The 142,230-nt window shown below is 45.3% G+C and overlaps 8 protein-coding genes and 2 long non-coding RNA genes across 25 annotated transcripts; 7 read left to right on the top strand and 3 right to left on the bottom strand.

Moving 5' to 3' along the window:
• Window positions 1-4,634: 4,634 nt before the first annotated feature.
• On the top strand, window positions 4,635-8,109 carry LOC136472168 (uncharacterized). The gene is made up of 2 exons (XR_010762281.1): window positions 4,635-4,786; window positions 7,801-8,109. It is a non-coding gene; the product is annotated as an uncharacterized lncRNA (long non-coding RNA).
• A 24,256-nt stretch (window positions 8,110-32,365) lies between these two features.
• On the top strand, window positions 32,366-33,265 carry LOC136469125 (uncharacterized). The gene is made up of 2 exons (XM_066467443.1): window positions 32,366-33,163; window positions 33,230-33,265. The coding sequence occupies exons 1-2, from the start codon at window positions 32,366-32,368 to the stop codon at window positions 33,263-33,265; spliced, it is 834 nt and encodes a 277-aa protein (XP_066323540.1).
• Window positions 33,266-33,953: 688 nt separating this feature from the next.
• On the top strand, window positions 33,954-34,688 carry LOC136469124 (BTB/POZ and MATH domain-containing protein 1-like). The gene has a single exon (XM_066467442.1). The coding sequence runs from the start codon at window positions 33,954-33,956 to the stop codon at window positions 34,686-34,688; it is 735 nt and encodes a 244-aa protein (XP_066323539.1).
• Window positions 34,689-43,898: 9,210 nt separating this feature from the next.
• On the top strand, window positions 43,899-46,702 carry LOC136469123 (disease resistance protein RGA5-like). The gene is made up of 2 exons (XM_066467441.1): window positions 43,899-44,014; window positions 45,973-46,702. Exons 1-2 carry the CDS (start codon window positions 43,899-43,901, stop codon window positions 46,700-46,702), a joined length of 846 nt encoding a protein of 281 aa, XP_066323538.1.
• A 558-nt stretch (window positions 46,703-47,260) lies between these two features.
• On the bottom strand, window positions 47,261-54,012 carry LOC136472167 (uncharacterized). 9 transcript variants are annotated; one of them, XM_066469904.1, is made up of 10 exons: window positions 53,748-54,007; window positions 53,525-53,645; window positions 52,611-53,418; window positions 52,160-52,363; window positions 52,004-52,096; window positions 51,827-51,925; window positions 51,428-51,744; window positions 50,802-51,252; window positions 49,712-50,708; window positions 47,261-47,582 (listed from the first exon to the last, which is right to left on the bottom strand). In XM_066469904.1, the coding sequence occupies exons 3-7, from the start codon at window positions 52,779-52,781 to the stop codon at window positions 51,706-51,708; spliced, it is 606 nt and encodes a 201-aa protein (XP_066326001.1). In that variant the 5' UTR covers window positions 52,782-53,418; window positions 53,525-53,645; window positions 53,748-54,007; the 3' UTR covers window positions 47,261-47,582; window positions 49,712-50,708; window positions 50,802-51,252; window positions 51,428-51,705. The 9 variants fall into 9 exon arrangements, with proteins under 9 accessions (XP_066326001.1, XP_066325997.1, XP_066325999.1 ...); XM_066469900.1 differs by having other exon boundaries at window positions 49,712-50,389; window positions 50,472-50,708; window positions 52,611-54,007; XM_066469902.1 differs by having other exon boundaries at window positions 49,712-50,014; window positions 50,472-50,708; window positions 52,611-54,007.
• Window positions 54,013-77,286: 23,274 nt separating this feature from the next.
• LOC136472166 (ABC transporter B family member 10-like) lies at window positions 77,287-83,058 on the top strand. The gene is made up of 10 exons (XM_066469895.1): window positions 77,287-77,586; window positions 77,695-77,749; window positions 78,217-78,392; window positions 78,486-78,686; window positions 78,814-79,073; window positions 79,356-79,669; window positions 79,850-80,073; window positions 80,355-80,707; window positions 81,040-81,461; window positions 81,581-83,058. The coding sequence occupies exons 1-10, from the start codon at window positions 77,287-77,289 to the stop codon at window positions 83,056-83,058; spliced, it is 3,783 nt and encodes a 1,260-aa protein (XP_066325992.1).
• A 13,224-nt stretch (window positions 83,059-96,282) lies between these two features.
• On the bottom strand, window positions 96,283-97,121 carry LOC136469122 (uncharacterized). Its single transcript, XM_066467439.1, has 2 exons — window positions 97,110-97,121; window positions 96,283-96,879 (listed from the first exon to the last, which is right to left on the bottom strand). Exons 1-2 carry the CDS (start codon window positions 97,119-97,121, stop codon window positions 96,283-96,285), a joined length of 609 nt encoding a protein of 202 aa, XP_066323536.1.
• A 67-nt stretch (window positions 97,122-97,188) lies between these two features.
• On the top strand, window positions 97,189-108,617 carry LOC136472165 (general transcription and DNA repair factor IIH subunit TFB1-1-like). Of its 3 annotated transcripts, XR_010762280.1 has the most exons (21): window positions 97,189-97,337; window positions 97,812-97,890; window positions 98,205-98,269; window positions 98,353-98,416; window positions 98,807-98,945; window positions 100,247-100,322; window positions 100,425-100,517; window positions 100,678-100,722; window positions 104,330-104,386; window positions 104,563-104,718; window positions 104,811-104,876; window positions 105,029-105,152; window positions 105,607-105,663; window positions 105,742-105,866; window positions 105,953-106,144; window positions 106,935-107,048; window positions 107,138-107,215; window positions 107,623-107,738; window positions 107,816-107,863; window positions 108,022-108,090; window positions 108,238-108,258. XR_010762280.1 is itself a non-coding variant. In XM_066469893.1 (20 exons), the coding sequence occupies exons 1-20, from the start codon at window positions 97,263-97,265 to the stop codon at window positions 108,316-108,318; spliced, it is 1,803 nt and encodes a 600-aa protein (XP_066325990.1). In that variant the 5' UTR covers window positions 97,189-97,262; the 3' UTR covers window positions 108,319-108,617. The 3 variants fall into 3 exon arrangements, 2 of the variants coding, with proteins under 2 accessions (XP_066325990.1, XP_066325991.1); XM_066469893.1 differs by lacking the exon at window positions 107,623-107,738 and having other exon boundaries at window positions 108,238-108,617; XM_066469894.1 differs by lacking the exons at window positions 107,138-107,215; window positions 107,623-107,738; window positions 107,816-107,863; window positions 108,022-108,090; window positions 108,238-108,258 and having other exon boundaries at window positions 106,902-107,044.
• Window positions 108,618-109,535: 918 nt separating this feature from the next.
• Window positions 109,536-117,575, top strand: LOC136472163 (factor of DNA methylation 1-like). Of its 4 annotated transcripts, none has more exons than XM_066469890.1 (9): window positions 109,536-110,145; window positions 110,715-110,812; window positions 111,992-112,884; window positions 113,004-113,185; window positions 115,830-115,919; window positions 116,014-116,298; window positions 116,473-116,682; window positions 116,902-117,159; window positions 117,257-117,575. In XM_066469890.1, exons 2-8 carry the CDS (start codon window positions 110,793-110,795, stop codon window positions 117,127-117,129), a joined length of 1,908 nt encoding a protein of 635 aa, XP_066325987.1. In that variant the 5' UTR covers window positions 109,536-110,145; window positions 110,715-110,792; the 3' UTR covers window positions 117,130-117,159; window positions 117,257-117,575. The 4 variants fall into 4 exon arrangements, with proteins under 4 accessions (XP_066325987.1, XP_066325985.1, XP_066325989.1 ...); XM_066469888.1 differs by having other exon boundaries at window positions 109,538-110,145; window positions 117,250-117,575; XM_066469892.1 differs by lacking the exon at window positions 110,715-110,812 and having other exon boundaries at window positions 109,538-110,145; window positions 117,250-117,575.
• LOC136472164 (uncharacterized) lies at window positions 113,585-116,480 on the bottom strand. Of its 3 annotated transcripts, XR_010762278.1 has the most exons (6): window positions 116,346-116,480; window positions 115,803-116,043; window positions 114,507-115,594; window positions 114,324-114,428; window positions 114,120-114,240; window positions 113,585-114,015 (listed from the first exon to the last, which is right to left on the bottom strand). It is a non-coding gene; the product is annotated as an uncharacterized lncRNA (long non-coding RNA). The 3 variants fall into 3 exon arrangements; XR_010762277.1 differs by having other exon boundaries at window positions 114,507-116,043; XR_010762279.1 differs by lacking the exon at window positions 115,803-116,043 and having other exon boundaries at window positions 116,346-116,479.
• Window positions 117,576-142,230: the final 24,655 nt, after the last annotated feature.

Genomic DNA, 142,230 nt, shown 5'->3' with positions numbered 1-142,230 from the left:
ACTACGGTGCTAGATTATAGATAAGTCGTACTGGATTACTCGGCGATTCATGAATCAATATGCCCAGCTGGGTACCCCAAAACACACACCCCGCTTGTACTCTAGGCACAAGCAGGATCAACCCATCACTCTCCTGTCAAGAGGTCTAGGTCCCCGTCCAAACTTGGACTCTAAGCCCCCACACCGGAGTCCCTGACTCAGTGTGGTGCTTAGACCTCCACCATCCCCATCTCCAATCAGTCGGTCCGGAAAGAGCCAGAACCCACGACAAGAGAGCAACGAGCCTTCCCTGCTCCCATAAACAAGTATGTACTCGGGATAATAAGTCTGTGATCTGACTAGAACCCAATGCAACGGTCGGTCCTTAACTGACACGGACAGAGAAAATGGTGTAACCAAGCTATGCCCCGTTGACCGCGGGACACAACCTCTTACACCCACCAATACCCGTACCATATCTTAGCCCGGTCTCCATTTCTTTTTACCATTTTATCATGAGCGTGATAATAATAATCACCTATTGGGAGTAATGGTAGGTTACTCATGCTACCATAAAACCTAAGCATAGCAGCTACTCGACCTAAATTAATAGGACTCATAGGTACGTATATCTATACATGTAGTTTTAATATAAATCATGTAACGTAAATGCACATCATATATATATATATATTCAGTGATTATTCAAAATAAGGGTTATGCACCGGGGCTTGCTTTGGGCAGGCGGGTGGTCAGCTATGTCAGTCGTCGGTGGCTCTGAGGCTTCCTCCTGTACGAAGACCTCCTCCTCGTACTCCTCAATCATCTCCTCATATTCCTGCTCTCCTGCAGTCACGATCTCCGCCAACTCGTGCTCTACATGCATGCAATGATGATGCAACACTTAGCATTTTGGCAACATCAACTCTTAAAATAAGAATACACATGGTAAACTACTAAGCTAGCTCTAGTGACTAGGATACTAAGCTAACTATCATCTTCATCAAGTAAAGTGTTGAGTTCAACTAACAAACGCCTAGCTTTCCAAATGAAGAATATAACTTTATTTCTACTAATAATTTAATGTATATTTGAAACAAAGAGCATTTAACTGCCCTTATGCTAAGTCTATTCTAAAGCTATAAACATTACAATGAGTACATAATAATACAATGAACCTACTATAAAAATTTCAGGGTTTTTGTTATAACCAATCTACCACAAAAATTCCTACAAGTATTTAACCTAATCATATTAAGCACTCTCAATTGATTCAATAGCCACTGGTATCAACAAATATACATATGAACTAAATGCACTAACAGATAGAGCACAATTTTAGGAACCTAACAAAATTGGTTTCATAATTTTTGGACATATACATAATTTGCTATAATTTTCCAAAGATCAGCTCAAAACTAAATTAGAAAAACATTTGCTAATTCGCTGGAAAAAGAAAAACCAATTCTCGCGCGGCCCACACGCGCACAGCGCACGCGCATGCACAGCCCGCAGGCACGGCCCATGCGAAGCAGGCCCACGCGTGAGGCGGCCCGCGGCGGGAGAGTCCCGCGCTGTCAGCATTTTTGCAAAAGAGACCTTGCATTTTCCCTAATTCACAACCAAGGACCAACACTATTTTACTTACTCACAGACCCTCTCACTTAACCCCATGGCCTTTCTCTAATTTACCTGCGCGCACCCTAGCGGCTCAGTGCGCGGCGGCGCGGCGAGAGGTAGCCTAGCACAGCTGCGCTGACCACCTGGGGCCACCACTGGCCTGACGGTCGGACCAGTCTCCATCCCTGGTTCAACCAGCTACACCTAGCGGCTGCACGGGGCGGCGGGACAAGCTGGAGCCGGCCACGGCGATATGCGGCCGTTCGCGATGGTGGCGTGACCGCCCCAGCGAACTCAAGCATCAACAAACCCATCTAACTAGCGAGTGAGCATTAACAGGCTACCCTGAGCCTAGCTACGTTGACCGTTGGTGAATAGATTGGTGGAGAGGAGCTGGTCACGTGTAGTCAAGCCGTGCGGCAGCGCACCGTGACGGCATGGTAGCGTCATCGGCAGGGTGGAGCTGGTAGCAACTAAGCCGAGGCACGCATGAAAAGAGGAAGGCAAGGCACACCTACTAGCGTGGGCAATTGAGTTCGGGTGGACGGATGGGAGGTCTGCCCTCGATCATGGCCACGGCGTGGCCTTAACGGCGCACCGGCGGAAAGATGCCAAATTGGCGCCTGGCCGGGCCGTCATCAAGGCGGTGTGGGGTCGGGCGACGAGGAGACATGAGGGCGAAGGTGCGGATGAGCCGAATTGAATAGAGCTGACCTATCTCTGGCGCACTCGTGGGCACAAGGCGACGACGGCGGTAGAGAGATGGGAGGCAGAGCGAGGATGGTAGAGTGCAGCCAGGGCTCTGCTATGACACGCCTTGGCGAGACACGGTTAACGTAACCTCAGCGACCCAGTCTAGCCACTAGCGAATGAGCACGCGCTTGTTCACGCTAGCCTGGCCCACGCGCCGTAGTGCCATCAATGGTGTGACGACGGTGGGTGCAACCACATGCACAGAATCAAACCGGCCCAAGGCGCAGAGCATTGCGGCGCAGACACGAGCGAGGGGTGCGACGTCAGCGGCAGTAGGCGTATCGCGATGCACGGCGGACTTGGCAGCACGACAGCGTGTAGTGCGGGTGGCAGCGCGGCACAGCCTCGCGGCACAAGCGGCGCCCTCACATGGCAGCGCCCATGACTATTCCCACGGCACACGGCCAGCCCAGCACAGCAGCACGCGGGCGCGCGCAAGGCGCACCGATGCGGCGACGTCGACCACTGACACGCGGTGACCGCGTCCACATGGGGGAAGCAAACCTGAAACGTGCTGTGCACGGATTTTAAAGCTTCTACTGCGACCAATCCGTTACTCCTAAATGGTATTCATTACAGTCAAGATAGTATATGAGGCTACTTAATCAAGCTATAACACTACATCGCTCTTTAACCCAATTCCTCAAAATAGTTTGCTAAACATAGCAATGTCTAAATGTCAACAGACTTGGAAATTTTTCTAAGTTTTGAGTTAAACTATATTTCAAATTGCATTTCTAAGCTATTGGAAATATTAGGTAGCAAGGTTATTTTTCAACAGCAAGTATTTCATCATCTTCTACAATGTTCACACTCCAACTTTATTTAAGCCACATATATAAGTTCTATAGTAAATTTACTCAATAAAAATTGCTTTGCAACCATACTTGATAATTGTACGAATCGTGGAGTAACTTTTCGTTTTGCATTCTTATTAATCGTTTCAGTTGAAATGCTTCACCTATTCGTTTTATCACATGCATTACCCCATAAGTATGATGCTCATGACGGATTTTAGTAAATGATTTAGGGTGTAACACCGAGGGTGTTACAGAGACATAACCAAAATGAAAGTTGCTGATCTCAAAAAGTTATAAGACTTTGTAGTTGACAACTTTTTTATTCGAAATCATCTATCCATGGAAAATTATGTTTGAAGTTCTCACATTTAAAATTTGAGTTTTTTAAATGACCTCGGATGGAGAAACGACGAAAAAAAGTTATAGATCTAAAAAAGATATAGAACTTTATAGTTGACAACTTTTTCATTGAAATCATATATATCTATGCAAAATTACGTTTGAAGTTCTCACGTTAGAAATTTGAATTTTTTAAAATATCTCGGATGGAAAAACGTTCAAAATTAAAGTTGTAGATCTTGAAATGTCAAACGACTTCGTAGATGACTACTTTTTCAATTGAAATCATCTATTCAAGGAAAACTATGTCTGAAGTTCTCATATTTGAAATTTAAAATTTTCAAACAACAACCTCAGATGGAGAAACGACCAAAACTAAAGTCGTTTAACTTTTTGTGATCTACATCTTTGTAGTTGAAAATATTTCATTTAAATTTGTTTAGAGTCCCAAACTCTCATTTCAAATTCGGGTGAGTGTAGGGTGGAGTGGTTAGAGAAGTAATAAATGATTCAGGAGGTCAAGGGTTCGATCGGTAGTGTTGTGTTTTTTTTGCAAAAATCGCTTCATGTGAGACTGTCTGCGGTGGGGTCTCGCCAAATTTTATTTTTTGCTATTTTTGACCTAGATTTATGATCCTACAAATACTTGACCACCCCTAAAAATCGATTTGTAGGGGTGGGTAGCCAGCCCTCCCTATAAATCGTTGATTTCTACTGATGGGTAGAGACGTCTGGCCCAACCGTCCCAATAGACCATCTATAACCGGCCCTACATACAGCCTGTCTGGCGTACTTATAATAAATTTATTTAGAGATATAAAAATTGATATTATTTTCTATATACCTAGTTAAAGTAAAAAGAATTTAACTCGTTAGAAAACGGGATGTGCGTTTATTTTGGGACGGAGGGAGTATTATACTTTTTATTTTATTTTATTATTATGTGTCCGACACCCGTGGATTTTTCTATGTATGGGTTACAAGGATGCGATCATGCATGGATTGGTGGGAACGAGATCCGACTTTTCTCTGCAGTCGTTCGTCCCAACCATGGATTTGAAACTAACCGTGACCCTGTAAATTGGTCTCAGCGACTTCAATTTCACAGGCCCACTCAAATACAGATACAGCAGCCGGCCCATCTCAAGCCAAGGAAGCCATGGGAGGTCTCCTGGCAGACTGATCGGCTCTCCTCTCTCCACCAGGCCGCCATAGCTCGCCGGCGCACCTCTCCGCGACACCGATACTGCATTTGTGCAAGTCGAAGCGCGGACGTCCGATTCGCGAACCGAACGGTGAACCTTCTCCGACTGCACTCTGAAGTTATTAGAGAGGTCGAAGTTAGAGGATCTTGTTTCGGATTGTTCGGCACACACGCGTTTGGTGTCAAAATCTTGTGTGATTATTGTGCCTAGCATACAAATATTAACAAGTGTGATTTTATATGGAACAAGTTTTTAACGTAGGCAGATGCATGCACGGTGATGGCGACATGCATAGGTAAGAGCATCTCCACTAGATTTCTTATCCAATATATCTTCTATAGTTAAAAATAAGTATTTCAGGAAATAAAGGTGTTGCAATAGATCTCCTATCTCATCTCCTATACCTATATTTTTTAAAAGATCTACTAAAAAAACATCCTTTCTCCTAAATAATAGAGACAACTCCCGGCCCACTGCCCTATCCAAAAAATTATAGGAGACATATTTTAGGTAATTTGCTACAGCAGTGCTCTTTTATATTCTAATATAAATTGATTTGAGGGTACTCTTCTAAAACAACTCATAAGAGATACAATATGTGAGATCTGGTCGTTATGCTCTAATGACCTTTTTAGCTACAGTATGCGCGTTTAGTGTATACAATGATTCAAACGGAGTAACTATATTTTAGGGGGCTGAATTTTTTTAAAAAATTTAGAGAGAGTTACTATATTTTTTCCCACCATCCTGCCAGGAATCGGATGAGAGGCTTTTATTTTTGCTTGGGGAAGGAGTGCTAGAGATAGAAAATGATTATGGTAGGATTATTTTTATAAAATTTTATTCTAGTCAGCGTCCTACCAAGGGGTATGGAGCTCCAGTATATGACTTATCAAGTTCAAGGAAGAAAATTTTAATTTTAAGAATTCGCTGATCTATAAGTGGCATAGAACCACAGGTCTAGGGACTGACTGCCAGTATTTAATTCATTAATTTCGGAGGGCACACAAGCTATTACAACTGAATTTGATCTCTCCACAAAATCAAATGTAAGACATCATTCAACACAAGAATAATTTACCAATGTCTCTTTTTTCTAAATAAAATTGTATGAGAGCCGAAGCTTGCCCTCTGTGCCTGCCGTCCGCGCTGCGATGGTGGGTTCCTGCCCCTCCAGTAGGGCTCTGGCTCCGGCTCCAACAATTTTACAAACACTTTCAAAGGGGTTTTCACTTGATTCTCACCACGTCACTAGGTCTCTAATGCATATGAAATGTATTTTCACACCTAGTGACACTTAGAGAACCGAAATGAACTTTGGAGTTTCCCTCTTAATAGTACGGATATCTATCTTAAACCCGATCAAACACTCTATTGCGTCTTGACCAGCAAAACAAAATCCCTATTTATACCTTTACCTTCATATCTTAGATTTTGTTTTTCTCTTTCTTCTTTTCCGAATGTTGAGCACTTGATCACATGTGGCCACCTCTCATCTCTTCCATGAGTGCCATCCATGCTCAACCATGGTGTGGACATAATAACCTAGCTCAATCACAACACTTATGATAAGGGTTAGTTCACTAGTTGCCACTCAATTACCAAAGTCACACATAGGGCTTCACTTAGCCCTTAGAGGACTCAAGAGCATAGAAGAAACCATACGTTGGAGCAGGGGTACCTGCAAAGCTCAAAGATTTACAGGTTGAGTACTCAGTTGTGCTCAACAGGACGGAACCGATGTAAATACAAGGATCATGCATTTAGTTCATTAGCAAAGATTGCATTTGTTTTTGCATAAAAGCATTTAATTTTATACAAGAATAAAAATGTGATCTTAACAACAAAGCAAGAGAAGCATGGTTGATATAAATTAAAGCAATTAGCAATTGGAGCTCGATCTTCCATGAGTCCATGCCCATTTCTAGTCTGTATCTAGAAGCATAGAACTTATAGCATAAAATTAATTCAAAACTCTATAGAAGGGTACACATTAACTCCACTAAAAAGATAAGTGATACCTCGATGTCTCAACCTTTCGCAAGTCCAGCCATGGGTGCCCATGAACTATTTGACCGTGGGACGAGGTACTACCTTCTTCTAGCTACCTGTGCCACACCTCGCACCGAATCCATGGGAAAACTGGTCACAATGAAGTACTTGGCTTTCCACACCCATATATGATAAGTGGGGTGGCTGAACCTCAGGATAAATCTTTGTGTCCCGTGTGCTTGTTGTTGTTGTTGTTGTTGTTGTTGTTGTGATTACTTGTTCTTCGTAGTCTCTTTCTCTCTCAAGCTAGTCATTAGTTATTGGCCCCGATCTACAAATTGGAGGTGCTCCAAGGGCAAGGGAGTACCACATCATCTTCATCTACCTCTAAGGAAGTGAGGTACAACTAAGATCTAAAATCTAGCATCATCATCTCTGATTTAATAGCTTTCCCATAGGGGTCGGTAGTACCGATGAGTTTGCGTTGGAACTCCAAATGGTCGTCAGTAGTATCGACCCAATTTGTCGCTACCGCCGACAGTTACTGATTTGCTGCTCTGAGTTTGTGTTTAAGATTTTTTAGGTACGTCTATTCACTCCCCCTTAGGCATTGTAGATCCTTTCAACTATCTACTCATCATCATATCTCTATCTATTTGCATTTGAACTGGGTCTTGGAAATTATGAAGTGGTGTGGTACCTTTTTTGTATATGACTTGGTGGTTCCATGTGCTTTTGTCATTAAGTTTCAGTGCGATAGAAATTAGCCCAAGGCTTAGCTAAGTTCTATTTCTGCCTCAATGCAATTGCGATGTATGCTACCCCCTCTGTTCCAAATTATAAGTCGCTTTGACTTTTTTGGGACATCCATTTTTCTATGCATCTAGATATAATAATATGTCTAGATACATAGCAAAATGGAGGAACAAAAAAAGTCAAAATGATTTATAATTTGGAACAAAGATAGTAGTTCATAATACATTATTGGCATCATGGTCTTAATGTCTTATAATGGTGACACTTTTTGTGTTGCTTCATTTCTTGCAGTAAATAATTGCAGCCAAAGTATATCGTCTATACCATTCCTAATTTGCTTTTTTTCTTTTTTGTAGGTTATGTTAGTATCAGCATCAACGGTAGTGGGTTGGGTGGCATCCCCTCTCATCAAGTACATGTTTGTCAAGTTAGAGGCGTATGTTTCTGGACAATTTAAATTCAATTCAAGGATAAATGATGATTTGAGAAGGCTTTATGGAAGTTTGGATGAAATTCAACTCGCTCTAAGTGCAATAAGAGGACCAGCATTGCTTGATGAAGTGCAAGGGAAGGTTTTTAGAAAGTTAACAGATCTTGCTAGAGAAGTGGAGGAGATTTTCGATGAGTTTGACTAAATTGTGTTGAAACAAGTTGTTGACCGCAAACACCTGATTAAGCATATAACTTTATCTTCAAAATCAACCAGCAAACATGTGCTTGGATTAGACCCAACGAAGGCTAAGCTTGGCAAAATCATTAGGCTTACTGAAGATATGAGGGAAAAAACACAAATGTGTGTGTCTGTTATGCAGTAGTGACACTTCACATTCGTATTATATCATCAAGGGCTTGTATTTTCAAAAGAGCATCTTGGTTATGTAATTGGACCCTAAACACACTAACAGGGTCCCTAACATATAATACACCCCCAACATAGAACTCAAAGCATCCACCATACATTGAATTATGTGTTGTTTTTATCTTGAATTATGTGTTGATCTATCAAAAGATGATGGAAATAAAAAAGAAAAGGAAAAAATGGTATGGGCTTTTGTTAAGTAGCTCATCTAGAAGCCCATTAATTCAGCACAAACCCTCATTCCACCACACACGTTTCTTTACCCTAACCTTTTCACTGCTCCAGTGAAGGCACACAGCCGCCGCCGATTCTTTAGGATGTAGGCGGCGGCGGCGCTCAGGCTCGGGCTCTCAACGACGGCAGGGCAGTCCTAGGCTCCGTGGTGACGTTGGTGGCTCCCCCTCCTACCTCTCACCAGTCGCTTCATGCCCTCACCTCTTGGCCTCTACACACCAGCAGGCGACCCTACGTGCGTGCCTCCCGCTTCCGGTGGACCGTGGATGGCGCCTGGCCCCGGCGGCTATGCTACTGCTGCGTGCGACCGACGGGCAGCGGGAGAGCTTATGCCCCAATGAGAAGCGTCACCTGTCCGCTTAGTGCTTCAGCGCACTGAAGCGTGCGCTTAGTGCCGCTTTTTGGAACCCTGATATGCGCAATCTGGAGTCCTTATGCAATGAGGATAGCATATCTCTGTTTGAGGCATCTGTTTTTTGTGATGAAAATCAAGATTGCTACCCTATCCTTAGAGAACTTTGGGAGAAGTTATATCAGAACATTAGATGGATATCCTCTTGCGATAAATGTTGTTAGTTCTCTTCTTTATGGTCAGATGAGCTATGAAGCATGGAAACAAATTGTAAGTGTAATCAAGCCCTAATGTGGGTTTTGGTGACAATGATCACACAATTAGGGGACTAACGAGCTTTATCGAGATGACAAGTAGGTAAAACGAAAAGGAGGATAACATACATGATGGTGGAGCCCCCAATTACAAATGGATGTGGCATCCGACTCAAAGACGTTTATAATTCATTTTTATTTTGAAGTTTAGGAAAAGTTGTACCGCAAAGGGGATACAATACGCAAGCTTCAACGTGAAACTAAGTGCTAAATATTCCACCAAACATCCTCTAATACCTTGCCTGGACAGCATGTTTTTCAGTTTTCATTTTGGAGCCACCAGGCTAGAGCAGCACTGCCACGCCTTAAAATCTGACCGTTGGAGAAGGGGGTATTTCCTTCACCTCCCTTCTCCCCCAATGGTCACCTTTGAGCATTTGCATCTTAGAACAACCAGAGCACTCCTCTCTTCTCCGTTAAAGGCTCTCAAGCTCCCAAGCACTCTCCCTTTGATTCCTTTGCAAATCTTTGAGAGATTGAGCCCCCAAACTTCATTAGAGAGCTGCTCCAACTGATCTCGATCGCCTAAAGCACTTGGTTCCCATTTAAGCCAGTGGATTGTGATTGTTACTCTTGGAGCTTGCTCCTAGCCTGCTAGAGCGTCGTCCGTGGAGCTTGCCAACTATGTGACAACCCGGGGAGGTTTGTAATCACCCCAATCATCTAGTGAAAACACCCTCATCTCAAGAGTTCACTCTCTTGACTTGAGAACGAGGATAGGGTTCTGCGAAACCCAAGCCTTTGTAGCTTCCTCAACAATGTGGACTTAGACAAGCCTTAGTACCACGGGATAAATCGGTGTCTCACTTGTATTCTTGTCATTTGCTTTGCAATATTTGCGTTTGTGGTGATTTTAGGGTTTGGTCCCCATCTATTTGCTCGTGCACTTCCTCCAACTTCTAAGCGGTGAAACAGGTTCTATACTATCCCAGGAACATCAGAAATTTACTCAATCTAATTTTTGCTGGGTTGAATTTGAACTATCATCTCAGGTGTCAGCTAAAGCAGCATTGCCGCTCAGAGAGCAGCAACACTGCTGCTCTAGAATTTTATTTTTGTTTAAGCTAAAATTTTACAGTCCTATTCACCCTCTATAGGCTTACCAGCGATGCTACACAAATACTGGAGATTGATCAGACAAACGAGCAGAATATCATCTCAGTTCTGTGCCTAAGTTACGACAGGCGGCCATTGCACCTACAGAAATGCTTAGCGTACTGCAGCTTGTTCCCCAAAAGCTTCATTTTTGATCCTTAGGTCTTAAATGGTTATTGCATAGCACAAGGATATATTGAAGTGGCAAGCAATCAAGGACTCGAAAGAACTGCTTCCAACTATTTTAATCAACTCTTGGCCAATCATTCTTCCAGCCTATGGAGACTGGAGCTTGGGAATTACGATACATGATGCATGACCATCTCACCTGGTAGCAGACCATCTAACTATGGGGGAATTTCTCAGAGTAGAAGACCAGATATGCCTTCAGATTCCATATACTGTTCGTCATTTGTTCATAACAGATTCTACAGGTATTAAGGAGATTGAAAACACTGATTGTATGCCCATACTATTCTGCAGTGAACACTGATATGAGTCTCGATCATAGATTTGCACTAAAAAATCTAAAAAGTGTACGTACCTTAGCGCTTCTGTATCACTCTCACTGCAAAGTGCCTGATGTCCTTAGCAAATGTGTACACCTCAGATACTTGTGGATGCACAACACTATCATCTACAGATAGTACGAGTGTCAATGCTTTCACCAAGCTCATCGAGTGTAATTTTCCCAAGGGAATTAAGAATTTAAAAAACATCCTGAGCATATCAGTTGTTCACTGGCAAATTAATTTGAACGGTGCCCGGCACCTGGCTTTCAGAGGAATAATAGTATATAGTTTAAGTAATGGCTGGGTTGGCTCTGGTTATGAATCAGATTTGAAATGCGTTCCCTAGGAGCCCAGGTTGCCACGACGCCTCAACTTTGCTTGTGATGGTATTGCTTGTCTATCCGGTTTTCATTTTATTAGTGTCACTAAGGATGGTTTTGTACCCGTTTCTCTAAAGCCGATTGACAATCGACTCAATATCATCATGTAGTCATCAATGGATGCTAACTTAGTGTGGTTGAAACATCGTGTTGAACAATATCCGCCTTCTAAAACAGATACTTGTGGAGCTATTGATGATTTTGATGAGCTTGATAAGTTAGGATAAGGTTTCACATCGGTCGTCCCATTGGAAAAGTTTGATATTGGGGATGGCTGTGTCTAGGCCAACGTATATAAATCAAAACTTGAAAGCCGATTATAAGTCTAAGTTAATCGAGCTACTCAAGGAATAAGTTGATTGCTTTGCATGGAATTACACTGAGATGCGTGGACTAAGCCACGAGCTCGTTGAGCATCACATGCCCATTAAACCCAGATTCAGGCCTCATAAGCAACACCCGCATCGCTTCAATTCTACTACATATGAGCGCGTTAAAGACGAGATTAATCGGTTGTTGGAAGCGGGGTTTATTAGACCATGCAGGTATGATGAGTGGGTCTCTAATATTGTTCCCGTTGAGAAGAAAGATTCTAGAAAACTATGGGTTTGCATTGATTTTAGAGATCTTAATAGAGCCACTCCAAAAGATGAATATCCTATGCCTATAGTCGATATGCTTTTCAGTGATGCTTCAGGACATAGAGTCATTAGCTTTCTTGATGTTTATGCTGGTTACAATCAAATCTTTATGGCTGAAGAAGATGCTTCTAAAATGGTCTTTATATTTCATAGGTTTGTTGGTCATTTTGAGTGGATTGTTATGACTTTTGGATTGAAGATTGGTGCAACTTATCAATGGGCTATGAATTTGATCTTCCATGACATGCTTGGTGTAATTATGGAGGTCAATATTGATGATATTGTGATCAAATCGGCTGCTCATGTGCGGGAACCTTATGCTTATGTAAGAACAGGCCTGGCAAAAGAAGTACGGTCTCGCTTTCCTTTGCCACTCAAGTGTACGACATCCGCCATGCTTAGGTTTGGCCAATTTGCGTCTTGCTTTTGAGAGGATGCATCGGTATGGTTTGAAGATGAATCCACTCAAGTGTGCATTTAGTGTATCGGCTGGTAAATTCTTGGGCTTTATAATTCATGATAAAGGCATAGAGATAGATTTCAAGAGAATAGAATCATTCAACAAAGTTCATGCGCCTAAATGCATGAAGGATTTGCAAATTTCTTGGGAAAAGTGAACTACTTTAGGAGGTTTATTGCTAATCTGTCCAGGAAGATTATTCCTTTTACCCCATACTTCGCTTGTAAGATGAATCTGAATTTACTTCGGGGTAAAAGCAACAAGAGGCATTTGATAAGATTAAGGAATATCTCTCAACGACAGTAGTCCTTCGTGCTCCCAGGAGAGGGGTTCCTTTCATATATTGCTGTTGAAGAAAAAATCATCGGTGTGGTGTTGACTCAAGATGACAGCGGTAAGGAATATGTTATTTCCATATATTGGTCCCCGTCTTCTTGATCCTGAGACAAGGTATTCCCATATTGAGAAATTATTCTTATCGCTATACTATGCATGCTCTAAGTTGAGACATTATTTGCTTTGTAGCACATGTGTAGTTGCTTGCTAGGACGATGTTATCAAACACATGTTGCATCGGCCAATCCTTAATGGAAGAATTGGTAAATGGGCATACGCATTGATAGAATATAATTTTGCCTTTGAACCATTGAAAACTTTAAAAGGACAAATTCTTGTTGATTTTATTATTGAGCATGGGATTGACTTAGATTATGATGTCAATTATATAACTTGCACTTCATGGAGTTTTATTTGATGGACGGGCTTGCAAAGATGGCCAAGGTGTTGGCATTGTCATTGTTTCTCCTAATGGTGCTATTTTTTAGATGTCTTGCTGATTGGATTACACTAATAATCAAGCCGAATATGAGGATCTTTTACTCGGCTTGGAAATATTGCAATCCATGGAGGTGCAACATGTTTTAGCTTTTGGTGATTCCTTACTGATTGTGCAGCAAGTTACCGGTGTTTATCAATGTTTGGAAGCATCACTAAATATTTATCTTGACAAGTGCCATGACATTATTGGGCAATTTACCAAATTCTAAATTCGGCATATTCCAAGGCATGAGAAATATAAATGTAACATGTTGGCTCAACAAGCTTAAGATTATGATATCGGTGGGCATAATTTTCATATAAAAAAGGAGCTGATGCAACAAAGCATCGTTGCTACTGGGCTGCTGAAACCAGCCCAGCCGGTTCCTAAAATCGGCCAGGACGGTTCTACTGCTGCTGTAGGCGGCCTACATGAACCAGCTAGGCTAGTTCCAGGGGCTAGCCAAGCCGGTTTGCCTAGGTCTGCACCGAATCAGCCTGAATTCCTCCCTATTGTATTAAGGCTAATTCAAATGATTGGAGAGCTCCCATTATTGCATATCTATGTGATCCAAGCATTAAAGTTGATAAAAATATTCAGAGGTGTACTTTTAGGTTTATTCTACATAATGATGAATTGTATAGGAGAACTGCTGAAGATTTGTTGCTCAATTGCTTGGTTGATGATCAAGCTAGAGTGCCCATGGGCGAAGTCCATGAAGGCGTTTGTGATACGCATCAATCGGCTCTAAAGATGAAGTGGTTGTTGCGAAGGGCTTGTTTTTATTAGACGACTATGATTGCCAATTGATTTCGCTACTACAAAGACTGTGAAGAGTGTCAACAGTGTGGTCATGTTCAATTGGTCCCTACTATGTTGATGCATCCAATTATCAAACCGTGGCCGTTCAGAGGTTGGCGGCTAGGCTTCATTGGCGAAAATCATCACCCATCAACAAAGGGACATCGCTTTGTCTTTGGTTGCTACAGATTACTTCACTAAATGTACTGAGGTTGTTCCTTTGAAGAATATGACACATAGGGAGGTGATTGAGTTTATTACCAAGCACATAATACATAGATTTGGCATTCTCCAAATATTAACTACAGATCAAGGGACTTCTTTTGTGTCAAAGGAGGTGAGAGATTTTGCTAAATTATATAAGATTAAGTTGCGCAATTCCTCTCTGTACTATGCTCGAGCTAATGGCCAAGCTGAATCAAGCAACAAGACTTTCATCAAGTTGATTAAGAAGAATATTGAAGACAATCCTAGGAGGTAGCATGAGGACTTGGTTGAGGCTTTGCGGGGTCATTGTAGTCTAGGGATGTTGCTACTAAAGTTACTCGTTTTGAGCTTGTTTATAGTCAAGAGATCGTGTTACCTCTCAAAGTGAATTTGGATGCATATAGACTTGCAAAGCAAAACGATCTATTTGTTGTTATGTATCATGATCTTATGGTGGACAATATTGATGAGGTGACTGATAAGAGAATACAAGCCTTCAAAGAGATTTAGAAAGATAAAGCTAGATTCGCTTGGGCCTATATATAACAAGAAAGTGAACTGCAAATCTTTCCAAGTTGGAAATTTAGTGTGGAAGACTATTCTACCTCCTGGGATGAAGAGCAATATGTTTGGCAAGTGGTCACCTAGCTAGAAAGGTCCATTAAAAGTGATCAAAGTGGTGTTTAGAAATTCATATATGCTAGAGACAATTAACGGGGGGTATTTGAAAATACTTTTCAATTGTTTGGCAAGAGCCTAGAGTGCTACCCAAACACTGGCCGATATATGTATCGCCTTTAGAACAAATATGAGCAATGTATACATTGTCCTTAGTCGCCAGTAGCAGATGAGTTGGACATCGTTGCTATTTGGTTTTCCTTATGTTTTCATGTTCACCTAAAGCTTCACCTAAAAATAGGATGGCATATGTTGATGACTAAAAATGACCAAAGGACTTTGCAATAATGGTCATGACGAATAAGAGGTCCTAAAACATGTTTTGGATCATCACATTGAGCTTCGGGGAACGAGAAGAGGAAGAAGAGGCGCCTAGCTCTGTCAAACCGGCCTGGCCAGCCTCCCTAACCGACCAGGCCGATTGCCTACTCTCGCGCGCGCCCTTCACGGGCCTCCCTGCACCGGCCCATTAAAACTGGCCTAGCTAGTTTGGGACCCGGCTAGACCGACCTCCCTACACCATCTCTGCCTTGCCGATTAGGGACCCAGCTAGGCCGGTTGCCCTATGTTGGCCGCCGGCTGGGCTGGTTGAGCCGGCCTAGCCGGTTTGGGACTTGGCTAGGCCAGTTTTCTTGTTGTAGTCCGAACCGATCTCTTTCCAAATCAGTTTTTGGATCTATTTTTGTGTAGGAAGCATGGAGATCATAATTTAGACTTGTTTGTTACTAGGATAAGATTGTCCCCTCTATATATATCAGAGGATTACAGCCGATTGAAGGATCCAACACTCAATCGTTTTTTTGCATCTATCACCCAAGTTTTGCCCATTTCAACCCTCCTATTGTTCGTTGCATCTCTCCGCGAGATTCATCGGCGTTCTAGGTGGCCATGCCAACCCTAGGACGACCCTAGACATGCATTTTCCCGATGGGTCCTCCCGGGAGGTGTTCACAGGCTTCTGCAGCAAGGACAAGCTCTAGATCGGCCTAATCGATCCCTAGATCGGTTTCGTCGATCTTTAAGTTACTTGCTATGTGTGCAGCGGCAGATTTGCCAGGGGGGCTGGGGGGCTCGAGCCCCCCCCCCCCCCTACCGTGGCTGAGCCTGTAGAGCCCCCCCTAAATTTTTCTGTCATTGGAGGATGAAAAGGAGGAACTTGAGCGTTGAGCTGAGGTTGAAGACGATGCTGGAGCGTTGAGCTGAGCTTGATGCCTTGTCCCCGTGTGAACTTAAGCCCCCCTAGATTTTCATCCTAGATCCGCCACTGTACGTGTGATAGGTTGATTGCAAACTAGGGCGTGCTAGCCCTTACTGGTGTGTAATTCGGGATCTAATCTGACGTCAACACTATAAATTTTACTTTCATAATTTGTTCACTTGGTGTCATAAATATTTTTGTATTTTCTATAAATTTGGTCAAACTTTAAAAGTTTGAGTTAAAATAATTCTAGAAATTAATTTATTCAGCGATAGAAGGAGTAGGGTACAATACACACGCAACACCTATAAGGGTACAACAAATTATAATTACAACCTTACATACTCAATAACATATAGTACGATACAGTAACAACAGCGTGTAACTATAATGGACATCGATCATGCTATATTGCTATGCACTAATTAATAATCAGAAGTGGCAGCAGCAGCAGCACCCGCCGACGACTTCTTGTTCTTCACGGAACGGCGGTACTCCCTTTCCTCCGTGTCCCTGTTGTCCGCGGTGTCGTCCGAGCGACCGTAGTAGTAAGCACCCCTCCTCTCCTGCTGGTGGTACTCGTCGTCATAGCTCGCCTGCGCGGCGGGCTCCTGCTCGTGCCAGCGGCCTCGGTCGCCGCCGTTACGGCGCCAGCAATGGCCGTGACGGTGGTGCTGTCCGCGGTGCGCCATGGCGGTGCCGAAGGCCGCGCCGGCGAGGAAGATGAAGCCGTACTTGAAGAACACCATCGGCGTGTATATATGATGATTGTGTGTTACTACCACTTGTGGGAGAGAGAGGCAAATGAAACCTCAGCTCGGGCGGACAACGGCAAAGAAATACGCTTGCTGCTAATCTTTGCTACTCAGCAGGCATGAGCTTTGTCAAATAAAACATGTAGCCGTATATATAGGTCATCTGGCTAACAGCTCGCTTACGATACATATATAAATATATGTAAAATACACTGCAGCGTGTATAGCCGTATACATAGGTCATAAGCTGGCTTGTTAGCTTGGTCCCTCGTGCAAGTAATCATCGTGAGCAACAAGTTCCTCTTTGGCTGAACAAGCTGACGACGCAAACAACGGCTTTTAGCTTTACCGGCACGGGGCCACGAAAGTCAAACTTTGACTGAGAACGGATGCAATTATGTTGTATATGAATGCAATAATTGCATCCGTTCTCAGTCAAAAGCTAGCAACGGATGCAATTATTGCATTCATATACTTTGCAAAGGGAAAAGGCCAAAAGCTAGCAACTGGGCTCCGCCACTTACTGTGAACTCGGCCCGGCCCGTTAATTTGCTTAATTTTTGTCATTAAGCAAAAGGGCCGACAATAGTAGGTATAGTACCATTAACTTTGGGGTGTACGTCTAGACAAAGAGTGGAGTTATGTTGTCGCACACTCTATTATTTTCTTTTCTGACGGAGCATTCTATTTCTTCTTCTTGTTAAACATTTCTCCTAGTGTTACACCTATATTCGTAAGGTCAGATTTCTAGTTGAATCGTAAAAAAAAAGGGTCAGATTTCCAGTTTTTTCGCGCACAAGTGCATCGGTGGCTATTTGAGGATGCTATCCTTTTGTATTAACATGTGTGAACTTTGTATTGAATATTTAGGCTCTCAAACTATTTTAAATAAAACAGAAAGAATAACTATAAAGTTTATGACTTCGATAGAGGGTGGGTGTGTCTCCATCCGAGCTTCTTTGAATAAATTCACATTTTTGAATTTTAAAATTTAAGAATTTATAACATATATTTGGGCTCTAAATGATCTTAGATAAAACATCATCAATTACCAAGTTTTAGATCTTCTCAAGCTTTATAATTTGAATATGAATTTTGTCTCTATCCAACTACATTGGTAAGTATAGGTCAACCGCCCCTAGAAATGTATGTATACGTCAACTGCCCCTAAAAAGTTATGAATGTATTTGTCCGGCAACTATTTCCAAGGCCATCACTGAAAATTGATTTGTATGTATACGTCAACCGCCCCTAGAAATCACTTACTTTTAGGACACATAAGAAACCGTCCTAGAAACATGATTTCTAGGGGTGGTTTTATGCCAACCCTAACCCTAGAAATAGGTAGATTTTCTATGGCAGTTTTATTAAGGTAACGTTCCCTAGGGGCAGTTATTGAATAAATCAACCGCCTCTAGACAAAATAGAAGACGATTGTAAAAACCATTTTGTATAGTAGTGAATAAAGCAAATATAATATGGTAGTGCTAGCGCACGAATGTCTGGACGGATGCCCGCGCAGCACTCCGTTTCCCCGGCGCGCCTACATTCCACGTTGCGCGCTAACCCCAGCATGCCCTGTCCGTGCCTGTGTTTTGCACGCCCACACAGCCCCGCGCCGCCAAACTGCGAGAGGGGCCACACTCGTGCCCCCTCCGCTTTTCACAAGCATTGCAACATGTGCAATACCCGATCTACTTTGGAAACATCCAGATACAACACTAGCAACATACGTCTGAAAACAGATGAAACACTTGAAACATGCATAAGAAACACTTGAAGCCATTGCAAACATACGCAATATCTAGGTAAAATACTTGCAACATGTGTGAAACATATGCAACATTCAGACAAACACACTTGCAACTTGCGTATGAAAAAATAGATAAAACATTGGGAACAGAAGTTTGCAACATATGTGTACAACCATTGCACCATATGCAATTAATATCTCGATCTAGTTTTACAACATCCATATGAAACACTTGCAGCATAGCTTTGAAACATGTGAGACACTTGAAACATACACTTGCAACATGCGTTTTTCAGCCTTCTTCTTTCGGACGACGCATAGCAGAGCGGGGAATGGCCAGCCAGTGACCGAGGATGGTGGCACAGCCTAGCAACGACCAGCTGCGCCTGCACCTGCGTTGGTCCCAGCCAGTGATGGCCCCCTCTCCTGGTCGCTTAGCCACACACAATGGCCGCCGCCTACGTGGCGGTCGATGAGCACGGTCGAGAGGGAGGAAATCGAGCATCTAGGAGTTGTACTGGTGGCATCTTGTGACGGGTGCAGTGGCATCTTGAGCTGGGGCGCTTGTTGTGGAGCGGTGGAATCCGAGGCATGGAGGGGCGGGAGTCGTGCACGGTCATGCGTGCTCTTGTACAAGCAAGTAGTGGCTGTGTTTTCCGTTGAAAGGTCCTAAATGGCTAGAGGGAGGTGAATAGCCTATAAAAAAATTCTACAAATATACTAGAGCAACTTCATTAGTCAACTAAATGGTGAAATGTGTTTTGCTCTAGCTCTACTTAAAAAGGCAGGCCACCTACCAACAATTCTAGTTAATTATGATCACTAAGCACACAATGGCCATGTCTCTACTAACACTAACTAGAAAGCTAGCTAGAGAGCATACCACACCTAATTAATCAAAGCTACTTGTCGAGGTCATAACCTCGGGATGTCTCAAGGCATTAATTAGTCGGTAGGCCACATAGCCCGCAATACATCAGCTAGCGAAGGCCCGAATGATCGAGGCCCAGCTGAGCATAACAAACCAGGCCAGATGCTAAGGCTAGGGTTGGCCACAACCTCTTCCTCCTGCCTTAGCCATATGGCGCTTGAAAGGCACACGACCTCACCCCCATCATGACCACTGGGCCATCCCTTTTGAGCACGAAGCTCCATATCCCTTGCCACCCGATGGTAAGGGATAGGGGACGGGAGCCCATCAGCTTCGAAGCCAAAACATGCCGAGGATGGGTGGTGCCAGAAGGACCCCTAGCCTCCGACGCCATTGCTAGAGAAATGATCCTAAACACACCCATGATTAACACAAGCACAATCAAATCCAAAGAATGACGCGAAGTCACTTACCCTTGTTCTCACAGAAAAGACGGGAGGAGCGACGGTAGCCCATCGACCTCAAGAGATTCCTCACGGAAACGCTTCCTATAATCCATCACTAGGGGAGCAACTCCAAGTGCGCAAGCAGAGGAAGAAGAAGGCAATGTGAGAGACGGAAGAACAACACCTCCACAATGTGCCGCCCCAGCGGATTTATAGCCGCAAGGATAACCTCGACAAGCAAACTAGGCCTACGACCATTACTAACCACTTTGATAATCACATAGGGCGGGGGAGGCGACTGGGTGGAAGGCAGAGCGGTGGCCTCCCATGCGATAATCTAGGCTAGGTAGGCCCTGCTCGCTTTCATATTTCACATCGGTTTGGTTTACACGCCTTCGTTTAGAGGGCACCTTGTTGCCCATGAGTGAATGTCCTCAATGCCACACGATCAAGGAGGTCACGCACCCCTAAATCTGCAAGCAAGAGCGACCCACCATGAACATGACCCCGTGTCGTGCTTAGGAAAACTTCTCTCAGTCCGACCCTTAGAAGGGCTTGAGTCCACAAAAGGGATAGGGGCAGGGAGGACATGGGCCCCTACGGCTCTAATCGGTGGTGCGGAGCCACACAACCATCTCTCTCTATGTTCGAATCATCCACTTTGAAGTCTCCTAGGTTGACCCCCTCTAGGGGAGAGGCATCTTGCCCCCTGGCCGCTATGGAGGCGGTTGGGGACCGACGAGATTGATGGCCGATGATTTATGAGACATCTCTCGATGAGGCACAGCCGAACTCCACATCTATTGGGGAGAATATCAGGTCCCACTCGAATTACCCATCGACCCCGACGAGGCGCACCGCTCCGACCACGTGGTTACGGTGGACAAGCCTCTCCCCACGTGGGGCAAAAGCTAGAACCTGCCTATAACAAGGCAATATGACCCTTTGGGGTCGGGAAAGGGTAGTGGGAGGAAACCCGAGCCAAGCCCGAGCGGTCCTGATAATCAAAACAAAGCCACGGCTGGTTCCTCCCCATGTTCCAAAACTAGGACTTGAAGCTAGACCGTGAAGCCTCGCGCACCCATAAGAGCCAGTGACCCTTTCAGGAGGGGTCATCACCATAGGCAGCTAAAAGTCACGTGATAGCGCCTTCCTCATGAAGTAACGCTAGAGCTCATAGACATTTGGGTGGAGAGGTCCAAGGTTGCTCAATGACCACGTCGCCTTGCGTGGTGAGAGGCTCACTCACCCAAAGCCTGCATCCCCAAGCTCGTAGATGTTTGGGAGGAGAGGTCCAAGGTCGCTCAATGACCTCATCGCCTTGCGCGGTGAGAGGCCAATGACTCACCCAATGCCTGCATCCCAAAGCTCATAGATGTTTGGGAGGAGAGGTCCAAGGTCGCTCGACGACCTCATTGCCTTGCGTGGCGAGAGGCCAATGACTCACCTAAAGCCTGCATCCCCAAGCTCACAGACATTTGGGAGGAGAGGTCTAAGGTCGCTCGATGACCTCGTTGCCTTGCGCGGCGAGAGGCCAATGACTCACCCAAAGCCTGCATCCCCAAGATCATAGACATTTGGGAGGAGAGGTCTAAGGTCGCTCAATGAACTCATTGCCCCATGCGGTGAGAGGCCAATGACTCACCCAAAGCTTGCATCCCCAATGTTGCAGACATTTGGGAGGAGAGGTCCAAGGTCACTCAATGACCTCATCGCCCCTCACAGCGAGAGACCATGACTCACCCAAAGCCTACATCCCCAAGCTCATAGATGTTTTGGAGGAGAGGTCCAAGGTCGCTCGATGACCTTGTTGCTCCACGCAGTGAGAGGCCAATGACTCACCCAAAGCCTACGCCTTAGAGCTCACAAACACCTAGGAAGAAAGGTCTAAAGTCGCTTGATGACCTCAATGCCCCACGCAGTGAAAAGCTAGTGTCTCACCTAAAGATCGCGTCCTTGGACTCATGAATCTAACCCCGATCAAATGGGTCAAAAGGTCAATGAGGTCTCACTCGGATAACATGACCACAAAACGCGTGCGGTCAATCCACATGTAGCGAACACGTAGAAGCTTCACAAGTCATGGCCAAGGTGCCCCCATGGAAAGGCCAAAAGTAGCCCCGCAACCTCGCTACCTAGCGCAGCGAGAGGCTGACAACCCACTCAAAGAACGTTGGTTCAACACCTACAAGCCTAAATCTGGCCACCACAGACAATCCCTACAGGAGCAAACGACGGGAACCACGTAGTTCTCCTCGAGCTTTTCTCTCCCATTTCCTCGCCCTCTCAATAGAATGGTGAGAAGCGATTTGTGTACACTGCCATGAGTGGTTCGAATGAAAGGAAGGCCCATATTTATAGGCCCAAGAGTGGACTGAACAGCCTAAGACCCCCACGCCGCGTGCCGAACTAAGGGAGGTCACAACTAATGTCGGATGCCCACGTCAGATTGGAAAAATTGAGACCTACACAAAAGGCAGGGCTGGTACAGTGTCGACGTGACCACTCGGCCCCGCCTAGATCACAAGCCCTGATACAAAGCACACTAACACGGTAGGGCTCAGCAGTCACGTACCACATCATCAGGGCATCCTAACAGGGCAAAGCACAATGGTCACCAACCACATTGAACCCACCGGCCTGCAAGGGATCGAGCGACGAAGCTCGAATGAGCCAGAACTACAACATCATGCTCGGACGCGCATGCATATCAGTGCTTTCATGATCACTCCATTATCAAAAAATGCTCAGGGGCTACTGTTGGGGTCATAACCCTAGGGTGTCTCAAGGAATCAATTAGTCGGCAGGCCACACAGCCCATAATACATCAGCTAGCGAAGGCCCAAACGACCGAGGCCTAGCTGAGCTGAACAAACCAAACCGAACGCTAAGGCTAGGGTCATCCACGACCTCTTCCTCTTACCTTAGACGCATGGTGCTCGAAAGGCACACGACCTCACCCCCATCACAACCCCTGGAAGGGATGAGGAGAGGTCGAGCCCAGCAAAGCGCACCCACTATGACAAAGATAGGCATGCCTCACTGACCTCGCATGGGCCAAGGGGATAGTAGTCACCTTGGTCCAGTCAGACGCCAACCCTGCGCGACGTAGATCGGACAAGACAACACCGCCCTAGGGCGGTGATGACAGGTACGATGACCACTGGCTAGATACGGCCCGACAAGATACATGTATGATCTCACCCACTATGGTATGGGTTCCACGACAGGGGCCTTGACATAAAAGCCACCTGGATCGATGAGAGCCATGACCCCAATGATCGGAATCGTGGCCTTCAGCTCCTCAAGACAACCAGACGATCGATGACCTGGGGGTGGCTACCAACTCTCGTACTATGCCCCAGGAAACCAGGAGACGATGATGAAGACCATGGCGGAGATCATGTTGCACAGGATGGCTAGCGAACCACCACCATGCCTACAGTGCTGCCATGGTCAGCACAGTAAGCACCACGCCACACCATGCTGCGACATGTCCACAAGACCATGATGACAGCCATGCCTGAATGTACCCTACAAGACGGCATAGCTTGCAAGCCAAGTTAGCTAGGGCCTCCCTCAGCCTCACGACCCTTCGGTCAGGAGAACCTCCTCTTTTGTATGCACCCTAGCCCCGAACTCTATATAAGGGCAGCCAGGGCTCCCATCATGGGACGAAGACACATTCTGAGTCCCCTACTCATTCACTCATTCTCCATCGTAGTAAGGCTCCTAAGGCTTCTCTTTGGGTAGCCCATCGCCTAGCTTAGGTTCTTCTACCTCTTCCAGCATTCTTGCTCCCTCATTATAAGAACTTTAGAGCATTTAAGTGAGGAACACACACTCGATCATCTCTGAGGCTAGATGTAGGGCTCCAGCCTGAACAAGTATAAATCCTCGTGTCTTTTGGATGCTACCATCATCTTCCTAGAGCAGCACGGTAATCATATAAGTTTACTAGTCCGGTTTACGAAACAATGACACTACTCAACTAGAAAGACTACCACAAGCTCTACACAAGGTAACTAAGAATGTAAAACAAGGTAGAGGCAAGGTGATTATACCGTCATGGCAAGAGACAATGGATGAACAATCAATCAATAAGCACCAAGAGATGACACCAAGATTTTTACCAAGGTTCACTTGCTTGTCGGCAAGCTACGTCCTTGTTGTAGTGATTCACTCACTTAGAGGTTCATGCGCTAATAGGCATCACATGCCTAACCCGCAATCGGGTGCCGCACAACGAACACAAGATCAGGATTCACAAGCTATGAGCAATTCACTAAAGTACCTTTTGGCTCTCTGCCGAGAAAAGATCAGCATCCCCTCATAAATCACTAGGAGATGGCCACGAACAATCACCAACCCGTACCAATGCTCTTCCGCTGCTCCAAGCCATCTAGGTGGTGGCAACCACCAAGAGTAATAAGATATCCCAGAGCTCACACGATCACTAGTGCCACTAGATGTTCAAACACTAATCAAATGCACTAGAATCACTCCCAATTTCACAAAGATGATGAATCAATGATGTAGATGAGTGGGAGGTATTTGTCTTATCTCACAAGGATGCATCAATGATCAAAGTGTACAACAGAGTGAGCTAGAGCTGGCCAACATATTTATAGAGCCCCAACAAGTCACATATCTATTGGGCTCAAGTCTCACTATCTGCGTACTGACCGAACGCATTGCTGGTAGCACCGGATGTGTCCGGTCAGCAGCGCCTGGTCACTCTTAATCCACCATGTGTAGTTACCGTTAGCGTCCAACGGTTCCCACGTGCATGCTCACTACCTTCTAATCGGACTCACCGGTCCCCTGAGCGGACTCGCTCGCCTCGGTGTCCGGTCACAACACAGAGAGCATCCAGATACGCTTAGTGCTAACCAGACTCCACTAGATTCCGACAAATTATTTTCCAAGACAGAGAGCACCCAAAACATGACCGGACGCGTCTGACCCCCGAGTTCGGTCGAAGCCACAGCGTCCAGTCAACTCTACCTGGCATTTTCAGTTGATGAACAGTGTGCTCATCACATCCGATCGTGCCCTCAGGCCAGCGTCCGGTTGCCTCGGCCAGCCAGGTCAAGCCTAGGGTTAAGCACCGAATGCGTCAAGTCCTCCTAGGGACAGTGTCTGGTCACCCTAGTGACCTCCATTTTAGCTCCAACTTCATCCCTTGTGCAAATGTGTTAACTCCACCAAGTTTCATCACTTGTGCGTGTTAGTTAGCATTTCACAAACATGTTTTCAAGGGATGTTAGCACTCACTAGGTCCTAATGCACATGCATGTAGTCAAATCACCTAGTGGCACTTAGACAACCGTATTTGCATCGAGATCACCCCTCTTAATAGTATGTCTATCTATCCTAAACCCACTTACACCCTCTATGGTGTCTTGAGTGGCAAAACAAAATGGCCCTATCAAATATAACTTTGTCTTGAGTCCATTTTGTTTTTCTCTTCTTTTCAAGTTGGAGCACTTGATCTTCACATTTGGCCATCACCGTCACCAGAACCATCATCTAGCTCCTTCACTTGGTGTGTACCAACCTACCTCATGTTAATCACTTAATGACAAGGTTAGTACACTAGGCTTCATCAATTAACCAAAACCAAACTAGGGCTTTCACCCGTCTAGAGGAAAGAGAATAGGAGCTGACATTCGGGCCCGCATGTAAGACTGAGGGAGGGAATAAGTGGGGTGGCTGGTTGGGCTGCTGGCCATTTGGCCCAAGCAGAGGGAGCGAGCGTGGAGCCTTCCGTCTGGACGGACAGATGCCCGCTTTGTAGCATTACCGAATATAATAGTGCGGATTTATGTACAAATTCCATACCTTGTTTCCCACGAAGAGGTCTATAATGCCACTGCTGAAAGATAGAATTTGTCCACAATGTTTGCCAAAAAACTCTAATATAACCGTGTCAGAGTCGATCGGACTCCAGTTGATCATTGAAAAATCTCGGCAATATATATTTGAGAAGCTGCGTTGCAATGTCTCTCAACGAGCTTTTCTCATCAGCCATCAATCCTTACAACAAAGCCAAAATTATATTAAGCCATGTCAGCGCCGCTGTTGCTATCTACCGCTGTGGGCACCAGCAGCAGGCAGGCGCGCTCTGCTTCGAAGGCCATCGTCAAGGTGGCGAGCGGGTTCCATGTGTTCCGCATCGAAGACTACTCGCTGACCAAAACGATCCCCGATGGCGAAAAGATCAGCTCCAAGGACTTCACCGCCGGCGGCCGCAGGTGGCGCGTCGACTTGTACCCGAACGGCACCGACAGCTCGAAGGATGAGTCCGACTCCATCGTGCTCTACCTCATTTACCACGGCGAGCAGGCTGGCTACCGGTACCCAATGTTTTAAATCTCCCTCTATAGCTGTCTCTATAGCTCGCTATATCCTTTTAAGGCAGGGTGCTACTATTTGTGTTTATGTACAATTTAGCCGCTATATCCTGCTATAGCCTTATTTAGCTCCGCTATTAGCTGATTTAGAGGTACACCGCTAAACACCTTAGCCCGCTATTTAAAATTATGCCGGTACCGCGACGCCTATGAGCCACTGAACCGCTTGGGGTTGCAGTACAAGTTTTGCCTCCTCGGCCACTCCGGCAACTTCGCGTATGAGCTCCCCACCCAGAAGGGCGTCTTCACGTGCTCCGGCGGCAAAGACGACGGCTGTGGGTGCGGCCACGACACGTTCATCAGCAGGGACGAGCTAGAGACGCGGCGCGCAAGGCTCCTGCTCAAGGATGACTGCCTCATCATCCGATGCGACGTCAGCGTCATAGTCATAGATCACCTGAGGCTCCGGTCCATTGCCGTTGGGCCAAAGCGCAGCCGCTCTGCACGTGACGACACCGACACTGAAAGCTATAGCTATAGCGACGACACCGACACTAAAAACTCTAGCTATAGCGATGACTCATGTTTTGACACTGACAATGATGAGTCGCGGCCATCGTGGCGCCGGAGCAAGCGCTGCCGCCGCCGCCAGCTGACCCGGCTGGACGACAGGGAGTACATCCTCCGGACTTTTGAATCTTGATCAGGGGAGGCCCGGGAGGCGCAGCGTGTGAACAGTCGCTGGAATAAAATAAGGACATACAGTAGTCGTTTCACCATTTATGTCTCTAGATAGTTTTATACTCCTATACAAGTACCCTTATATTTGCAATGTGATCTTGTCTGTTTTAGGTGAAGAGATGATGTGTTTTTTGATATATGGCAGATCTTCAGGTACTCGCAATACACACGTGCCAAAATTAACCATTAGATTATTTTAAATTTAGAGATGATAAAAGATATGGAAATTTCACCCAAAACCCTTATTTTTTGAGATAAAATGTATGGAAATTTCATAAGGAGTATATGAAGAGAAAAACATGCATGAATTAGGCCGCATTCATCCAACCCTAACACATTCGTCCGACACAGATTTTGGGCTGAAAACCTAGTATAGGCCATGAATTTGTTGTGGCGCGGGGTTTGCAACCATGTCTAGGGGTGGCAATTACGTTAGACCGCACTAATTGATTCAGTTTCTTTTGTATATTTCTTTTTCACAAAATTTGGTTATTGAAAACAAGGAACCGCTGGGTCTCTAGAAATTATGAAAGACTGCAGTTAGTTTGGTTTAGTTTTCGATTTTGACTGAACTAACCGATAGTAAATCCACAACAAATCAACAACCAGCATCAAGAGGTTGGATGGCTATCGTCTCATCGTGGATCTTGAGGTCAGATGGCCTTTGCACATTGATTACCACTTGTAAGGATCGAATTGCCCTAGAGGTGGGATCGAACTGGGGCTATACATATTTATCACGACAAATCTTAGCCTATACAAAACTATAACTCCTCTTGTATTTCTTGCCTAATATAATAACTAAAAGATTCAAAGTAACATCAATTTATTAGGGTCAACACACTAAACATGTCTTTAGCAAAGGGCTCTAAGATATTGTGCTAAGTTGCAAAATTAAACCTTATTGCTAAACACTAGAATTTAATCCTAGTCTTCACATATAAGGTTCTTGCACACACACTAGCACTAACACGTAAGCAGGAGCAAGTAAGTAATGCATGACAACCAGATTTATCCCATGGTATTGGTTGCCAAAACACAACCCATAGTCCACATTGGATCTCCATTGAAGTATGCTCTTGTACATTATGTCTCTTCCAATCATGTTGTTTTCTACCAACCAAATACAATGAAGTCACATAGTCTCTTCCCTATGCCACCCGACTTTCAATCTCGATGTTTGGCTCCACCCAACCAAAGACAGTGTCATGAGTCACATAGTCTCACCATTCACACCATGTCACCTGATATGGTCTTGTTGTTGGATCACAAACCAAGGGATGAGTGAGTCACTAGACCTCACACAACATCCATTTGGTCCTCGATCACCGTGCCATCGTCTACACTACAGAGCTTCTCCACCGAGGGATAGGGTATTCTCATCCCCCCACACCGATATGATGTTGTTCCACACCCATAGAGGGTAACTACTGAAAGGTCGCCTTGTCATTACTAGAAGATTACACATGATCTCAAGCGCTCTGGCTCATATGAACTGCAACTGTCATGGCTGGACTACACTTGCAAACAATAAGATCACTCTTAATGTGTGTCTCTCATACCAACACACATGGCCCTAAGTATTGCATCTCTCTTCTCTCCTTGAGCTACATACTCCCCTCTACTGAACCAAGGGCCAAAAGCAACGAAGGAGATCACTTGGGGGTATTTATAGCCCAAACCACTGGAGAGAGCAATTGGAAATCATTGGCATAAGTGTGAAAAGGGTCACCTATAAAATACATTGACCGAACAGTCCACATTCCTTGGTCGAACAGTCCACATTCCTTTGTCGGACAGTCTAGTGTGTTCATCTCCATAGTGCACCTCCAACGGCTAGCTAACATCCAGTTATTGTTTGGTGAACACATTTCTTAATGGCCCGACAATCCCTTGAAATCATTTGCACAATCATCTTCAATAGTGAAACACATGGGTTTGCAATTGTACGGTGCTCTCTACATAACCTAGGTATTTTTTTTAATTCTTTAATTGATGGAACCAATGGTGATGAAGCCGATCATATCATTGCCGACTTTCACTACCAAAAGACAAAACCAGTGTTGATTGGGTTTACGAGGTGATGGCAATGAGCTTTGTGTACTAGTGTAACAACATGAGATGTCATGAAAACCTATACAATAGATACATGATACATTAAACTCTATGAAATGGCCGCACAAATGCACAGGTTAGCGACAAGTTTATGACTAGCCATGTATTAAGTGGTAGGTGAAATCTCTCTCAAAAGTATTGGGACTTCACCAATCGAAAGTTGTGTCGATATGATTCAATCCTTGAATGTGCTTGAAGGGGTAGGATATGTACGTAGACATGCATTCATTGGAATTAGTTTAGATGCATATAAATAAGAATTTGTCTGTACTATGTTTTAGCAAAAGAAAAGAATCATATACAAAATATATTTCCATATTATTCTTGAATACAAAAGAAACTGAACCGTATTAGTTATGTTGGTTGGTGTAGGGATCAATATGTGCAAATGTTTTAGCAATCTATCACTATGGCATGGGGGACTCTTTAAACGTGTGTTTGGATAGGGGGTTGAGATAGGTTGGGTTGGGTTGAACCTAGATTTCATGGTGTTTGGTTGGGAGTTGAGATGGGTTGGGTTAAACCTGAAAGGGAATATACCCCTTGGATGCGGGTTGAACCGAATCCTCAGAAACGAGCGGACGGGGTTGACCCAAATGAGCCATGGTGGCGCGGAGGGAGTTCCGGCAAGCGGCGCGGAGAGAGTTCCAGCTCTGCCCCCGGCCCTCGGCGGCGTGGCCTCAGCTGAAGGAGGAAGAAGGCTGACAAATAGGCCCCACATGTCAAAGACTCAACCCACTTCTAGATATTTTTCCAACCAAACACAAAACTGAAATGAACCCAACCTTGCCAACCAAACAAGAGACTGGGTTCAACCCAACCCGCAAAACTAGAACAGGTTCAACCCATCACACGTCGTCCCCAAACCGAACACACTCTAACTAGCGCATGCACTCATATAGTAATAAAAATGCGGCCTTCTCTTATTTCTCCCTCACTACTCTTCTTTTTCATTCAACCTTCCGCCACTTCCTCTGCCCCGCCGACCACCGCCGCCACCCTTGGCAAGCAATGCCTACATCACTAGCCACCACCCACCGCCCTCCCCGCCGCCTCACTCGATCCCCTAATCCGCATCTGAGGAGTCACCCCCGCAGCCCCATTGTTACTGAGCTCGCTCACCACCCACCATCTGCCTCCGTCACTTGGTCCCCGCCCTCTTCTAATCCTAATTGGAAAAGGAAGAGGTAGACCCCTCACCCACGTGGCCACCAACTCCGCCCACCGAATGTCCTCAGCAGCCTCACCCGCTGCTTGTCCAACTGCCACCACCAAAGGGCGCATGTTAACTAGTTGACAAAAGGAGATAGAAATACTGCGTTCTTTCATAGTGCGTGTAAGGAGAGAAGGAAGCATAATAGAATTGTTCCTTTGAAGGAGAATGGAGGATGGGTGGATTGTGAAGTAGAGAAGCAGGCTTTTGTTACTAATCATTTTCAACAACTTTTCAAGTCCAATGGTCTTAACAACACACAACAATTGTTGGATGTTGTTGAACCGTGCGTCACGAGTGAGATGAATGACTCTCTATTGGCTAAATTCAGTGAAGAAGAAGTTGTAGCTGCACTGAATTCCATTGGGGATTTGAAGGCCCCTGGGCCTGATGGTATGCCGTCTGCTTTCTATAAAATTTTTTGGGATGTGGTTGGAAGGAAAGTAACTTCGGAGGTGCTGCAAATTCTAAATGAAGGTGCACCAATCCCTGCTGAATGGAATCAAACGGTAATATCACTCATTCCAAAAGTTAAGACTCCAGAAAGTGTTTCTGAGCTTCGCCCTATTAGCCTCTGCAATGTGCTTTATAAGATAGTAGCAAAGATCCTCACAAACAGGCTGAAAGAAATTTTACCAAACATTATATCACCTACTCAAAGTACCTTTGTACCTGGAGACTTATATCAGATAATATTCTCATTGCTTATGAAATGACTCACTATCTGTTGAATAAGAGAAGGGGCGAGACTAGTTATGCAGCAATTAAGTTAGATATGAGCAAAGCCTATGATAGGGTTGAATGGTCCTTCCTGGAAGATATGATGAGCAAAATGGGTTTCCCTAGAAGATGGATTGCACTAATTCTAAATTGTGTTACTTCAGTAAATTACAGAATTAAGGTGAATGGTGTACTCACATAGAGCTTCAGTCCAGAACGGGGGCTAAGACAGGGGGATTCACTCTCTCCCTATCTCTTTTTGTTTTGTGCTGAAGGTTTTTCTGCTTTATTGAATCATGCTGAACGTGAAGGAAAAATCGCCGGGGTTAAAATCTGCCATGGTGCTCCTAGTATTTCTCACTTACTCTTTGTCGATGACTCTTTGATTCTCATTCGTGCAAGGAAGGAGGACGCTATGCATTTACAGTCTTTTAGATTTGTATGAGCATTGTTCTGGGCAGGTCAGTAATAAAGCAAATCAGCAGTTTTGTTCAGTGTGAATGCAAGGGGCACAGACCGAGAAGAGGTGAAACAAGAGCTGCATATGGTAAAAGAAACTATGAGTGAGAAATATCTTGGGCTACCGGTGCATGTTGGAAGATCCAAAGGAGGAGCTTTTGCCTATTTGAAAGACCAGGTGTGACAACACATACAGGGGTGGAAGGAAAGAATGTTGTCTTGGGCGGGAAAGGAAGTCTTGATTAAAGCAGTAGCCCAAGCTATCCCGACTTTTGCAATGGGATGTTTCGAAATTACAAAGGGCTTTTGCAATGCAGATTTTGGTGGAATCAACAGGAGGGCAAACACAAGATTCATTGGCTTAGTTGGGAGAAAATGATCAAGCCAAAGAAGGATGGTAGCTTGGGTTTCAGAGATATTTATTCTTTCAATTTGGCTATGCTTGCCAAACAAGGATGGCGGCTTATGCAGTCTCCCAACTCTCTTTGTGTTAAAATTTTGAAAGCCAAGTATTTCCCAAATTCTAGCTGTTTGCAGGCTCATCCAAAAGAAGGAATCTCCTATACACGGAGGAGTATACTTAAAGGCCTTGATGTTCTAAAAGAAGGGATAATTTGGAGAGTTGGTGATGGAGAAGAGGTAGACATTTGGAATGACCCATGGCTTCCAACTGATCATACCTGGCGACCGGTAACACCGAGGGGCAGGAACCTTGTTCGCCGGGTTGCTGAACTTATTGATCCAATCTCTGAAGATTGGGATACCCAGCTGGTCTTGGATACTTTCAGAGAGGAAGATGCAAAAGTAATTTGGCCTTGCCGGTGAATATTTCGATGAGGGATGCCCTTGCCTGGCACTATGACCGTAAAGGGGTCTTCTCGGTTAGGAGTGCCTACAAGATATATAGATGGAACTTACTGTCCAACCAACAACGTAGCGGAGGAATGGCATGCTTGAGCTCAACAAACCAGCAGGAAGATCTGTGGAAGAAGATGTGGAGCATGGAGGTTCCGAATAAAATCAAACACTTTCTGTGGAGAGCTGCACATAATAGCCACCCTCCAAGGTCTAATCTGGAGCATCAAGGAATGGATATCATCAATATGTGTGTTGTCTGCAATTGCGTAGCTGAAGACGGTGGGCACCTCTTTTTCAACTGTGATATGGTGAAAGAACTATGGGCTAGGCTGGGGCTGCCAAGCCATAGAGAGCAGCTGGCAGTCATAGAGTCGGCAAGAGAGGTCATCAGGTATGTTACAAACCTGAAAAGGGAGGAGCAGCTGAAAATGGTAATCGGCTTATGGTCATGGTGGTCAGAAAGAAAAAGGATTAGGGAGGAAGGACAGAGGAGGCCCGTTCATCTTATTGTAAAGGATGTGGAAGTTTATGCGGGGGAAATCTTGCAGTTTCTGACCAAGGTACATAGAAGCCAAATTGTGAAACAACAGAAATGGAGGAAGCCTAGTCCGGAGGTGCTCAAGCTCAATACTGATGCATCTTTTCGAAAGGAGAGTGCTTATGGTGGCTGGGGCTATATTATTAGAGACAATGATGGTTATACTGTCATTGCTGGAAGGGGTAGATTATCACATCTCCTAGATCCTTTCCAAGCTGAGCTAATTGCATGTTTGCAAGGGATTCAAGCTGCCATAGATATCGGTATTAGAAAAATTATTGCTGCAAATGATGTTGTGATGGTGAAATTTACGGTGGAAGCGAAGGATTGGGCTTATCGGTGCCAGGTAGAATAATCCAAGAGATCCAGGAACTTGCTAGTTTAAACTTTGTTTCTTGTATTTTTTCTGCAGTGCCTAGAGAGTGTAACAAGGCTGCCCATGTATTAGCAGCTTTGGGGTGTGAGCGTGAAGAAGGGGACGTTCCATTCTTGGACCTCTTCCTGACTGTATTCGGTCGATTGTAACTGCTGAGATCGATTGTAATGTAACTGCTGAGAGTGCAGTACATGAGTAATGGAATGCATTTCCATTTCAAAAAAAAAGGGCGGAGATGCTCCCTCCCTCCCCTGACGATGGGACGACGCCACCACTGGATGTCGTGCACGTGCTGTCTATTTCCTCCAATCACCAAGCGACGGTATCGGTCGCGGCGGTGCACGCTGGTTGAATACACAGATTTTTGCCACGGCATGCACTAACGTTAACCGACTCGACTGAAATCAAGGATAACCGACATTCATCAAGACCAGCTCTGTCCTCGAATTGCAATCAATCACGATCCGATTTGGACCTGGAGAGAGAAGTCGTCTTGGACGGAATAATCTGCATGCTGACATGCAAGAGTCCTTTTTCAATTTTATTCCGACGTGCAAGAGTTCTCTTGCCGTGCGTAGCACATCCTGATCTGCAATGCAACCGACCTAAAGTGATCCATATATATCGACGACGTCTTGAGGGTTCCAGGCATCGATCATCCAGAAAACCAAAAACCAAACCAAACCGCAAGGCTAGGACTAGGAGCTGTAGATTTGATTTCAGCCGGCGGCCATCTACCTTACCACCAACGCCGGCAAACATGTCGTCGGTACCGCCGCTACTGTCCGCCCCTGGCGCCGGCAAGCCGTCGCGCTCCGCTTCGGCCGTGGTCGCCAAGGCGACGAGGGGCTTCCAGGTGTTCCGCATCGACGGCTACTCGTGGACCAAGGCACTGCCGGGCGGCGAGCGCATCACCTCGGAGCAGTTCAACGTCGGCGGCCGCTTCTGGCACATCGACTACTACCCCAACGGCACCGACGGCTCCAACGACTCCGCCGGCTCCATCGCCCTGTACCTCCGCCTGCAGAACACGTACAAGAAGGAGCGAGTGCGGGCGCAGTACAAGTTCAGCCTCCTCGACCTCGCCGGCAACGAGGCCTACGAGCTCCCCGCCGAGACGGGCATCTTCAGGTCCACCGGCCGCAACCCGCACAACCCCGGCGAGGAGTCCCCGGACCCTGGGTGCGGCTACGCGGGCTTCATCACCAAGGAGGACTTGGAGAAGCGGCGCAACAGCCTCCTCAAGGAGGACTGCCTCGCCATCCGATGCGACGTCGGCGTCACGGAGGTGACGACCATGGCCGTCGGGCCAAAGAACGGGAGGCCGGCGACGATGAGAAACTACCCCGGCGGCTACGGCTACGGCTACGCTGGCGGCGCCGAGTCTCCCGACGAGGACTTGGAGGATGACGGCGGCTCGCACAAGGGCAGGCGTAGTGAGCCGGATGACAAGGAGTACATCCGCCGCTGCCTCTCTGCCCAACGCCGAAAGTAGTGACATTGGATCAGATGCAATCGAATTGGGTGTTATGTTAGGGATTGCATGCGTCCTGTTTTGATTATTTCTTAATAATAAATTATAAATTTTGTTTCTTTCCCTTATTGTTTGGTTTCTTCATTTAAATTATTTTTGGGATTATTTTTTGCGTAAATTTCTTGTTTACTCATACCTATAAATGAGTGCCTACATATAGCCAATAAATTCATGCAAGGAAGTAAAGTTCAACTAAATAACGATCAAGGTGTATATAATAAGTTAAAGAAATTCTGTCTTAAAATATTGATTAGAGGTTTGTTCGGATTCGAACAAATGAGCTTCACCTCATGCAAGACCTCTTTACTATTGCACTATACACTTATTTGTGAGTGCTTGTAATATGTTATCTTTTTATCAACTTTTTGTAATTTTGTACTCCCTCCATTTCAAATTATAAGTTATTCCAATTTTTTTGGAGAGTCAAACCATCTCAAGTTTGACCAAAACTATAGAGAAAATTACAAAGATTTATGACATCAAATCGGTATTACTATAAAAATATAATTAAGGAAGAATCTAATGATACTTATTTGGTATCATAAGTGTTATTATTTTATATTATATAAATTTGCTCGAAACTTGAGATGCTTTGACTTTCAAAAAAAGTTGGAAGAACTTATAATTTGGGATGGGGGAGTATTGGATATTTTGGCCACTTGTTGGTTATCATTTTTGAAATTGAAAAAATAGACAAACGATCTACATGTATCATGAATATCTCAATATTAATGTTTCTTTTGAATTCAATAGTAATGGCCATATCAGGAGGACATAACTAGGTCTTTTACATTATCTTAATCAACATGATAGCTTCACATAAGAGCAACTCCAACAGTTCTCTAAATCTTTTCCTAAAACTTGATTTTAGGCATGACCAAGATGCACGCCCACAGGACTCCATATATGTGTTTTGCACTTCTTCGTGGCTTCTTCTCCTCATCCCCGCTATTTTTCCATATATGGCGTCAAGTCTTTGCCATCCCCATCCTCTGCCCTTGCTATTCCAACCATCCAATAAACTCCAATCAGCGCCTCCACCATCCCTAAAAAGAGGTAAAATTGGTTGTTGTCACCCTTCTCGTGCCCCAGCCACGGTATGGCATGCCCTAACATGACCTCATTTAGCTGCTTGTAACCGCCATTGGTTGACCAAAACCACTGCCTGCATGACATGTTGTAGCCAATGCTAGGCCTGCCATGGACGGCTGTGGCCTAGCTAGCTGTTGCCGACTGCCAATGTCGTAGCTGCAACGACAACACCTCTAGTCGGCCGTAGCTACCATCGGCCGGCCACAGCCGGCGCCAGACGCCCTCTACCATCTGCGCCTGGCCTTGGCTGGCTGTGGCCTAGCATGGGGCGGCCATGGATGGCCAATGGCGACTATAGCCTAGCTAGGGGTAGGTGTAACCTGGCTGAGCTTGGGTACTACTAGCTGTGGTACAACAATATGGTTATGATTCAATATTTTGTTGTTGTTTCATGTGTATGTCATGTTGTCAAACCTGAAACGATAGATCAGGAATTTTTTGGTTCACATGTGCCCATCGTTGATCATAGAAAAGGATAATTGAATTATATAATTTATAGCAAGTTTGTACATGTATTTCATTATAGTTCCAATGTTAACGATTCAGCATGTAAGATATATTTGTATGATTAAATTATTCAACATTTTGCTTCTATTTCAGCTTGTATCAAAGTAATATGAAAAATTATGTAATGTATATCTCATTGTTTTGCATTTTTTATAATTTTTATTGCAATGTCGGGAGGTGGAATTTGAACAAGCATGGTCATTGGTGTGGTTGAGGACATGTCCTTCAATGACCTCAGTATCCCACGTGATGTAGCAAGATTTCCAGGAAAAGTATTATATAAGTCTATCCTTTAGTCATGACTGAAATAATCTTTCCTCATGTTTTAAGTTGTTTTATCAAAGAATTTTCAATTCAGTTCGAGATAGAAAGTATAATATGTGAAAATAGAACATATGGGCCGCAAACCTGGCCGTGGACGAAGCACGAGGCGAGGCGGCACTATGGTGGGCCAGCCAGCCCATAGAGGAGACCGAGCGGCCTGCTCTGGAGCCCGTTTGGATCTATCTTTGGTCGACGTGGTTCTTGGTCCATTACCTTCCTGAATTTCATGATTTTCGTGAGCGAATTCCGTTCTATTGTCGTGGTGTGCTTCCCCCACACTTGTTTCCTGTTAACCTTTATGCATAACATGTGGAGACAAACACATACCCAAAAAGAAATAGAGAGCAAGTGATAATAACAAGACTCCATTAAGATCATAAGGCACTTTATTACACAATCAAACTTAAGCACAAACTTTTGACTAGCTAACACAAACTTTCAACCAATCTAACAACTGAGCTAAATGAGCAACCTAAGCATACTATCTTTAAACACTTGACTTAACCACTCGTGCCTTATCATATCCTATCTCACTCTCACTTCCTAGGTTTGGTAACATAACAATTTAAGACGTTTACATCGTGTTGTAAGCTCTTGTGATGAACGTGTTCTTCGTCGATCATCTGCTCTAAAGTATGGACAAAATCAGTAAAATCTTCAATCTTTTTCTACAGGAGTGCCATGGTCATCTGTGGGCGCTTCTCCTCATTCTCTAGCACAGCTGATGGCACCCTTCTCTTCTTCTCCTTAGGAGGAACAACCTTGATCTGCTCCGGCATAGCCCGGACTCCATCAATGGTTGTACATGGGGTGACCAATTTATACTTCGCACATGTAACATCTCCGAACTTATTGGTCTTGACTCCGATCAGCACCTCATGCCCCTTTGGAGGGAGGAGGTTGATCTCCTTCGTCACCTTGATCAACTTCGGGACATCCAGCTAGGCTTTTGCTAGCACGGCTTGTCTTCAAGAAATAGACGTGGGGGTGGCAGAGCGATCACCGGACGACGGATAGCTTGGACGAAGTAGGATTGGCTTTGATGAACGAGAGCTATCTCTTTTGGAGGAACGACGCTCAGCGCAAGCTCATCAGGCTTCTTATTTAGATCAAAACTGAAGGGGATGATCTCTCTATCGCCCATTGGAACTAGAGAGGAGAGCTTTGCTGCTGTTTGAGATGGAATGCTTTGATGGGATGGTTATGGAGGCAGGCAGGAGTTCATTTATATAGTGGAGAACAACTTGCAGCAGGGGTCAAGATCTATTCATTAAGGTCTCGTAACAAAGGAATATGCGAATGCGGCAAAAAACTATAGGATTATGGAGGGGAAGGTTCAAGAATACACGAGAGAATTGACTGAATGTGAGGCGGCTGACAGTGGGGCCGGTCGGTCTAGAGGTGGGACCGGCTAGTCCCACACGGTGTCCTCCCGTGGAGATTTTTCTCGCGGTGGTTTCTCATCCCTATCTAATCCCAAAAACAATATTTATCTGTTACAAAACGTAAAGAGAATGGCAGTGGTGTAAATCTATGGTAAAATCAGAAAATCTACCTCATCCAAATCCTCAGGTGGTTTTTAGGTTCTAGAAAGATCTTGAGACGGTGGCCATTTACCTTGAGTAATGTACCTTCATCATTTTGAAGTGTTACCGCTCCATGCGACGAATTGCTTATAACTTTGAATGGTCCTTCCCATTTGCTCTGAAGTTTTCCATGCCCGAATAATTTAACCCTATAATTAAAAAGTAATACCTTATCTCCAGGGGCAAACTCCTTATTCTTAATCCTCTTGTCATGTCATCTTTCTATTCTCTCCTTGTATATCTTAGCGTTATGATATGCTTTTTCACGCCATTCATCAAGCTCAAAGAGTTGCATCTTACTCTTGGTTCCTGTGGCTTCAAAGTCCATGTTCCATCATTTGATAGCCTAGTGTGCTTTGAATTCTAGCTCAACAGGTAGATGACAGGTCTTTCCATAGACAAGTTGATATGGTGACATCCCAAGTGGTGTTTTATAGGTTGTTTTGTAAGCCCATAATGCATCGGATGTCGATCCTTCCATGCAGTCTTCTACATAATGTTTTTGATTTGTTTATTCGATGTTTTTGCTTGGCCACTTGTCTGAGGGTGGTACGGAGTAGCAACGTTGTGACGGATTCCATGTCTCGACAAGTAGTTATGAAATTTCTTGTAAGTGAAGTGAGTGTGTCCATCACTAATCACCATTCTTGGAACTCCAAAACGTGAAAATATTGTCTCTTTAAACATCTTTTTGGAGTTCTTAGCATCAGCAGCTCCGCATGGCATGGCTTCAACCCACTTGGAGACATAGTCAACTACCACCAAGATGTATTCACAGTTCTTTGACTTTGGAAATGGTCCCATGTAGTCAATTCCCCAGACATCAAAAAGTTCAATCTGGAGGTTGTTGGTAAGTGGCATGGCATCTCTTGAATTGATATTCATGTGCCTCTGACATGCTCCACATCTCTAGATGAAGTCCTTCGTGCCTTCATATATGGTTGGCCAAAAGAGTCCACTTTGCTAGATCTTCGAATGAGTGTGGAATGCACCTTAATGTCCTCCATATGGTGATGAGTGGCATCGTTCTATGATCTTAATGCCTTCTTCCACCGGTACACACCTTCTGAGTAGGCCATCAGAGCAGACTCTAAAGAGGTATGGTTCATCCCATATGTGGAGACGACTTTCATAGATGAGCTTCCTTTTATTCTCCCCTGGTCGTACATAACCTGCAACCATAAAATTAACAATATTTGCATACTAGGGGTCCGATTTTGTGATCTTGAAGAGCATGTCATCCCATAGAGAGTCATTGATGGGTATTTCCTGCGAATTCTCAAACTGCAATCTGGACAAGTGATCGGCAATAGAATTTTCTACTCCCTTTTTATCTTTTATTTCTAAATCAAATTCTTATAGTAGCAAAATCCATCTTATAAGTTGAGGTTTAGCATCTTTCTTAGTGAGCAAGTATTTCAAGTGTAAACAATCATCTTTGCTCCTACTAAGTAAGATCTAAACTTATCAATAGCAAAAACAACAACCAGAAGTTCTTTTTCAGTTGTTGCATAATTAAGTTGAGGTCATATTAGAGTTTTGCTAGCATAAGCAATTGCATGATGCTTTTTATCTTTTGTTTGTCCCAAAACTGCCCCCACAGCATAATCACTAGCATCACACATAATTTCAAAAGGTAGCGACCAATCAGGGGGTTGAATGATTGGTGCAGAGATGAGTGCTTCCTTAAGAATGTTAAAAGATTTCAAGCATGCGTCATCAAATTCAAAGGGAACATCCTTAGCCAAAAGATTTGTAAGTGGTCTAGCAATGTGTGAAAAATCTTTTATGAAGCAGTGGTAAAACCCCACATGTCCAAGAAAACTGCGGATCCCTCTGATATTTACGGGTGGAGGTAACTGTTCAATTACTTCAATTTTAGATCTATCTACCTCAATCCCTCGTTCGAACACCAAGTGTCCAAGCACTATGCCTTCACTAACCATGAAATGACATTTTTCCAATTAAGGATTAAGTGCTTTTTCTCACATCTTTGCAAAACCTTATCTAAATTTTCAAGACAATCATCAAAAGTTTTTCCATAAACAGAAAAGTCATCCATGAAAACTTTCATGATTTCTTCAATCATATCAGAAAATATAGACATCATGCATCTTTGGAAAGAAGCTGGGGCATTACATAGTCCAAAAGACATTCTACAATAAGCATAAGTTCCATATGGACATGTAAAGGTGGTTTTGCTTTGGTCATCTAGACGGATTGGTATCTGGTGATAAAACCTGAATACCCATCAAGGAAACAGAAGAAAGAGTGATTTGCCTATCGCTCCAACATTTCATCAGTGAAGGGCAACGGAAAATGATCCTTCTTTGTTGCCTTGTTAAGTTTTTGATAGTCAATGCACATCCACCATCCAGTGATGGTTCTTTGGGGGATTAATTCATTCTTTTCATTTTTAACAACAATCATGCCTCCCTTTTTAGGCACAACTTGAACTGGGCTTACCCACTCACTATACGGAACGGGATAGATGATCCCGACGTGCAGAAGTTTCAAAACCTCTTTCTTAACAACTTCTCTCATCGCACTATTAAGCCTACATTGTGGCTCCCTTGAAGGTGTAGAATCTGGATCTGTTGGGATGCGATGGGTGCAAAGAACATGGCTAATTCCCTTAAGGTCTTGGAGCGAGTAGCCAAAAGTAGAACGATGCTTTTCTAAGACAGTTAGCAAGCAAATGGATTCTTCCTGAGAGAGTTTATCACTTATGATCACAGAAGAATCCTTATCATTATTGAGAAAAACATATCTAAGACCAGAAGGTAGGGGTTTAAGCTCAATGGTGGGTTTAGGTGGTTCCAACAATTCATCCAAGGGTTTAGACTCCGTAGGATTTTCTTCTTCCTCCTCGACAAAAAATTGGGCATCATCTTTAAGATTGGGTTCGATCAAATCAAGAGATGCAACCTTAACCTCTCTCATTGAGTCTTCCTCAGGAATTGGCTCAATCTCAGCATTTAGATAATGAGTGATGGGTATAAAGAGTTTAAAGTTTTTCCTAAGTCTTATATTCAACTTCCCTGTTTGTCCTTCTTGAATAAGTCTTTCTATTGGTTGTCCTATCAACAGGTCGAACTCCATGATATCAAAGATATAAAAGATCAAATGAACATTGGTTCGTTTTACTTGGACAGGGAGGACATACAGAATTCCCAAACTTGGAAGAATGTGTCCTGAAAGACTTTTCAACAACTTTGTTGTTGGGGTTAATGGCATGTCTTTCAATAAATCATGAGCAAAAGATGCAGACATGATATTAACACCCACAACTAGATTATAAAAAGCATCGAAAGGAGCTTTGTTGATCTAGCAATGAATGGAAATAGAAGGTGAATCTAGATGAATCACATCAGAGGAAAGCTCTGATTCTTCTAACCATTCATTGGTTATAATAGACACTAGCTCTTTCATATTCTTTTTTAAGGAAAGCTTCCTAAGAAGGGTCTAAAGGTTCTTCATTGGATAATGATTTCCTAGGCTTCTGGGGTCTCCTCATAATATGATACTTCAAGGTATCTCCGTATTCATCAAAAAGTTCATCATCGAATTCAAGCATAAAATCAAAAATTGGAGTTTCCTCCTTTTCCAGTGGATCAGGATTTGGGACAGCTGAGGTTGGTGATGGGTTAGGAAAAAATTTGGGTTCAACTATCTGGGATTCTTCCTCTAATGGCTTCTTTTCTACTTCTTCAGGAGTGTTCTCTAGAATTTTAGTAAGAATGCTTCTCCCCGAATTGGTGGAGACATGCAAGAACGAGCCTCCTGAGGTCATATCAAGACGCTTCGAGGTTTTTCTATCAAGACCCCTATGAAATTGTTGAAGAAGAATGGGGTCTTGAATGGCAAGGTCAGGGCCAGTATTAATGAGAGCATTAAAACGTTCACATGCCATGCCTAGAGATTCTTTTCTTCTTGTTTAAAAGATAGAACCTCTGAACGAAGGCTGGCTACTCTAGAGATGGAAAAGAAATACAAGCAAAAGGTAGAACACAAAGTTTCCCAATCTCCTTGTCTACTCCCTATGGTGAGCTTGTACCAATGTTTAGCTTTTCCCATCAAAGAGAAAGGAAAAAGCTTTCATCTTAAAGTTTCGTCTGACATGCCTGCAATGCGTAGACATGCACAGGTCTGCTCAAACTCATTTAGGTGGGAATAGGGATTTTCATCATCTTCGCCCAAAAAGGATTGATCATGAACCATGTTAATTAAGCACGGGCACAGCTCATAGCCAGGTGTTAGGATAGGCTTTACAGATTCTAGTGGCTGTAGGCGCGCGCTCGTAGGTGCGGCATATTGGTAGATATGGGTAGATTCTAGATCCATGGTAAAAAGAAAAGAAAAGTAAAAGATAAAAGAATAATGATACAAGGTTAAGCTAGGTTCGAAGTTAACTCAGCAACCGTTTCCCCGACAACGGCGCTAGAAATGCTTGTTGGTATGAATTAATGCACACAGAATAATCCGCAAGCGCACGGATAATATACCGATGTAACACTTCAGCGAGAGTAACCTAGTTTTATATCGAACTCGAGGAAACATGTGTGAGACTAACTAAATATAACTTAACCCAACATCATAATCAAGGCTATTTAATAGGAGCGTAGGGGAGATCACAGAGGTCTTCTAGTTCTAACTTCGGTAAGCTTTGTCTTCTATTATTCAATTCTGGGGATATTACTAAATAAAACACAGGCAGAGTATGTTTCCTATAGCAACAATGTCCTGCTAGGCCTACTAACGGGAGGTGGACTATAAAGGATTCAACGAGGCTATATGAGTCACCCTTGCGAGCTACCACCGATTTAGAAACTAGGGTACATCCATGAGTAACCGAGTCTAAGCGCCATGCTTACACTACGAATACTACTTTAACCCAGGAGCTACAAGTATTAGACTATCTCTAGCAGGCAACGCATCACGTGACCTATACCCAAAATGCCTAGTTCACATGAAAGAAATGGCCTCCAATAGAGTAGGCAAAGGGAAGACCCAGTTTGCATCGAAGGTGAGAGGGAACTCAAAAGTGTGTATGTCTCTCTCCTCGACCCAAATCGACGACAGGAGGAGAAGCTCGTCGGACGTGGCTCTTGCTTCGAGGAGGATCACCGGCAAGAAGCACGCGTGGACCACCTCATGATGGCGAGATCTGTCGGCGTGCGGCTCGATCTGGCGCTTCTTGGGTGGCTTAACCTGCTCCTTGTCACCGCTTCCATCCCTAGCCAAGTCCTCCGCCCTATCGGAGCCATCAGAGTACGACGGGGGAGGTGGGGCCCGGTGGTGGTGCTGGTCCGGGGGCAGCTGGGAGAGCTTGACTACGAGCTTGAGCTTGCGCTGGCACCGGTCGGAGGCCGAGGAGCCGACAGCGCCACCGTCGGCGCCAGAGTTGGAGCTGGACGGCTCCGGCGATGGCCCTCGCTAGCGGGGGCGGGAGGACGAGGACAATGGCAAGTCAGAGCTTGAGCCTGCTGCCATCCGTGTCTTGGCCTCCTTGGGGTTTGGTTCACTTGCCTTCTCTTTCTTGCTCGCCTTTCCCTTTTTCTCTCTCTTGCTCGTGGCTCCATCTGGCAGAGGCGAGCGCGGCACTCGGCCTTGGGCGAAGTTGTAGAGCAGGGCGGCGGTGGCGGTGTGGAGCAGAGCAGAGATGGGGAGAGAGGAGAATAAAGGTGGAGCAGAGATGGGCGGAGCTGTAGAGCAGGGCGGCGGCGGTGGCGCATGCAGGGACCCTTTGGGTTGGCTGTTGGAGAATGGAAGATTTGGGTGGGTGACCTTTTTACTATGCCAGACTCAATGCATAGAATGGGTTTTATGTTTGGGTTTGCGTTGTTGGAGATAGCCTTAAAGTATTCAAAGAGAGTCACAACCCTAAAGAACACTGTAAACAAGATGCTTACTTGAATTAGAAGTTGATTACTAGAGAAATCTCAGAAGCAAGCTCAAGAAGAACTTGATTCTGCTAGGGTACAAGCCGTAGAGAGAGCACCGACAGGCCGGGACTCCTCTGAAACTCTTCCCTTTCATTCTATCTCTCCATCTCAAATACAAGACTAGATCCTATCAAGGACTAATCTTCTCTTGATTGCTAGCTCTGATCCTAGTGGAAATATGGATTGGGGTTTCTGGCCCTCAGGCTCTCGGATCAAATGCATCTCCCCTCTGGAGGGGGGTACAGGCAGATATATATAGGCCCCGTGAAGCATCCTGGACCCTCGGATCAAACCGACTTGAATAAACGGCATAGATGCAATCTAGGAGGCGGTAGAGAACCGACATAGGAAGCTAGAGGCTGACTGGTGGGTCCAGGGACCGGCCGGCCTGCATGTGGGACCGGCCAGTGGCTTGGGCTCCGCTTCGGTGGAGGGCCTCCTGGAGTCTTCTCGAGTCTCCCACGTTGTTTATCCTGTGGAATTACGTGATTTTCTTTAACGAATATGTCCTCCTTGGCGGTTTTCTAATTAAATCCTGCTGGAAACATAGATTCACCAAAACTCGTGGAATTTGTCAGTTAAAACCCCTAAGTCTATGTTGGTGATCCATTTTAATCATTTATACAAGTTATATTGACGGTTTGTGATGAATGTTAACTACCGTCAACTGGCACAATATGGAAAAATGATAGGCGCAAGGTAGGTAGGGTTTCCAACTTGTAATTGCTCTGGACGAGCTATTCCCAGTGACCAACAACAGGGCTGGTAGAAAAGCGCTCTTCTCGGATGGCGGAGTAGGGTCGCGCAGCCAGCAGCGGAGACGCCCAGCTCCGTAGGTTGTTGCGCTTCTCTTAGTTCGGTTGTATACCATTTATGTAATATCGAAGTTTGAAATAGTCTGCTAGCTAGGTCCAGTCACAGCTGTAAGACCACCTAGGGCGCTCATCAGAAGCGTATCGTTTGTATGGTTAAACTTTTCTTTTTAATTACAATGATACACAAATCTTTGACGTATTTGAGAAAAAAAAACTCTTGGTAACTGCGCCTATAGTTATGCCTTACAGACGTAGGCTACTGCTTAACTCTGTCAATGTTTCTAGTACTGTCAATGATGTTTCATGCAAAGGCGAAGCCAACCGAAAAATACATCGGCGTTAGCACCACTTGGGGTCAGCCTGTTCGCTCGTAAACGATAGTAAATTTCCAGCCGGAAACAGTGTTTTTTTCTCACACCAAACCAGTCAGTAGTAAATGATCCACGATCGTTTATGGCCTCCCGAACAGGCTGTAAACTAGATATGTAAAATATCCTGTTAAGGAATTATGGGATTCGTTGGGGTCGGCTGACCCCAAAAAAAGGCCCTATCTCTGCACCTGGTTTCATTTATGTCTGCGTAGACCAATGGCTGTGCACCTCGAACAAGATTTGCGTTGGCATCATACAATGAGGGATAGTTTCGTAAGATTCATTATGGATTTATAGCAGGACAATCATTTTATCTAAAAAGCAAAAACTGTTAGTATGAAATGAGGTAAATGTACCTTGTGGATTCCTGTGCTCTAGTTTTTGTAATTTTTTCTTTTTTTTTATTCTTCTCGCTTAATATACAATGATGCACAAATCTCGTTCTTGAAAAAAAAACACTTCCTGTAGAATTTTCAAAACAACATATAGAGAAAGTGTGCGCAAAATGCTACTATTCTGATTCTGCACTGGTTAGAACCATCACTCAGTAACACTTCTGGGCGTAATTAGTAACTCGCGCCTGTTAACATTATATATGTCACTAGGTACTTGATTGTTGTTGACGGCATATGGGATGTATCAGTATGGGACATGATCAAGCCTGCATTGATCAGCAATTATCACAGAAGTGGAATTTTAGTCACAACTTGCAAAGGTAATTTTGCTGAATCCTTTGGCGCTGTTTATAGAGTGCCGCTTCTTTCTGAAGATGACTCCAAAATATTATTCTATAGAAATACATATTTTGGAACTGAAAATGGTTGTTCTTCTGAATATAGAGAATCAACCAGGAGAATAATAAACGAGTGCGGCCGGTTACCATTAGCCATCATTACTTATGCTAGTTTGCTGCCTAATGATTCACCAAACTCACCAGAGGAATGGAAAAAGGTGGCCGACTCTATTGGTTCTGGGTCGTCTGAACTTGGTGATACTGTTAAGGATATGAGAAAAAGACTATCACGCAGCTGTGATGGCCTACCTCGACATCTAAGGACATGTTTCCTGTATCTATTTACTGTCCGGGAAGATTATGTGATTAAAAGAGATAGTTTGATACAGAGGTGGCTATCTGAAGATTTAATCCATGGTCATGGTGGGCAGAACTTACAAGAACTAGGCGAGACATACTTTAAAGAGCTCCTCGATACTGGCATGATCCAGTCAATAGAACAAGACAATGATGGCAAAGCTCTTGCTTGCAGGGTACCTGGTGTGATGATCGATCTCATTTTGTCATTTGGAATGGGTGGTCGGAGGCTTGCTCCAGTTTGAAAGACTGGCGCTTCGTCAGTGAGCTTTGGTTTCGGTTATAGTATTACAGTAAACGTGGGCCGGTCTTGAAACCTATAGAGCCCATCATAACTATACAGTGGTAGGCCTGATTATCAATAAGCTAAATAGGCCTTGTAGTGCTGATTCGATGGCTGCCCTTCCAGTCTACAAGAATCTCATGTGCGAACACTATACCGTAACCTATCTGTAGCGTCCTACGGATGGTCGGTATAAATGGGTATACCGACCTACAGCCCGTTATGTCACTGATAGTGGCGTCGCTATAAACTTATAACGACCGACCCACTTGTAGTGACTGACCATTGAACAGTACTATATAGATATTGCGACCGACCAACGCCATTTGCCCAATTGTAAACTTATACCGACCAATGGTTTGACTATATATAATTATAACGACCAACTGTCAAACGTTATTCATACAAGAAAATAACATCATTTGTTTATACATTAACCTCGGAATCAATACTAATCATACAATCAATCAACCATACAATTAATATTTTCATTTTTGACAATACACACTCATGACACATAAGCTCATCATAGCTCACAATTATATTATAGCCATAAGCATTTGTCTTGTGTCATTTTCCACAACTCTTGTGGTAACAAGTTACAACAAGGCAGTTTGGCCAACATCCTAGAATAATGCATAGCTCAAAGATATTGGAACTGGTTCCACAGCTCACATCTCGTATGGTTTGCTTGCACTCATTATAAAATGATTCATCACTAGTAAGTCTTAACAAAAGTGTTCATCTCTAGTTAGGATGTCCAAAATAATGCACTGGCCATGCGCACTTCGATCCAACTGCTTCCTGCATGCATCAGACTACCTCTAGCCATTACCTCCCACCTAAAAATAAAAGATTACATCCATCAATGTTACAACCAGAAACTTGACATTGGTAAGTTCAAAAAAAAGAAACTTAGCATTGGTTGATGTAAGCTGAAATAAACATGTAAACTGAAAACTAGACATCCAACTCCTACAAAGTTCTGAGCATCATGACAGCAGTTAGTCGATCATTTCTACAACTTATCAAAGAATAACCGTCGTCTCCTGGGTTGGCTGTTCTACAGCACAGCTTGCTTACAGCATTGAGATGTTTTCTCTCAATTGATTCTCATATACTTAAATAATTTAATGACCCTTGTACAGTAGCTGGCCTCTTGTAATACATAAATACATAAGGTTTTCATTAGTATAGGGTCGAGATGGCGGACTAGAGGAGGCTGAATAGTTCTTTCTAAAACTTAATCGTGCCAAATTAGAGAGCGCAAAATACTTAGCTACACAAACTAAGCAATGTGACTAACAAGATTACTCAAACCAAATTAGTCACGCAAGAGCTACTTCCATGCTACACAAGCAAGAAGGTAACTAGCAAGCTACACAAGCTAACTAATTACAAGAGCAACTACACAAGCACAATGTATATGAATGTAAATACAAGCTTGTGTAAAGGGGGACGCAAACCAACAGGAAGACAAGGATGACACGGTGATTTTTATCCCGAGGTTCACTTGGTTGCCACCAAGCTAGTCCCCGTTGTGTCGACCGCTCACTTGGTGATTCGGCGGCTAATTGGCATCACCTGCCAAGCCCACAAGTTGGGCACCGCAAGAACCTACCCATAAGTGAGGGTAGCTCAATGACACGCTCAACAAGAGTTGCTCTTCGTGGCTCCCACGGGGTGAGCAGAACACCCCTTACAATCACTTCTCTGGAGTACCGCACAATCTTCTTTGCATGCTTCAACGAAGACCACCACCAAGCCGTCTAGGAGGTGGCAACCTCTAAGAGTAACAAGCACCATCGGCTTGCAACTCGAACACCTAATGTCATTTGATGCAATCCCACAATGCAACGCACTAGAATCACACCCACTCGCAATCGATTCACACTCTTGCAAGCACAAGTGAGTTAGAGGGCATCCAAGCACTCCTACACAAGCCACATAGGCATGAGGGTGCTCAGCAAGCAGCCCAAGGCTGGCCACCACTTCTATTTATAGTCCCAAAGGCTAAAAGAGTCGTTGCCCTTCACTGGGCAAAACACACATTGACCGGACTCGCATGTCACAACAATCGGACGCATAGGTCACAAAGTCCGGTCGCTAGGATGACGCCACACGTCCCCTCCTTTCGAAGCCGACCGTTGGGCTCCAACAGCTAGCTCCCGCGCGCGCATACTTCTGACCGGACGCGCCTAGGTCCAACGACCGAACGCGCTGAGGCCAAGTCCAGTTACCAATGCATCTCTGCACAACTGACCAGACTCCGCTTTCTCCCGCGACCGGACTCGAGTCTCCCAGAGTCCGGTCACTTCCAGAGAGGTTCTAGAGAGCTCTTTTAATGACCGGACGCATCAGGTCATCACTGACTAGACTCTCCTAGCGCCCGGTCGCTTCTGCACGTGAAAGAAACACTGATCGGATTCTCTGACCGGACTCACAGGTACTGACTGAACGCGCAGGTCACAAAGTCCGGTCATAGACCTTTCAAAGCAAAAATGGCTATAACTCTTAGCTCCGAACTCCGAATTCGATGATCTTGGATATTTTAGAAAGCTTAATCAGAGGGCTACACAACCCACAAGTAAATTTGATCCAAATCAAAATGGGTCAACATAGAATTCCAATCCAATAGCCATCGCAAAGTTCACCTTTCTCTCTTCTCCAAGTTGATCCAATTCAACTCCAACAACTTTTCCTTAACAAATGTGCCAACACCACCAAGTGTACACCACCATGTGCATGTGTGTTAGCATTTTCACAATCATTTTTCAAAGGATTAGCCGCTCAACTTGCCACACCACTCGATCCTAGCAACGATGCAAAGTTAGATCACTCGAGTGACACTAGATGACCGATATGCAAACAAGTTTGCTCCTCTTGATAGTACGGTCATCTATCCTAAACCTGGTCATAAATTTCTCTACACACCTATGATCGATAAAATGAAATTCTCTATAGGTTATACCTTTTCCTTGCGTATTCCATTCAATTTCCTCCAATGTTGATGCAACACATGCACCAACAAATCACAAATGATATGATCCACTTCATATCATCACATGATCATATTGGTTCATCGATCTTGACTTCACTTGCTCCATCAAGCCAACCCTTATCTTGATCTTCTCCACCTTGGTCACATGACTCAATGTCATGTCTTATATGCAATGAGCTCCTTCATCACATGTGTAAGCTTTGCAACATCTCCGAGCCATTTTCACTTCCATGGCATATGTTGCTCACACACATGTACCTGTGGACTAATCACCTATGTATCTCTCATAAACACATATTAGTCCACCTAAATTGTCACTCAATTACCAAAACCAAACAAGAACATTTCATTTAGTTAACTCAGTTAACCATTGGACTATAAAGGCATAAAGAACAAGTTAATGTCCACTACTGTACACAGGAACTTCACTCGCAGTTCTCAGTTAAGAAAACAAGCCTTCACGTTCCTTTGATAAATAGAAAGTCTATCATATATTTCTTTTATCACAGGATGAGGTGTCTAACAATTTTCAAACATGCACATTCCTTGTCTCACTCTAAACTCATGGGCCTGTCTACTAGCAAGCTAATAAATTCATAATTGCATACATGTATCATGGGATCATTTTGATGTCTTGCTAAGCTTCAACTGTTAGAAACATCACTAATTAGAAAATATGGTCACTCATCACATATGAAAACAAGAAACAAGAACAGGTGTTGTTTATTACCCAATTATATGGCCATGCAATTGTCAGGTGCTTTGCATCGGCCATCTTTTCCACACCAACATAAGGGCGAGGCAACACTGCATCTCTTTTCATCACAACCTTAACAACAACTTCACAATATTGCCTTCCAAGAGCCTGTCCTGCTAGCACGCTGCTAGGATTAGTTGAAATAACGATTCCCTTGGCCACAGCTTGATCAGACTTCATGTTTGGATATAGTATAACTTCTTTGCCAACCTGAAGCGAATGATGGATGTATGAGAATTGTATTAATTAATAAAAACACCATTAAACTAGAAGCAAAAACTTGTAGGATCAATGAGAACTTACATATTCATCATGTGAGAAACGATTAGTATCACCATTCCTTGTATGCATGCCTGGACGGGGCTAGGCTGCTGGACATGAACAGGGCTGGATTGACAACGAGAAGGTTGTACTGATGGGGCTGCACTAGTAGAGATGCCTAGACAGGGCTGCACAAATGGAACTGCTCTCATGGTGGACTGAGGGGGCTGTTGGACTAATGTGCCTGCATGAACAAGGCTGGACTGACGACGAGAAGGTTGTTCTGATGGGGCTCCACTAGTAGGGATGAACAGATGGGGCTGCACAAATGGGCTGCACTCATGGGGCTCGACTGAGGGGGTTGCTGGACTGGGGGGCTGTAGCATGCCTACGCACAGTGTATTCACTCATTAGAATTTTCTGCATATGTATCATCTTCATGAAATTCAGCATCAAGATTTGTCCCGACACCATCATTTTCAGACCTTGAACTCTACAAACATACAAGAGGGATTATAGATCAGATTTCTATGCACTAAAAATCAGATTTATGTACACTACATGTCAAATTTCTAAATGAACACAATATACTGTATATAAGCCACATACATCACATGATGTAAGCGACAAACATACACAATGAATTAGAGAAGGTATAAATGATTTACCACGTAATGTCGTGAATTAGAGCCGTTCTGTGAGATGTTTTCCATATTTGACCTTTCATGCGCTATCCTCCAACAATTTCTCTTCTAGCTCCACTATGCGTTGTCGTAGAGCTGCTTGCTCAGCTTCTGCATTTCTACGGGCTAGAACTTCCATTTGAATCCTTGTTGGTGTGTAAGATTTCACCCCTGGGGTACCAACACTTTGGGGAGTTGGTCCTAGACCCAAAACACGCACACGTCCTTTTGGCTCTTTTTCTCCACAAGCAGCAGCAAATGCATCACCTTCTTGGATTGTTCTTAATTGATTTTAGTTTATTCTAAATATATAGAATATCATTGTTAATACACTAGAAAGTAGAATTTCATGCTGCGATAATAGTTGTTGAAGAAAAAACTTACAATGATTGGTTCTGCAGGCTGTAACGGAACTCCATTCTTTCTCGTATGTGTTTTGATATACAGTTCATCTCTTCGAGGAGGACGCCCTAGTTCAACACCCTACAGGTGTTTCACTCAGTACTCGAAAAATGCAGCACGGTAGTGTATTAAATAAAACTCAAATATAGTTTGACATACCATTTTATGCCCTGAACAAGCAAAGCTCCTGCTACCTGATGTATGATGTATGGTCAACTTTGCACGGTTGGCTTTGGCTTGTTTCGTGTGAGCCTATGACAAACAATATTAAATTCTACAAAAATATTATTGAATTCATATATTAGTTGTACTTACTTCAGATTCTTCGGATGCCCAATACTCTTTTAGTTTATTCCAATCATCATCATTCAGTCTTTCACCATGTATTTTCCTTAATTGTTGTTCTGTTAATTTGTCATAAAAAAACTGCTTCTTTAGGTTTGATTTAAATTCCTTCCATTTCTTCGCAGCAGCATTCAAAAACCAGGGGAAGGCTTCATCATCAATATCATAGATTTCCTAATGAGATATGGAAAAATAGCAAATGAGTACTTAGATTTCAGCATACTTGGCCCCCAGTAGCAAATAAGTACTTAACAATTTTTTCAGCATACTTGGCACCCAATAGCAAATAAGCACTTACAGTAATAACAATTTAATGTGCAGCCAACTGATATTTTCAGCATACTTGACATCCAGTACCAAATAGGGACTTACAGTAATAATAATTTAAAGTGCAGCCAACCAGCACATAGCTAAGACATACCTTTAAGTCTGTCCATACTGCCATTTTTTTCTTAATATCAACTTTCCTCCAATCAGGACAAGCAACTGATAGTTTCCTTCTCACATGGCACCCAACAGCACTAGAAAACTTCCTATAGTTGTCTCCAACAGGCTGACCAAGTTCATTGACTATAACTTTGATTTTAGGCATGCCAGGTGGCCTTTCAAAAATGTCCTTTAGTAAAGTGATACTTCTTCCTTTCCTCTTCTCCGTGTGAAATGCAAGGTTTTAGTTATGTCTTGGAGCGCAGAGCAGTGAGTACACGGGGTTACACCAAAAAATGCCAGAACACAGAGCAAATGCAACCCTTCAGCATCTAAAGTTGGATCATTAATTATACTAGTCCATCAATTCAAGCTACTAATTTTTAATAGACATAATTATTTTAAAACAGATACAAGTGTTAAAGTTTATATGGATGCTTAAAATTGCTTATCTTAGCTTCCTCTCGTATTTGTGTACTTACTTGCTGACTTTGTACCCATATACAAGTACTTTGTAATATTTATATGGTTGTGATAGACTTTGGCTAATTACTCAATTATCAATTACTAAGTATTTTCATCTCCATTCATAATTTTCATCCGCTTGTATCCAACAAGCATGTTGTCAAAACCTTTAAGCTTGCCAAGCTCCTCCTCTGGGCGAGCTCTCTTCTTCCGATCGATCACAGCTGGTGGTAGGCACTGAAATGGACTTGGAGGATTGATTCTCTGCATCCCGACATAAGAAGGCCGTGGATGGGTAACCAAGTCTCTAATATTGGAACCAGTGCAGCTGCCAGTCGCTGAAAAAATAAGCCGAAAAACTATTCCGGCTGATTTGCTGTGAGAGAAAAATAAGCTGAAAAAGACGGATTATAAGAGAAGCGAACAGGGCCAATTTTAGTTTACCTTTCCTGCTGCAATGGTTTGGCTGCCATCAACTGTTTCTGCTGCTTGGTAATGGTAATGGACTAATGGTACAACACAATCCACCGCGTCGTGCCTGGTGCGACAGCCTACTGACAGGCACCTACAAATTGACGGAGCGGAGCGGAAGCACAGAACCACCACCAGGTGGCAGACAGACACCGCGGGGGCGGAGACAGAGGAGATCAAGATTCAGGAGCCGCACCTCACGATGGCAGAGCGCGGCGAGCGAGGGCGAGGCCGGGGGAGGAGCACGCACGCGGCGGAGGAGCTCGAGGAGGGGCGAGGGCGAGTGACTCGTTGCGGAGGGTGAGCACCGCGGTGCGCCACGGACGCGCGCCGCCGCCGGAGGTCGAGCCGGAGGCCATCATCGACCGCCGCCGGTGTGGTCACGGGCTTCGCCTTCGCGGGCTTGGGTTTGGCGGTCGAAGCGCACGTGGAGACGGAGGGCAGAGACGGTTTGGGCTCTGCCAACGGGTTTTGGTTTCGATTGTACGTGGGCCGTACTTGCACGCTGTAGGGCCTATATGATGACTCCACAGCGGTAGGCCCGATTATCAATGAGCTAAATAGGCCGTGATTCCGCGAGCCCCTTGTAAAAGATCGAACATGGACCGTAAAGGATTGTGTAAAATACACCGGAGGCACGATAATTTTCGGTGGAGTGTCATCGGGGTCTATCAACTTTGAAACTATATTATTTTATTCATTAACTTTCGTTTTGTGTCATCTAGGTCCATCAACTTTGACTCTTGTATTTTTTGTTCATGAACTTTTAAAACGATTCACTGTAGGTCCATGCTATTTATTTAACCTTAAATCCAACGCATGCATGCATGCACGTCGGTTTCGACCTCTGGTCTTTGCGTCGGTGGAGCCATGCCTGCACTCGCCAGTTCAGTCGGTGGAGCCATGCATGCATGCACGAGCCAGGAACGGGGCCAGGGCAGCACCAGTTGTTGGGTTCGGCTGCAGCCCGTCGGGTGAACTCGACGACGGATTAACTGCACGTATTTATAAATCCGAAAAAACTCGAAACTAGATGGTGCAACCTAAAACCAACTTACTATTTGTGTTGTTTATTCAACTGGGCCGCAAATATAACTGTCAAATACTGTTGGTAGCTATACGTATACATAGTTTCAATGAAGCAAGGTCCGTGTCAAACACCTGTGGCTCGCTTTTGATCCGATGCTGCTGGTAGAATAACTGCAGTTGTCTGTTGTGGTCTGGTGATGAGCATAGGCCATGGTGGCACGACACAAACAAAAAGCAAAGCTTATTAATTAGTGCAGTGGGGCTCTGAAGCCTGCATTGAAGCCTGCATTTCTGACACGAACAAACGAGAGAGAAGTTCTACCGACCGATTCAAACAGAAAGGACGAGCGCATTTGCTCACCGCGGAGAGAGTGCAGTGCATTGCGTTGGATGGATGGGTCGTTCGCGGTTCCAATGTTCCATCCATCACGTCTCCACGCAGAAACGAGTAGTAGTAATTGTTGGATTTATTATAGGCTAGGTCCATTTATATATCTAATAAATCAATAACTCTATGGCATGTAATTGTAGGTATTATTATTTATACCGGATTGGAAGTTAAAATGACGTTGACTCAATTTAAATGATTGAAAGAGATCCGTCTAATTTGAGAAGTTGAGAAACGGACAAGGGCGTGCCACACGCGCGCGCGCCGCCGCCGGCCGGGCCGGGCTCAGGCCGGGGCGTGGCGTGGCGGGCGGGCGGGCGTGGTGTGGTGTGTTAATTTTTAGCACCCACTAACTCGACCTGACGCTTGATCTCCCTGAGACTCTCGATCTTCCCGGCGCATGCCTCCGAGGCTTCTCGGCTTCCCTTGCGATTCTTCCATCTCCAGATAAAAGAGAGACTCATTCCAGAAACACGGTTCAGTGGTTCGATAGCTTTCCTCATCTCGTAACTCTGCGCGCACAGAGGAGCGAGAGGGCAGGTGCCTCCGAAGCCCTTGTCGTTCGAGACCTTGCACGGGGGATCGGTAATTAGGTTTTTGGGGAGTGTCTACGCGACTGCCCAAGAGTCTTCGTCTTCTTCCCGATCACCGGCGTCTTCTTCGTCGAGGATTCTTCTCCTACAGCATGTCGACTTCGGAATCACGGAAGGGAGGGTATGATCGTTTCATCTTCTCTCAGTTTGTTCCCTATGTCTAGTATTACCAGTCTGTTTCTGTCAAATATATGCTCCATGTATGTGCTTTATCGTTACAGTCATGTTGCTTCATATGTAGCTTTATGCTTGTTGCAAATCTGAGATGTATATCATGCCAGTTTCTCTCTGTTATGATTTATGAATCAAGTTCACATGTTTCTGTTTTTTATATGTTTCACATGATACATGATCTAGCATGTATTTTCACACGATACATGATCTAGCATATATTTTCATACATGATCTAGCATGTGTTTTTTATATGTTATGATTTATGAATCGAATAAATGTGTTGTGTCGAAACATGGTTCCTTTGTTGGTAAAGGATATGATTGCGGAGGCTTGTTCCGCTTATCACTGCATGATGTGTGTAATAAAATGGTGAATTGTGTTAATATTTCTGATGAGTCGGATTTATGGCATTCACGTTTCTGTCATGCAAGTTTTGGCTGTCTTATGCGGTTAGCAAATCTAAATTTAATTCCTAAATTCAATTTGGTCAAAAAGTCTAAGTGCCATGTATGTGTTGAATCAAAACAACCCCGCAAGCCTCACAAGGCTGCTGAGGCGAGGAATTTAGCACCTCTAGAACTTGTCCATTCTGATTTGTGCGAAATGAATGAAATTTTGACTAAAGGCAGTAAAAGATACTTCCTCACATTTATAGATGACTCCACCAGGTTTTACTATGTGTATCTCTTAAAAACAAAAGATGAAGCGTTTAATTATTTTAAGACCTATAAAGCTGAAGTTGAGAACCAACTTAAGAGGAAAATAAAGCGGTTAAGGTCCGATCGAGATGGAGAATATTTCTCTAATGTTTTCAATGAGTTTTGTGTGGAACATGGTATTGTTCATAAGAGGACACCGCCATTCTCACCACAATCCAATGGGATTGCTGAAAGGAAAAACCGCACTCTAACAGAGTTAGTGAATACCATGTTGAGTACAGCGGGATTATCTAAGGAATGGTGGGGTGAGGCGATTTTGACAGCATGTCATGTCCTGAACAGAGTTCCAACAAAGAACAAAAAGATCACACCATTTGAGGAATGGGAAAGGAGAAGATTAAATCTCTCATATTTGCGCACTTGGGTTGCCTGGCTAAAGTAAACATGCCAATCAACAAAAAGCGTAAACTTGGGCCTAAAACTGTTGATTGTATTTTCCTTGGTTATGCATTTCACAATATTGGTTATAGGTTCTTAATTATAAAATCTAAAGTTCCTGATATGTATGTTGATATAATCATGGAATCTAGAGACGCTATATTCTTTGAGAATGAATTTCTAATGAAGAATACACCTAGTGAAACAAGTCATGAGACTATAATTCTCCATGAACACGAACTGTCTATTCCAACAGATCATGTTGAAGATTCTCATGTGCACATCCCTGAGGAGGATGACACTATAGTCACTCGAAAGAGCAAGAGACAGAGGGTTGCAAAATCCTTTGGTGATGACTATTTAGTGTACCTTGTGGAAGACATATCAACGACCATTAGAGAGGCATATTCTTCTCCTGATGCTGACTTGTGAAAGGAAGCAGTAAGGAGTGAGATGGATTCTATTATATCTAATGGAACTTGGGAGGTCGTTGATCATCCTTATGGTTGTCAACCTATAGGTTGCAAATGGATTTTCAAGAAAAAGCTTAGGCCTGATGGTACAATTGAGAGGTACAAGGCAAGGCTTGTGGCCAAAGGATACACCCAAAAAGAGGGTGAAGATTTCTTTAACACCTATTTATCAGTTGCTCGATTGACTACAATTCGCACCTTAATTGCCGTGGCTGCCTCTTATGGTCTTATCATTCATCAGATGGATGTTAAGACAGCTTTCCTGAATGGAGAGTTAGAAGAGAAGATCTATATGGATCAGCCAGAAGGGTTTATTGCGGATGGTCAAGAGAACAAGGTGTGCAGGTTGTTAAAATCATTATATGGCCTAAAACAAGCACCAAAGCAATGGCATGAAAGGTTTGATAATACTTTAACATCTAACGGTTTCTCTGTGAATGAAGCTGACACGTGTGTGTATTATCGATATGGTGGGGGTGAAGCTATTATGCTGTGCCTATATGTTGATGACATCCTGATCTTTGGATCAAATCTCAATGTGAATATGGAAGTAAAGAAACTTCTGTCGAGCAATTTTGAAATGAAAGATTTGGGAGAAGCTAATGTTATTTTAAACATCAAGCTTATTAGAGAAGGTGATGGTGGGGTCACTCTATTACAGTCCCACTATGTGGAAAAGGTATTAAGTCGCTTTAGTTTTAGTGACTGTGATCCTGCTCCCACGCCTTATGATCCTAGCGTGCTATTGAGGAAAAATCGAAGAATAGCAAGGGATCAACTGACATACTCCCAGATCATTGGCTCACTCATGTACCTTGCGAGTGCGACAAGACCTGACATCTCATATGCTGTGAGCAAGCTGAGCCGGTTTGTGTCAAACCCGGGAGATGATCACTGGCGTGCTCTTGAGAGTGTTGTGTTATCTGAAAGGTACTATGACTTATGGTATTCATTATACTGGACATCCAAAAGTGCTGGAAGGCTATTGTGATGCCAACTGGATTTCTGATGCTGATGAGCTGTATGCCACGAGCGGATATGTGTTTCTGCTTGCAGGTGGCACTGTTTCCTGGAAGTCTTGCAAGCAGACTATCTTAACGAAGTCTATAATGGAAGCAAAACTCGCTGTATTAGACACTGCTGGAGCTGAGGCCGAGTGGCTTCGTGATTTCCTGTTGGATTTACCGGTAGTTGAAAAATCGATACCGACTATTTCAATGAACTGTGACAACCAGACTGTGATTACAAAGGTCAACAGTTCCAGGAATAACATGAAGTCCACAAGGCATGTTAAAAGAAGATTAAAGACTGTCAGAAAGTTGAAAACCTCTGGAGTTATAACGCTGGACTATGTCCACATGTCGAATAATCTAGCAGATCAATTCACTAAGGGACTGTCACGAAATGTGATAGAAAGTGCATTGAGAGAGATGGGTATAAGACTCACGTGAAAGTCTATTGTAGTGGTAACCTGCTCTATGTGATCGGAGATCCCGTGAAGTAGAGTGGTGAAACAAGCTATAAGTAGATTGAGAGGAAAGTTCCCTATGAACCTATCTCTGATGCATATCTTTCTTTCTGTAAGGCAGGATGGTGTTTACCTTAATGTATTTCGAAAGTCTAATAAAGATGAGATGTTGTCCTATAGAACATGTTTTGAGAAGTACACCTATATGAGTCAGACTACTGGTCACAGTCTATGGGATCTAGGTTATCCCTAAACACTCATGAAAGGCATAGAAGTGTGACTTATATGCTTCAAACAGCGGGGATGCTTGTTGCAACCTAGTACCAGCAAAGGACTTGAGTGAATCTCACCTCACACAAAACTGTCAATTCAAGGCATAGTCCATTGTTCAGTTGTGACTGAGTAAAACTCTTGTTCTAGGTGGATGTTCAACTTAACAGTCTCCATCAAAACACTGGTATATCAAAGAATTGTGATTCTGGAACTATACAGTTACAAACCCTAGAGTTTGGTGGGGATTGTTGGATTTATTATGGGCTAGGCCTATTTATATATCTAATAAATCAATAACTCTATGGCTTGTAATTGTGGGTATTATTATTTGTACCAGATTGGAAGTTAAAAGGACATTGACTCAACTTAAATGATTGGAAGAGATCCGTCTAATTTGAGAAGTTGAGAAACGGACAAGGACGTGCCACACACGCGCGCGCGCGCCGCCGCCGCCACCGGCTGGGCCGGGCTCAGGACGGGGCGTGGCATGGCGAGGCGAGGTAGGCAGGCGGGCGGGCGGGCATGGTGTGGTGTGGTGTGTTAATTTTTAGCACCCACTAACTCGACCTGATGCTTGATCTCCCTAAGACTCTCGATCTTCCCGGCGCATGCCTCCGAGGCTTCTCGGCTTCCCTTGTGATTCTTCCATCTCCAGATAAAAGAGATACTCATTCTAGAAACACGGTTCAGTGGTTCGATAGCTTTCCTCATCTTGTAACTCTGCGCGCACGGAGGAGCGAGAGGGTAGGTGCCTCCGAAGCCCTTGTCGTTTGGGACCTTACACGGGGGATCGGCAATTAGGTTTTTGGGGAGCGTCTATGCGACTGCCCAAGAGTCTTCGTCTTCTTCCTGATCACCGACGTCTTCTTCGTCGAGGATTCTTCTCCTACAGCATGTCGACTTCGGAATCACGGACGGGAGGGTATGATCGTTTCATCTTCTCTTAGTTTGTTCCCTATGTCCAGTATTACCAGTCTGTTTTTGTCAAATATATGCTCCATGTATGTGCTTTATCATTATAGTCATGTTGCTTCATATGTAGCCTTATGCTTGTTGCAAATCTGAGATGTATATCATGCCAGTTTCTCTCTATTATGATTTATGAGTCAAGTTCACATGTTTCTGTTTTTTATATGTTTCACATGATACATGATCTAGCATGTATTTTCATCATGGAGATAATCGATATCATGATTTCAATGATTAATATTTCTTTATATGTCATCATCATGCTGTTAAATTATGGAATTAAAATGACATGAAAATTGCCTATGATTCTAACAATCCAAAAACCTAATTATAGGCATTTTTCTATCAGAGGTTTTACTGCTGTGTTAAAGCCTGATCCTTTTGATGGTAAAAACTTCTTGGTTTGGAAAGCTAAGATGGAATTGTGGCTCACTGCAATGTCATGTTATCACATCTCTGATGGCAAACCTGCTAACTTGCCTCCTGAGGATGAGGCTAAGTTTAAGGCCGATGACAACCTCTTTCGAGGTGCAGTGATTAGCGCACTTGATCCAAAATTCCAGAAAAGCTATATCATCCTTCCTATAGGGAAAGAGTTGTGGGATGCACTTGTGGGAAAGTTTGGAGTTACCGATGCTGGTAGCGAGCTGTATCTCATGGAGCAGCTGTATGACTACAAGATGGTTGAGAACCGATCTATAGTGGAACAGGCTCATAAGATTCAGGCACTAGCTAAGGAACTTGAGCTCTTTCCATGTGTCTTACCTAACAAGTTTGTGGCTGGCGGTATAATAGCCAAGTTACCACCTTCTTGGAAGGACTTTGCTACCTCACTCAAACATAAGAGATAGGAGTTCAATGTTGAAGAGCTCATTGGTACTCTTGATGTTGAGGAGAGAGCGAGAGCAAAAGACAATGGAAAGAGTGTTGAGACCTCTACTACTTATGTGGTACAGAAGAGAAACTCTAGATTCCACAAGTATAAAAAGAAGAAAAACCAGAACAAGCAAGAGAACACAACTAAGCCTGTTCAAACAGCACAGTTTAAAAAGAAGAACAACAACAAGAGAGATGGAGGCTGCTTTGTTTGTGGCAGTGAACAGCATTAGGCAAGTGAGTGTCCTGAGCGCAAGTTCAAGCAGGAAAAGAAATCAGCAAATGTTGTCACTACTGATACTGGAGAAGGAGCAACTGGGTATGGTAATTCTTTACCATTTGTTCTTTCAGTATGTAATTCACCTGAGTGGTGGATGGATAGTGGTGCAAATATTCATGTGTGTGCTGATGTTTTTCTGTTTTCTTCCTACCAGGTCGAGAGGTCTGGCGCCTTATTGATGGGAAATGGGTCGCGTGCTCATGTTCTTGGTGTTGGTACGGTCATTCTGAAGTTTACTTCGGGAAAGACGGTGCCATTGAAGAAAGTGCAGCATGTGCCCTCCATCAAGAAGAATCTTGTTAGTGCGTCTATGCTATGTCGAGTTGGCTACAAAATTGTTCTAGAATTGAATAAATGTGTTGTGTCAAAACATGGTTCCTTTGTTTGTAAAGGATATGATTGCGGAGGCTTGTTCCGCTTATCACTACATGATGTGTGTAATAAAATGATGAATTGTGTTAATATTTCTGATGAGTCGGATTTATGGCATTCACGTTTCTGTCATGCAAGTTTTGGCTGTCTTATGCGGTTAGCAAATCTAAATTTAATTCCTAAATTCAATTTGGTCAAAAAGTCTAAGTGCCATGTATGTGTTGAATCAAAACAACTCCGCAAGCCTCACAAGGCTGCTGATGCGAGGAATTTAGCACCTCTAGAACTTGTCTATTCTGATTTGTGCGAAATGAATGGAATTTTAACTAAAGGCAGTAAAAGATACTTCCTCATGTTTATAGATGACTCCACCAGGTTTTGCTATGTGTATCTCTTAAAAACAAAAGATGAAGCATTTAATTATTTTAAGACCTATAAAGCTGAAGTTGAGAACCAACTTGAGAGGAAAATAAAGCGGTTAAGGTCCGATCGAGGTAGAGAATATTTCTCTAATGTTTTTTATGAGTTTTGTGTGTAACATGGTATTATTCATGAGAGGACACCGCCATTCTCACCACAATCCAATGGGATTGCTGAAAGGAAAAACCGCACTCTAACAGAGTTAGTGAATGCCATGTTGAGTACAGCAGGATTATCTAAGGAATGGTGGGGTGAGGCGATTTTGACAGCATATCATATCCTGAACAGAGTTCCAACAAACAACAAAGAGATCACACCATTTGAGGAATGGGAAAGGAGAAGATTAAATCTCTCATATTTACGCACTTGGGGTTGCCTGGCTAAAGTAAACGTGCCAATCAACAAAAAGCGTAAACTTGGGCCTAAAACTATTGATTGTATTTTCCTTGGTTATGCATTTCACAGTGTTGGTTATAGGTTCTTAATTATAAAATCCGAAGTTCCTGATATGTATGTTGATACAATCATGGAATCTAGAGACGCTCATTCTTTGAGAATGAATTTCCAATGAAGAATACACCTAGTGAAACAAGTCATGAGACTATAATTCCCCATGAACACGAACTGTCTATTCCAACAGATCATGCTGAAGATTCTCATGTGCACATCCCTGAGGAGGATGACACTATAGTCACTCGAAAGAGCTAGAGACAGAGGGTTGTAAAATTCTTTGGTGATGACTATTTAGTGTACCTTGTGGAAGACATACCAACCACCATTAGAGAGGCATATTCTTCTTCTGATGCTGACTTGTGGAAGGAAGCAGTAAGGAGTGAGATGGATTCTATTATGTCTAATGGAACTTGGGAGGTCGTTGGCCGTCCTTATGGTTGTCAACCTATAGGTTGCAAATGGATTTTCAAGAAAAAGCTTAGGCCTGATGGTACAATTGAGAGGTACAAGGCAAGGCTTGTGGCCAAAGGATACACCCAAAAAGAGGGTGAAGATTTCTTTGACACCTATTCACTAGTTGCTCGATTGACTACAATTCGCACCTTAATTGCCGTGGCTGTCTCTTATGGTCTTATCATTCATCAGATGGATGTTAAGACAGCTTTCCTGAATGGAGAGTTAGAAGAGATCTATATGGATCAGCCAGAAGGGTTCATTGCGGATGGTCAAGAGAACAAGGTGTGCAGGTTGTTAAAATCATTATATGGCCTAAAACAAGCACCAAACCAATGGCATAAAAGGTTTGATAATACTTTAACATCTAACGGTTTCTCTGTGAATGAAGCTGACATGTGTGTGTATTATCGATATGGTGGGGGTGAAGCTCTTATGCTGTGCCTATATGTTGATGACATCCTGATCTTTGGATCAAATCTCAATGTGAATATGGAAGTAAAGAAACTTCTGTCGAGCAATTTTGAAATGAAAGATTTGGGAGAAGCTAATGTTATTTTAAACATCAAGCTTATTAGAGAAGGTGATGGTGGGGTAACTCTGTTACAGTCCTACTATGTGGAAAAGGTATTAAGTTGCTTTGGTTTTAGTGACTGTGATCCTGCTCCCACGCCTTATGATCCTAGCATGCTATTGAGGAAAAATCGAAGAATAGCAAGGGATCAACTGACATACTCCTAGATCATTGGCTCACTCATGTACCTTATGAGTGCGACAAGGCCTGACATCTCATATGCTGTGAGCAAGCTGAGCCGGTTTATGTCAAACCCGGGAGATGATCACTGGCGTGCTCTTGAGAGAGTGTTGCGTTACCTGAAAGGTACTATGACTTATGGTATTCATTATACTGGACATCCAAAAGTGCTGGAAGGCTATTGTGATGCCAACTAGATTTCTGATGCTGATGAGCTGTATGCCACGAGCGGATATGTGTTTTTGCTTGCAGGTGGCACTGTTTCCTGGAAGTCTTGCAAGCAGACTATCTTAATGAAGTCTACAATGGAAGCAGAACTCGCTGCATTGGACATTGCTGGAGCTGAGGCCAAGTGGCTTCGTGATTTCCTGTTGGATTTACCGGTAGTTGAAAAACCAATACCGGCTATTTCAATGAACTGTGACAACCAGACTTTGATTACAAAGGTCAACAGTTCCAGGAATAACATGAAGTCCACAAGACATGTTAAAAGAAGATTAAAGACTGTCAGAAAGTTGAAAACCTCTAGAGTTATAACGTTGGACTATGTCCACACGTCGAATAATCTAGCAGATCAATTCACTAAGGGACTATCATGAAATGTGATAGAAAGTGCATCGAGAGAGATGGGTATGAGACCCACGTGAAAGTCTACTGTAGTGGTAACCTGCTCTATGTGATCGGAGATCCCGTGAAGTAGAGTGCTGAAACAAGCTATAAGTAGATTGAGAGCAAAGTTCCCTATGAACCTATCTCTGATGCATATCTTTCTTTCTGTAAGGCAGGATGGTGTTTACCTAAATATATTTCGAAAGTCTAATAAAGATGAGATGTTGTCCTACAAAATATCTTTTGAGAAGTACACCTATATGAGTCAGACTACTGGTCACAGTCTATGGGACCTGGGTTATCCCTAAACACTCATGAAAGGCATAGAAGTGTGACTTATATGCTTCAAACAGCAGGGATACTTGTTGCAACCTAGTACCAGCAAAGGACTTGAGTGAATCTCACCTTACACAAAACTGTCAATTCAAGGCATAGTCCATTGTTCAGTTGTGACTGAGTGAAACTCTTGTTCTAGGTGGATGTTCAACTTAACAGTCTCCATCGAAACACCGGTATATCAAAGAATTGTGATTCTGGAACTATACAGTTACAAACCCTAGAGTTTGGTGGAGATTGTTGGATTTATTATGGGCTAGGCCCATTTATATATCTAATAAATCAATAACTCTATGGCTTGTAATTGTGGGTATTATTATTTGTACCGGATTGGAAGTTAAAATGACGTTGACTCAACTTAAATTATTGGAAGAGATCCGTCTAATTTGAGAAGTTGAGAAACGGACATGGGCGTGCCACACGCGCGCGCGCGCCGCCACTACCGCCGGCCGGGCCGGGCTTAGGTCGGGGCGTGGCGTGGCGTGGCGAGGCGAGGCGAGGCAGGCAGGCGGGCGGGCGTGGTGTGGTGTGTTAATTTTTAGCACCCACTAACTTGACCTGACGCTTGATCTCCCTGAGACTCTCGATCTTCCCGGTGCATGCCTCCGAGGCTTCTCGGCTTCCCTTGCGATTCTTCCATCTCCAGATAAAAGAGAGACTCATTCCAGAAACACGGTTCAGTGGTTCGATAGCTTTCCTCATCTCGTAACTCTGCGCGCACAGAGGAGCGAGAGGGCAGGTGCCTCTAAAGCCCTTGTCGTTCGGGACCTTGCATGGGGGATCGGCAATTAGGTTTTTGGGGAGCGTCTACGCGGCTACCCAAGAGTCTTCGTCTTCTTCCCGATCACCGGCGTCTTCTTCGTCGAGGATTCTTCTCCTACAGCATGTCAACTTCGGAATCACGGATGGGAGGGTATGATCGTTTCATCTTCTCTCAGTTTGTTCCCTATGTCCAGTATTACTAGTCTGTTTCTGTCAAATATATGCTCCATGTATGTGCTTTATCGTTACAGTCATGTTGCTTCATATGTAGCCTTATGCTTGTTGCAAATCTGAGATGTATATCATGCCAGTTTCTCTCTGTTATGATTTATGAATCAAGTTCACATGTTTCTGTTTTTTATATGTTTCACATGATACATGATCTAGCATGTATTTTCATCATGGAGATAATCGATATCATGGTTTCAATAATTAATATTTCTTTATATGTCATCATCATGCTGTTAAATTATGAAATTAAAATGACATGGAAATTACCTATTATTCTAACAGTAATGAGGTCAACGAGCAAGGCAGAAACGACACATCGATCGACCGAACTGCAGTGAAGGAAGGTCGCTGTTTGTGTCTCGCTTTGTCCACGGTACGGTTCGGTGTTGGGGGCCTCTTCACTGCGAGATGCGATGACGGTGGCCGCGCCTCCCCAGTCCCGCCCACCAAACTCTGATTCCAGCTCCGGCGCGGCCACAAAGCCGCTTTATAGCCTACTTTTTCCGTTTCGCCGTCAGAACCGGCACGTTTTCGTCGTCGACGCTGATCTTAGCATGGGCTGGCAGCGACAGGGCGGTCTGAGTTCGTGGCAGCCACGCGAGCGCGATGGCCGGTGAACTCGACGACGGACGCCCGCACGCACGTTCCGCACCAGCAGTGAAGCAAAGTATGGCGATCAGATGGGAGTTATTGCTTAGGACCCACGCGTCATACACACATGCATGGGAAGGGAGAGAGAGAAGCTAGCAAGGGTCACGAGTGCTCTTCTTGCTTCATACATGGACGACGCCATGGCTGAGCTCGTGGAGCTCATGGGTAGCTCGGGTTGGATGGAGGGAAATAGGGTGAAGACCATAGGGAGGGAGGGAAGAGTGAGGGGATGCTCATGAGCTGCTCACCTCGTCCTGCGACGACGGTCAAACCCGGCTCATGCATACAGCCATATACGGTATACGCGTGGCAAAGCGAAGCGAGAGCAGGCGAGCGAGTAAGCTGAGCGTGCTGCTGGGTGGTGGAGGAGAGCACCTCGGCGTCGCCTTTTATAGGCCAGAGGAGGGGGGTTGGCCGGCGAGCATAGCAACTCGCCTTCAATGGCAACATTGCAGCGGGCGTCGGCTTGTGAGCATCGCCTGCTTGCGGTGGTAGCTTTGCAAGTTGATCAGTTGGGGGCACGCCCCACGCCATCAGATCTGCCGCCCGCGCAAAGCGACGAACATAGTGAACGTTGCTTGCTGCGCATCGTCCGCACACGAAAACACCAAACGACGTATACGGCCAACCACGGATGAGGTAGGCAGGCTTGCCTACTATGTAGTAGGCATCTATGCTCATCGCTCGTGCAACTGTGCAAGTGCAAGCACTAAAGCACGCACGCTGCACGATAATTAAGGAACAGCTAGCAGCAGTCTACTCCTACGGTGCAAAGAAAAGTCCAGTGAGAGTGAGGTGCGCACGCAAGTTGCTTCCATTGGCACAGAGAAGAGTCCAGTGCCTCTGTGACACCGTGAGCTCGGTCGGGCTTTGCTTTGCTTCGCTACTGGTGCGCCCCGCGTTGCCCGTGGCACAGCTGACGAAGATGCCACGCTCCATGGCCTTGAACACGGCGATGGCGATGGGGTCATAGTTGAACTGCATGCCCGAGTAGGCGTCGATGGAGAAGGACAGCACGTCGACGCCATCCTTGACGGCGGCGTCCAACCCGGTGATGATGTGCATGATGGAGCAGTGGCTGTGCGTGGACGATGAAGTTCTTCTGCTCCTGCAGGTATGCCACACCGCGGAGAGCCAGCAACAGGAGCAGTAGCAGGGTGATGCAAAAAGCCGACATGCGTGCATGCATGCATGGACCTGCAGTGAACCATTTTAAAAGTTCATAGACCAAAAATGCAAGAGTCAAAGTTGATGGACCTAGATGACACAAAATGAAAGTTAATGGACCCAAAAATATAGTTTCAAAGTTGATGGACCTATATGACACTTCACTGAAAGTTAATGGACCTCCGGTGTATTTTACTCTAAAGGTTTTTAGGTGTATATATATTATAGTTTAAATTTATAGAGATTTATAGTGTTGCTAAAAAAATTAGATTTATAGTGTCAGTACAGAAAGTGACCAACTAGTAAATATTTATAGTTTTGCTGCACGTTGTGATCGGAGGTGGCCTAGCACTCAATGACACAGGATTTATACTAGTTTAGGCAACGTGCCCTACGTCCAGTGTAGGTCGGTCGGTGACTTTATTCCTGAGCCTAGATGCTCGAAGTCTGTAGTGGGGTTACAAACGAGAGAGAGAGAGAGAGATGGGGTGTCCGGTCGGAAGGGCTAAGATCGATAGGAGCTATGCTATGAACAAAGTGTCCAAGCGTGTGCTTGAGGGGTTGTGAGTTATCGATCTAATAAACATGAACTTGAAGAAGTCAACTTGGGTTCACTTGCCTATGTTTGGAGGGAGCACATCCCCTTTTATAGAAGAAGGTGGTGGCTTTACAAGTAAAAGGGAGAGAGTACGGACGTTTCTAAGCCTTATTGCCCACGCCGATGGGGACGGGATAATGACGAGCGCCCGCAATACTGTTGATGTCATTGCAGAATGTCAGGTACATATGGGAGGTTGAGCTGCTTTCTTCAAGACTGGAGGACGTCGGTACCTATAAAAAATGTTGTCTCGCCGACTGGAGGCATGGCTTTACCATGTTCACCTGGTACGGTGAATTCCAGCGCCCACAATACTGTTGATGCCTAGAGGTACATGGGGGGTCTTACTGTACGGGTGTTTTGATCGACGCCTACAATACTGTAGAGGTAATTGTTGGCGTCTACAATACTGTTTGTGGCAGGATGGTTGTAAAGTACTGTTCCATAGGGTATGGTCCCTGGTGCCGTGGTTTGACTTGTGAGCCATGTCTTGCCTTCCTTCGTACGCCTTCTGGTTCTTTTCGAGCGGGCGTTCCCGATCGGATGGCCCTAGTCGGTTCTGGCGTGCCAGTCGGAGAATAGCGATGGGTAGGGTTTTCTATGAACCCCGGTCGGAGACACGGGGTTGAAGTCGGAGGCGGTCCTCGGGTCAGGCTTTTCGAGTGGAGGCTGTGCGAAGGTGGCTGGGGCCTGACGCTAGCGCTCTGATCGGAGAGGCCGTTTGGAGTTGGCCTGAGCCTGAGCCTGAGCTAGTGCTCCGGTCGGAAAGATGGGCCGAAGGCGGCCAGGGCCTGAAGCGAGTGCTCCGGTCTATTGAATTTAGACTCTCGGGCCGGCCCAGAAGAAGAAAAGGTTGTCCTCCTAGGCCGAGCCCTGGCGTGGAAGCCAGTCCCCGAGGGACCCCGGGTTTATGAACCCGATAGGAGCCCCCGGGTGATTTGGGCAGAATCATCCGGGGGATTTTTGTCTTGCCGGCGGGTGCTCGCGAGCGCACCCATGGGTGTAGCCCCCGGGCGGTTCGTGCCGAACCGGCTGGGGGTGTTTTTGAGTTTGTCAACGGGGGATGTTTTTCTGTTTTGTCGGCGTAATTTTGTTTAACCATGGCGTCGTTGTGCAGCCGAGGTGTTTTTAAGCGCGAGGATTGGATTGAGACAGAACTTACTGATCCTGGCGTTGGTGCGCGCCGGGGATCGGGTGAGGAAGTTTAGTTTGAGACAAACCCTGGCATCGGTGCGCGCCATGAACGGAGATAGCTTAGTTTTGGATGCAACAGAGTTTGATCTTTGGCGTCGGTGTGCGCCGTGGGATCGGGTAAGGTGAAGTCACGAGTAGACCTAGGCGTCGGTGCTCGCCGTGGATCAAGAGAGTTAGTTTTAGTTAGTGAAGTCGTTACGCGAGTTTGGAGTTGCAGTCCCAAGAGCCATAGCTAGATGTCACCGATCCAGTCGACGCGAGTTCGAAGTCGTGGTCCCAAGAGCCATAGCCGGATGTCGCCTATCCCATCGACGCAAGTTTGGAGTCATGGTCCCTAGAGCCATAGCCGGATGTCGCCGATCCAGTCGATGCAAGTTTGGAGTCGCGGTCCCAAGAGTCATAGCCGGATGTCGCCTATCCCGTCGACGCGAGTTTGGAGTCGCGGTCCCTAGAGCCGTAGCCGAATGTCACCGATCCAATCGATGTGAGTTCGGAGTCGCGGTCCCAAGAGCCGTAGCCGGATGTCACCTATCCCGTCAACGCGAGTTCAAAGTTGTGGTCCCCAGAGCCGTAGCCGGATGTCACCGATCCAGTCGACGTGAGTTTGGAGTCGTGATCCCAAGAGCCATAGCCGGATGTCGCCGATCCTGTCGACGCGAGTTTGGGGTCGCGGTCCCTTGGCATTTGAGCCCTCGAGCCCTGTCGGGCCTTCATGGGGGTTGGTGTGAGTCGTTTTGCGCTACCCCATCTGGTTCCTCACAATCGGAGGGGCTGAGTTTCGTCGCCTGTCCCGATCGCTCGGGCTCGAAAAATTGAGGAGGTTCCATGCAAATTGTCACGTACGATGCTTGCAAACTGAACAATCTTTGAAGAAGTTTCATGATTTCGTGAAGAGGCCGACGAGGTGGTAAGCATCGTACATGACAAACTTGCGTGGAACCTCCTCAATTTTTTATCACAGACTCCACATATGATATCTTGACATCTCAGTAAGTTTCATGATTTTTGAACTTTGTTTGCTTTTTATAGAATTTAAAAACAACTCGATCGCAAATTCGTGGTCATGTTTCATGAACCAGATGTTCAAAATTGATGGTCTGTTCCTGGATACGACCTCACATTATACTAAATAGCATGAATATCATTTTCCATTCATTTTTTTCATTATTCGAATGACTAGCAGTTATAATTTGAATTATCCAAGAAAATTCAATTAAATGAAATAAATTAAAAAAATATAGAAAAAGTCCAAGAAATGTGCCACATTGGAACATGTAGTACCAGGTATTATATGAGGACTGCAGAAAAAGTTTGAAGGTCAAAAATGAAAAAAAAAATAGTTTGCCGAGTGTCAAAAAAATGACACTCGGCAAAGGAGCCTCTTTGCCGAGTGTTAGGACGGCTGGCACTCGGCAAAGATTTTTTTAAATTTTTTAAAAAAACCCCTCTTTACCGAGTGCCAGACCAGTTGGTACTCGACAAACAATTTTAAAAAATTAAAAAAAATACTTTGCCGAGTGCCAGATCGGGGGCACTCGGCAAAGATTTTTTTTTAAAAAAACCCTCTTTGCCGAGTGCCAGGCCAGGTGGCACTCGGCAAAGAATAAAAAAACCTTTGTCGAGTGTCAGATCGGGGGCACTCGACAAAGGGGGAGTTAACCCCATCGGCTGGGCCGGCCCACACACACTACACACACGCACACACGCAAGCGCCAGCATTGCCGCCGCCCGCGCCGCCCCTGCCCGTGCGCCCGCGCCAGCACCGCCCGCACGCCCACGCTAGCGTCGCCCCTGCCCGCGCGCTCGCGCCAGCGCTGCCCCTCGTGCCGCGCTGTCGGAGGAGGAGGAGAAAGAGAGGAGGAGGAGAGGAGGAGAGGAGAAAGGAGGAAGATAAGGAGGCCGCCGAAGCAACGGCGCCTTCGCATCCGGCCATCTCGGTCGCCATTCTACAGTGGTGAGCCCCTATGCCGTCTCTGCCTGATGGATGTGGATGCATGAATAGATTAAGATGTCCTGGTTAGGGTGCCTTCGTGGACGCTGGTTATGGTGCATAGTTGCAAATCTAAGGTTTAGAATTGATGGATTATGGATGCATGGATTGGTGTTTGTCATAAATTAATATAGCTTATGGAATACATTAGTAATGGGATACAGATCCTGAATTTGTAATCCCTGATCCTTGCTTATCCTGATTACATTGCTAGGTGTTCCTAACATAATCTTGTGCATGTCGGCCATCGTGCCATTCATATATATATGTGCATGTCGGCCATCGTGCCGTTGGTTTTCTTACAGGTTTTGGAAACCTCGCCATGCAGGGGAGGTGCTGCCGAAATTTTGTATTGATAGTTTTATGTTTCTTTTTTTGCAGAGAAGAGCCCGTCGGAGCGGAGCCGGAGTACCTCGACAACCTCGATCGCCTTCCTCGCTGCTGCGTGAGGAGGAGGAGGAGCAGGTGCCCTAGGAGGACATCGAGGAGGCGTAAGAGGACACGCAGGAGGACGAGGAGGAGGAGGCGACAGCAGGGGGTTCCGCTTCCTCTAGTTTGTCGAGCGTCTACTTGTGAGGTCTCGTGAGCCTCCCTCAGCGACCGATACCTCGTGAGAGACATTCGCTAATTCGATCCGAGGGGAAAAAGTAAGTAACTTTAGATGTTATCACTACTTTATATGATATGTTGAAAATCAAAATAGAAACTAATAATTTTTCTTAATCACTTGGGTAGGAACTGGACGATTGTGGCGAGTGGAGGTGCTCACACACGCCAAGACAATGGCATCCTCGGTCTTCTATGCAAGGAGCACTTCCCTAGCCTGGTTGAGTACGTCGGAGTGACAAGGCCGACCTACTCGTTTGACCACTACGCCGCCGCCCTCGATGCTGCAGATTGGGCCCGCAGGGTATTCAACAACAAGGCAGAGCGGGTGAAGCAAGAGCTGTGGGTAAGTCCTCCTCGCACTATATTGCTCAATACATCGCATTCATTGGACATTCTTGAAATAATGAATGGATATATCGTGTTTGTATGCAGGATTTCTTTAGATGCCAGGACGGACATGAGGCCAGGGCGGATGCGGTGGCTACCAAATGCTGCAAAAAACTCATCGTGGACATGCATTACGAGGCACGCATCTAGGCCGTCGTAACTTACCATAGGACCGTCCTTGGAACGATGGTCACCAAAAGGGACGCAAGGAGTATGACGCTGACCTGGGACTAGTACCTGCGGGTAAATACAGAACATTAATACTGATTCCTTTTGAGATTAAGTAGGCTTAATTTCATCTTCTGATATGTCATGTACTTGATGGCCTATAGATGATTCCTTATTGGTGCGCCGCGCATCCCCAGTGTTGGGAACAGATGGTGGACAAGTGGTGCTCACGTGAGTGGGAGGAGACGCACAACTTGTGTCAGGAGTTGCGTTTGATGATGCTAGGTGTAGCACACCATCAAGACAGCCGCAACCTTAGTGGATACGCAGAAACATGGGTATGCGAATTCATTTATTTATTCTAACACTCAATTCTGCATGATTTCTAATCATCTTACTGTTTTTCTCGCAGTCGGCGTCACATGGTGGCCAGCCTTGCTCCATCTTCAAGGCATTTGCTATGGCCCACAAGGGCAAGGCGACGTTCGACGTTGACTACAACCCAGAGGACGGGCCCAAGACGTACAACAATGCGACCGTCCACAACCGCCTCGGTGAGTACACATCGATGGCAAGGGAGGTCCATGGGCCACAGTACGATTTGAGCACCGAGGACCTTGATGGAGAAGTCATCATGAGGGTGGCTGGAGGCAAGAAGCATGGGCGGTACCGGCGCAATCGACTCGGCCGCTACTCCCAGTCTCTCCTAGATTCGAGCAAGCAGCACGAGCAGGAGCCCGGCCATACGACCTTGGCAGGACACTTCACACCACCGGGTGGAGGCACTCGAGGTTATTTCTGGTTTATTTCATCGTTCATTGGTTTTTTCATACCTTTTCCTTTCAATTATTGTAACATTGGGGTTAATATATTGTAGGCCCAGCTGGAACAAGAGAGGAGGATACGGGAGCAGATGCAGGCGAAGATGGAGAGGGTGGAGGCCGAGCGGGAGGCCGAGCAGTGAAGAATGGCGGAGATTCTTCAGTACATGCAAAGTCTTGGCGTCGCTACGGGTGTAGTTCCGCCACATTCGCTATTCGCTCCACCTCCACCTCCAACTCCTCACTATTCTACTCCTGTGAGTATAAATGTTTTAGTTTGTATGTTCATGCTTACAGTCAAATCTAGTGGAGTATGAAAGTTTTATTCATGTATGGTATATATTTATCTTGTCTCACACATGCAATCTCTTCTTCTTTGTGCAGAATCAATCGGCGGCATCGAACGATCCTCATGCTTCAGCGAATCCTTTACCAAATCAGTGATGATACTTGTGGTTGTTAATGGTACTTCTATTTGTAATTGTTGTTGACGATGATGGAGCACTTGGATTGCTTGTGAACTTATTTGTGATATATTGTGAGACATGTGACGTTTGTGATATATATGTGGTGTTGGTGATATATATGTGTTGTTGATGATATATATGTGATGTTGGTGATGTTTGTTATATATATCTTCTGTTTGTTTGGATGGGCTGTAAAAAACAAATAAAAATGTTGTTTTCAGTCACTTTGCCGAGTGCAATGGCCATGACACTCGGCAAAGTGACTACCTGGGAACTATCTGGGAACATGCTTTGCCGAGTGCAATGGCCATTGCACTCGGCAAACATCACAGATTTGCAGAGTGCCACGGGCTAGGCACTCGGCAAAGGTGGCATGTTTGTCGAGTGTCTTGTCGGCGGCACTCGGCAAAGTGGCCACCTTTGCCGAGTATCTAAGTCAACAGCGCTCGGCAAAGATGGTACCTTTATCGAGTGCTTGACCTTGACACTCGGCAAAGCCGCCGTCACGGTGGCGCTCGCCGTCATGGCCACTTTTCTTTGCCGAGTGTCAGATTGGCACTCGGCAAAGCCTTTGCCGAGTGCCCGATAAAGTGCACTCGGCAATGAGGTCTTTGCCGATAAACTGTTTACCGAGCGCCCTTTGCCGAGTGTATATCGGTATTTGCCGAGTGCCTCAGGCACTCGGCAAAGAAGCCGCCTCCGGTAGTGCACATATTATACTCTCGTAGTTGTACAAGAATATTTTTGCATATATGCATACTAGTATACATGTGCATTTCTTGGGAAACTGACTCGATGATTCCTGCACACAGATACTAGCTGCCTTGTTTCCATCAAGGCGTATGACTCAGTGACGCACTTCTTTTCTAGGACAAGCAAAGATGATTCTTTGTGGATGGTATTATATTTAGACTAACAACATGCTCACACGTTGAAACACTGAAAGATTTGCAGCTCGAAGATCTATTCAACGGTCGAGTCATCTGGTCTAATGCATCTTAGGGCCAGACATGTACTATGGCTGGAAATGCGATGTTCTATTTTCTTTGAGCATGGGTCGTGAGTTCAGGTCACAAAAAGGTGCTTAAGGCCTCTTATCAAACAATACACATACAGATGTAAACTAGTGAGGACTCTTATCTTTAATTCGTCGTATACTACTACTCTTAGTAAAAATGAGCATGGAGAGAGATAAACAGTTTTGTGCAAGCCATGTTGTGTGATCCTAATTTGTGCTATAAATCTTATGACACCTCTCTTAGGGCTACTTGATCGCTCTGTTTCAGAGAGTTTGAGGCCTTGTTTGGAACATGGGACATTTCCCCTATCCTTACGTTTTTTATGTGAAATTAAACTGGTTCCGGTGAAATTCCTGTGTTCAAAACAGGCTCTGAAAATTAAAACACATGATCAAAACAACGTATACATATATAACAGGAATTTGGTAGCACTGTTACATGAATGAATACAAACATATACGATGTAAGAAATTTGCCGTGTAACAAACATGGCTCCAGGTAAATATGTGCTGCTACGAGGGGTCCCATCTGAATATCTGATGAATCGCGAAATCAGCGATTGATGCTTACAAATCAGAAACCAAATCTGCCGAGCTGATGGAACACGGATCGGACATGCGTCTGGGCTCCCCAGCATAATCCAGCAGGCAGCTCCGGCCACCAACGCACAAAATATAACGCGACTGATGATTGGTGGTCAAACAAACACATTAGATACATAAAGATATTTGAATTTTTAAACAAGCCGTTTGAAGGAGTCGTCCCCGGCGTGTTCATGGCATCTCCGGATATTCTCAGCTTATACCATGAACGAGATATGACTCAGATTACATCATGACAACACTTGAGATGTTTGTTTCTGAATGCTGCTGCTGCTACATCCGAGAGAACCGTCTTCTAATGAAGTTTTTTTAGTACGTTTGCAGATGAATCCAACAGAAGCGCTCCAGCCAAAAAAGTGCATGTCACCTATTTAGTTTCCAGTTCAAATTCCAAGCTCTGAGAATTGCGGAACTGCAAACCCGAGGCATTTGTACCCAAATTTTGGAGAATCAACCCATTTGGTTCCCTCAGCCAAAACAGTGTCCAGTTCAAACTTCAAACTTCAAACATTGTCGAAAACCACCACCTTAGCCAGCTGTCCAGAGCCTTCGTGTGGCAAACAGCAGCCTGCACAAGAGTTTCGGCGAAGCTGTTAGTTATCGTCAATTTTGATGGCAGGTCACATAAAGTTCAGACGACCAATGTCCGGGCTTCTGTTATCGTCAGTTTTGTTAGCAGCAACGAGGAGGAACACTGCCAGAACTCTCCTTTTTGGTGCTTCTCTCTTGGAAGTGTTTCCAGACCAGGTGCAAACAAACATTCAGGGCTGGTTGCAATGACACGACATGGACAGCCGTATGTCCTATGTGCAGTCTCAAAGGGCATATGCTCGAATTATGCCCCCAATTATTCCTTGACACCCGCCTCGATAATGTAAGCACTCTTTAACCTATTGTATACATGCAGATCAGACCTTCTGCATTGCTAACATGCATGATTTGTTTAGTTGATCAGGGCAAGGGGTTTTTAAAGTGAGATCCAAGACACTGATTTAACTTTCTGATGGAACTTCCATTGTCATAGGAAATGTCTGCAATGTCAATATTAAAACTTTGGAAACTAATAATCGTAAACGTTATTTAGATTTTTTATAAGTACCAGCATATTTTTCATCAAAAGTACCCTAACTTATTATACAAATGAATGAGAATCTTTACTGACACAAAATATTGAATGCATGAAACAATGTCTTCTCACTCTTTTATTTGTGACTAAGGGAGCACCTGAGTAGCCCATCTGATGGTATGGCTTATTGCTCTGTTTCGTAGAGATAATATGCGAAATAATATAAATTAAGTGTTTACCTTTTTTTTCTTATTTGTCTGGGAGGATTGTTGCTGGGTTTTCAGTTTTCTCAATCCAAAGTTTCCCCTATTCTCCACCTATATCCAAGTGGATGAAAGAATCGATTTGATAATAAACTGTTGTCAGCGAAAGCAAAATTGTTATGTGGAGAGAACCGAGCAGAGCTCGGATGGCTAGCTCAGCCGGTGGGCAGGCAGCCGGCGCAAGTTCGATTCTCTGGAATCGCACTAGCGTCTCTCACCGGGGTCGTCCCCAAATAAATTCTGTTGCCTCTCGCGTGGAGCCACAAAGGGAATACGACGCGCCCCGTCGCCCACAGGTTCATGGTTGGACCCGGTGATCTTACAAAGGACGCGATCCAGTGATCTGATTATAGTTGTAGGTTTGCTTGTGTACATGTGGTGTGAGTGTAGTGTGCGTGTGTAGGGTTGGTGTGTGTCTGTACATGAGCAAATACTACAGTTGCACCCAGATGAGAGGCACCAAAAAAAAATTGTTATGTGGAAGTAGAACCTTGGGAGTACCTACTACAGTGCTTGTTTGAAGCCAGACTATTTTATTTTCAACCTTGGGAATGCCTACTGTTGTGTTTTTTGGAAGCTATTTTGGGAGATATGGTTGTCAGTATCTACATCTAAATGTAAACTGGCATGCCCAAAATGCAACGTCTATGCCTATAATACTGATGCCATCTATGCATCTCCCTTCCCATACCGCAAAACGATCACAAGATCCACTGGGAAAAAATGTCCATGAACTATGAAGATCACTCAATGTCATCATCATCTCATGCTGATGATACCGAAGAAAGGAAAAGCACAGTTTCAGTCTCCCCCGAGGCTGGCGCCGACGAGGAGCCATTTTCATTCTTTGAGCTGCTTTGCTACGCCGACACAGTAGATTGGCTCCTCATGGCCCTGGGAACCATTGGGTCTGTCATCCATGGCATGGCATTCCCAGTTGGATATCTCCTTCTTGGAAAGGCACTTGATGCCTTTGGAACCAACATAAATGATCCGGAGGGCATGGTCCATGCGCTGTACAAGGTGAACTTGCTAAAATCCTTTATCATATCATTAGCCTTTCGAATTCCGATTCTATTGGTCTGCAATTGTTTTCAACTTGCATGAGGATTTCCTGCTTGTTGCTTGAAGGTGGTCCCCTTTGTGTGGTACATGGCAGGAGCCACTCTTCCAGCTGGAATGGTTGGTAAGTCAAGAATCTGTTGTCCATTCCTTCCATGATGAATGTAGATTTTCCTTGTGGTGCTTTAGAAAGAACAAATATAGGGGAAAAGGCAAAATGTGCATACCTGTGATTTTTTGGTCTGGCTCTATGAAACAAAGATATAAAGTAGAACTGGCAACATTGCTCACTGATTTCTTCGCCCACTAAGCATAAAATTAGCTCAACTCAGGAGAGATTTTATTTTACATGCAGGTGCGCTTGGAAATTAATTTCCACTTATATTCATTATATATGACATAAAAGCACATCTCTGAACTTTGACGAGTACAGTAAAGGCGCACTAATTGCAAGGAAATATTATTTTTGTTACCAGCATACACCTATGTTCAGAAATGACAAATATATGAGACCTACTAGTAAAAAACAACATGGCAACTTCAGTGGCGAAATGTTGCTAACCTTTTATCTGATGAATTGGCTGCATGCAGAGATCTCCTGCTGGATATACTCAGGTGAGAGACAGTTAGCACGCATGCGGCTCGCGTTTCTGAGATCAGTCCTTAATCAAGAGGTTGGGGCCTTCGACACTGACTTGACTACTGCAACCATCATCACCGGAGTAACCAACTACATGAGTGTCATACAAGATGCAATAGGAGAGAAGGTACTGGATTTCACAATCATATGAGCATTATATTGATGCAAGACTTCTGAAACTCTGCGGTCAGATCTGCATCTTAAGTTCACTCTTCTGCAGCTGGGTCATTTCATTGCAAGCTTCTCCACTTTCTTTGCTGGCATCATAATTGCGTTTATCAGCTGCTGGCAAGTTGCAATGCTTTCCTTCCTCGTCATTCCACTTATCCTCGTCATTGGAGCAGCATACACGAAAAAGTTGAATGTCTTATCTTTGTCACGCAATGCTATTGTTTCAGAGGCAATATCGGTTGTAGAGCAGGTATTGTGAGATCAGTTAACACCCATACCTCAAGCCAAGTTACCTGAATATATAGAAATGTTGATACACAGATCATCTCCCGCTTCGTCAAATATGTTTATAAACCTTCGTATACATTTGTTCACAGACTTTGTCACATATCAAGACCGTCTTCTCCTTCATTGGAGAGAGCTGGGCCATGAAGTCCTTTGTCCAGTGCATGGAAAACCAATTTAATCTAAGCAAGAAGGAAGCATTGATAAAGGGAATAGGACTTGGAATGTTCCAAGCAGTGACCTTTTGTTCATGGGCACTGATGGTTTGGATTGGGGCAGTTGCAGTAACCAAAAACAAGGCAACAGGAGGTGGCACGATAGCTGCCATCATGAGCATCCTCTTTGGTGCAATGTAATAATCACACAAACTCACTGATTGGTTTCGTTGCACTAAAAATATTTTTTTTCAAATATAGTTACCATTCAAACAAAACATTGAAGCAACTCACATCCTTTAGGTTTTTCCTTAAAAACTAGGTCAATTCTATTCTACTTAATTGGAAGGCAGAGCTCCTGCCATTACCTTCAAAAAAGAAAAAAGAAATAAACTCACATCCTTTAGCCAAAGTTGCCATTAATTTTTTTATTTGCATGTATTCTAGACTTAATGGATTTCCCTACTGCATGGATTCAGATCAATTACCTATGCCGCACCAGACCTTCAGACCTTCAATCAGGCAAAAGCTGCAGGAAAAGAGGTCTTCAAGGTGATAAAGAGAAAGCCATCCATAAGTTATGGAAAAAGTGGATTAGTACTAGACAAGATTCATGGAGAGATCAAATTCCGTAGGGTGCACTTTGCATATCCTTCCCGCCAGGATAAGCCGATTCTCCAGGGATTCTCATTGTCCATCCCCGCAGGCAAAGTCATAGCTCTGGTAGGAAGCAGTGGCTGTGGGAAGAGCACTGTCATTTCACTACTTCAAAGGTTTTATGATCCAACTTCAGGTATGCTTCTACAGTCTTACCAGTGCAACTAGCCTGATCTAAGTCACTATTTTTCGATTAAACCCTGAACAAAAAAAGATTACATATTGTTTATTAGTCGTACTTCTGTGAAGCATTAGTAACTGTAAGCTTAAGTAGTATTAAAATGTTTCAGTCATGTAACAAGGCCTAATACTGCAGGTGACATATTCATTGATGGCCACAGTATCAAGAAACTCGATCTGAAATCGCTGCGCAGAAATATAGCTTCAGTCTCTCAGGAACCATCACTGTTTTCTGGTAACATAAAGGACAACTTGAAGATTGGTAAAATGGATGCAAGTGACGAAGAGATAACTGAAGCAGCAACAACAGCTAATGTTCATTCATTCATATCCAAACTACCAAATGAGTACTTAACCGAGGTACTTCACCACTTCCTATGGAAACTTATAAAATACTTGGGGTCGTCGACCATCGTATTTAACCAAACATGGATTAGGGTTTTGACTCATGATTTGTTAAATTCCAACAAGATCTCTCAAGGACCGAAGTCGACTGAGTGATGCATTAAGAATAGAACTTTAAAATTACAGATAGTCACAATTTATTCCCATAGGAGAATCATGGATGTTTCCACATTATTAGACATTCAAAGATATAAAAATAACTCCCGCTGGAACTTCCTACAATTAAATTGTTTCAGGTAGGAGAAAGGGGTGTGCAGTTATCGGGAGGCCAGAAACAAAGAATAGCTATTGCAAGGGCAATGCTGAAGGATCCACCAATCCTACTTCTCGACGAAGCAACAAGTGCCCTTGATTCAGAATCAGAGAAGCTAGTTCAAGGTGCACTTGAGAGAGCAATGCGCGGAAGGACTGTTATCTTGATAGCCCACAGGATGTCCACAATTGTAAACGCTGACACTATTGTTGTCGTCGAAAATGGAAGAGTAGCACAAATTGGGACACATCATGAGTTGCTTGACAAAAGCACATTCTACTCCAATGTATGCAGCATGCAAAATATAGACAAGGAAGCTGAAAATAAAGTGGCAAGGTAAAGTTAAATGTGGCCAATGGAAAGTTTTACTTGACCAATGTTTTATACTCAGTTAAGAAATTCTTCAATATAACTTATCGCTTTAAAAGTATATGCATCATGCATGGGTTGGGGGTGTACCTTAGAATCCCAATGAATGAAGATTTTTCAAAACGGACGCCAGCAGTTTCAAATCAAAGTAAGAGTTACTATTTACAAATGATGAACAGAACAAAAAAGTGCAAAAAAAAAAGACACACAAACTCCTTGCTAGGAAGTTTAGTGAAATTATTACATATAAGTAGGATTACTAAGTAGAACTTACGTTTTTTGTTTGATTGATTAAACAGCGCTTCTGATAACATGGAGGAACAAATTGGCGAAGCACACATCAAGCAGTCCTCTACAAATCAGGGACCAAAGAAAAAGCTAGAAAGACTGGAGTCAAAACAACCAAGGAATGAGAATGTTAAGGAAACACACCCTTTCTTTAGACTTTGGTATGGATTGCGTAAAGAGGACATTATGAAGATTCTATTTGGCTCCGCAGCTGCAGCCATCTCTGGAATCTCAAAGCCTTTGTTTGGTTATTTCATCATGACCATTGGTGTGGCATATTATGATCCGGATGCAGAAAAGAAAGTCACCAAGTATTCTTTGATATTCTTCACAGCAGGGATGGTAACAATGGTGAGTAACACCTTGCAGCACTATATTTATGGTATCATTGGAGAAAGGGCAATGAAAAACCTAAGGGAGGCACTATTTTCAGGTATGTCACATGAAAACCTTGAATTTGTTAAGTGTTCACCATAAATTCTCACAAGAGAACATTATATACACACCTCATACCCTTGATAATATGAAATTATTTTGCTCAATGCAACGCAGCTGTTCTCCGAAATGAGCTTGGTTGGTTTGAGAAACCAAATAATGGCGTAGGATTTCTTACCTCACGCATTGTCAGTGACACGTCAACAGTCAAGACAATCATATCTGACAGAATGGCAGTTATTGTGCAATGCATCTCTTCAATTCTGATAGCAACAATAGTAAGCATGAAGGTCAATTGGAGAATGGCTTTAGTTTCATGGGCAGTCATGCCATGCCATTTCATTGGTGGCCTTATTCAAGCCAAGTCAGCAAAAGGATTTTATGGTGACTCTGCTATTGCTCACCGGGAACTTGTCTCCCTAGCTTCAGAGGCTGCTAGCAACATCCGGACTGTGGCATCCTTTGTTTATGAAGATGAAATAATCAAGAAAGCAGAATTGTCACTCCAAGAACCCTTGAAGATCACCAAGATTGAGAGCATGAAGTATGGGGTCATCCAAGGTATCTCGCTCTGCCTCTGGAATATTGCACATGCAGTGGCGCTATGGTACACCACAGTTTTGGTTCAGAGGAAGCAAGCCTCATTTAAGGATAGCATAAGATCATACCAGATATTCTCACTTACAGTGCCTTCCATCACAGAGTTATGGACCCTCATTCCTATGGTCATGTCAGCCATTTCAATACTGAATCCTGTATTTGACACACTTGACAGAGAGACACAAATTGTGTCGGATAAACCAGAAAACCCAGGCAAAGGGTGGCTTATCGGTAGAACCGAGTTTCAGGATGTGAGCTTCAATTATCCATCAAGACCAGAGGTGACCATTCTGGATGGCTTCAATCTAGTTATTGAACCTGGCCAAAGAGTAGCATTGGTTGGCCCCAGTGGTGCAGGAAAGTCCTCTGTACTGGCTTTAATACTGAGATTCTACGATCCTTCCAGAGGTAGAGTGTTAATTGACAACAAGAACATAAAGGACTACAATCTCCGATGGCTCAGGAAGCAGATTGGGCTAGTTCAACAAGAACCAATCCTGTTCAACACATCCATCAGAGATAACATTAGCTATGGAAGTGAAAGCTCTTCAGAGACTGAAATCATCCAGGCTGCAATGGAGGCAAACATTCACGAATTCATCAGTGGTCTACCAGAAGGGTATGGCACTGTTGTTGGAGACAAAGGGAGCCAGCTTTCAGGAGGGCAGAAACAGAGGATTGCTATTGCAAGAACAATACTAAAGAGGCCTGCCATTCTGCTTCTTGATGAGGCAACCAGCGCACTTGACAGTGAATCTGAGAGGGTGGTTATGAGCTCTTTAGGGGCCAAAGTGTGGAAGGACAAAGATGAGCAAGCCAGTATGATTACAAGTATCACAGTTGCACACAGATTGTCCACGGTCATAAATGCAGATACGATAGTTGTGATGGGAAAAGGAAAGGTTGTTGAACTTGGTGATCACCAAGCGTTGATCTCCGCTGAAGATGGCGTTTACTCAAGATTATTCCACTTGCAAAGCAACATGAAAGATTGACCACCATCTATTCAAGTTCCAATGTGGCCAAAGACCAAAGACACTTAGCAAGAATAGCTTTTAGAGATTAAGCATCACTTAAATGTGCACTTGCTGTCACTTCACAAATTGTAATAACATAGCTAGCTCATCATATACCGATGATGCATAGTCCATCAGTTAGGGCAAAAAAACAACTGCTATTTATTACTTGAATGATATCTGTTTGGAGCACCTCCACTGCCATATGTTTAACCTTATTCTTCCTATGCAATATAAGGCTAGCCAAAATATCTGTTGGAATATAAGTGAATTGCTTATCTCTTTTCATCAGCTTAAGCTTTTGGGTTGAATTGGTCGGTGCATGCAACTCAATATGGTATCAGAGCTAGAGGTCTCGAGTTCAAATCCTGGTTAGCGCAATTAAATAAAATAATTGATGCTCGCTCTTATTCCACGTCTGAGGCCTGAGGGAGCCTCCACGTGAGGGAAAGTGTTGGAATATAAGTGAATTATCCACCTTTCTCCATCAGCTTAAGCTTTTGGGTTGTACTAATTGGTGCATGCAACTCAATAATATCGAAGCTAGAGTAACAGTATTTAAGCCAGGAAAGGGATTCAGTAATATACTAATATAAGCTGGTTCCCTGCATGCGGCCCATCAACTAGTTTAACCATCTTTTAAGGTTGAGGACAACTTGAACAAAGCTCTCTACAAGAAACTAGCTGAATATCTATTTTTTGTAAATAAATAGGCAAAAAATATAACATAAAACTAGACCATAGGAGAAGACTCCCCTATGTCTTTGAAATAAGAAGGTGCCAAGCTTCGAACCTGGTCGGACGGGAGAGTCCCGGAGCTCACTGCTCTAACTGGTCACACCGCGAGAAGCTTGGCAAACATAGAAAGAAAGAAAACATCATGAACAAAAAAAATTGAGCTACCTAAAATATTACATGCCAAAAATAGAATTACCCAAATTCGGTACAATGGACATTGCATAAAAAAGCTGAGATACTTTATTTCCAATAAACTATTAATTAGCTATGAATCTATAAGATACAGCAAGTTCACATAATGATCATACTATTCACCCAGATCAAAACTGAAATCAGAGAATCAGGCTGTTGGATGACTATTCACTATTGTGAAAGTTCCAGGCACTAACATGATGGCATGTGGTTTTAGAGGACGTAATAAGACTTGCAGCAGAAACTACCTTGTTTATTACTGGACACCTTGCTCTTGTAGTCTTGATGATGCAATTTCCCTTTTTGTATGCAGCAGAAACATCAAACACATTTAGCAAAGCATCATGTATACGTACGAGGAAATAGCCGGTGTATTTATTTGGAATTTGGAAGGACTAAGGAATATGTAGACTAAGATCGGGTTCCAATAGCAAAGTGGCATTGCTTCTTTTTTAGCGGGAAATACAGCAGGGGAAGCCCCCACTGTAGGATTTTATTAAATAAAAACATAAACCTGTACAAAAGATAGAGAAGTAACACCAAACCAACCAGTCGGAGGGCTGAGGTAGCCACAGCGGGAAGGGAACCGCATGCCAAAAACCAGGGAGGCCCAACAAACCAACCAGCCGGAGGGCTGAGGTAGCCACAGCGGGAAGGGAACCGCAGGCCAAAAACTAGGGAGGCCCAACAAACCAACCAGACGAAGGGCTGAGGTAGCCACGGTGGGAAGGGAAGCGCAGGCCAAAAACCAGGGAGGCCTAAGAGAGAAGATCTAAACAGAGGAGAAAAGCTACACGTTTATCATCTCTCATTCTCAAAGCCTGAAGTTTGGCCTCTTCACAAAGAGGTTTTCCAAGAAGAGAAAGAAGGCCGGCCTGTCAAATATGAAGTTGTTTCTTTGCTTCCAAATATGCCGGGCAGCAAAGTGGCATTGCTATTCTGGATTAGACTTGTAGCTGGAGTAAAGTAATGTAACGTGTAGATGAAAACAATGTTGCCGCATGCCCTATAATATGGTTACGAGGACAAATGATTCATGCTTAGTATTTCCCAAAGATGTGACTTTTACTGCAAAACTAAAGTCGGAGACATCATCAAGAAAGTTTACTTTCATGTCTGAATACTTAAGTTATTTTCCAATGAATTCTCTAATCTTTTCATCACAAACTCACAATGGCCCTGCTATAGAAACTGCAAGTTGGATGTATACAAGTCAGAGGCAAATGGCACGCATGCGGATAGCATATCTGAGATCAGTGCTCAGTCAAGATATTGGAGCTTTCGACACTGACTTAACCACTGCAAATATCATAGCTGGGGAAACCAACCACATGAGTGTCATACAAGATGCAATTGGTGAAAAGGTATTAATTTTCCTTCTAGTATATCACTGCAAGAGTCACTAACCCAAAGAGAAGTACCAAAAATTGGATCTGCGTCAGCGATTGGAATCGGCTAGTAGAAGCATTGTCAGAAGGCTTTCTTGACTAGCATTTGACTCCTGAGCGGATATTGCGTACAACTGCGTGCCCTGATGATCTTCACATATGAATTGCTCAATGATTTCGGACTTGCCTCTCTTGTACAGTTCGTCCCTGACCACGGTGTCTGACTTGTGGAGCGAGACAACTCGCTTCAGCTTTTGTCCCGTGGGACGGTGTTTCTCGTAGTCCTAGTTGAGGTAAGGTTGAGTCCAGTCAGGTTTGATGACCAGTGCCCTGTTCGCTTGGCTGATAAGCTATGGCTTAAAGCACTGTTGGTTGATTTGTTGTGAGAGAAAAATATTATTTGTTGGCTGAAAAAGTATGGCTTATAAGCCAAACGGAACAGGGCGCAGGTTATGTGTTGTTGATTGGATCTTCATTTTTGCTTTTCGTTTCTGTCTCCACTTGGATCAATAGCTTATGCGACTCCTAGAGGAAGACTCTAGTCAGGACCCCATCTTGGCGAGTGTATCTACTGCATCGTTGTCTTGGCATAAGAACATGTGAAAACTCAATTCCATCAAACTTGTCGTCAAGGCTGTTTATCTATAGCTTGGCGGTATGCTTCCATCCTTGGGTCTGATCGAGCATAATGATTCATTTCTTTAACGATTCTTTTGTATTGGGAACCCTATCCATTCTCTTTATTTTGATCGCCCGATTGGATTCGCACGTGTATATTTCCACATGATTGGATCGGTTTTTCCAACTGCAGAAAGATTAAGATTTGAGATAAAGAGTAGTTGGAGAGAGTTTTTTTAAAATCTTGTCAAAAAGTCAAGATTGGGGATGGGTTTTAGGAACTCTTCAAGATGCTCTAAATCAATGCAACTATTTTGCTTGTTGGTGATATTTTAAAAAATGTTTCGTCCAGAGCGTGGCATTTGCATTCCGGATACAGGTCCTGCCCTTGTGATGACAAAAAAATGTATATTTGCCGTAGTTTTGCCTAGACCTTTCATTTTTTGGAAATACAGTGGATAGGGCGCTCGTTTTGTCTGGACGCGCGTTGGTGGACTTCGACACCCGCCTGAAAGGCCCAAGATTGCCATCCGCACGGACGCACCCATCTTGTGTTGCTCAAAATAAAAAATATCTGTCACTTTTCTCTCGAATCGCCGCTGCACCCGCATCCATTCTCGCGCCCACTCTTGAATCGCCGCCGCGCCCGCACCGCGCGCGGCGTGCTCCACCCCGATCACACTACCAGCGGCGGGAACGAGGCGGCGTGCTACACCGCGCCCGAGCGCCGTCGCTTGCCTTCCTATCTCCCCACCGTCACTCACCGCCGAGTTCTTTGAGCTGACGCAGGTGGTCCACGGCAACTGCTCTGGAGTGGTATTCTTCACCGCGCCCAGCCGCCATCCTCCCTCTCCACACTGCACCCGAGCGTCACTTGCTGGCTACCGCAGTTCCCCACCAGGTAGGTTATGACCGTTGGCGACCCCGTGTTTCAAATTCAAGAAGATAATTTAACCTGGCCGTTTAATTTTCGTTCCTGGAGTGACATCTGCAGGCCTAAAAATGAGGGTGGTCTTGGTATTAGAGATGTTCTCAAAATCAATCATAGTCTTCTTATTAACACTGCTTGGAAGATTGCTCCTGACCACAATAGTTTTTTGACTCATGTGCGCAAATCTAAATATTATCCTAATAATAGTTTCTGGACTGCTAAGAACAACGCCACTAAGTCTGCTTTCTGGTCTTCCATTATTCAGATTAAAGATATTTTACATAAAAATTGCATCATTCAGATTCACAATGGCAACTCCAGTATTTGGTCTATGCCCTGGTGCTCTATATGGGAAAATATTTATGATCATGTTAATTTGCCTACTTCGGTTGACACTTTCCCACAAAAAATATCTGATCTTTGGCTTCCTAATACTAGAACTTGGAACAATGCTCTAATCTCCCAGATCTTTGATAATACTGCCACTTCCAACATCACTCAAACGCCTGTTGTTGCAGCTGATTCTCCTGATATTCTAAGATGGAAACCAGGTAAGAAGGGGTCTTGCACTACTAAAGAAGCTTTCAAATTTCTTAACCAACAATTTCAGGCTCAAATCACTACTCAGGGGGCTAGAGGAATCACACAGCAAGCTCTCCACATTTTGCAAAGAGCATGGAAACACAAAAAAATTCCTCCATGCATCAAGACTTTTACCTGGAGGTTGATCAGAAGAGCTTTAGCAACCGGTGTCAGAGCTGGGAATTTCTCCACTAAAATTGACAGACATTGCACTACTTGCAACTTAGTTGAAAATGACTCACTTTTGCCAGAGCAGTTTGGTTCTCAGCCTCTCCTCCGCTGATCACTTCAAATTTGCCACAGGAAGATGATGTAATTCAAGAAATAATATCAATTCTTGTCACCCCTACCATTACAGATGATGATTTTCATAAAATACTTACTATCCTCTGGTACATCTGGAAAGCGAGGAATGATGCCTGCTTCAAAAATAAAAAAAAATGGACTGTTTTGCAGGTTCACCATGCTGTTGAGGCGGATATTAGAACAGCTACTATGAATGATGATGCAATTACAAAAGAAAACGATAACTGTGTTTTTGTAGGTGGTGCAACGAACAGGAGGATTCCAAATGCAGATCATCTCTGCTCTAATCAATTGATGATACTACCAGGCCCACCTAATTACAAAGTCTCCTTACCTGCTCTTCTCCCTTGAACTAGATGCTATTGTGATGCATCCACCTCTCCAGACAACCACTTGCAGGTTTCATGATTTGCAGGACTTGGAATATTTATTGTCAGCACCTTGCCAAATGCTGCATCGATAATATTCATCAAAATCAAACAAAAAGAATGTTCTTCTGTCATTATGGCTGAAGCTGCAGCTTTGGCTATTGCTGCTCATTTGCTTAAGGCACTCGACGTACAACAGCCTTTCTTCCTCACAGATAACCAGTTGCTGGTTAACTTCTTTAATGGGAAGGATCATGCCAATCCTCCTAGGTGGGATATCAAACCTTTGACGCAGTGCTTCATCAATTATACAACAGCTAACAGGGGGATAATCTTCAAGATTGACAGAAAACTAAATACAACATCTCATATTCTAGCTAGTCAGGCCTACAAATCAACTATTGAACACTCTTCTGAAGGCCACTATGTTTGTACTAATCCTTTAGATGTAAGCAGCTGTCCAGTTTTGACAGCTATAAACTCTGTATTGGGTGATTCTTTCACCCTCATAGCAGCATCTTGCTGCTAATTAATAAAATTGCCTTTCATAAAAAAAGTGTTATATCTGGATGTTGCAGAAGTATATTTAGATGTTGTATAACATGCATGCGTATGTTTAAGTGTTTCATATGTATGTTGCAAGTGTTTTATCTAGATGTTGCCAAAGTAAATCGGGATATTATATGCATTTGCAATAGCTTTCAAGTATTTTCGGGTGTTTTGCAAGTATTTCAGACGAGACGTACGTTACAAGTGTTTCAACTGTTTCGGACATATGTTGCAAGTGTTTCATTTGGATGTTGCAAAAGTAAATTTGACGTTACACATGTTGCAATGGGACCACCTGCCGCAGCCGCTTGCTACAGTTATTGGGGCGCCATCGAGCGGGCACAGAATGTCCCTGCCTGCATGCGCGTGGAAAACGTACGAGGCACGAGCAGTCCTCCATGTGTTGTAGATCATGTGGGCAGCGCTGAGCGGGCCCCGCGTGGGTGCACTGGGTGCTGCACGGGAAACAGGGTGCTGACGCTGGCGTCCGGACGCTGGTGTCCATCCGGATGTCCGGGCGCTAGCAATCCCCTTCATTTTTCCGTGGTTTCTGTCGAAATATTTGATCATTTACAAGTTTGCTTTACATACATGATAGATTGAAAGAAAGAAAAAACAAATTATACCAAGCATTTGGTATTTCAAGGTGGTCCTATGTATATGCAACTATGTATCTATCGGATCCACTCACTCTCACTTCGTCAGCAGCCAGTACCACATTGATCTCGAAATATTGTTTGCTTCTAGCCTAAAAATGCTAGCACATTCTGTTAGATTGATCTCCCAACCAATAAGCCCAACGGTCTATTGGGCCTTGGTCACGCGCCCTGATCGGGGGCGCCCAACCCTACATGGTTGGTGGGCCCCCGTCGCACTGCGCTATATAAAGAGGTGGGGGCCGGCGGCTCAAAGTACGAGGTTCGCCGTGAGCCGCAAACCCCACCGACAAACCCTAGACCGATCTAAGAGGGCGCGCAGAGGAAGCTCCGCTGACCCTCGCCGTCGTCACTGCTACGCCGTCCGTCTGCACTGCATCGACGTCCGTGCAACCTCTACTCCACCCGTCGCTGCCCGTGTGCTGCCTCCATCACCGAAGCTGAGATGGCCAGCTCCACGACTCCCTCCGAGGGCTCAGGTTAAACACCAACACCTCTCTCCTCATCTCTCCGTTCTTTCTTCTCTGTTCATCCCGTATTCAAAGGAACGAACCCTAGATCTACTGCTAGAGATCCCAAATGACCTTAACAATGGTATCAGCCGCCTTCCTAGTCGTAGATCGGGTTCGGGAAAAAACAAGAAAAGTTACCCGAGAAAAAAAAATCAAACATTTTTTCCTTCCGGCCGCCATGGCCGGCTCCGCTGTGCCTCTGGTGCGCGGCGCGAAGAGAGACAAAAGAAAGACGGATTTCAATCCGGACAGAAATAACTCAAACCCTAACCCTAAAGAACAGATCAGGGTTTGGCGAAAAGAACAGAATGGCTGATCCAAATCGGATCGGGACAGTGAATAGCTTCAACACCTAACCCTAACTCTAGATAGCTCGGGAAAAGGAAAGAAAAAACCGATTTCAAATCGGGGGAAGAAGAAAACAGTTTCGTCCCCAACCCTAACCCTAACCCTAATCGGAAAATCGTGCAAAATCCGAATCAAAGAAATCGAAAGGGGAAAGAGGGGAACCTACCCGGTCCTCCCGACACCGCCGTCACGCGGAAAGCTACCACCGTGCGGGTGGTGATCACCGCCGCCATGGTTGGCGCGCGGACAGAGGCCCGGCTTGGCCGTGGCTCAGGGCAGCGGTCCAAAGCCGCTCGACGGCGGCGCGCTCTGCCATGGGCGAGCGCGCGCACCGGCGAGGGGCTTGGCACCGGTGTCGTCCTCTCTTCTTCTCCGGTGACGAGGTGGCCGTGCGCTCCCTTCGTCTTCACTAGCGTCGCCGTGGGAGAGGAGAGGAGAAAGAGGAAATGAAGCTAGGGTTCAGGGAGAGGCGGCCGGCCGGGGGTTTTGTTCGGGCGAAACGGTCGGACAGTCGTCCGATCCGATCTAGCGATCAGGGTTCACCGGACCGGCTTTAGGCCCAAGCGGGCGAACGGTTTCGCGGCCCAGGCCCAGGTTGCGGCCTGGGCGCGGAGAGAGAGCGCGCGCGTGCCGCCGAGCAGGCCATGGGCCACGCTGTGGCTGCGCGCTGCTGGGCCGCGCGTGTGCTGGCTGGGCCGAAATGGCCAAATAAATAGTAAAGTCACAGTTTTTGATTTTCTTATTTTCCAGAAAACAATTTGATCAATTTGAATTGAATTTTTGTGATAATTTTCTGTACAAAATTTATCCAACGATAATTTTGTTCAGTAAATAGTAAAGTTGCTTCTGGAAAATAGGAAAATGATTATTGAATGTTAATGTTTCCGCTGCGTATTTAAAGTAATTATGGACTTTTAATTAAATTCGAACCAACGGGAGAATTTGATTTTAAGAGCCAAGAGATAAATATGAATTGATTATGATATTATTATTTTCTGACCAACGTTGTTAATAGCAATATTATAATTTTAATGATTATGCATTATTTCTATTTCTGCCCAACAGTGATGTAGATTTAATGTATAAAATAATTGTATGTTTTAATTTTGACCAACGTTAAACTAAGACATGCAATTATTGTTGTTATTTCTGTTCTCACACTATTTGAATTGTGTTTTCAGGAGGATATAACTTGATGAGTTGTATCAAAGAGATCCCCACTCTAAAAGGTGATAACTATATTGAGTGGAAGAAAAAGATAGACCTGGCTTTTATCCTCACTGAGGTGGACTGGGTTGTCACCACACCGTGTCCCAGAGAACCTGTGGCACCGATGAGGGAGACAGCTGAGACTGATGCTGCATGGCAGAACAGAGAGCGGGATTTTGCTCCCGTAAAGATGTCCTATGACCTTGAGCATAGGAAATGGGTCACTGCCAACAAGTGTTTGGCAGTGATAAAGAACACGATTGAGCCTGCTATTGTGGGCTTAATTCCAGACTGTGACATGGTCACAGAGTACCTAGAAAGAATAAAGAGTCAGTTCACTGGCTCTTCAAAGACATATGCAACCCAGCCGATCAAGCAGCTGGTTATAGAAAGATACTCTGGTGGCGGCAGTGGCATTAGAGAGCACATACTGAGAATGAGCAATCTGGCATCTAAGCTCAAACCAATAGATTTGGCACTCAAGGATAAGTTTCTTATTCATTTGATTTTTGCTTCCTTGCCCAAAGAATTTGACACATTTGTTGTTAATTACAACATACAGCCTGAAAAATGGGATTTAGAAAAGCTCATAGCCATGTGTGTGCAGGAGAAGGAAAGAATAAAAGTTTCACAAGGTGGTACTGTCAACTACCTAAAATATAAGAAAAAGAACTATAATAACAATTCTTCCTCCAAGTCATCTGGAAAAGGTCCCATGCAATAGTCTCAGAACAAGCAATTCCCAGTGGATAAAGACGAGTGTCTCTACTGTAAGAAGACGGGACATTACAAGAAGAATTGTCCTGATTTCCTAAAGATGATAATGAAAAATAAAGGTGAGAACATCATTACATTTGTAAATGAATCCTTGTATGTAAAGTTTTCAAAATCTACTTGGTGGATTGATTCAGGTGCAACTATTCATGTTGCTAATTCATTACAGGGATTCTGTTCGATAAGAACTTTGCAAAGAAGCGAAAGTTTCATTAAAGTCGCAAATGGAGAACAAGCAGATGTTGAGGCCGTTGGTGATCTTTCGCTAGAGCTTGCTGATGGCTTCATACTTATTCTTAGATATGTTCTTTATGTACCTTCTTTGCAAAGAAACTTGATTAGTGTATCAAAGTTGGACCATGATGGTTATGATTGTCATTTTGGAAATGGCAAATGTCAGATATTGTTTAATAATAGATGTATTGGTCTTGCCTTCCGACAAGACGAGCTTTATTTGTTATCACTTCATGAAAATGTGAATTCCGTATGTGATGTGAATGAGAATGTATCCTCATCGAACAATGGAAACAGAAAACGAAAGAGAGCTCATGATGTGTTGTCGAAATTATGGCACTGTCGTTTAGGTCATATTTCGAGGGGGAGAATAGAAAGACTAGTTAAGAATAATATTCTTCCTCCATTAGAGCTCTCAGATTTAGAACAATGTAGAGATTGCATAAAAAGAAAGTATGTAAAGAAAATTAAGAAAGATGTCAAACGAAGCGTAGGAATTCTATAGATTATTCATACAGACATATATGGTCCTTTTCCTATGAAAAGTGTGGATGGTTATGATTCATTCATAACATTCACAGACGATTACTCTCGGTTTAGCTACATTTATCCAATTAAAGAAAGAACAGAAGCGTTGGATAAATTCAAAATATTTAAAGCAGAAGTTGAAAATCAGCATGATTTAAAGATTAAGATAGTCAGGTCTGATCGTGGGAGAGAGTACTACGGTCGGCATACCCCATATGGATAAGTTCCTAGACCTTTTGCAAGGTTCTTACAGGAGAATGGTATAGTCGCCCAGTATTTAACACTGGGCGAACCTCAGCAGAATGGAGTAGCTGAAAGGCGTAACCGTACCCTGATGGATATGGTGCGTAGTATGATAAGTTACTCCACTTTACCGATGAGTCTGTGGATGGAGGCATTAAAAACCGCCATTCATATTCTCAATAGAGTACCAAGTAAGTCGGTGCCCAAAACACCGTATGAGTTGTGGACAGGAAGAGTACTCTCACTTAACCACTTGTGTGTGTGGAGGAGCCCTGCTGAGGCTAAAGTTTTTAACCCAAATATTAGGAAGCTAGATCCCAAAATAGTGAGTTGCTATTTCAATGGCTACCCAAAAAAGTCAAAAGGTTTTCGTTTCTACTATCCTAACAAACATATAAAGTTTGTGGAAATAAGACACGTTGTCTTCCTAGAAGATAAAATGATTAGGGGGAGCATAGTAGCTCGAGAAATTGACCTTAAAGAGAAGCGGGTGTATGCACCCACTCTGATCATTCATGAGTCATTTTTCTCACTACCTGCTGTTGCTGCACCGACAGTACAAGACACTATGGTGTCAGCACCTGTTGTTATCCCGCCTATGGCAATAATGAATGAAGATGAAGAACCTGTGCCCCAGGATCCTATAGAACCTATTGCCACACATGAGGGGGAGCAACAACAGCCTCAAACAGAAAATGTGCCAATTAAGGAGGCCCCTAGAAGGTCTCAAAGAGTTAGAAAATCAGCTATTCCTGCTGATTATAAAGTGTACAACACTGAAGAATTTCAAATGGAGGATGATCCCACCTCATTTGAAGAAGCCATAAAAAGTGATCATTCATCAAAGTGGCTTGAGGCCATGGAAGATGAGATGAGATCAATGAATGCAAATAAAGTTTGTGATTCTGAGATAATTTCTAAAGGAGCCAAAATAGTAGGCTGTAAATGGGTCTACAAAACAAAACTTGACTCTCAAGGAAATATAGAAAGATATAAAGTCCGACTTGTGGTAAAAGGCTTTACCCCAAAAGAAGGGATTGATTACAATGAGACCTTTTCTCCAGTCTCGTGTAAGGATTCCTTCAGAATCATAATGGCATTAGTGGCACATTACGATTTAGAATTACATCAGATGGATATAAAGACGGCATTTCTCAACGGAGACTTAGAGGAAAATATTTACATGGCACAACCGAAAGGTTTTGTCATGGAAGGAAAAGAACGTTTGGGATGCCGCCTAAAGAAATCCATTTAAGAATTAAAACAAGCTTCAAGACAGTGGTACTTGAAGTTTGATCAAACAATAAAGAATTTTGGGTTTAAAGATAACGTTGAGGACAATTGTGTCTACGCAAAGCTTAAGAATGGGAAGTTTATCTTCCTTGTCCTGTATGTGGATGATATCTTACTTGCTAGTAGTGATGTCAGTCTACTACTGAAAACAAAAAAGTTTTTATCCTCAAAATTTGATATGAAAGATCTTGGTGAGCTTCGTTCGTTCTAGGGATCGAGATTCACCGAGATAGAAGTAAAGGGGTATTAGGACTGTCACAAAAGGCATACATAGAAAAAGTCTTAAAGAAATTCAGTATGCACAAATGTAGTCCCTCACCTGCTTCTATAATCAAGGGCGACAGATATGGGGATTTTCAATGCCCTAGGAACCAATATGAGATCGATCAAATGAAAGTGGTTCCATATGCTTCAGCTGTCGGAAGCTTGCAATATGCTCAAGTGTGTACATGCCCTGACTTGGCATTTGTTACCGGGTTACTTGATAGATTCCAAAGCAATCCTAGAATAGAACACTGGAAATTGGTAAAGAAAGTTTTACATTATTTGCTAGGAATGAAAGGCCTCATGATGACGTATAGAAGATCTGATTCACTCCATATAGTGGGATATTCAGATTCTGATTATGCGGGAGATAATAGAAAATCCACGTCTGGATATGTATTCACTCTCGCAGGGGGAGCTATTTCATGGAAAAGCTCAAAGCAAACCGTCACTACATCGTTCATAATGTATGCCGAGTTTGTAGCATGTTATGAGGCAACGGGGCAGGTGAACTGGCTAAAGAAGTTCATACCCAGTTTGAAGGTGGTTGACGACATCAATAGACCACTGAAGTTATACTGCGATAATAATCCAGCAGTACAGTATGCTCACAACAATAGGTCAAGTGGTGCTGCTAAACACATTGACATAAAGTATTATGTTGTGAAGGATAAAGTCCGAGATCAAATGATAAGTCTTGAGCATATAAGTACCGAAAAGATGCTCGCGGATCCGCTTACAAAAGGCTTACCACTCAACGTGTTCAGAGAACATATAACCGACATGGGTTTAAGGGAAAGCCTATGATTCCTGGACTATAAAGGGCCCAAAAGTTAAAGTAACTATTTCAGATCAGAGACGTGCATTGTAGCTATTAAATCTATCGGTGATTGACCGTGACGATGAAACATGCTCTATGCATCATCTGTGAAGAAATGAGTAAGGATAAAAGGATTGAAGTTTAAAGTTTAAAGATAAAAGTAATAGTGAGATCAAGGGGGAGAATGTTAGATTGATCTCCCAATCAATAAGCCCAACGACCTATTGGGCCTTGGTCACGCGCCCTGATCGGGGGCGCCCAACCCTACATGGTTGGTGGGCCCCCGTCGCACTGCGCTATATAAAGAGGTGGAGGCCGGCGGCTCAAAGTACGAGGTTCGCCGTGAGCCGCAAACCCCACCGACAAACCCTAGACCGATCTAAGAGGGCGCGCAGCCAGCGACGGGAAGCTCCGCTGACCCTCGCCGTCGTCACTGCTACGCCGTCCGTCTACACTGCATCGACGTCCGTGCAACCTCTACTCCACCCGTCGCTGCCCGTGTGCTGCCTCCATCACCGAAGCTGAGATGGCCAGCTCCACGACTCCCTCCGAGGACTCAGGTTAAACACCAACACCTCTCTCCTCATCTCTCCGTTCTTTCTTCTTTGTTCATCCCGTATTCAAAGGAACGAACCCTAACACATTCATCTCTACACTTGCTGCTCTGCATCCTTCCCTTGTCTTGACCTCTCGTCATCACTAATACAATGGTGGCCATGGCCATCGCCGCCTTCCTCCTCCTCCTCCCAGTCCTTGCACACGTCGAGGAAGTAGAGCGCGCAGACCAACGCGACGCACGCCACGAACATCGGGATGGTGCCGAAGAGCCAGAGGAAGACGGGGTAGGAGAAGTAGAACGCCCGCGCGCCCAGCGACCAGAAATAGCTGCCGCGGTTGAGCATGTCCGTGAAGTACCCGACGGCAGCCCGGCAGCGCGGCGGCGGCACGAGCACGCTCGCGTGGCTGTAGTGCCGGATGGACTGCACGTTGAGGAGGAACGCCACCAGGAAGCACACCAGGATCGCGATGAACTTGGCCGACAGCGCCGGCGCGCCCGTCGCGCCCACCACCAGCGGCGCGCCCGGGAGGAGCCCGCCGCTGTTGCTGTTGTTGTTGGAGGTGGCGTCTCCGCCGTTGCCGCTGGACATGAGGACGGCGATCAGAGAGCTCAGGGTGATGGCTGTCGACGCCATGATGTTGTTGCGGATCGTCTGCACCGCCAGCACCGCGTGCTTCCCCGAAAGCTCCTGCGAATGCAGCCACAAGCAAATTACTGCAAGGATCAATAAAACCCTGGCGATTTCTGCTCCAATTTATCACTTCTTGGCTTGTACATTTGGTTTTTGTTCGTCTGGTTGATTGGCAATCATGAATGAACAGGGAAAAAAAGGGGGGGGGGGGGGGGGGGGGGGGGGGCAAATGCATGCCCACTTCTCCTTCGTTAAATGGGCCGTCCTGGACCGAATCGCTGGCCCACGGCCCAGCCCATCGCGCCGAAATCACACTAGCCTGCTTCTACTTGTAGGCTTGCTGCCTAAGCCCTTTTTCCCCGCACCTTCGGCTTTGCTCCGACGCCGGTGAGCGAGACCGCGAGGCGAGGCGAGCCACCGCGGCGGCGGCGGTTGCGGCGATGGGGTCCATGACGATCGGCGCCAAGTACAAGACCACGATCAAGGACCCCGGCACCGCGGGCATCCTCCGCATGGTGCGTGCCACCCTCCCCTCCCCCTTCTCTCCCACTCCGCGCGGCTCTATCTCCCCTCCCTCTCCTCCCGGCGCGCGCACGCGGTTCGCTAGGCTCCGGGGTGTGCCGCTGTTGCTGGCGAGGGTTTTGGTCGGCGGCTTCTGGGGCGCGCGGCAAATTGAATCGAGGGCCTGGTGGAGACTAGCCGCTGATTGGATCGGTGGAGGTGGAGGCGCGCGCGGGTTTGTGCTCATCAGCGGTAGCAAATCCTAGCCATGGGGCAGGGGTAGCTTTGTTGGTTGCCCTCCTCATCCTGGAGGTTCGGATGCGGAGGGGTGAGCCAAGCTAATTTCAGCATTTTCATGTATGGATGGTCACCATTTAGTTTGCTGTTCGATTTTAGTACCATTTGCATTAGCGTCTGGCTTCGTTTCCTTGCTCAGCAATACACTGTTGGGTCCAATTATGATCGGTTCGTTGTCCTTCTAATTACAGAACGATGATAGGTTCACCTTCTCCCCTAATGATCCACGGTCGGCAATGAAGTTCAATGTTGATTTCCGAACCATCAAAGGTATGCACTTACTTTTGTCCATGGAAGTTCTGTTGTTATGCTGGTGATTTGGCATACAAACTTGTTAAGTACTTAAGTATACCTAATTAACTGTGGAACTTATCTTCACGTACCTATAACATATCTACTGCAGGGTCATTTTAAACTATTTAACCTTAAATAATGATCACTAACCTTGATTGCTTCTGCTGGGTTTCAACTCTAGCCTACCCCAACTTGTTTGGGACTTAAAGGCTTTGTTGTTGTTGTTGTTGTTGTTGTTGTATAGAGTTTCCTGCATACCGAAACAGTTTGATTTGTTGCCTGTGATCCAGGTCACAAGTTCAACAAAGTAGAGGGTAACAAAGCAGCATTATTGAACCTTTCAAAAGAAGACAAGGTTTGAGCGATTTATAGCATTTTCTCTGCCTTATTTCTAGTTGTTTTCAAGGTTAATATGAGATGCATATATATTTTTCTCAGGCTGGAGGCTACATATTTGAGTTTGACAATGTTGGTAACCGCGACCTGTGTCGAGACTTTGTAGGTAATGCTCATTTTGTAGCTAGTGGATGCCAACTTAACAGATAATATTTTCTTTGGAAGATATCTAATGTAGGCATGAAATGAAAGTAAGGTGAAGTACTTAGCTGTTTCTCGCATAAACTTTTCTCCTGTGCCAGTTACTTGCAATATAAGAATTGGACTAGATACCTCATTCCAGCCAGACCGCATTTGGCTTGCTACATAGGATAAGATAGATCACTATAACATAACAGTGACTATTTTATAAGGAATATAATAAAATTCTGGATTAAGGGTTATTTGCTGTTCCAAGTTCGATATGACACTGACTCACATGAAAGCTACCATATTGAGTTTCGTGCATCTATTACCCAATAAGATGCATCCATAACTTAATACATCCTCTTCGCAGCTAGGGTTTTAGGCAAACATCAAGGGATAGTGCCTCCTAGACCAACTGTGACTCCTGAAAACTCAGTTGCTTCTGCTGCTCTGGAACAACTCAGTGCTGCTGAAGTGGAGAGACGGGTGAAACTGTTGCGAGAAGACAGGTGATGTGATTATTTGATATATCCAGACTATTTCTTTTGGTCACAGAAGTATGTTCTGATGATAGTTCACTATTATGGGCACAAATTTAATCTGCTAGAATTGTTGAGCTCATTTACATTCTTTGAGATTTCAGATGTTTGGTTGATTAGTGTTCTTTAAGATTTTCTTTTTGTAAAACAAAGATTTGGTTTTCCCTATGCTCTTGTAGATAAAGAAAGTTTTAGAGCGTCACCTTTTACCAGTCTCTATTATTCATTTTGGTGAGCTTTGTTGCAAATGGTGCCATATCAGAAAGCTGGCTGTGGTAGTATGGATGCCATAGTGGAAATGACTTGTATAGTGTTCAATGTTCAAAAAGGCGACATTAGGCGTCCGCCTAGGCGTGACTAGGCACTAGGTGAGGGGGTCCCGCCTGGCCTAGGGGGTAGGCGGACCCCTAGGCGGCGCCAGCTCGTCGGCGGCGCCGGTGAGGGAGGAGGAGCGCCTGGCGGAGGTCGCCGGTGACAGAGGAGGAGCTTCGGACGCGTGCGGGCGGCGGCGGCAGGCGCGTGCGGGCACGTGCTGCGGAAGGGAGGAGGCTGGCCGCGGTGGAGAAAGAAGCAGAGCCGGGCGGCGACGGAGAAGGGCGGAGTCGGGCGTTTGTGGTGTGCGGAGGGTGTGTGCGGCTGGAAGGAGACGCGGATGGATAAGGATAAGCTGGTTCATGCGGATGGAAGTGGCTTTTTCTTTTCTTTCTTTTTTTTATAAGAAAAGGATGGAAGGGGCTGGGAGGAGTATGGATAATAAGATGGGCTGGGCTCTTTTGATGGGCCTTTCTTCCAACTTTAGGTCCACATGTCTCATATTTCTTCTTTTATTTAAGATAATCTAAGGTAATATATGTATGTGTATTAATTAAAGTTAAAACATTAAAACGCCTTAGGCTCGCTTAGGCCCGCCTAGGCTCTAGGATATGGGTCATCGCCTAGAAATCGACTAGCGCCTTTTTGAACATTGATAGTGTTACACCTAAAGGATTAAAACGAAGCACAAAGTTTTTCTTCTATCTGCTCTTCTCATATAATTCTGATGGTGTTTCTGTTTTGTTTTTTAATTATACCATTGATTTTATCATTTTAATCTCTTTGACCACTGTTATTAATTGTTCCCGTTCTGGAACATGCTACATGTATGGATTTTGAAAGTCCATAGATTTGTTAGAGAAAACATGGCAAAAAAAAAACTGCAAATTATCATACGCAACAAAAGGCAAAATGTTCTTATGTTTCTCAGTTTTGTTGATTAACATTTCCCTTTACAGCGAATTGCAGAAATTACATAAGAAGTTTGTTCTTGGAAATATTTTGCAAGAATCTGAATTTTGGGCAACAAGAAAGGTAAAACTCACTTATCCTGTATATTGTTACTTGATTAGTAATTTTTAGCTGTACACTTTATGTTTCTTCACTTGATCCATTATTTCCTTATGATCTTTGCAGAATTTACTTGATGATGAAGCAAATAAAAGATCAAAACAAAGGCCAGGTTTCAAGAATGCACTAGTAGATATTAAACCAACAACTGATGGTCGGGTATGTCACTGAAATACTATTGTTGTAGCTGTAGACCATAATTCTGTACCAGAGTATTGATAAGTTATGTTATTTCTTATGTTCTATTCTAAGACACTGAATTTGCTGATGGCTGATGGTAATTAACTTTATTTTATTATTTCTATGTTGAGAATTTCAGACAAACAAAGTTACTTTCCAGATCACACCTGAGATGATACATCAGGTCCGCCTTTCCACTCTGCTTCTTTATCATGAACTAATACCTATATGCTGCTTGGTAACATCAATTTTTCTATTTGCTCAATTGTTATAATTGCAAAATTTCTATGCTTTTTTTCTCGAACACGCAGGAGAGCTGCGTATCAATATATTAAGAAGAAAAAAGGGTAAAGCACCCAGGTAGTACACTGGTTTTTTTTTTTTTGAAAGGAGAGAAAACCAGACAAAAAAACTCCAACAAATACACACACGCTAGATCACCTATTACATCCAGGAACTACCCATGACCAGGAAAAAAAAGATCAACTAGGAGGCTGCAGGGCGAGGAGTTGAGAAATGCCTCGAGCCCCAGCCATATCCCACATGTATAGATCAACCCTGATAGAACGGAGCAACCCATACAGCTCAGGTTGCTGTCCATCAAACACACAGCGGTTCCTGTGATTCCAGATGGCCCGGTGGCCTCTCTTGACCAAGGGGCGGAAGTCGAGGATCCGATTGATGGCGCTAACTCTGCTGCGCCCGAGGCGACGCAGGCGGCGGCTTCACAGCCCGTGGAGCCCGAGGCGACGCGGGCGCCTTCAAGTCTCTCGCCTGCCTCGTCCCTGCCGGTGGCCATTGATGATCTGGCGGCACTGGTCATTTTGCCCGGATTGGCGAACGAAGATTTGATCCCTCAGACGCCGGGATTTCCGTTCTGGTTGTCGGAGGCTAGTCCTGCCTCGTCGGTTCGGCTGGATGAAAATCTCAGCAACGACACATGGTGGGCTAAGGATGGCAATACGGCCCAGTCTCCAGGGGACCGGCCTGCCGGCCCACTGCTATCAGGCCCACATTCCTCGAGGGGTCCTGACCAGCCGGGCCTGACGTCTCAGGTCATCAGTGGAGCGGGGCTCCTTGCTTCTCCATCTCTGGATGAAGCTCCAACCCAGGCTCCGGTGCTGGCGGCAATGAGCTCTTCGCCGGATCTTACCGCTGCTGACTCAACGCCTACAGATGCCCTGGGCGTCTTGGCGGGCAGGGGGGTCACTTCTCCTGTGAAGACCTATTCCAGAAGGCGGCGACGTATGGCTGGGGGGGGACGGCGTGGCCGCGGCTCCGCTTCCAGAACCTCTCCTGGCAAGCGTGGAAGCCTTGGCCGGGCCGGCGGGCGTTGATGTGCTGGCCGTGACTCCGCACCGGACCTCTGCCCTTGGTCCTGGGTGTGTTGAGGTCATGGCTGAAACTCCGCCTGCTGCCACACGCAGGTCTCCCAGCGGCAAGGCCATCCTTGAGTCTCCGTCGAGGCGCAGATCAAGGTTCATGAAGAAAATCTCTAAACGGATTGAAAAAATCCTTCCTACTCCGCGCGCCCCGAAGCCAAGAGCCCGGTCTCACACGTCTGCTGCCCCACCACGAAGAAGTAGAAGAATTGCGGGTGTTGGGCCAGAGTCACCATCCGGAGCTGTTCCCACCAGGTACAGGAAAAGAGTTATGACAGTCCTGAACGTCGTCAATGAAAATGATGGTATTCATCAAGATGTTCTGGATGCTTATGGCAAGTTGTTCGGTCAACCTCTCCCAGAATCTCATGTTCAGGCCTTAGCGGCTCTTTTTGGTTGGGCAACCCCGGATGTGGGGGAAGTAGAGAGCGTTCCTGATAGTGGGCAGGCTGTGTTGCCAGTTGTTATCTGATTTTGTTCTCTCTCGTCTGGTCGATTTCCCTTCTTCATAACATAATGAATCCTTCAAACATCCTCTGCTGGAATGTTCGCGGCCTCAATTCGAGGGCTCGCCAAGATGCAGTGCGTACGCTAGTGAATTCCTGACGTGTTGACTTTGTTTGCTTACAAGAGACAAAAATGCCGGTAATTTCTCAAGGCGTCATTCTTTCAATGTTGGGCTCGGTTTTTTCTCATTGGGTCGTTTTGCCGGCTGTTGGTGCAAGTGGAGGAATCCTTCTGGCATGGAGGCAGGATCTAGGCCCGGCCACTGCCAGTCGAGTTGATGAACACAGTATTTCTGTGCAGTTCTCCCCTGCTAGCCTGCAACCTTGGTGGCTTACTTGTGTATATGGGCCTCAAGGTGATGAGAGGAAAATACTCTTTTTACAAGAATTAAGAAATGTGAGATCTGCTTGTCAAGGACCCTGGTCTGTTCTTGGGGATTTTAATCTCATCACAAATGCTGAAGACAAAAACAATGGGATTCTTAATAGAGCAATGATGGGCAGATTTCGCCGTCTAATCAATGAATTGGAGTTAAAAGAGCTGCCCTTGCAAGGTCGAAAATTTACATGGTCAAATCAGCAAGAATCCCCTACGCTTGTCAAGCTAGATAGAGTGTTTTGTTCCTCAGAGTGGGAAAACCTGTTTCCAAACTGTCTTCTGCAGAGCGGCGCCTCCGATGGCTCTGATCATTGCCCCCTCCTTCTGGGTTTGCATGATGTTCAACCTCGCAAGGCAAGATTTCATTTCGAATCCTTCTGGTGCAAACTTGAGGGGTTTCAGGATGCAGTGGAGACTGCTTGGACTTCAGTGGACGCCTCCTGCTGCCCATTCGACACCCTGGCAAGAAAATTCAGAGCTACTGTCAGAAGATTACAAAGTTAGAGCCAGAAAAAAGTGGGGCATGTCAACACTCAATTGGGGCTGGCCAGAGAGATTTTGCACCAGCTTGAAATTGCTCAAGACCATCGAGCCCTCTCTGGCCTGGAGCTCTGGTTGCGTAACAAACTCAAGCTGCACTCTCTGGCACTCTCGTCACTGCAGCGCACCATTGCGCGCTGCCGATCTCGCATCTCATGGCTCTGTGAGGGCGATGCCAACACAGCCATGTTTCACTCCCATGCTAGGCATCGGATGAGGAAAAATTTCATATACAAGCTCACAACTGATGACGGTTTGGTTCTCACAAAACATGAGGAGAAGGAGCAGAATATCTTCAATTTCTATAGTACTCTCTTGGGTCAAAATTTCTATGCTATGCTGTAAAATGAAAATTATGTCATTTTGTGAGTTATGGAGTTTCTGAACATTTTTGTTAGTAAAAGGCTTTCAAAGATTTTTTTTAATCTGTATATGAATGTGTAGCAAGTCCTATAACTTCTCTGTTTCCTTAGTAGCTTTCATGCATGATGCCGTGATCCTTTATTAAGGGGGTGTTTGGCAGGGCTCCTCCTTTTTACACTGAAAAATGGCTCCAAACGGTTCCTCCTACTAAAGCTTTTGGTAGGGCTCCTCCGAAGGAGCCGGAGCCGGGGAGGAGCCCTACCAAACAGGGCCTAAGCAATTTTTATATCTTGAAAATATAATTTCCATTGTGTGCATGTGAGTTTGATGCGATCAAAGGTAATTATTGAGCAGGAACACTGAAAATTATGCTTCCACCCCAGCCAGTCAGGTTAGGATTAGTCCATAGCTGCAAAGTCCATCTTCCTTGCTTTGAATCCTACCTGCTCTGGGTCCTGTTTCCCCAAGAATACTCCATTATACCTGAGGCATATATTATTCACGGAAGCAAGTGCTGGATTCTATGATTGTATATCTGAATTTTGCAATGAATTGATATGTAAAGTCTTGAAGATACACTTCTTCCAACTTGTTAACGCCATATATCCTTTCATTTTCCAGATTTTTGCAGAAAAGCCTGCTGTCCGTAGAGCATATTTAGATTTTGTTCCAAAAAAGGTATGACCTATTTATATTATCAATATCTTAAAATGAACTGTAGAAAATTCAGGCATAAAATTTTCCTAGTGTTATTACTGATTCTGTATGAGTTGATGCTGATTTCTCATTATGCTCTATATATTCTGCTGTATTCTGTCATAATCTTCTCATTTTATTATATTTTCTGAGGATAGATGTCAGAAACCCGATTTTGGGAAAAATACTGTAGAGCTGAGTATCTAGTTAGAACAAAAAACACTGCAGCAGCAACAGCTGAGGCTGCTGGAGATGAGGAATTGGCTATCTTCCTGAAGAATGATGATATACTGGCCAAGGAGTCAAAGATGAAGGTTTAGTTTTAGCAATGATTGCTGTTGTAATTCATTTTCTGTTACCATGTGTTGGTGCCATTTCTTTCAAGTGACTCGATTGTTGGTTGTAGATAAAACGAGTCGATCCAACATTAGACATGGAGGCAGACACTGGAGATGATTACATTCATCTTCCGGTATGATTTTTTTCTACTATTATCTTCTTATATTTTTAAGACAAATGCGGTCTCTAGACTTTCTCATATTGAGCATATTTGCTTCCTGTTTACAATGAAGTGCTATCCTATGTTAAAATTACTGCTCAATCATTATGTGTTTGGACACTCAGGACCATGGGATTCACCGTTATGGTAACAAAGAGATAGTCGATGCTGACAGTGACTTGGCGAGGAGGACGCTGTCTCAGGACCTGAACCGTCATGCAGCTGTTGTTCTTGAAGGGAGATCTCTTGGTAGTTATGGAGCCAATTGAAGAAACTTCGTGATGTCTCTTTTGTTTTCCTTAATACAATTGATTGCTCAAGCATGTTATGATGTTAGCAGGGTGAGATGGTAACCGTTCTCAGTATTTATGACTTTGAGATGGTACCGTTCTCAGGGATTCCAGGGCACATCAGCAACGGAGTGAAATGATTTTAAATTATTTTGTTTGCCACCCATTTGAATAATTTATTGTGGCCATAGCTCTTTCATGATTATACAAGTTGACTAGCCTGGGTTTGGTTTGCAAACTATACCTTTATTGTAGTAATTGTTCTGTGACTTTCTGTTGTGTCTATTCTTTCCCTTTTTCGTTTGATTAGATTCGTTTTTCATGTTGCATTTCTATTTCTTCATTTTCATTCTGCCAATTGTTTAAGCTATCTTTCAATCCATTAAGTGTACTATGTTTTATTTGTCTTGTAGATGTTGAGTCGACTGATGCAAAGACTTCAGCTGAAGCCCTTGTAAGGTCCAAGAAAGGTTAGAGATGGCATCGGAATTCAATTGAATCCTTTTACACAAGTAGTATATTGTGTTCTGATGAATTATTAACTGCAGAACCACCTTCCACTTCTATTGTTGATGATGCTAATCATGAGAGACTAGTGAAGGTGGCTAGAATGACGGAGATAGAGGATCTGCAAGCTCCACGAAGCCTTCCGTATGCACCACTTTGTATAAAGGTAAAGCTTGTGCTCATGGCATAATAGTAGATATATCAACCAAAATAAGAAATACTGTATTAATTTGTCTTCTTTTTTCTTATTAGGATCCTAGAGAATATTTTGATTCCCAGCAAGCAAATGCTCTGAGATCTCTAGGTGGCAGCAATGCCGGAAGAAAAGCTCGTACTTGCAGCTTGAGCACTGAAGAAGCATTCCATCATTTAATGGACCAAATGTCTTCTATTAAAGTTAATAAGCTTAACTGTCCGATTATTCAGTCTGATATGGCTCTTAAGGTAAACAATTTTACTGGACAGTTTGATTCTTTTATTTATTACTTTTTCTTAGTTTACTCAGTGTATTGAGTAATAGCTGATTCGGCACTAAATAAATTGTTGGGTTAGCGGTCAAATCAAGAGGAGTGCGCAGACATAGTTTAGGATAATGACACTTTGAAGACTACAAAGCAACTTGAATCCTTTTATCAGTTCGTCACCAATTATAAGTTTCAAAGGTCAACCAGCACCAGGACTGCAATTATGGTTGTCAGTCTCAGTCCACTAGTCAACTGGGAACAGACAGAAGCCAGTGGTAAAAGGCAGGCTACCATTGGTGTAATCAACATAATTAGTTAACTGTTGGATGTATTGGCGATTAGGATGTATCTAAGGGCCTGTTTGGCAGAGCTCCAACTCCAAGAATTCCCTAGGTCCAGGTATTGTTGGATGTGTGGCCAAACTGAGGGCATTTGATTGAAATGTTGAATCATTTATATTGAACGCCAGATGTTTAAACCACTTGACCTTTTCTTTCAAGCTCTAAATCCTGCATGGGTCTTGGAGCTGGAGCTTTGGAACCCTAAATGTATCACGTAAAGATCATATAAAAAAGAGAGGAAGAAGGAAACACATGTTATTTGGTTTATTAGTATCCCATTCTTAGCAATATGTGTATGTAAAGGTCCATTCGTCATATTTTTGCAACTGTTTGCATGATGTTGTGTTACTGCTACTGTGGCTTCTCTGTTCTTAAGCTATTAAATTGCATGAGCAGGAAATCCTAACTACCTAAATGGTATGGGCCTAGGTTCTTAATGAATTGAACGAAGGGATTTCTCGTTCAAGGAGACTTAACCTCAAGAATCCTCAAGAAGGTCTCCTTGGTCAGCTGCCTCAACATACACGGGATGAGCTTATGGATGTGAGATGCTGTATTCACTACTGGTTTCGTTTTGTATGTATGGATACTCTTGTGTCGATGGAACTTCTGTAAACTATCTATTTTCTCAGCATTGGACGGCTATCCAGGAATTGCTACGGCATTTTTGGTCATCGTATCCAATAACAAGTGCAGTCCTTTATAACAAGGTATATCTCCCCCATCGTTATCAGCACTGTTTTGTAACCCATGGTGTATTCAGTTGGATTTTTTTATCTCGAACACGCAGGAGAGCTGCATATCATTATATTAAGAAGAAAATGTTTAGTTGGAAATTAGTACAAACTTCTTGATTTCATGTTATAAGTGCAAACTTAGCTGATTTATAGGACTAGAGGAAGTGTTTGTACATCCACCATGTTTCTTCTGTTAGATGTTTTCAGCAGCTTGCATTAAAAAAATGCTTTCAGCTGCTTGATGTATTTTGCATGGTGCACTGATTTAGTCAGAGGACCATCACTGAGAAAAATGGAGTGGCACACTGTAATATTGTGTTGTACAGTATGTTATCCAAACTATGAGTTGCCCTAGTTCTGATGGTTTTGTGCCAATGTAGTTATGGTGCTAGTTTCGGAAGGCTAAAGCCAGGAAGACTGTCACAGAGTCTTAAAAACTTAAGATGTCAAGAAGAGAAGCTTTGAGTGCGCCATATCATGCTTGTAGTCTTTTTTGGTATAGCAAAGCTTCACTCTGGACATGCATTTCTTTCTAATGCCATTTGCTTTGATGTTAATTTACTTATTTTGAAGGTTCAAAGAGTTAAAGAAGCTATGACACAGATATATCAAAAGTTGCAGGTAAATATTTGTCAGCACATCTGACACCTGCCCCCCACTCCCCCCTCCCCGTGACCCCGTCCCCTGCTTAGATATGCAGAACCCTCATACCTGTCACCTAAAATGGGTTTATACTCAAATTACCATTGAAGTTCTTTTGTATGTTCTGGAATATGCAGCTTATAAAGGAATCAGCACAGCCTGATGTAAGACATGAAATATCTCGGGTAGTAAAGCCCATGACTCAGGTCTGTAAACATTCCTCTCACTACCATGTACTCCTAACGAAGAGCATTATTTGAATCCCAATCCCACGTTCAAGGTGCATGCTTCATGAATTGTTCTCCCATAGAAATGGTCACAAACTGACCAAACTGATGGTATGTTGTTTGCAGGCCTTGGATGCCGCCTTCAACCACGATTTGGAACAGCAGCAGAAGTCATCCAAGACCGGGAACAGGCACAACGGGTTTTGAGCCAAGGAGATTGGTTTGACCAACACATGAAGCGGGACAGACGGGCAGTGTGCCCGAATGTACAAGAGTTGCTGTAGAATTCTTGAGGCTTCTACGATTTTGATTTTTTTTCTCCTCTCGTATTAATAGCTGCAGGAGGAGCAGGAGCCTGCTATTCGCAGCCCAGAATCTTGATCTGTCATCGATTGTTTGTAATTGAATGGATAGTGAGACTCACAACGCAGGATGCTGCCGACGTATTGTACTTGTACATGGCGGTCATGGCTATTCGAGATAGAATCAAAGCAGTACCATTTTCATTCCTGCGGTTCTTACGTGGCCGCCGGGCAGAATTACATACGTATCCTCTACAGCATTACAAAGCTACCATTATGTGTCACAGTATCGATGGCATCTGTCAGCTGTCACCCACTCGTCTCGTGACATCTGTGGGTAGCGGCTGAGAAAGGAGCGGCGGTGTTGGGGGTGGGGGGGGTGGTGGTGGTGAGGGGTCCAGGGGGTTTTATTGTAGACTTGTGTAGTCGCCGCTTGCTCTGTTCGGTGTGCAGTGGGGGTTGCCGTTTTTGGAGGAGGCAAGATAAGCAGTAGGTCGTCCCTCAGTCCCTTCCAGTCCTTGCCGCTGGGCAGTTGGAGCATGCTTTTCGGCCCCGTTGCTCCTGTGAGCACAGTGAACGAAGGGAAAGGTGGAAATGAAAATAAGCATAAGCAAGTAAGCAACGCAAAGAAGGTGTAAAAAGATATCTATGGTAACAAAAAAAGCACATAAGCAACGTAAAAATGAGGGGTAAAACATGTGAATAATTTTTTTAAACAAAAAAATAAAATTCACGCCCAGCGGGACTTGAACCCACAATCGCCTGATTGGAAGCAGACGCCTTATCCATTAGGCCATGGGCGCTGATCGTTCAATTTCGTCTTAACAGTTGTAACGAAAGCTTTAGCATCGCCTTCCCGCCGGCTGCCGCTCACGCGCGCGCGAGCGGCCGGCCGTGTCCTCCCTCCCACTCCAGCCATGCGAGTATGCGACCAGCCAACGCGTATGCTGGAAACGGCATGCCTGCTGGCGCCTGGCACAACGGACACGGGAGACGCAGCGCGCACGGCAGCACCCGTCTCGTGCAAAAGCAAAGGAAACCCCGTCTCGCATCGCAGCGACCCAGGCCCCGGCCCCCGGCCAGTCAAAAACCACAGCTCGCTTTCGCTTCTCGGCACGCTGCGTGCGACGTCGGACGCCGCGGCTGACGACATCACGCGCGCCCGGCCCTCTGCCTGCTTCTGCTGCGAATGCGAACACAACCACCCCTCCCGGCTCCCGCCTCCCGGGCCCACGCCCACGCCCACGCCCACCTCTCCTCCAGAGTCCAGAGAGCGGAGGGGCGACGTACGGGGACCACGGCCGCGAGCGAAATCGAATGGCATGCCAGGTGCCAGCGACCGACCGTGTGGGGGAGCCAGGAGAGGATTCAGGAGTCGGACGGAGTGGAAGTGGAAGAGGCTGGCCGGTGCTGGCCGCGCTCTACTAGGCCCACATCGCCAGTGAGACACGGGCGAGGGCGAGCGGCCTCTCCGTTCCTGCCCTTTCTCTGCCTGGCTGGCTACAAAGCGGAGCAGAAGAGGCACGAAAACCCTCCCTCCCTCCTCTGTTTCTGACGGAGCAGAGGGCCGGCACGAAAACCCTCTCCTCCGTCACACCGTCCGTCCGTCACATCTCCGCGACCCTGCTTCTTCTCCACCACCACCGCAACCGCGAGAGCCGCCGGGCCGGGCCTAGTGGGAGGAGCCGAGGAGGAGGAGGAGAGCGATCCATCCATCTACCTCTGCTCGCCGGTGAGTGGCTGTTCCTTTTGCTTTCGCCTCTTTTGGTTGGTACGGTGGTTCTGCTCGCTCGGTAGTCTCGTGTTTCATTCGTTTCGATTCGTCCTCATGATTGATGAACGCCACGCCCGCACCTGGAGCGTTTGTTGGACGTGCTGCTGACGGTTCGTCTCGCCACGCCACGCGCGCCTGCACTTCTGCGCTGCTCTGCTCCTGCTCCTGCTCCATGGACGGAACCGCGGCTATACCCGCGCTGTGCTCTTCTTCTTCGTGTTTATTTGCTTCCTCGTTTTGATCCACCATCCATCTATGATCTATCCTCCGCGCGCGTCGCTCAGATCCCTGTGCTCACGCTGGGGGTTTTGGCACTTTGGGGTTTTCTGATTGGCTGCTTAGTTCCTTTGGGGGTTTTGGCACTTTGGTGGTCATATGCTTCGATGATTGGCATTAGAATTTTTCAAACTGCATTCACCACTGCTTTCTCCTAGTAGGTCGAAGCAGATCGGATTTGTAAACTAATTATTGCTCCATGAACAATTAAGTATTGAACTGACTGTTCCATCGCCTTCCCACTCCTGCAGGTGGAGGCTTACACTGCAATTTCACACACAGGCACCGCACCGTTCGTTCATCTCCCTCGCGGAGGTCGAGATCGACCGATGGCACACGATCAGCAGTGGTACGTGCACGAGCTGTACCGCCTTCCCTCCCTCTCTACGTACCTCCTCCCCTCTCTGCGGCTCGAAACTTCTGCAACGAGATGCGGCACGGATGTCTGTTTTACTTGGATCTACAGTGTGCTCTCTTGCATAGTTTCCATTTACGCGTACTAATTATGCTGCTGCCTGTTCGTTCTTTTTTTTTTTTGGGGTGTGTTCTTGCATCTCGACACGATCTTTCCACTTTTTTTATAAAAGAAAACACGATGTTTCAACACAGATCATTTTTCAGTCGATGCATCCGTGGGGAGAACAACAAGGCCGGAGATTATTCCCGGCCCAGCACCAAGCCCGCCTGTAATGGGCCTCGAACCACTTCCTTCCTTCCTAGCACACCCCACACGGTCCGGGGCTCCGGGCTCCCATTTGTCTGCACCCACTTCGTCGCTGCCGCCGGCTCCGGCGGCCGCAGCGACTTGACGTCGACCTCGTCCGGTCGCTTCTACGCTCCGTCTTGGGGTTGGGGGTGGTCGCTGACCCGGTCGACCCCCACCCATGTCTCGTCCCGTGGCGTCGATGTCGGTTTCCGTGCGCGCGCTGGGGGCGGGGGACCGCCGGGGAACCCCTAACCCTCGGCGTGGCTGGCTGGCTGGCTGCTTTTACCACCAGCGCAAGTTGTTCGCGAAATTGCCTCACTAGGGTGCTGCCTGTCATCGAGGTCGAGGTACATTGTGCTTTGTGTGCCGGGCCTGGGCTTGGGGTGTGATTGGCGGTGGCTGGTGCCTTTTGGGATTGTTGGACAGCTTATAATTTTCTTAGACACCAGTTCTTTCTTATTTGTTGTTCTTGAATCTTTTTTTATATCAGAAAAGCATCTACATTAAACATCACTCACAGGCAAATCGCCTTTTACAAGGTCCATTACATATGAAGGTACTTGGCTCATTAACATATCTGAGCCAGACTCAACACATAAGCTCCGTGGAGAGCTAAACAATCTGCCACCTTATTACAATTTCTATTACATAACGAGTTCATGAATCTTGTCAGAACAATATGCTGTTGCAATGGATATTTCTGTTTTTCTTAGGTCTGCATTGGATATTTCTGTTTTTCTTATGTCTGCCCAGCTTATTTTGTTGTTCTTGAATCAAGTGAATAATGTTCTGACCTGGATGGATATTTCTGTTTTTTCTTAGGTCTGCAATGGACTGCAGCTCTGATGAGTCATCAGAGCTAAGTGAGACTGATATTGATGACTATGCTGAGAAGTCATACGTGGACCTCAAGTCTGGCAAGTTTGTGGCAAGGATGGGTAGTGACAGGTTCAGGTGCCCATTCTGTCCAGGGAAGAAGAAGCAGGACTACCGTTACAACGAGCTGCTTCAGCACGCTGTTGGGGTGGGCGCATCCAACCGTGCTGCAAAGGTGAAGGCAAACCACCAGGCCCTGGCGAAACTTCTCAAAGAGGACCATGCTGATGCGGCAGCCACATTGCCACCACGGCAGGCTATTGCGCTTAGTAACCCTCCAAAGCCAGTGCAAGATCTGGAAGTGTTTGTTTGGCCCTGGATGGGCATCCTCACAAATGTTCCAGCCGAACAAACCCAGGGGGGTGGAGGCATACTGATGAAGCAGCTAGCTGATTTCAGACCCGTGCAAGTTACTGCTGTGTATGGTGACAATGGGTATACTGGTTACGTCATTGTTCTTTTCACCAAGGATTGGATTGGGTTCAAGAATGCCTTAGCATTCCATAACTATTTCAAGTCACAGCGCTTGGGTAAACTGGAATGGAAGGAAACAAAGCAACATGTAAAATATGTGTTTGGATGGCTGGCAAAAGAAGAGGATTACAAATCAGGTGACCCAGTTGGTAGGTTCTTGTCAGCAAATGGTGACCTCAAGACAGTGTCTGAATTGGAACAAGAGATGTCCAGCAAGACTGACAATCTCATAGCTAATTTGACTCAACAGATCACCGCTAAAAGCAAGTATCTGCAGGAACTAGAGTGCAGGTGTAATCAAATGAATCTCTCCCTTCAGAAAGTTATGGAAGAAAGTGATTTGCTGCACAAACGTTATAATGAAGGTACACTCATTGAATTCCAGTTGTGAAATATTCTCCTGTCAGAACTTTATGGATGTTATGCTCATTTATATTGCCTAAAATGATTGTGCCTATTGTATTTTTATTTATCCTTTTCACAGAAATGAGGAATATGCAGTCTGCTGCCCGTGAGCATACACAGAGAGTTTTTCAGGAGACTGAAAAACTGAGAAAACAGTTGGCTGAGAAAGAGAGTAGCATCGAAAGGAGGTCCAAGGAACTAAATGAACAAGTTGCTCAAACTGACATGGATAGAAGAAAACTGGAGGAAGAGAGGAAAAAGGTATTGGTGCATCCTCATTTCTATTGGTGCTACTGTTTATTTTAGAGAAAATTCCCTATCCGCCATTGAAAATAGTTGTTGTTCCTTCTCTGCCATCATAAAGTTAAAATTTCCTTACCAGCCATCAAATTAAACTTTTTATCCCTTCATGACACTGCCGTCAAGTGAACCTGCTAACAGTGTCAGTGTAGGAAAAGACCAATATACCCTTAAGGTAGCATGCTGCAAATATTTCCATGTTCCCTTTCCTGCCATCATGATATATACAATTTTCAGCAAAATGAATGTTATTGGCATACCAATAATCACACAATAATAATACAAATGGTAATGATATATAAAATACCACATCACTGATTTTATCATATTATATAGCATTCATCACAGACATGGTTGTTCACAAACAGTCTCACATTCATAGTACATAGATAGTGCCCAAATCATTCATACAGATTGGTTTACAGAGACCAAGCAAAAGGAGCATATGCTCACAGTACATCATGTTTGCATCTCTATATTAAATTAGAATAAGGTGATTCGCAGACTAAGCCTCCTTTTACTTCTTGTGGCCATAGAAGGATTAGTAGGCAACACTGTCTTGCTTCTAGTGGACATGGCTGGGCTGTCAAGTTCCACCACTTCCTTTTGAGGTTCTTTGCCTTCCCTCCAGGCCTTTCATTCTTTTGGTTGCTGCTGCAATTTTCTTGCTTTCTTTGGTTGATGCATCATCTTCACCTTGTCCTTGTTTCTGTTCTTGTGAAATTGACCCAGCCATAGGATACTCGATGGAAAGAGCTTCTGGTTGGTTTGAGCCAATTCCAGAACCACACCTGAACATGTATACATATTCATTTCAGTTCAGCAAGTCATGGAGATATTTTTCAGCACGCTAAAAGTCACAAGTACATGTACACAATCAGATTTGATATTTTACCTCAAAGATTTTCCAGAACTTGAGTTGTCAACTTTGCCTTTGCCTTTTTTTGTTAGTTGCAACTTGAGGTGCCTTTTTTTAGTTTTTTTCCTTTCCAGAACTTAAGATGTCAATGTTTTGGCTGTACCAAAATGAAGTGAGTTATAATTTGGATAACAAACTCATGGAAACAAAAGGAATTCAGAGCATTTTTTCCATGCAAACCTTGGTGGGAACCTCATAGAACTTGCTGGTGCTTCTTCATGAAAAGGAACAACACTGGATTCTGTGGATGCTATGGTGGTTCTCCTCTTCTTCTTGGGTGGTCCTCTGCATTGACCAAAAGAAAACATGAATAACTGCATAAACAATTACTGGAAAAGCTAACAAAAGTCTGCAGCTTAGTACCTCACAGACATCATTGCTGCAATGTCAGCTGGGTCACCCTTTTTTGCATTTGTGCCAATGATGCCCATAGTCCTTGCAAATAGGACACTTGTGTTGTCCTTTCTTTCTAGTTGTGTTTCCCCCAGTCTCATTAGAGCCTTTAAACCTTTCTGTCTTCCTCCTACCAGCCGTGCTTTTTAGAAGGGGTGGGTGCATGAAGAATCCATGGCAACCTTTGGGCCATTGGGACTTGTCTGGCTTCGCTGGGATTAGGTGATCATATGCAGCTCTAAATATTTGTACAGAATAATAGGAGTCCACATAGTTCTCAAGTGGTACATTGGTCAACGATGTGATAAAAGCAATAGCATGGACGCGATGGATGCCACAAACCTGCCATTTTCTACAGGTGCAGGCCTACCTTGCAAGTTTACAACACACCTAAAGCCACAACCACTTAGTACAGATACCTCACCAACTTCACTTGAGCACTCCAAGACATCCATGTCTAAGTCCCTGCTCCTTTCATTCAATTTCTTTACGATGTGGAGTAGAATCGAACCTTCCAACTTCATGGCAACTTTTCTCCTTTGGTTCCACTTTACCATAAGCACTTGTCTGATCTTGTCCATTAAGTCGTCCAAGTTCATGGACTTATACCGTTTTATCCAATTGTTGAAGCTCTCTGCTAGATTGTTGGTTACATAGTCAACCTTGCATCTAGATGAAAATTGGCTTCTAGTCCACAACATTTTGCACCAATTCCTAAGATATTCAGTTGCTGCCGATTTCGCTTGCTCCATTGCTGACCAATGCTTCTCAAAGAAGTGTGGGTGCCATGAGTAGGCTCCTGCCGAAAGGTGATCATCAAATACCTTACCTCTGTACTTCTTAAAGTTGGTCACCAAATGGAACATACACTCCCTATGTTCAGCTTCTGGAAACACTTGGCGTGTACTTGTCTACCATCCATTCAACAAAGTCCTTAAAGTTTGTTGTATCTGAGTCTAAAACCTTATCAATCACAAAACTAGAACAATCTTTTCTAGTTTTTTTTGGGATTACCAAAAATTCTGATTTCCAGTAAATAACTAGAATTAGGATCCATCCTGTGAATCAAAGTAATAACAAAAATCATCAACATCTATGGTCTACAACAAAATTTTAACTTTACGATGGTAGAGAAGGAACAACAACTATTTTCAATGGAGGATAGGGAATTCTCTCTATTTTACATGTCTTCTTTATCACTATCACATTTCAGAAAGTTTCTTTATTGATTCATAGTCCTGCCAATAATGAATAATTTATTGATACCTATCTTTTGTACTTATTTCCCTGCAGAATGCTGACCAAAACGATTCCCTCAACATGGCTAGAATTGAGCAACAGAAAGCTGATCAACGGGTGCTACAGCTTCTTGAGAAACATGAGGTATGCACATCCTTCCTTTTTCTTGTTGATGCCATTGAGTTTTCTTTTAGTGTTCATGCACTCCAACTTATTTGGGTTCCAAAACTCAAAACAGAAAGAGAAGGAGGACGCTCTGAACAAAATCCTGCAGTTAGAAAGGCAGGTGGATGAAAAACAAAAGCTGGAGCTAGATATTGAACAACTTAAAGGCAAACTGGAGGTGGTGAAACACATGGAAGGAGAGGGTGTTGATGTGAAGAAACATTCTGAGAAGCTGACAGCAGAACTGAATGAAAGAATTGAAGAGATGGAAGATCTTGAAGCTCTCAACCAAACTCTTGTTGTTAAAGAAAGGATGACCAATGATGAGATTCAAGATGCAAAGAAAGAGTTGATCACGGTAATATCATATTGCAGTATATTTTCAGAAAATCTGCAGAGACATACCTTAGTTAGATATTCTTCCTAATTTTATCATGTTTAGATCCACGCCTTCTTTAGACATGGGTTCCTTCAAATAAGCCTTCCTGTCCTTTTGACTCTGCCTCAGAGAGTTTTTGTGGATATTTTGCAGGGTTTGGCAGATTTATTAGGTCCTCGTAGCAACATTGGAATCAAGAGAATGGGTGAACTGGATGAGAAGCCCTTTGTTCTATCTTGCAAGCAAAGGTATGGAGAAGATGCTGAAATGAAAGCTGCTGAATTTGTCTCCTTGTGGCAAGAGCATCTGAAGGACCCTAATTGGCATCCTTTCAAGATAGTGACCACAGGCTCAACTACAGAGGTATGCCCAATGAAAAGAATGCACATCTTTTATCTTCCTTCAAATTTTCTGGCAATACCTAGCAATGTCAATATTTCGTCTTACTGTCGTTATCTGATTCAATGTAGCTTATTAACTGTTTAAACCTCAAATTAAATGCGTTAATCAGTCAACCCAAGAGGACCTGTTGTCTCGCAGCTTGGCAAATTGGCAACACTAACCTGATGTGTTATGTTTCAGCAAATCATCAATGACAAAGATGAGAAGCTGGTGGGCTTGAAGAAACAGCTTGGCGAGGAGGTGTACAAGGCTGTGACTACTGCATTGCTGGAGATCAATGAGTACAACGCTAGCGGCAGCTACGTGGTATCTGAACTCTGGAACAACAAAGAGAACCGAAAGGCCAGCATAACAGAAGCCATACAGCACGTTCTGAAGCGATGGAAGGCACAGAAGTGCCGAAGATAAGATCCTGCCGCCTCACTGGAACAAGTTAAGGTCTGTATTCTGGTCGCATTCTGCAAACACTCTGTGAGATTATGTCTATTCTGTCTTCTTGTATGGGGTGCTGATCAATTGATTCATCAGTTTGCAGTTTGGGGGTCAGCTGACTATCAGCATCATCAGCAAGTCCAGACACCACTGAAGATGATCTATCTGCGACTGTGTTTTCCTTAGCGGGAGCATGCTTCATTAGTTTCATTTAGCACTTCTCTTTTTTTTGTCGGAAATCAAATAGGGGAGATCAGCATCAGTTGGTACAGTTTTAAAAGTATGGACCCCTTTACATTTTCTGAAGAGCCATGGGAATGGCTGGTGATGTGCCATTTGGCCCCTGCAACATACTTTTGTAGACACTGGCTACGGCTAGCATTTGGCGCTTTTCTTTGTCGAACTAAATCTGATTTTATCTCCATGAAGCAACTTGTGTGATGAATGATGAGCTGATGTCTGATGATGGTGTAGCCCGACAAACTGGTTAGCGACGAAGGTCATGAACCCAGCGGTCTGACCAGTTGATCGACGGAGAAAATAGCGGCGGAGCTTGCTGGAGACATCGTCCTTAGATGAAGTGTAGCCGAGCACACAGCTAGCCCCTAGCTTAGCTGAAAACTAGTAAGAAGGAATAACAATACATTCACCGTAAAGTGAAGTGTACACACTTAGTCCCCGAGCCTGCTGTAAGATAGAGAAACATCTTGTAGCAGGATCAAAGAATTAAGTGTGAATGACGAAGTCCCTGTGCTTAGCACTGGATAGCAAAATTCGATAACCCAAGTAAAACATGGAGAAAACGGAAAGTACTTAGCACTGGGTTGCTGCGATAGATGTACTTATCAAGGCTCTTGACGTGTCGCCCAGGATCAGCACCCTGATCTGGACAGCATGGAGTACCTTGATAGCACATATGACATGTGGCGTCGGCAAAATATAGTGAGCCAAAAGGCAAATCGACAGTCGAGAGCCAGCAAAATCCAATCGCCCGGGGAGTCTCCAACTTAGCTGGCGACGCTTGCACGAAGAATCCGAATATCGAAGAGTCTCCAGCCTAGCAGGCGGGCCCCCAGCATCACTGATGATGAAGGGACGGACAATCCGACCAGTTGGTTGGCGAAGAATCGAGCGCCGAGCAGCCTAAACAACTGGTCGGCGGCGAAGTGACGTCGAGTAGATATGAACGCCAAACAGTCCGACTAACTGATCGGCGACGAAGGCATGAACCTATGGTTCGACCAGTTGATCGGCGGAGAAATCCGAAGGCCAGGTGGTGCAACCATCTACACGATAATCCTGCAATACAAATATGTAGGACGAATAACATAATATATGAACGCAGTGATGAAGAAAGCAGAGCGGAGTTTATCAGGAACGATATATCAGTGAATTTCATATCCTGCAGAGCAGTTTATGTTTATTTAGAGTTTGTTCTTATTTATAAAAAGAATGAAATCCCCGTGCTTAGCACTGGATATTGGAGAAAAATTTGGATAGTGCTTGGCACTATACTGTGGTGAACATTGGAGACCGTGGCAAAATATGGAGACCATGGCGAAATTTGGAGACCATGATGAAATTTGGAGACCATGGCGAAATATGGAGACCGTGACAAAATTTGGAGAACATGGAGAGTGCTTACGACTGAGGCGGCTCGCTTGACGGCTCGGCGGCACGGCGGCTCGACAGCTCGGCGTCTCAGCGGCTCGGCGACTCGAGCAGCTCGGCAGCTCGGCGGCACGGCGGCTCGGTGGCACGGCGGCTCGGCACCTCAGCAGCTCAGGCGGCTCGGAGCCTGGCGGAGTCAATTCACGTGGGGACGCGAAGCCCTTGAGCGTGTCCGACCGAGGCGAGGGCGCAGTCTGATTTGAATGGCGATAGTATACGTCATCTTAAAGATGTTTAGCATGGAGAAATAAGTAATTTAAGAAAAAATATGGAAAACAAAAGGAGAAAGCACAGGGACGCCGCTGCTGTTGACAGTTATCAAGGTAGACAAAGTTATATATTGTCGGTGTTTCGAATAAGCACTGGCGAATAAATTTATAGTTATGCGCGTTAGGCCCGGATGGTGCGCTAATGGACACAAGATTTATACTGGTTTGGGCTTAATGTCCCTACGTCCAGTCTGTTGCTACTCGTGTTATTAGCACCAAAAATAGTTCGTAATAGGGGGTACAAACGGTCAAGAGAGGGACTGGTCCCAAGTCTCTAATGGAAGGGTCGAAAGGATGACAAGAGCTTGTTAGCAGCTTGGCTGTGTGTGATGTGTGTTATGTTCTCAAAAGTCCGTCAAGAGTCGGTCCCTTCGTTGAAGGAAGCACATCCCCTTTTATAGATGAAGGGGACGGCTTTACAAGTGAGAGGGCTAAGGTGCGTACACTACCTAGCCTTGTTGTTCACGTCTACCAAGCCTTGTTGTCCATTCCGGTGGGTGCGAAAGGATGATAAGCGCCTACAATACTGTCGATGCTACTGTAGAATGTCAGGATGGCTACAGAGCACTGTTTCATGCAGGGTATGGTCCCTGGTACAGTAGTTTTGACTTGTGAGCCATGCCTTGCCTTTCTCCGCACGTCTTCTGGTTCCCTCCGAACGGGGAGCCCCCGATCGGATGGCTCCAGTCGACCCTCAGTGCGCCGGTCGGAGAAGAGCAGTGAGCAGGCTTCCCACAAGCCCCGGTCGTGGGGTCGAAGTCACAGGGTCGGAGCAGGAAGCAGTGCTGTGGACAAAGCCTTTTGATCGAAGGGGGCGTCCGGAGGCTGAAGCGAATACTCCGATCTGGTGGACCCAAGGGGCCATGAAGCGGGTGTCGCTCCCTTGGAACCATATCATGGTGATAGCATATCCGTCATTTGTGGAGGACGCGACTCTTTTTCTGGACCATAGTGGTTGTCGTATGTCTATGTCGGGTTCCGTGTCCGAGGGCTGAAGGCGGCGCCCACAACTCTATAGGGCGAAGAGCACGCGCCCACAACACTATTCAGGCTCTGCTACGCCTGGAAGGGTCTAAAGCACCCATCCCGTCGTTCCCTGGCAGTACTTTTCCTGCCGGGGCGCAGGGTATGGTCCTTGAAGCCGCGGTTGACTTGAACGTCTTGTCCTACCCTGTACCTATCATCATGAGGGAACGGGGAGAGGTTGTCAGGCAAGACGAAACCAGTCCTTGGACATTGAGTGAGGTGAGGTTCATCCTCAGACGTTGGGTGAGGTGGAGTCCAGTCCTTATCCTTCGGGCGAGACCGAGCCCGTCCCTCGGGGGTCGGGCGAGGTAGAGTCAATCCCTAAGCTCTCGGGCAAGGCGGAGCTGGCCCTTATCCCTCGGGCGAGACCGAGCCTGGCCCTCGGGGGTCGAGCAAGGCGAAGTCTATCCCTAAGCCCTCGGGTGAGGCGGAGCTGGCCCAAAGACGTCGGGCGAGGCAAAGACTAGCCCTTAGCCCTCGGGTGAGGTAGAGCTGGCCCAAAGGCGTCGGGCGAGGCGGAACCAAACTCCTGTCATTCGGGCAAAAAACATAGCGACGCCCTTGTCCGTCCAGAAGTTTTTAATGTTCGATGGTTATTGGTTCCACCTCCTGGGGTACCCCGGTGTTAGGTCCCCGATAGTAGCCCCCGAGCCTCTGGGCAATTCGGATAGAATCGTCCGGGGGGTGTTTTCAATTTTGTCGGAGTTAATTTGCCAAAGGGTGCGCGCGAGCGCACCCGATGGGTATAGCCCCCGAGCCCTCGGGTGACTCGAGTAGAGTCGCCCGGGGGTAGTATCGGACCCTTCGTGGGTAAGGCTGAAGAACTTGGTTTTTTGTCAACTGGATATTTTTAAGGGAAACATGATATTCCGTTCGCGGGAATTTTATTCAGGGCCGGCCTGGCCAGAACCCAACTATGGATCAAGGCCCTGGTGATGCTTGCGTCCTTGAGTTCTAGCTTCTCATGGGCCCAACCTTCGTTGGGGCGGCCATTGAGTTGGTTTGGGCCGACCCCCGGTCGTTATGGACCCAGACGAATCAGAGAAGAGATTTTTCTGGTCCACGTCCCCTCTGTGGGAAAAGAGTTTGGTCGCTTCGGGAAGGCGAACCGTCCAGCGCGATTTTGGTGGGAGAGGATAGGGATCACGGGCGCGTGTCCCACGACGTGACGCGACAGTGCGTGGTAGGCCCGGAGATCGAGGCAGACGATTGCCCTTCTCGCATCCGTCGCCCCTATAAAACCACGGGGTTCGCCCCCAGGGTTCCATATTTCACCCCCTTGCCTTCGCATCTGAAACCTCCACCGCCAATCGCCCTAGCCTCCTACGCCCGCACTACCGCCACTGTCAAACTCGCTGCTGCCTTCTTCTCCGTGCTGCTCCTATTGTCGCAATGGACCCGGGGTACAAATCCAACATCTCCCTTAGGCACCTGGAGGGCCTCGTCCACCGAGGCCTCCTTTGCCCATTGACCACTGCCGAGGAGTGGCGACTGCCCAGTGAGGAGGAGGAGCCGCAGCCACCTAAAGGGTATGTCGTGTCTTTTGCTCACTTCCATGAGCGGGGATTCGCCATGCCCGCCCATCTATTTTTTCTGGGGATTGCTGGACTATTATCAGGTGGAACTGCAGCACCTTACCCCCAACAAGATCTAGCACATTGTGGCATTCGTCGCCCTATGCAAGGGGTTCTTGGGGATTGATCCCCACTTTAACCTATGGCGGTATATCTTTGCCGTTAATCTGATGAAGAGGCGGGTCAGGTAGCAAGAGCTACATGCGCCGGTGGGGTGCGCCAGCATCCACCTCCACAACAACCGAGGGGGGACGTACCCGCTAATATGTTTGTCCACCTCCAACAAGGGGTGGCATTCGCAATGGTTTTATATCAAGAACGACGATGCCGCCCCCTTGCCAGCTTTTACCGGGTGCTACATCTTGGAGGCCCCGGGGTCATGGGGGTGGGGTGTCCTGGGCAAGGGGAAGAAGCAACTCAACAGCCTTCTCACTGGCATCCAAACTCTAAAGCAGAGGGGTGTGAAGGGGTCGGGGATCATCGAAGCCTACCATGCGAGGAGGGTGGCGCCACTGATGGCGCGCGCACTTCCCCTGTATCAGATGGTGCCTAAAGCATCGTTCGAAGGGACGGTACTCGTCGACGAGGCGCTCCCTTACTCTGAAGTGGCACAGCGAATCAAGGAGGCGATGGAGCCCACGAAGGACTCTGCTAGCGCCGTCCTTGACTTCGTGTATCCGGTGCCGGGGCATCCCCCGATGCGACCGGAACCGGGGTTTGTTGACTTCGTAAGTTTTCTTGCCTCTTGCTCCTTTCTTCTCTTGTAATTTCTAATCCTCTGATGTTAACCTTGGGATGGTGGGACCAGCCGGGGGGACTGCACTTCAAGGATAGCCCGACTCCATTATTGAAGGACCCAACCCGGGCGGCAGCGAACCGTGCCGTGGCTAGTTGGGACAAGAAGACGCGGGAGCTTGCGAAGAAGAAGGCGATACAGAAGCAGCAAGCTCGAGATCAAGGAGAGGAGACAAGCAGTGAAGACGATGATGATGACGACGAGTCGAATGAGGAAGCAGTTGGCGTGGATTGGGGTGACCTGGTGAACAAGGACTCATTGCCCACGTAGGGACCCTTCCCGTTCCACGCAGAGGGAAGCGAGTCTGTGGGAGCGGTGGAGCCGGGCCCGCCCTAGGTCCAGTGGGAGCCGGTGGATCCACCGCTACCCTTGGGGTGTTGGCGGAGGATCGGTGGACGAGAGGGGTCGGATCCGAGACCGTCCCCGCGGTGCTGGTGGAGGGGGGTGGCTCCGACGCCATGCCCTGAGACGTGATGGAGAGGGACGGCTCTAGTGCTGCGCCCCATGAGACGGTGGAGGAGAGCGGCTCTGATGCCACGCCCCGAGAGGTGGAGGGGAGCGGCTCTGGCGCTGCGCCTCATGAGACAAGGGAGACGAGCCCCCTGCCTCAGAGCAGGGGGCAAGATCGAAATGGTCCTGCCCGCATGAGTTGGAGCAGGGGTCCAGGGGTTCGTCCCCAAAACGTACCCGCCGCCCGAAAGCGTCAGAGTACATCATCGACTCCCCTCGTTGTTCCCTTTATTTTTCTGTTCCGATCTTACGCTTTTTCCTCTTTTGTAGATTCTTACAACGGGGCCACCCTCTAGGGCCGCCGCCCAAGAAGAGCCTTGCCCTTTAGATGGGATGGCTGGTGCTACTCGATGTTGCCCCTATTTCGGGCAGGAGCATCGTGGCCTCGATGGCCGGTCCGGCGGCGCCCACGGTGGCGCCCGCGCCCTTGGTGGTCGATGAGTAGGCAGCCACGACCGCGACAAGTCGGGAGTGGCTTGATGCAGCCGCGGTGGCATCCAAGGGGGTGGCACATTCCGTGCCTTCGATGGCCCAAGTGACGGCGCTAGACGTGGGCCAGGCGGAGTTGGATGCCACCGCGGTGGCGTCTGATGGAGCAGCGCAGTTCACGCTACCAGGGGCCCAGCCAGAGGTGGCCATGACCGCGACAAGCCCAGCGGGGTCAGATACTGCCGTGGTGGCGTCCAAGGGGATGGCACAATCCGAGCCACCGACGGTCCAGGCCGTGGCGCCCGGGGTAGGCCAGATGGAGGAGGACCTGGCCGGAGGGTCTTCGGTCATCATGACGGTGGGGAGGACCCGAAGGGAGCCGCCTTTGGCCCTTTTGTCGGGAGGCAACCTCTCTCCCACGAGGGGAGAGCCGCCGCTCTGGTGGATGGCCATCGAGGACCCATCATTGGCCCTGTTCTCGCTCGACAATGCTGCCAAGAGCCTGGAGCGGGAGAACTTGGACATCGGGTTCTCAGCTACGTTGAATGCCTTGAATGAGGCCACTGGTGCCTTGCCCGAAATCCTCGCTCCTTCTAGCCGGGTATCCGCTTGATCTTCTTGCTTGTTTTCTTCACATATTTTTTCGTGTCTTTTGATTCTGGTCTTTTTTTAGAACATTGTTGCTCGTAGCCGAGACAAGTCCTGGTTCCTTCATGAGAAAAAGGCGGAATGGGACCGCCTTACCGAGGAGGCCAGGCTACGAGGAGATGTAGGCACGCAACTCGCTACCGCACAGCAGCGGGAGGCTGAGGCGCGTCGAGATGTGGAGGAGGCTCATGGAATGTTTGAGGATCTGTCGGCAAGGGTGAAGCTAGACGAGGAGGAAACCGCTAGGCTTCGAAAGGAGCGGGACGAGCTACTACAGAAGGATGCCACGGCCAGTGAGTGGGTCGGCGAGCTCCTGGCAGAGCTGGAGACGGAGTGAGATCTCAAGCTTAAGGCTGAGGAGAAGTCCACGGCGTTGCAGTAGAGGGCGGACCGGGCCATCTGGGAGCACGACGAGGCGCGTGGGGCGGCCGACTCCCTCCGAGCGGATCTTGGGGATGTGGTGAGCCGGAGGTTGGACGTTGAGAATGTTGTTACCAGGTTGGAGAAGGAGCTTGCCAAGGTGCGAGGGATCCTCCGGGTCGAAAGCGACAAGCACGATCTTCTACAAACTGTCATCGGTGTGGTTACCGACGCCCTGGAGGTGGCGCGGCTAGAAGGATCCGGCTCGCTTGCAGCTCATGCCACGGGAATCATGGTGTGGGTAGGCTAACTTGAGGAGGACGCCTTCCATGCCGGGATCACCCAAGCCTTTGCTGTTGCCCATTCCCATTACAATCAAGAGATCAACCTGAAGGTAATGAGTCATGGTTTTGCACCTATTTATGATGACGATGAGCTGGACAAGATGGAAAAGGCAGTGGCTCCCCTCGCACGGAACTTGGCGGACCAGCTGAAATAAGAGGTTCTCCCTTCGTGGAAGTAGTTAGCTTGATAAACACTTATTTGTAATATGTGAACAAGTGTCAGTATTTTTGTGTCCTAGAAACAGTTTCGTAAGTCTCGTTTCGTTTGTTTTGATCTTACCTTCTCTTTTTGCGATGAAAAAGATTTAGACAATCGACCCTTCTGTTTGTTAAGACCATAGGGCCCGAGGTTTTTTAGGGGAAACTTGATTGTGCTGGTGAGCAAAATTACCATAGCTGTCTGGGCGTGGGCCTTTTGTGGTCTTACCAGTCTGTTCCGCTGAACCTTGCCACTGGTCTTGATGCGAAGAGGAGGTCAAATGTAATATTTTCTCAAAAAGAAAAGAAAGGAGGTTCCCATACCTTTATCAGCCCCCGAGTGAGATCCAACCCCTTGCGATTGCTGGGGTCGGATGTTACTGGAGACCGGAGCGAGGGAGGCAAACTTATGTTTGTATTTATTCGTACCCCTTACCTTAGGACTTTGATGATTGCTACATGGCCGTGTGTTATGAGCTTGCTAATGGGGATGTTTAGACGGAATCTGATCCTGTTTGCTTTGCGACAGGGTCGGCGAAGCCCTCGGGTGGCGTTCCGCTACTCCTTGGCCTACCTTCCAATAGATTCCCCCTCAATGGGGTTTCTATGGGCTCGGCTAGAGGCTAGATTTGAACAAAAAGGTTGAGATGACCCTATTCACCTTAATGTGGGTCGGGCAAAGGCCGTTGAGGCTCATCTGTGTTTTCTCCCCTAGCTCTTGTTCGATGCGAGGCAGCCCCGGACCCTTCATTGGTCAGCCATCGAACCTCGGTCTCTCGATCTTGGATCGAGTGGCTCGAGCCCCTGAGCCCTTGAGGGTCTGCTAGGGGTCAGCCATGTTTTCGTGTGCTACCCCATCCTCGGTTTTCGTGGCCGAAGGGGCTGAGTTGACGATACTTGCCTCGATGGCTCGAGTGTCGCGCTCAATGAGCTCACTAACAGGTATGTTCGTGTGGAATCCAGATCCATCATTCATTGACAGGGTCGATAGAGCCCTCATGTGGCATTCCACTACTTCTGAACTCGCCTCTCGGCAGATGCCCGAGCCGTTTGTTGGGCTCAGGCAGCCCATTGGCCTCTCCTCGACAGAGATTCTACGGGTCTGGCTTGAGGTTAGAATCGAATGAGAAAGGTTGAGATGTCCTTGTCCACTTCTGAACGGGGTCGGGCAAGGCCGCTAGGGCTCATTTCGATTTTTCTCCCCTGGCTCTGTTTGACACGAGGCGACCTTAAGCCCTTCATGGGCCGGTGAAAGGTCCTAATATGGTTATAGGGGGTGAATAGCCTATTTAAAAATCTACAAATCAACTAGAGCAATTTGATTAGTATGACAAATAGCGTAATGCAAACTTACTCTAGCTCTACAAGGGTTGCAAGCCACCTATCCAACAATTCTAGTTGCAATGATTACTTAGGCACACAACTTCCAAAGTAATTACTCACTAAGAGCTCTCAATCTTGCTACTCTAAAGAGCTCAACTAGATGAATGTAAATAATGAAGCAAGCTCTCAATTCTAATTACACTAAAGAGCTTGTATCAACTAGTTTGCAAGAATGTAAATAAGTGAGTAGGGTGATTATACCGACATGTAGGGGATGAACCAATCACAAGAAGAATGTATAGCCAATCATGGGGAGAATGCCAAAGACAAGAGATAATTGATTTTTTCCCGAGGTTCACGTGCTTGCCAACACGCTACGTCCCCGTTGTGTCGATCAACACTTGGTGGTTCGGTGGCTAAGAGGTGTTTCACAAACCTCGTCCACACGATAGGACACCGCAAGAACCGACCCACAAGTGAGGTAACTCAATGACACGAGTAATTTACTAGAGTTACCTTTCGGCACTCCGCCGGGGAAGGTACAACTCCCCTCACAATCACCGAAGGTGGCCACAAACAATCACCAACTTGTGCCAATCCTCCACCGCTGCTCCAACCATCTAGGTGGTGGCAACCACCAAGAGAAACAAGCGAAATCCGCAGCGCAACACGAATACCAAGTGCCACTAGATGCAATCACTCAAGCAATGCACTTGGATTCTCTCCCAATCTCACAATGATGATGGATCAATGATGGAGATGAGTGGGAGGACTTTGGCTAAGCTCACAAGGTTGCTATGTCAATGAAAATGTACAAGAGAGCTCCCTTGAGTTGGCCATGGGGCTATAAATAGAGCCCCAGTCAAATAGAGCCGTTATACCCCTTCACTTGGCAAAACGTGCTCTGACCGGACGCTCCGGTCATACTGACCGGACTCTAGACCCAGCGTCCGGTCAACCGATGTAAGCCACATGTCATCCTGTGTTCAATGGAGTCGTCTGATCTTAACGGTCATGACATGACCGGGCACATCAGTTACAAAGTGACCAGACGCTGAATCTCAGCGTCCGGTCATTTCCAGTAAGCTCCCCGAGGCGTATTTCTTCGACAGGACGCATCCGGTCCACCTTGACCGAACACAGACAAGCGTCCGGTGCAATGCCCTTGGTACAGTGCATACCCATCAGTTTGACCGGACGCAGAAACCAGCGTCTGGTGCATCTCAGGTCCAGCGTCCGGTGCAACACCGAAACTGGCGACCTCTCTGCCACACCTGACCGGACGCGCGCTGCCAGGGTCTGGTGCTTTTAGACCCAGCGTCTGGTCAGTTGACTGATGCCAGTGTCTTCGCGATCAACTCATTTTCACTTCTAACTTCTTCACTATTGCTCTAATGTGTCAACCACAAGAATTTGCATCCAGCGTAATAGAAAATAGGCATTCCATTTTCCCGAAAGCGCCGAATGTTAGCATATTTTTACAAACATTTTCAAGGGTGTTAGCACTCCACTAGATCCTAAATGCATATGCAATGAGTTAGAGCATCTAGTGGCACTTTGATAACCGCATTCCGATACAAGTTTCACTCCTCTTAATAGTACAGCTATCTATCCTAAATGTGATCACACTCACTAAGTGTCTTGATCACTAAAACAAAATGGCTCCTACATTTTATACCTTTGCCTTGAGCCTTTTGTTTTTCTCTTTCTTCTTTTCCAAGTTTAAGCATTTGACCATCACCATTGTCATGATCTTCGCCATTGCTTCATCACTTGGAGTAGTGCTACCTATCTCATAATCATCTTGATAAACTAGGTTAGCACTTAGGGTTTCATCAATTAACCAGAACCAAACTAGAGCTTTCAACCAGCCTTTGCACCCCGGTCAGGTGTCGCTCATATTGAATGAGGCGGCTACCGCTTTGTGACACGACACGAAGCGTTGAGATGCAAGGGTTTGCATATGCAATGTTTGAATGCATGAATTTAACATATAGTTTAATCAAGATGAAAGCGGGGGTCGGTAACGTTACCTTGGTGGTATGAGCCGTGGGAAGCTCCTACCAGACATGTCTGTGCTAGGTTCAAGTCCGACATTTGCGACGAGGCCAGCGTAACCTACATAAGTATCGTGATTTTTTGTTTCCGTCTCTCGGTGGTAATCCGAGTCGTACGATTGGCTTTTAAGCGATCTGTCAGCTTCCCCCCGAAGGGGGTTCTACAGGCAGACCCCTCCAAACTCCTTTTGGGAAGGTAGGAGCTAAGGCTAGTAGTGTGAGGAATTGTGAACGCGATTATGCTGGTGAACCAAAAAAAAACACCGTAGCCATCGGGGCGTAGGGTCTGGTGGTTCGTCTAGCTGTACTCATCGTTGTATTCCCACATGCCATGCTTTTGGTTTCCCAAATGTAAGGAGGGGTTGGGCTAAGAGGGTGTTTAAACAAACATACGCCCTCGACAGCCCCCGAGCGATGTCCGTGCCCCTACCGTTGCTGGGGTCGAAGGCCCAGTAAAGAATTTAATACTCAAAGTAAGTAAACAGGGGTACTTATCTTTCAATTGGTCGTTCGTTCGTTGTTTTGCCTGGGCCGCCCGATCGACCTAGGAGGCCCGTTGGACTCCCCCTGGAGGGAGGTTCCATCGTTGGGTTGTTCCATGGGCCTACCTAGGGAAGCAGAGAGTTGCCTGCAGGTGAGCGTGCCCCGATTCTTGCGCTCAGGGTGCATTAGTGGCGGGCCATGCCTGGGTGACGTTCTAACTTACCAGGTGGCGTCCTGTCGACCAGAGCGCGTCCTGTCATTTCCGGCGCGTCCCCTCAGATTTCTGTCAGTATTGATTTCGCATTTGTATTGAATAGGGGAAGGCAGAGAGTTTTTTGTCCCAACCTTTCGCCTTTCCTCCGCTACTGTGCCCCTTCTTTAAATAGGGAGGGGGAGAGGAGTTCTCACCCCATTCCTAGCTAGCCACTGAGCCACCACCACTTCTCCTTCCTTTCCACCAAATGCGGCAGTTCCTGAGTAAGAGAGGGCGATGCGAGGGAGAGAACAACTCACAGGTCTGCTTGTGAATCCAAAGCGTGATGTCGAGCTGGAGGTCGTCCCATGTAGATGAGACGGTGTGAGCCACCCTTGCTGTGGGTGCACCACCACCACCGATGGAGGAGGGGCACTGGAGGGCACCAAGCATTGTCGACCTTGCCGTCGTTCGTTACGACCTTCCTTCGGCGGGAAGCGCCTCCTGTCCCAACACCGTTGTCGGGGTTGGAGCTGATGATGATGGCATAGTCCCTGAATGCCCCGGTGGAGGGGCACCGCATTTGCCGGTGTGGTGCTTGACGTTGCAGATGATGGTGCCTTCGAAGATCCCGTGGCGCGGTGGGATGTTGCCGATGGAGAGCGTGGTGCGGCGGCCGCAGTAGACGAACCGGCCCGTGTACATGCCCGGACGTTGCCGATGGAGAGCTTGGCGTGGTAGCCGTGGTAGTACATGTAGTAAAACTAAGCAGAGATTGTACTTGTATTATCGATGTCGCAGTAGGATGTCAGATGTGCACGGGGGGTCGAGATATCTTCTTCAGGAAGGATGGACGCCGGTATCTGCAAATACTTCTTGATGTCGTATGGGAGTTTCTAGCAGCCCCTTGCCTTTCTCCGCACGTCTTCTGGTTCCTTCTAAATGGGGAGCCCTTGGTCAGATGGCTCTAGTCGGCCCTTAGTTCGTTGGTCGGAGAAGAGCGGTGAGCAGGCATCCCACGAGCCTCGGTCGTGGGGTCGAAGTCGTGGGGTCGGAGCAGGAAGCAGCATTTTGGGCCAAGCCTTCCGATTGGAGAGACTGCTTGGAGACGGCTGGTGCCTGAAGTGAGTGCTTCGGTCAGAGAGGTGGGCCGAAGAAGCTGATGAGCGGGCGCCTGTTCTTACGGGTAGACCTTCCGGTCGACGACTGGACTACCCTTTTTGCCTGCTGTGTTTTAGTTTTTTAGGCCGTCCCATGGAATATATGTTGTTTTCTTGGGCCGAGCCCGGGCGTGGAAGCCGGTCCTCGAGGGACCCTAGGTCAAACGTCGTGCTGCCAGAGAGCGAGTAGCCTACGCCTTCGTCGGTCGCGCCGTCAGCAGATGCCGCCGGGTCGGTTTAATACCTTTTTTTAAAATACAAGTAGTTAGTAGATGTAAAAAGTTTAAGTTCGTGGAGGAACCCCTATGTAAAACGTTCATGTGTGTTTTAATGACTACAATCGGTTTTTGTTTTTGTGATGGAGTTGCTCCATTCGGGGAAACTTGTTCCCTTTCGTTCCTTAGTTCTCCCTTAGCATAATTTTGTTTTAAATTTCTTTCTATCTCGTACCTGCCCGTTTGTTCCGTAGGTCGCAACTTTGCGAGCCCGGGGCATGGCCTGCAAGGCTCGGTCGGTCATAGCCGTAGGAAAAGGCGGGGTGCGATCAGTCAGAATGTTCTAAAGCAAAGTTACGTAAGGTAAAACAAAGGAACAAACTACCCTTTTATTCAGGTAGGAAGGAGTTTCTTCATACAAAACCAAAAGAGTACTTAGGGTAAAAACAAAAACAAAGGGGTAGTAGAGCCCCCTAGTGGAGCCCCCGAGCGCCCCAAGCCAAAAAGTGTTTGGGTCAGGGCGCTCTTACAGGAGCATTCGCTAAGTAAAGGTAAGACTAAAACTTAGGAAGAGAAGAAAAGACATAGCTGTTCCAAGGTCATCGGAGAGAGCATCGTCGTTGTTGTCCTTTAGTCGGTAGGCTTCTGGTCGGATCCCTTCGTGCTCTAGTCGTCTAGATCCTTGTCCGTTGCGCCCCCTTCTTTGGTCGCTGTCTCCTCGCCTTTTTCTTCCTTTGGCCTACCGGCCTACCTCAGCAGGCGCCTGAGGAGCTGGCAATCCTTATAGAGATGGTTGATAGGATAGTTGTGGTTGGTGCATGGGCACGCCCACCGCTTTCGCGGCATTCGATCTCATGATTGATGTTCGCATACTCCCGGACGAGCCCTTGTCCAGCCTCATCGATCTCCAACTTGCGGGCTCTCAGCTGCTCCATCCTTAAGCGAGATGGTAGCCTCTTCCCCGGAGACACTTTCGACGTGACCCTCGGGGGTTTGCGCCATGAAGCATTCCCAGGAAGGGTGATGGCTCTCCCTGCTAGAGTCAGAGCTAGAGGACGATCCTGGCTCCTCTGTGAGGAGCCTGTGGAGAGTCTCCGTATCATGTTCAATTGTCCCCATGAACTCGCTGTCCATAGGGGGCTAAACCATGTGTAGTGCTAGAAGGTGGCCAGCGGTCGCTGCGGCGTTGTGGAGACCGAATGGAAATGCTGTCGGGGCACTCCGCATGTGGCCTTCTGGAGAGAGGGTGATGCAGCGTGAGGCCTCTCTAGATAACTAGGGTCCAAGGGAGTCGCCGGGCTAGCCCTCAAGCCTCTGGTGGCTGAAGCTGACGGAAGGGAGAGACTGGATGGCCGTGTGGGCCAGCGCTAGCTCTTCTCCCAGTGTAACAATGAAATCTAGGTTACCAAAATGCACGAGTGCGCCTGGGACCCAGCTGATTGCATGGGTGGCCATCCGAGGCCTGATTTGGAACGCGCAAAGTCCCCTACCTAGCGCACCAACTTTTGATGTTTCGAATAAGCATCGGTGAGTAAATTTATAGTTATGTGCGTTAGGCCTGGATGGTGCGCTAATGGACACAAGATTTATACTGGTTCAGGCTGAATGTCCCTACGTCTAGTCTGTTGCTGCTCATGTTATTAGCACCGAAAATAGTTCATAGTAGAGGGTACAAACGGTCGAGAGAGGGACTGGTCCCAAGTCTTTGATGGAAGGGTCGAAAGGATGCCAAGAGCTTGTTAGCAGCTTGGTTATGTGTGATGTGTGTTGTGTTCTCAAAAGTCCGTCAAGAGTCAGTCCCTTCGTTGAAGGAAGCACATCCCCTTTTATAGATGAAGGGGACGGCTTTACAAGTGAGAGGGCTAGGGTGCGTACACTACCTAGCCTTGTTGTTCATATCTACCAAGCCTTGTTGTCCATTTCGGTGGGTGCGAAAGGATGATAAGCGCCTACAATACTGTCGATGCTACTATAGAATGTTAGGATGGCTACAGAGCACTGTTTCGTGCAGGGTATGGTCCCTGGTACAATGGTTTTGACTTGTGAGCCATGCCTTGCCTTTCTCCGCACGTCTTCTAGTTCCCTCTGAACGGGGAGCCCCCGATCGGATGGCTCCAGTCGGCCCTCAATGCGCCGGTCGGAGAAGAGTGGTGAGCAGGCTTCCCGCGAGCCCTGATCGCAGGGTCGGAGTCACGGGGTCGGAGCAGGAAGCAGTGCTATGGGCAAAGCCTTTTGATCAGAGGGGGCGTCCAGAGGCTGAAGCGAATACTTCGATCTGGTGAACCCAAGGGGCCATGAAGCGGGTGCTGCTCCCTTGGGACCATATCATGGTGATAGCATATCCATCATTTGTGGAGGACGCGAGTCTTTTTCTAGACCATAGTGGTTGTCGTATGTCTATGTTGGGTTCCGTGTCCGAGGGCTGAAGGCGGCGCCCACAACTCTGTAGGGCAAAGAGCACGTGCCCACAATACTATTCAAGCTCTGCTACGCCTAGAAGGGTCTAAAGCACCCATCCCATAGTTCCCTAGCAGCACTTTTCCTGCCGGAGCGCAGAATATGGTCCTTGAAGCCACGGTTGACCCAAACGTCTTGTCCTACCCTGTACCTATCATCATGAGGGAACGAGGAGAGGTTGTCAGGCAAGACGAAACCAGTCCTTGGACATCGAGTGAGGCGAGGTTCGTCCTCGGACATCGGGTGAGGCGGAGTCCAGTCCTTATCCCTCGGGCGAGACCAAGCCCATCCCTCGGGGGTCGAGCGAGGCGGAGTCAATCCCTAAGCTCTCGGGCGAGGCAGAGCTAGCCCTTATCCCTCGGGCGAGACCGAGCCTGGTCCTCGGGGGTTAGGCGAGGCGAAGTCTATCCCTAAGCCCTCGGGCAAGGCGGAGCTAGCCCAAAGGCGTCGGGCAAGGCAAAGACTAGCCCTTAGCCCTCGGGCGTGGTGGAGCTAGCCCAAAGGCGTCGGGCGAGGCGGAACCAAACTCCCGTCATTCGGGCAAGAAACATAGCGGCGTCCTTGTCCATCCAGAAGTTTTTAACGTTCGATGGTTATTGGTTCCACCTCCTAGGGTACCCTGGTGTTAGGTCCCCGACATATATGTTAGAATATTCAATGGAAAAAACCATGACTTAGCTCATTTAGATTGATGACGTGGGAGTCACGTTTCGTGAGTGTAGATCGGTAGCAAGGGAATTTATTTCTTGCATGTATGCTCGAGGCTGTATGTAGATGCAGTCAAAACACTGTGATGGTTTGTTTACTTATCTTGCATGGCATTATTGATAATACACCGTCCTTTGCTTGTTGACGTTGATCTTAGTGAAAATCATAACGCGTTGCCGTGAATTGCCTCGTAATGTCGAGTCAATAGCGAGGACCACGCGAGCCATCGATGAGGACTGACGAGCGCCGCCGAAGGATGATGACAAGTCGATGTCAGGTGATGCAGCTGAATTCTTGAAGTTGACCTACATGCTGCTGGCTTGCCGAATGTAGCCATCTCTTTGATTGGTGCCGATGAAGCGCAGCGTTGGACCTCCGGAGAACTCTTACGAAGAGCGATGCGCCTCAGAGCCTTGAGTTGGGATCGCCGTCTCACGGAGCTGAGTCGCCGCCGCAGATGGTGATGATGATGGAAAATTCCCATCCGGTTCTCCCTAAGCATAGGTAACGATAGAGTGACAGACAATCCGACCAGTTGGTTGGTGAAGTGAGCACCGAGTAGAAGTGAGCGCCGAACAGTCTGATCAACTAATCGAATATTGCATTATGGAACATCTTTAACACGGAGATATTAAACGTGGAGACATTTAATTATGGAAAATAACCGAAGAAATAATAATTGGAGAAGCATGGTGAAAACTCAGAGAAAATAATTGGAGAAAACTGTATTAAATGCAGATATAGTAGAGGTACTTAGCTTTAGTCAAAATGTCTTATCGGCGGCGTATGATGTTATCTGGTCGGCGGCGACGAAATTGCCCGGCCCTCGAGTTTTCTAGCCTGTCGTCATGGCGGTGGTCGCGGTCGTCATAGCGTCATTCTTCACGGTGATCAATATTGTGATGTGGTAGGCGGTTGGAGCGAGTAGTCCGGACGATGTCGTCATTATGACGCTAGTCGGTGACTCGGACGGCTCGCTTGGCGGCTTGATGTAGTTGGAACTTCCGGGAGAGTCGAAGTTCTCGATCAAGACAGAGTCGGAGTCGAGCTCAGCGGGCAGAGTCGGAATTGGCACCAGGTGAGTCGATCCCGACACGGTGCTTGATGCTGCTGCTGATGAAGTGGTTCACGATCGAGACAAGGCGGTTGCTCATGGACCAGGCGGTTTGTAGATTGAAACACGTGATCCAGGGGAGATGGTCAGATCAGTTCGCTGAGCAGGTCGTAACCTTCGTCCACGAGGCATCTCTGCTTGTATGCCTTACGAAGATACATGAGCACATGTGAGCCTGATGGAGATCTTGACTATCTTTAGCTTGCATGGCACTGTAGATCACACAGCCTTTGATTTCTTGCTTGCCTGACAGCTTGCACCCGAACGTTGGTGCATGCGGTGGACTGGTAGCCAGCAACAACCAACATGCAAATCCAATCTAGTCCTGCAGGGTCACGATGAACTGATGTCGTGGTTCCCAGAAGTAGCGGCCGAGATGCCAAATCTGCGGGAGTAGATTCGGAACGCCGCTTTCGATGACGCTGTTGAAGCTGGGAAGCAGATCTGATCTCGTTGAAATCTCGGCTTGCTTCCCATGTATACGACGCCGGAGACGCCGACGCAGATAGACGATGAGTTCGCACAGCGACGTCAAGCCACCGCAAGAGCCTCAAGGTGACTACTCCATCGTAGGTGAAGGACGTCGTTGCTAGAAGCTAAATTGCCACAGATGGCATTGATCTTAAGGCCCATCTGGTTCGCCATAGGATTAGCGCGCACACCTTCTACCTGGCGCGTCACTGTCGATGAAATTTGGTCGGCAGTCTACCTAGGGGTATACCCACGGTAGTAGATGATCGGTGGAGGTGCGCGTAATAGTAACCGGATGGTGACATAAGGCACAGAGACAGCGATTTAGACAGGTTCGGCCCGTCTGATCGACGTAATACCCTACGTCATGTGTCTTTGTTGGATTGTATTGAATATGAGATGAATTCGAGAGGGTCCCTACCCGCCTTATATAGTCTGGGGGGCAGGGTTACAAGTCGGTTAGATCTAGATCTATTCGGGTATATAGTAAGTATTTACAAGGAATACAATATCTATCATATCCGAACAGATCATTCTCTATCTTCAAGATTCCTTCCTAAAACCGTGTGATGCATGTTGATCAGTGTCTTGCATCACACGTCTTCTTCTTATGGGCTGGACCACCCCTGATGCTGCGACACATGTTCATTGTCGTGGTTATCTAAGGTTATACCCCCACGCAACTAGATCTAAACTTAAACGAATTTGTAGTGTAGTGGTACGGTGGGGTAAAAGAGGATAAGTCCAAATCCTAGAAACCGCACATACCCGAAAAGATTAAAGTATTTTGCTTTTTTTGCCTTTATAGAGGCAGACCTCTTAAGACTCCATAAACGTCCTAAGTTGCCTTTTAACACATGCCAGGACCAAAGAGTCCATGGACATCAAAAGTTGCCTTTTAAGACATGCAGGACCAAGCTTAGCTAGGGGCATACAGGTTTTTTTGTGCGGCCAGTGGTGGTTTCATAAGCATTAAATAAGTATACTATCGATGAAGAGAGATAATAAAAGTTTTATGAGACAAAATGAGTCTCATGGGATAAAACTTGTCTATAAGGTTTGCAACATATAGGAATCTTAGACAACATGAAACCCCCATGAGCTATTTTTTTACTAGTCTTATAGGAAGTTTCTTCAGTAAAGACTTAAGTTTACAATATATTGAGTGAGTTTTGAGATTCATCTCTTATGGTCTATTGGGCATAGCTCACAACAGATTCATGAGCTTTTTTTTTGTCAAACATCCATTTCCAAAATATTTTTCCCCTCCTCTCACAGAGGGATAAATTAGGATGAAGCTGGAAAAAAGTAGTTTATCCCAGCTTCATCACCCACATGTGGGGCCTAGCAGGGACAAAAGACTACTGTTGCCCTGACCAGAGAGGGGGGGGGGGGAGAGAGAGAACGCTCGGGGAAGGGAGGTGTTGACGCCGCCGAGGCATGGTCTGCCGGAGCACGGCAACACGGCGCGCCAGAGTGCGGCCCGTCGAAGAGCGCATCGTCGAGGCACAGCGCGCCAACGTGGCCCGTTGGGGGGCGCAGCTGCCGGTGGCGTGGCTTGCCGTAGGCACGGCCGCCGGGGAGTGTTCGCCAGGCATGGGTCGCCAGGAGGGGCGCCGTCGTGGGGGACGCGACCCGCCAGGAGATGCGTCGCCCGTGGGGGACGCGGCCTGCCGGGAGGGATGCCGCCGTGGGGGCGCGCCTGTTGGGAGATACGCCGCCGTGGGGGCGCGGGCCAGAGTCACAGGGTGCAGCCGCCGATGTGGGGCTGAGCGCATCCGTCGGCGCGGGGCAGGGCGCGGCTGCCACCGGAGTCGCAGGGTGCGACCGCCGTCGGAGCTCGACTCGCCAGCGCGGAGCCAGGGTGCGGCCGCCAGCGTGGGGCCGAGCGCGTCCGCCGGCGCAGGGTAGGGCGTGGCCGCGGGAGACGGGGCGGGCGATGAACACGAAACGACGGAAGAAACAGAGTAGAGAAAAAAAGAAAAGAGAAGGCCATTAGGGTCTTTTCATGCTTTTGTCTCTCAGATGAAGCTATTTTGCCTAATAATTTTTTCAAAACAGTTTAGCTTCATCTAGAGAGCTGCAAAAGAAACAGCTTCATTAGTGAAGCTGAGCTGTTCTAAATAGGCCCTTAGACCAGTCTTAATTAGAGTCCGTTACATTACAGTGGAACGAACCGAGGAATTATTTCAACTGATGAAGCTTATACAAATTTAGTTAGCATTCTGGCTTAGAAATTTTCCAGGTAGTCATTCTAGGGGAAACGAATGAGGCCTTAGTGAGCTTTTATCAGAGTTTTATGGGCATTAAATAAGATAACAACTTAGTTAAACGAAGAGAGATGATTTAAGTTTTATGAGAGTGGAATGAGTTTTACAGGAAAAAAATATTCTACATTGTTTTTAGGGATATGATAGCGCCCCGACATCCGGACGGGCGTGCATACTGCTGCGCCTAATGCGCCCCGCGCCTTCTCTTGCTTTTTTTGGGAACACACGCCTCCTCCCTGTTGCTGCGCCCCACACCTCCTCCTGCCCGCCCAACTGCATGCGAGAGAGATGGAACATAGCGCGCGTACCCCAATGCGAGAGAGAGAACACAGCATGCGTGCCCCAATGCGAGAGAGAGCCCAGCTACATGCGAAAGAGGGATCACAACATGTGTACCCTAATGCGATAGAGAGAGAGAGCACGTACAACGCGCGTGCCCAATGAGAGAGAGGGATGGACCATGCTTGGTGGTGCAGGGGCACCTGTTGCAGCACGTGCTTGCCCCGCGAGTAAGAGCGCGTGGGGTATGGATGAAAACGGTACGGATATTTATTCGACCGTCCGTTCGACCGAACAAATATGAACACTTATCTGGATAGTTACTCGGATATCCGTAATTTTTTTCGGATATGGATAATAAAACGGATATCTTAGGCGGATATCAAATGCGGATGTAATATCATCGATATCCGGCGGATATCGGATAATCCGGATAATTATCGGATATATCCGGATTATTAAAACGGATATTATCCGGATATTTTTCAAACTTTCTCAAATGAAAAAATGGCCTATATAAGGATTGTAGATCTTGATGAGCTGAACAAACTTGGTATTCAAAACTTTTCAATTTGAGACAATCTAGGGTTCCGAAAACTAGTTTGTAGGCGTCAAAATTTAAAAATCATAAATTTGAACCATCCAAACTATCTCAAATGGAAAGTTGACCAAAACAACAATTGTATATCTTGAGAAGTTGAACAAACTTGGTATTCAAAACTTTTCAATTTGAAGTCATTTAGAGTTCATAATACTAGAGTCAAAGTGTTGTTTTTTCATTTGACCAAATTTGACTTGGTCAAACTTGCTCAAATGAGACACTAAATGACCTCAGATGAAAAAACTCTGAATACCAAGTTTGATCATCTCAGTAAGATATACAATTGTTACATAGCTCATTTTGTCATTTGAGAAAGTTTTATCAAACACTAGTCACAAATTCTTGAATCTCATATAGACTTTCTAAAACCATGTCACACACTTGTGAAATTTGAATTATATTTTGTTCAAATTTTCTCAAATGAAAAAATGGACTATATAAGGATTGTAGATATTTATGAGCTAAACAAACTTGGTATTCAAAACTTTTCAATTTGAGACAATCTAGGGTTCCAAAAACTAGTTTGTAGGCGTCAAAATTTAAAAATCACAAATTTGAACCATCCAAACTATCTCAAATGGAAAGTTGACCAAAACAACAATTGTAGATCTTGATGAGTTGAACAAACATGGTATTCAAAACTTTCCAATTTGAAGTCATTTAGAGTTCATAATACTAGAGTCAAAGTGTTGTTTTTTCATTTGACCAAATTTGACTTGGTCAAACTTGCTCAAATGAGACACTAAATGACCTCAGATGAAAAAACTCTGAATACCAAGTTTGATCATCTCAGCAAGATCTACAATTGTTACATAGCTCATTTTGTCATTTGAGAAAGTTTTATCAAACACCAGTCACAAATTCTTGAATCTCATATAGACTTTCTAAAACTATGTCACACACTTGTGAAATTTGAACTATATTTTATTCAAACTTTCTCAAATAAAAAAATGGCCTATATAAGGATTGTAGATCTTGATGAGCGGAACAAACTTGGTATTCAAAACTTTTCAATTTGAGACAATCTAGGGTTCCGAAAACTAGTTTGTAGGCGTTAAAATTTAAAAATCACAAATTTGAACCATCCAAACTATCTCAAATGGAAAGTTGACCAAAACAACAATTGTAGATCTTGATGAGTTTAACAAACTTGATATTCAAAACTTTTTAATTTGAAGTCATTTAGAGTTCATAATACTAGAGTCAAAGTGTTGTTTTTTTATTTGACCAAATTTGACTTGGTCAAACTTGCTCAAATGAGACACTAAATGACCTCAGATGAAAAAACTCTGAATACAAAGTTTGATCATCTCAGCAAGATCTACAATTGTTACATAGCTCATTTTCCCATTTGATAAAGTTTTATCAAACACTAGTCACAAATTCTTGAATCTCATATAGACTTTCTGAAACCATGTCAACTACATTTTATTCAAACTTTCTCAAATAAAAAAATAGCCTATATAAGGATTGTAGATCTTGATGAGATTAACAAACTTAGTATTCAAAACGTTTCAATTTGAGACAATCTAGGGTTTTGAAAACTAGTTTGTAGGCGTCGAAATTTAAAAATCACAAATTTGAACCGTCCAAACTATCTCAAATGGAAAGTTGACCAAAACAACAATTGTAGATCTTGATGAGTTGAACAAACTTGGTATTCAAAACGTTTCAATTTGAAGTCATTTAGAGTTCATAATACTAGAGTCAAAGTGTTGTTTTTTCATTTGACCAAATTTGACTTGGTCAAACTTGCTCAAATGAGACACTAAATGACCTCAGATGAAAAAACTCTGAATACCAAGTTTGATCATCTCAGCAGGATCTACAATTGTTACATAGCTCATTTTGTCATTTGAGAAAGTTTTATCATACACTAGTCACAAATTCTTGAATCTCATATAGACTTTCTCAAACTATGTCACACACTTGTGAAATTTGAACTACATTTTATTCAAACTTTCTCAAATGAAAAATGGCCTATATAAGGATTGTAGATCTTGATGATCTGAACAAACTTGGTATTCAAAACTTTTCAATTTGAGACAATCTAGGGTTCCGAAAACTAGTTTGTAGGCGTCGAAATTTAAAAATCACAAATTTGAACCGTCCAAACTATCTCAAATGGAAAGTTGACCAAAACAACAATTGTAGATCTTGATGAGTTGAACAAACTTGGTATTCAAAACGTTTCAATTTGAAGTCATTTAGAGTTCATAATACTAGAGTCAAAGTGTTGTTTTTTCATTTGACCAAATTTGACTTGGTCAAACTTGCTCAAATGAGACACTAAATGACCTCAGATGAAAAAACTCTGAATACCAAGTTTGATCATCTCAGCAGGATCTACAATTGTTACATAGCTCATTTTGTCATTTGAGAAAGTTTTATCAAACACTAGTCACAAATTCTTGAATCTCATAGACTTTATAAAACTATGTCACACACTTGTGAAATTTGAACTACATTTTATTCAAACTTTCTCAAATGAAAAAATGACCTATATAAGGATTGTAGATCTTGATGATCTAAACAAACTTGGTATTCAAAACTTTTCAATTTGAGACAATCTAGGGTTCCAAAAACTAGTTTGTAGGCGTCGAAATTTAAAAATCACAAATTTGAACCGTCCAAACTATCTCAAATGGAAAGTTGACCAAAACAACAATTGTAGATCTTGATGAGTTGAACAAACTTGGTATTCAAAACGTTTCAATTTGAAGTCATTTAGAGTTCATAATACTAGAGTCAAAGTGTTGTTTTTTCATTTGACCAAATTTGACTTGGTCAAACTTGCTCAAATGAGACACTAAATGACCTCAGATGAAAAAACTCTGAATACCAAGTTTGATCATCTCAGCAAGATCTACAATTGTTACATAGCTCATTTTCCCATTTGAGAAAGTTTTATCAAACACTAGTCATAAATTCTTGAATCTCATATAGACTTTCTGAAACCATGTCACACACTTGTGAAATTTGAACTACATTTTGTTCAAACTTTCTCAAATGAAAAAATGAACTATATATATGCTGCTTTTACTCAATATCCGAATAGATATTTGTATCCGACCTTCTCCGAATCCGATTCATACCGTATTCGATACTCATTATTCGTATCCGTAACCGAGTCAATCCGTATTCGTATATGTATCCGAACGCTATCCGTGTCCGAATCCGAATCCGAACAAAAATATGAAAACAAATATAATATGAGTGATATCCGTTCGTATCCGATCCGTTTTCATAGAGGCAGACCTCTTAAGACTCCATAAACGTCCTAAGTTGCCTTTTAACACATGCCAGGACCAAAGAGTCCATGGACATCAAAAGTTGCCTTTTAAGACATGCAGGACCAAGCTTAGCTAGGGGCATACAGGTTTTTTTGTGCGGCCAGTGGTGGTTTCATAAGCATTAAATAAGTATACTATCGATGAAGAGAGATAATAAAAGTTTTATGAGACGAAATGAGTCTCATGGGATAAAACTTGTCTATAAGGTTTGCAACATATAGGAATCTTAGACAACATGAAACCCCCATGAGCTATTTTTTTACTAGTCTTATAGGAAGTTTCTTCAGTAAAGACTTAAGTTTACAATATATTGAGTGAGTTTTGAGATTCATCTCTTATGGTCTATTGGGCATAGCTCACAACAGATTCATGAGCTTTTTTTTTGTCAAACATCCATTTCCAAAATATTTTTCCCCTCCTCTCACAGAGGGATAAATTAGGATGAAGCTGGAAAAAAGTAGTTTATCCCAGCTTCATCACCCACATGTGGGGCCTAGCAGGGACAAAAGACTACTGTTGCCCTGACCAGAGAGGGGGGGGGGAGAGAGAACGCTCGGGGAAGGGAGGTGTTGACGCCGCCGAGGCATGGTCTGCCGGAGCACGGCAACACGGCGCGCCAGAGTGCGGC

This window comes from Miscanthus floridulus, chromosome 8 (assembly GCF_019320115.1).
Source record: "Miscanthus floridulus cultivar M001 chromosome 8, ASM1932011v1, whole genome shotgun sequence".
Lineage (NCBI taxonomy): Eukaryota > Viridiplantae > Streptophyta > Magnoliopsida > Poales > Poaceae > Miscanthus > Miscanthus floridulus.
Note: the sequence above shows the minus strand (reverse complement) of the source record. Positions and strands in the feature narration are given on the sequence as shown.

Excerpts from the sequence above, each read along its gene's own strand:
- LOC136472167 (XM_066469900.1), bottom strand. The coding sequence starts at position 52,781 with ATGCCTAAAATCAAAGTTATAGTCAATGAACTTGGTCAGCCTGTTGGA. Across the intron at positions 51,926-52,003 it reads CTTGTTCAGGGCATAAAATG|GGTGTTGAACTAGGGCGTCC; the intron begins GTATGTCAAACT and ends AAACACCTGTAG. Across the intron at positions 51,745-51,826 it reads AGCCTGCAGAACCAATCATT|AATAAACTAAAATCAATTAA; the intron begins GTAAGTTTTTTC and ends CTATATATTTAG.
- LOC136472163 (XM_066469890.1), top strand. The coding sequence starts at position 110,793 with ATGGCACACGATCAGCAGTG. Across the intron at positions 115,920-116,013 it reads AGCTTCTTGAGAAACATGAG|AAAGAGAAGGAGGACGCTCT; the intron begins GTATGCACATCC and ends AACTCAAAACAG. Across the intron at positions 116,299-116,472 it reads CAAAGAAAGAGTTGATCACG|GGTTTGGCAGATTTATTAGG; the intron begins GTAATATCATAT and ends GATATTTTGCAG.
- LOC136469124 (XM_066467442.1), top strand. The coding sequence starts at position 33,954 with ATGTCGTCGGTACCGCCGCTACTGTCCGCCCCTGGCGCCGGCAAGCCG.
- LOC136469125 (XM_066467443.1), top strand. The coding sequence starts at position 32,366 with ATGGCATGCTTGAGCTCAACAAACCAGCAGGAAGATCTGTGGAAGAAG. Across the intron at positions 33,164-33,229 it reads ATTGGGCTTATCGGTGCCAG|TGCCTAGAGAGTGTAACAAG; the intron begins GTAGAATAATCC and ends TTTTTTCTGCAG.
- LOC136472165 (XM_066469893.1), top strand. The coding sequence starts at position 97,263 with ATGGGGTCCATGACGATCGGCGCCAAGTACAAGACCACGATCAAGGAC. Across the intron at positions 97,891-98,204 it reads TGATTTCCGAACCATCAAAG|GTCACAAGTTCAACAAAGTA; the intron begins GTATGCACTTAC and ends CCTGTGATCCAG. Across the intron at positions 100,723-104,329 it reads CACCTGAGATGATACATCAG|ATTTTTGCAGAAAAGCCTGC; the intron begins GTCCGCCTTTCC and ends TTCATTTTCCAG.
- LOC136472166 (XM_066469895.1), top strand. The coding sequence starts at position 77,287 with ATGTCCATGAACTATGAAGATCACTCAATGTCATCATCATCTCATGCT. Across the intron at positions 78,687-78,813 it reads CAATATCGGTTGTAGAGCAG|ACTTTGTCACATATCAAGAC; the intron begins GTATTGTGAGAT and ends ATTTGTTCACAG. Across the intron at positions 80,074-80,354 it reads CAAATGAGTACTTAACCGAG|GTAGGAGAAAGGGGTGTGCA; the intron begins GTACTTCACCAC and ends AAATTGTTTCAG.
- LOC136469123 (XM_066467441.1), top strand. The coding sequence starts at position 43,899 with ATGGGGAGAGAGGAGAATAAAGGTGGAGCAGAGATGGGCGGAGCTGTA. Across the intron at positions 44,015-45,972 it reads TTGGAGAATGGAAGATTTGG|GTACTTGATTGTTGTTGACG; the intron begins GTGGGTGACCTT and ends ATATGTCACTAG.